Source organism: Melanotaenia boesemani, chromosome 14 (genome assembly GCF_017639745.1).
Source record: "Melanotaenia boesemani isolate fMelBoe1 chromosome 14, fMelBoe1.pri, whole genome shotgun sequence".
Classification (NCBI taxonomy): domain Eukaryota; kingdom Metazoa; phylum Chordata; class Actinopteri; order Atheriniformes; family Melanotaeniidae; genus Melanotaenia; species Melanotaenia boesemani.
In genome coordinates this window covers 21,597,068-21,741,246 of record NC_055695.1, presented here as the reverse complement: position 1 = coordinate 21,741,246, position 144,179 = coordinate 21,597,068, and the positions used below count along the sequence as shown (strand labels likewise).

At 38.6% G+C, this 144,179-nt stretch overlaps 4 protein-coding genes across 5 annotated transcripts; 3 read left to right on the top strand and 1 right to left on the bottom strand.

Moving 5' to 3' along the window:
- The first annotated feature begins 127 nt into the window (after positions 1-127).
- On the top strand, positions 128-18,054 carry c14h1orf112 (chromosome 14 C1orf112 homolog). Of its 2 annotated transcripts, none has more exons than XM_042006312.1 (25): positions 128-275; positions 484-628; positions 995-1,034; positions 1,125-1,213; positions 1,944-2,048; positions 2,167-2,307; positions 4,291-4,453; positions 4,652-4,736; positions 4,871-5,009; positions 5,205-5,294; positions 5,392-5,456; positions 5,549-5,697; positions 6,454-6,583; positions 8,119-8,305; positions 11,176-11,258; positions 14,414-14,465; positions 14,790-14,879; positions 15,048-15,233; positions 15,677-15,796; positions 15,875-15,970; positions 16,048-16,161; positions 16,432-16,536; positions 16,633-16,713; positions 16,786-16,932; positions 17,445-18,054. In XM_042006312.1, the coding sequence occupies exons 2-25, from the start codon at positions 533-535 to the stop codon at positions 17,649-17,651; spliced, it is 2,760 nt and encodes a 919-aa protein (XP_041862246.1). In that variant the 5' UTR covers positions 128-275; positions 484-532; the 3' UTR covers positions 17,652-18,054. The 2 variants fall into 2 exon arrangements, with proteins under 2 accessions (XP_041862246.1, XP_041862245.1); XM_042006311.1 differs by having other exon boundaries at positions 380-628.
- A 101-nt stretch (positions 18,055-18,155) lies between these two features.
- Positions 18,156-26,338, bottom strand: scyl3 (SCY1-like, kinase-like 3). Its single transcript, XM_042006313.1, has 14 exons — positions 25,975-26,338; positions 25,696-25,876; positions 22,212-22,397; positions 21,896-22,009; positions 21,726-21,782; positions 21,545-21,647; positions 21,350-21,461; positions 21,193-21,270; positions 20,893-21,032; positions 20,604-20,794; positions 20,341-20,512; positions 20,053-20,223; positions 19,172-19,971; positions 18,156-18,460 (listed from the first exon to the last, which is right to left on the bottom strand). Exons 2-14 carry the CDS (start codon positions 25,861-25,863, stop codon positions 18,398-18,400), a joined length of 2,355 nt encoding a protein of 784 aa, XP_041862247.1. The 5' UTR covers positions 25,864-25,876; positions 25,975-26,338; the 3' UTR covers positions 18,156-18,397.
- A 7,937-nt stretch (positions 26,339-34,275) lies between these two features.
- On the top strand, positions 34,276-40,394 carry lpxn (leupaxin). Its single transcript, XM_042006933.1, has 9 exons — positions 34,276-34,366; positions 35,087-35,172; positions 35,295-35,347; positions 36,165-36,261; positions 36,577-36,834; positions 36,934-37,107; positions 37,481-37,562; positions 37,636-37,784; positions 39,229-40,394. The coding sequence occupies exons 1-9, from the start codon at positions 34,354-34,356 to the stop codon at positions 39,493-39,495; spliced, it is 1,179 nt and encodes a 392-aa protein (XP_041862867.1). The 5' UTR covers positions 34,276-34,353; the 3' UTR covers positions 39,496-40,394.
- A 17,777-nt stretch (positions 40,395-58,171) lies between these two features.
- trabd2b (TraB domain containing 2B) lies at positions 58,172-132,704 on the top strand. The gene is made up of 7 exons (XM_042006932.1): positions 58,172-58,581; positions 60,864-61,433; positions 101,078-101,224; positions 109,305-109,479; positions 128,988-129,084; positions 131,128-131,418; positions 131,833-132,704. The coding sequence occupies exons 1-7, from the start codon at positions 58,468-58,470 to the stop codon at positions 132,059-132,061; spliced, it is 1,623 nt and encodes a 540-aa protein (XP_041862866.1). The 5' UTR covers positions 58,172-58,467; the 3' UTR covers positions 132,062-132,704.
- Positions 132,705-144,179: the final 11,475 nt, after the last annotated feature.

The window sequence follows — 144,179 nt, the reverse complement described above, 5'->3', positions numbered from 1 at the left end:
TGCAGCGTCACAGTTTTAGTTGCTTATTTCAGCGCTGTGAGCCATTTAACGTTCTTATTGGTTTAATGTATTATTATTTAATATTTCAACCAATCAGCACGAAGGCAAACGAGTCGCGTTTATCAAACGTCACATCCGACTCAAACAGCGGCGCGCGGTCTATTTGTCCAAAGTTAGTTGTCTGTTTTTACATTTCAGTGGAAAAGAAAGCTAAATGGTAACTTTAGAAGACGCTGACTTATAGGAACGTGAACGGTATTTTATGTTCATTAAAGGTATGAGTTTACACTTTACGCTCATTTACTGTGCTAACGTAAAGTTTTACTAATAGCATAACAAACCTTAAAATCACATCAACGGTTGTCTGGGTTCCTTCCAGTCAGTCGAAAAAGTAAAGGTGGTTTTGATTGCACCAGCTTGTTAGACATATACTAACAAAAATCTAAACGGAATCCTTTTTTCGTCACTCACTCTAAAAACAAGGTGAGTGTGTTGAGATTCATGTCTTCTGGGAAGCGTGACTGCGTTCGTGATGTCCCAGACCAACAAATCTCTCCTGGACGAGGTGATGCAGTGGAGTCAGGAAACCTGTCGCCAGGAGCTCAAATCTGTCCTGCCAAAACTCACCATATCCTCTTAAACATAACTTGACAGTTTCACTTATGTAACCTCACAGCTCACTTCTTCATACGAATGACCTGTAATAGGAGAGTGCAGTAATAGTCACATCATTTAAACCTCATGAATGGCTAATAATCACAGACACTTTTGCAGTGTAGTTGGCCCATATTTAAGATAACTGGAAACAGTTTATACATGATTAGTAATCATACAGAACATAAAAATGTTTAAGTATTTACTTAAGCGAAATGTGTAACAGTTTGTGTTTTGCACAAACCTTTTTCACCACTGTTGCCCTCTTGAGGTGATTGGCATGCATGTACAGTTTAAATAACTTTATATGAATTCTTTGCTTTTCCTTGACTGTTTGCACTCTTTGCATCATGAGTCAGAAAGCTGGGATGATCACATACGTAAGTTTTTTTTTTTTTTTTAATTAACCTTTTATGTTGTACCTTGAGGTAATCTTAGTAAAATGTGTCTATATTGTAACCGTCCCACAGGCATACTGAAGATAATTACAGACATGTTCCTCCCGCATATTGGTTTGTCAGAGCTGGAAGATGAGTGCTTTTCGAAAATTTTACCAAAGGTAAACTTGATAAATATGTATTGTTTTGAGGATTCATTTTGAGAATACCATGAACATGCTCTAAATAAAACAGAGTGGCTACTGATTTAACACTATATTACATCAGATCAAAGATATAGATGTAGGGTTCATGTGTGTATGTATGCATATATATATATATATATGCACCTGGATTATAAAAGACCCAGATCTCAGTTGATTGCGCTCAGTTGATCTCTTCCCACATGTAGTTCCCCCCTGGTGTGCTGTTTGGCTTGGTTGCACTTCATTTCACTGCACTGACATTCATCCACATCTACACCATTAATACTGCCAACTCTACATAGTGTGTGTCTGTTTGGCCAGTGTGTGTTCTTAGATAGTTATTTGCACATGGTGGTTGATGTTTGTTTGTTAGTGCACAACTGTGTTTGGAGAGTGTTGTGTGTTGGTTTGTGGTAGTGTGTACAATGTGCTTTTGTTTTATTTTATTTTATTATGTTTTATTTTACTTCTTTTGGAGTGCTTTTCTATGGGGTTTTGCTATGTTGCATGTAGGATGAGAAAGAGAGTGAGCACACAGACCTCTGATTCTTTTATAACCCAGGTGCACAAAGCCTAGGTCCACAGATGGCAGTGCACCACCCACTCAGGATCCAGCAACCTATACACTGAAAACAGATCAGTACTCAAATACAGGCAAAGCTAGGGCCATCACACTAACCTCTTCATCTAACCTGAATGTCTGCAGGCAGTAACGGTGTTTAACAGCATGGTGAAAGAAATTATGGATCAAGTTGGTGGGCTTTCAAGTCAAAATACTGAACTCCGTGCCTTTCTGAGGAACATTTTACAGGTACTTCGACACAGTTTGATTCAAAAGAGTACAGTAAACCATTTTTTTTAAATATGTAAAGTACATTTTACCTTTGTTCTACTGTACTCTTATCCAATACCTTGATATTTTGTTTCAGGCAATGATACAGATAATTGATGCATTTTCCACTTGTGTTCGTCATGTTGGCTCATTGGAAGAAGCCCCTGACCTGGATGTTATCCGTTCGCTACCGATTTGTATCCTGAATGTCCTGAGGGTGACATTTCAGCACTGTAAGGTTAGTTTGGAAATTTGTTTAAAAACAAACATTAAAAATAGGAAAAAAGTGCATGAAATAATTGAAAGAGTAAGTATTTAAAAAATGCATAATTAAGTGTCATAAGAAAAATATTCTTTATTGTCATCAGTGTTCTTGGATAAAATGAGATAGCCTTACATTCTCTTCAAGCACTTTTGGAGAATTCATAGTGCAATCAGTGCTGCTCATTTCTCGAAACCACAACATATCCACCACCATTCTTCACTGCTATGAGGCTCTGAAAAGCTGCATGTGGTCTACATCAAACATGGCTGACCAAACCTTAACTGCCTGACTTTTTAAAAAAAAGTTTTTTATACTTCTTTTCTTTCTTTTTTTTCAGGATCTGAAAATGTTAAGAAACATCAGTTTAGTTTGCCTTATCGTTTGAGAATATCATATTTATCTCCAGGTTTTATGAACATTTGCATGTTCATAATGTTTCATAAAAACCAACAAATTGAATGGGGTGCTCATACGTTACTGGTAGGGTGTGATTTTATGCAGAATTTATTCCCATCCGTGACCTTGATTTGATAACCGAATATCTTGATTTAGTTAATTAAACCATTGTTAGAATAGCTAATTGATTGTTTAAGATAAACTGATTTAATGTCTCATTTGTAATTATTTCTCAAGTATTTTAATTTTGCCGACTGAAAGAAAACTAAACGTTTGGTAAGTAATAAATGTTTATTTATATAGCACCTTTGATGTTACAAATCACAAAGTGCTTAACAATGAAACAGAGCACAAAATAACACAATAACACAGAACATAAAAAAAAAAAAAAAAAAAACAAAGTAAAGGAAGTTTAAAAAGATGTGCTTTTTAAAAGAGATCTCTGAATCTGCAGATCTCAGGTTGAGAGGAAGGGAGTTCCAGAGGGAAGGAGCCACTGCTGCGAAGACTCTGTCACCTTTTGTTTTCTACCATGTTTGCTTAATAACCAGCAGACCTTGATCACTTGATCTCAGGGGCCTGCTGGGAGCGTAGGGCTGTAGAAGGTCTCTGATATATTCAGGTGCTTGGTAATGTAGGGCTCGATAAGTTAAAAATAGTATTTTAACATGTACTCTGTGATGAATGGGAAGCCAGTGCAGCTGGATTAGTAATGGAGTGACATGAGTGAATTTGGTGGATTTTGTTATCAGCCTTGCAGCAGCGTTCTGAACAACTTGGAGACGATCAAGAGATTTTTTTGCTTAAGCATGTGAAGATGTTATTACAGTAATCAAGTCTAGATGAGATGATGGCATGAACGATCATCTCCATCACAGATGGTGAAACAATTAGACAATGTTTTTGAGATGATAAAAACAAGAGCAAACAAGCGATTTTATATGAACATCTAAAGACAGTGCAGGGTCAAGAGGTCCTAACCGAGGGCTTAATAAATTAGGCAAGTGGGCCAAGACTCTCAGCTATCTTAGGGGAAAATCTATCAGGGGTACAAACAAGGACCTCAGCTTTTGCATCGTTTAGTTGAAGAAAGTTATCATTCATCCAACTCCTGATAGCATCCAAACATCCTTAAGTGTTGTGCTACTAATACAAATTATTATATCTAACACAATTATTTCTAGTACGTATAAAAAACTACAAATGTTCAATGTTTTATAATGGAGTTTTGGGTTTAAAAATAAATTTTTTATTACTGAGATCTGAACTTTGGTTCTATGTATTTGGTTCTTATGGAAATTTATTATTTTAAACCAAAAATTTGAAGGGTGTCTATTATTACAACTACTGCAAATACAAAGTATAGCCCTGTTTTGTTTTCATTCCCCCCATTTCTCTTAAAGTGATAAGAATCTTAATTCAACAGAAATTCAACAGTGATTTCAAGGAACATAAAATGAACAGCCACTTATTTTAATCTGATCCACTTTATTCAAAGACAACAGGAAGCACATGAAAATATTAAAATGAACTCAGATGTTTTCTCCATGTTATCCACAGGATAGTGAGGTAGTATACTGTGGCCGTCTGTCCCTAGTGGCAGACCTACTGCAGGGGCTCTTCAAGGAGGCCTACTCCCTGCAGAAGAGTCTGTTGGAGGTCTTGGAAAGGATTTCTCTGGACAGCAATGCCTCAGAGGAGGAGGTTTCTGACATTGTTACAGGTACGTTTGTTTATGTTTGCATGCAGGAATAATTTAGTCTTTTATTGCCCCATTCTTTATCATCTAAGTTTTCCTTAGCTTTCCTTTACTTGCACACTTTACATAAAAACTTTAACTTATCCTGCATGTTCTATCTTATCATTTCTTTCTTTCTTTTATTTTATTATTATTGTTATTATTTATTTATTATTTTTGCAGTGATTCATACTCTTCTGGATATCTGCTCTGTTATCTCCAACCTGGACATTGCACTACATGCAAACACATGGAAGTTCCTCATCAAGTAATCTCCATTTATTGTTCTCTGATTCTTTATACTGGGTAAATTATTTGAGAACTGGGTTAGGTGACTTAAGGCAAAATTGTTTGATTATCCTTTCTGCTGTAGTTATTATGATTATATTGTAATTTTATTAGGCAGAGCCTTAAATACCAGTCATTGGTGGAGGAGCATCTAAATCACAGTAACATCAGCAACAGCCTGTCTGACAACCTCTCGGTGTCCTTCTACAACTGTGTAGAGTTGGCTGAACAGATAAAGCAGGCTGGTTTACAGGTAGGAAATCTCTAATTAGTTGATTTTAATGGGGGGAAAATGACAAACTATAAATTACTATACTCTAACCCCCCATTCTCACAAAAATGGGCATATTGTTTAGTAGTGTAGGTTAAAAAGTGAACTTGAGCTCATGTGATTTGTTTAGTTTTTGTTTGTGTTTTTAAAAATAAAAATAATTTCACGTTTTTACAGGAGTCTAAACAAAGTCCAGAATACAAGTTGTTCCAGAAAACTGCCAAGATGTGCAGATTCTTTGCCAACACTTTGGTTCATTACATAAAGGTATAAAATTTGTCTTTTTGCAACCTCTCATATGTTAACCTTTTACTTTAGAATATAAATAAATCTAAATATACTTTATTCTTTATCCATCTAACAGGAATTTAAATTTTTTCTGACAAAGTATTGTAGAAACTTTCATCAACTCTACCTCAAGATTGCCAGGTAAGCGTGGTTTGCTTGTGGGCTTTAGAGCTACAGTTTATCTGTTGATTCTGAGTGTGTTTGATTATGATGATGAATCTGATGTGTTTCAGTAAGCTCCCTCCAAGCTTGGGTGCCCCAGCACTGCCCACAGATCTCTCGGGGGAGCTGAATGCAGCAGCACGGGTTCCCATGGATGCTTTCCTGCTCCAGTTGTTGCCTCTAAGGCCCTTTGCTGAAGCTGTCCTCCAGCACGACCTCAGTGAGTTTCAATGCTTTTTTTATGGGAGGAGTAGTAGTCTAGTGGTTAGAGAGGTTGGCTTGGTTCTGGAGAACCTGGGTTCAAGACTCTAGCTACTATTGGTTGTTAACCACCAAAACATGGGAGACCACTGTGCTGTGGGCACGGTACATCTAGAGATGGGTCAAACCCAGACTGAAGTTTCCCAAGTTCCCAAAATTATTCTTTTAATCTCAGTTGATGAAAGTTTCTACAATACGTTTGACTTGACTTTTGTCATTTTAAAGCGTTCAACATTGTGCTGTCTAGAAACATAAAGTACTTGCTATAATGGCCAAGGAAACAAGCTGTGGAAAAACAAAACTTCACCTTCTCTTTAAATAAACTAAATCATAAAAAATGCCATACTCAAGTACTTGAGTTTTATTTTCTTTTCCAAATCCTGGTGTGCTGTTTGTTTTTGGGTTGCTCAGTTTTGGGTTGCGTACTAAAGTGTAAAATGATGGAAAACATGAGTAACACATTTCCTGTCCATTGCTGATCTATTTTAATAAGATTACTAAGAATTGGAACTGATGGCAGGCTCTGATATGATGTTTTGCATCTTGTATATTGTCATAATTAACTTAAGAACTTAAAGCTTGCCTACAAATCTTCAGTTGCCTGATCTCCAGGTAATATGAATATTTAGGAAATTGAGGTATTTTTCAAACAAATTCAGGGTTCTAACTGCTGATTTCTACTCGTTCAATAAAATATACAACACACTCCCTATAGGGTTGAGTCCTGAACATGAGCTGCCTCAGTGTCTCCTGCTGGTGAACATCATGGGACAGCTGGCCTGCCAACCAGAAGAAGTGCAAGGACTTTGGTATCCTGGCAGCCAGTTCTCAGAGGAGACACCCAGGTAATGAGGTTTTCATTATTATAATATCTGCAGTATTTTGCTAATTCAAGTGTTTGATTTTAGGGCTTAATCTTAGGATGATTGTTAGAATGTTGAGCGTTTTTATATTTTTTTTCTTTAAAGGTAAATTTCAGCTTGTTTTTTGCAAATAGACCATTCATCTTTAATATACCCTGACAGCCGTGATTTTCTATTTCAGTTCTTTAGTCTGCACGCTTTCAGGAAGCTTGATTTGTCTAATTGTTTTATTATTGCTAAATTACACAGCGATTAAAGGAGATGGTATGCCAGTAAATACAATCCTAAAATCTCAGTTAAATGTCTGTAGTGAAGATGCTACAGAAAGATACCCCGTAAACTCCTTTTCTTATCATGAATTTACACTTCAGTTATCATTGGCCTGTTTTAGGGCACTCATTGATCCATTTGATCCAATCCACCCTCTTCTGCAGGAACGGCATCTTTTGAGATACATAGTTCTTAATAAACCTTAAAGCACTTTATGACTGTATGAGAGAGCTGACAGAAAAATGCATGAGGGTAATATTTCTAGGTCAGTCACATACACTCACACACACACAGACCACCTCGGACTATCAAACGGTAAATTGATTCTTAAATACTAATTTCTCTCTTCTGCAGTTTGGCCACAGAACTGTTGATATTGATCACTCTTACACAATCTTGTTGCCAGTAGAATCTGGCCAAAGTGGTCTAAACAAAAAACAACCAGCTACTTGTTTATTATTCCAGGCAAAAAATGCTGAATAATTCTTCTGTAATGTGTGTGCTCCAAATCCCTGAGGTTCAAAGTCTCTTCTCCATTTTGCAGCTGCTAATGTTAAGAACTTTTACAAATAAGTTATTGCCAATGTCACAAGTTTATTTTTGGACTAGCCTGTATGAGTAAAGTGATTTCCATATTCCAATTGGAGAATGAAAGGAAAGAACACCAATAAGAGTTCCAACGTTTATTGTTGGGTAGAAAACATTAAATAAAGTACTGTTATCGCATTAATATCTCATGTCTTATTTAAGTTAGGTGAATTATAGATACTGTAACTACTGATGAGAATTTGCTGTTGGTAGCAAAACAAAAAAAAAACTAAAATGTGTCATGTTTCCACTTCTTAGTTTCAGCGAGTGTAGCATGATTTCAATTTGAAGGTAGGGAGAAATAAAGATTGGGTTTCTGGATCTTGCCTGGGTAAATGATATAGAAATCTTCTGCAAACCGCTCACTGTCTCACATCTTGTCCGACTAGGCAGCCTTAGATAAAGAACCAGGGTTGTTTTTGTGTTTTTATTTGTTTTTCTTCCCGTTTTGAGATTTTGAGTTAGTGAGGAACGAAATGCTCCCGAGTGCCCTTAGCATTGGTGCCCTTTTAAAACTGTACCATTGGCAGGCCTGGATAAGGAGAAAGAGATCAAAATTGCTGTGTGAAGTATGAAGCTTGATAATAGTTAATTATGAGTTACAGTCAAATTGGGTTAATGTCTCAATGTCCTAAATATGTTTTCTTTGCTCCCCCCAGGCTTCCTCTCTACCAGGCTCTCTTTATTAGTTTCAGACGATGCTATATTGAGCGTAAAGTACCAGTTCTGTTGCCAGGGGTGATGCTGAAGGGTCAGGCCCAAAGTGAGGTCTCTCTGCACCACCATGTCTGTGTGCAGCTCTGTGCCAGTGTGGCTGTGCTTCCTCCTACGTACTTTCCTGTGCTGGTGAGATCAACAACCAACCACATCCATTAGATTATGCAATATCAGTAGAAGGACACTGTTTCCCAATAAAGTTTAGATTATCTTTTATCTAACTATAAATCCACATTAACTTTTTGGACTTAAGTCGTGTATGCTGCTTCAAAAATTCCTTGTCTTGCTTCACACTTCAATTCTTTCTATTAGGGCTGTTCCAAACCTTTTTATTCTTTGAACTCCAGCAAATGGCTTGCTTGCTCCTTTCTGCAACTATCTAAACAGAGTAAGGAAAGACGATTCTCACCATTGTGTTGGTGATGCTAATTTTAAAACTTACTACTTATGTAGCTAAGCACATTTGAAGAAAAAAAAATCATATTTGTTTGCCATTATATATACATATAATGAAATTTGAAAACTCTGTCTAGTGCAGAAAAGATAATAGATTGAAACTAATCAACATTTAAGTTTAAAAAAAAAAAAAGAATTGACAAATTCTTGATTATCAGCAGTGAGGTAATTGACATTTCCACTGTGAGTGGCAGGGATGTCAGGTAGATGAGATGGTATATATGTTTACATTTGAAAGAAATTAAAATCTTAAGCCCAGAATTAAAAGCAAAATGCTTCTATCTATACATTTAATAGTTACAGATTTTTGGCGGTGGCCTCATCTGTAATCTTAAAACCGACCCAAACAAAGAGAAATTCTTGCTAATATCTACCATTTTGTTCTCTGAGGGACCCCTCCCACCAAATCACCAGCCCATTGGACTGATCCTCCCGTGGAGCCATCCCATGGAGCGAAATGTTTGTAGACTCTGTGGTTCACTACTAATATGTAGTCCTACAGTTCTGAAAATGTAACTATAGAAACTCAATAGAAGGGGAATATCTTGCATATCACCCTGCTATTGTAGCAAATCCTTCAAAACAGGAACCTAAAATAGTTTATTAACTAGCACAGGCTCAGATGCTGAAATCTAGTGAAACAGTTTTCCATAACTCTAAACGTTACAGATCCGCCCAATCCAATGACTATTGGATCACAATAATACAAAGTCTTTTGTTATATGCATGTAAATCATGAATTTATGGTCTATATAAAGTAGAACCGCAATGCTTTGGTCTGAATTCCTGGTTATTCTAGCTCCTCACACCCCTTGTTAACCCCTGTTCTGAGGCACATCTTTAGAGCGACTCGTTTTAATGTGGTCTCTTTAAATGTGAATGAGGCATTTCATGCCCCGCCTCCCTCCAGGTCACAGAGAGTTCCACTCCACCCCTTTCAGCCATATTTGTAGTTTGATAGCGATACCATTATCTACTGGCAGAGAAACTTTTTATTGACAAGTTTACTAGAGATGTTAACAAAGGAAAACGTGTCCGTCCAGCCTTACATATTCGAGTCCTCCTCTCTCTCTGTTTGTCCCTCACTGATAAGTTCCCCAAACACTTCCCTGTATTTTGCATCATCCCATGCCGTCTCTATCAGCTGTTGTCCCCCCACCCCCAACGCTACTTTTTCCACACTACCACAATATGAATGAGATAAACAAGGCCTCGACATTGTTAAGGAGTTAGCTAACGCAAGCGTCACGAAAGTCATTTGGATCATGTGTTCCCCTACACAAAACGGCAAAAAACAAAGCCAAATCATTTTATTCAAAGCACACAGTGCAGTTATATCCTCAGGTAGGAAGCTAAAAGTTATCACACAGCACTAACAGAAGCAGAACATACAATGCTATTACTATCAAAACAACGGCCGGTACATCATATCAACAGACAAAATGCATGTCTAAAACAAAGCTTGACATAATCTTAGCGTTATTGGGAGCTTACCGCTTAGCTGTGTCCGTAGTTTCCGTAGAGAGAAGGAATGAGGGGTCATCATTCAGAAGCAGTCTTTCTGCAAATCCATCTTTTTACTGACGGAGGTTGCTGAAGCACTCGTCCTTGAAGTGCTTTTTGCAAAAAAAAAAGGACTTTCCCCACTGATGTTGATACATTTCTGTGAAAAATTAAATCCAACCTGGCACTTCGAAAAAGGCTCTGATGCCAGGGGGCGATGTAAGGAATTGTGTTCGTTGATACACCCAACAACTGCACATTTTGACTTGACTACTGGTTTACTTCGGCATAACTAAACGTGGACTACAGAATCGCTTAGAGAAAAATAAATAAATAAAAAATAGCGGATTCACAAAATCGGATACCCGGAAGTTCATGACCTTATTTAGCAGACCCACAGCAAATGCTGTGACGTAATAGATAAGAAAATGTAATAGAAAACAGAGAAAACTAAACAGACTGAAAAATATGACCCAAAAATAATATAAAGATATCTACACAGCATCGGGAGAGAATGTATTTAAATTTTCTGCATTGATTAACACTAGTAGTGCACAAAAACATGTATTTAAAGGCTAAAAAGTGGATTTTTCATGATATAGCCCCTTTAATTTGACAAAGTTGTATAGAAAATAGATAGATGGGACTCTTTCATAACATGGTGATGAGTAGACTTTTCTAAACGTCTCTGTAACCTGACTTTAAACCCAACTAATATTACTAGGTTCTCCAGCTTTTTCTGAATTTTTTTGCATGTTAAAAACTAATATTGGCCACTGTAAACATGAGATCTGTTTCCTTTTAACATTGTAATAGACATTTATAGCTAAAATTAAATAGGAGGTGGGTGTCTAGTTTGAAATATTTGGAAAATCTGATAAGCTTGGGGTTGTTGGCAGAAGTTTGGTTCAGGATTTCCTTTGATTCAAAGTAAGTTACTCTTTCGTTTTTAGTTTTTCCCTGTTAAATATTTTTAAATCTTTTTTTTTTCTTCCTTTTTGTTCATCTGGCTTCCCCTCTCCCTTATCTCCTTTTTTCAGGAATGTTGTTTGGTTGATGTTGTGCTGCAGGCTGATACTCAAGCGGCTCTGTTGGCAACAGATGTGTGGTGTTTCGCAGCCCGGTAAGAAGGAAGAGTAATGTTTTAATGTGGAAAATATTACATCAAGAGGGGATTTTTCTTGTTTTAAAGCACCTATAAAAAAAAAACAGTTTGTGAATCATGTGGGCTTTCCATGACTTTTAAAATAATTACTCCCAAAAAGGAGTATAGTCATCATCAAGTTGCATAAAGAGCATGACCAAATTAACTGTTGTGAAAACAGTTGTACTTTTTAAAACTGTGAATAAAACACAAACAGTGCATCTGCAGTAATAAGCTGCTATAAAATAGGCAAAGGTTTCAATTAAGTAACACATCTTGGCAGAAACATTTTATGAGCCCTGTGCAAGCATGTGGAGAAAATTTGGCAATTCCTCTCCAAAGAATTCATAAAAAAATTGACATAGTTGCAGAAATTAAGTTTTTAATAGTTATTGTAGACCATAATCTAAACTGGAAATCACATATAAATTATGTCAAAACTAAGATGTCAAAATCTATTGCAATACTGCTTAAAGTAAAGGACTACGTGTGTCAGAAATCACTTTTTATTTTATATAACTCATTGATTGTTCCATATATGACCTATAGTGTAGGGATTTGGGGAAACACTTACCACACAAGCACAAATTCAGTTTACTTAGTACAAAAGAAGGCCGTGTAATTTGTAAGAAAGAAAATGTTTTGTTAACCAATAACTCCACTATTTATTAAATTACACATACTAAAATTTAGAGATATAGCATATTACAACACAATTTAAATTATGTATAAAGTTAATAATCAGTTGCCATTCTGCATCCAGAGGCTCTTTAAAAAGAGGAGAAATTTTGTGAACTTAGAGGAAATGTAATGTTGAGCAAACCCAGGTACAGACCAATATTAAGATTCACGGTATATCTGTCACTGGTATCAAACTATGGAACAGTTGTTCTGGTGACTTAAAAATTAGTTCTTCATTGAAATCATTTAAACCTTTTTTTCTCATCTTATCTTCTGTAATTTTTTAAAAAATATTTTATTTACTTTCACTATACCAAATAAATAAATAACAGGGGTGTCCAAAGTTGGTCCTTGAGGGCTGCTGTCTTGCAGGATTTGGATGTTTTCTGCTGCAGCACACCTGAATCGCTATTGAATACATCTTTGATGCTAAATACTTCAGTCATGCCTACATGACTGTTGCTATCAGCCAGGAGGAGATGTCTTCGGGTGGTGTCCAACTTTCACTGAGCGTTTGGACCCTAAACCACAACGCCCTCTAGTTGGTGGGTCCAGCAGTGATGGCCAGTCACTGCCCATCTTCTCATGGCCCCCAGCGCAACTCCTCCCTCCTATTTCAGAGCCAACAAGACGCTCTTCCTGCTGCCTCCCCCAACCTACGGACAGCTGTCTTTCTCTCCCTTCCTGCTATTCCCAGTGCTGTGAGTGTCTTCCACACAGACTGTGCCAGGTAACCCCTACACCCGACCTCAACTGGGAATAGCCAGGTCTGCCATCCCTTGTCCCTGCACTGGTTAACAAGGTCCTGGTACTTGGAAGCCTTCCTCTCATATGCCTCCTCACAACCATCTTCCCATGGGACTGTCAGTTGAATCAAAATGATCTTTTTTGCTTCCTGTGATCACAAGACAAAGTCAGGCCTCAGTGATGTTTGCACCACTAGGGGGAAGACTAGTCTCCTTCCCAGGTCAACCCTCATCTCTCACAATGATGTTTGGAGAAAGCCCTTCTTGATCTTCTTAGGGGCTGGTGGTTTCTGCCCTTCCCTAATGAACTGTATGGATGGTGTGGGTCTCGGTGATTCGCCACTTTTTCAGTCTTTTCAGCTCTAAGGTGTCGGCCAAGGCACAGAGAACTTTGTCGTTCCGCCATCTGTATCTTCCCTGGCTAAGAGCAATCCTACATCCCGCCAGTATGTGCGCCATGGTTCCTCTCCCTCCACACAGCCTGCACAGTGGATCCTCCTTCACTCCTCATCTGTGGAGGTTTGTTGGTGATAGAAGGGTGTCATACGCTGCACTGAGCAGGAACGGGATGCGAAAGGGCTTCATTCTCCAGAGTTCAGGCCAGGTGATCTTCCGCTTTGATTAATGGTTCAACATGCTTGGACAGAACTTGACAACGAGGTGTTGAGGAAAGCTGTTTCATTTAAAATTGATTGTGCTGGATCAGGAAGACATGTAAAATTCACAGGATTGCAGCCCTGGCGGACCAGTGCTGGACACCCTTGTCTTATAAATATCCACGTTTTTGTCTGTTGTTCATTTACTTTGGTTCATTGTCTTCTTTCCTTAACACGAAACCAGGATACAGTTTGAAATTCATTGTTACCTAGTGATTGCCAGGCACACTGGCCATGTGATAGCAAAACAACCCCAAGTTATGATGCTTCTCCCACTATGCTTCACAGCTGGGACAAAGTTTTGTTGTTGTTCTCCCTTTATTCCCATCTAAATGGTGTTGTGTATTTTTGCAAATAAAAATAATGAGCTTAGTGTCATCTTATGCAAACCAAAGATGTGCTGCAGTTTCATGAACAAAGATGCTGCGATTCTGCACATTGTACTGCGCTGAGTGTAGCACTTACCTGAATGTACTGCGTTTGAGGACTGATGAACAACCAGGCCTTTACAAAAGTGTTAGTTGACTTTTCATAGATTAATGCACCTTTATAATGTCTCAAGGAAAACAAGGCATTGTCCCCACTAATTAATATTTCCTAAGAGCAGACTATCCCTACCCAAACTTAGCAGTAGCTTTATTTATCAACAGGGGTGCCTCTTCAATCTGCACATTCCATCTCTTATCCTTAACTCTTAACACTTGAATAAGGTTTTGGAGCAGCGCAAAGAGTCACATCCAGCTTGACTGGGTTTACTTATGGTGCTCAATAAGAACATATCAGGTACAACTATTAGTGTGGTCAGATTGTGTCTTAAAAAAGGATCCCATCATCTCAGTGTGACACAGTTGAATTTTATTAGGCTCATATTTTTGTTGGCCTTCATATTGTTTTTATGAGCTTATGCTCTGTCATAACATTCATGTTGTTCTCAGTTCTATGTACTACAATGTAGTACTGCTGCTATTTTTACTAAAACTGGTTGTTAGCTCTTATTTTTCAGCATATTTATCTTCATACGCCATATTGCTGCTATTGTCTTTGCTTACAGATATGGGACAGCAGAACTTTGCCTACACCATGTCCTCCTCATTGCTCAGATGGTGAGTAGAGACTAGGGAGGAATATGATATAATACACTTAGTTTTTTTTTAGCTCTCATTTGAAACTTTACATCACATTTCCAATCCATTAAATAAAAAAAAGGTTAATTAATATACAAATTGCAGACTTCATATATTTTGCAGACGCGTATAAAATGTCAGAGTCCATGACCTTTAACTACAACTAGATCTGATAATTAAATCTGAATCCTACAAATTAACACACAAGCTACAGTTCCTAACCTTTCTGGACCCGTTTTCCCTCTAATTCTGGGCTTTACACTGACCATCACCACCTCTCTGCTTCCTGTGCTTCTGCTTCAGGTAAAAGCTTGCACCACCGAGTGTTACCAGTTGTTCCACCTTGGATTGCTGCTGAGACGCATGGTCTTCTTTATGACACCAAACCATCAGGTAAAAAAAAAAACAGAACTGAAATGAAAGTGTTTGTGTTCTGTCGTTTACCTGCACTTATGGTTCTTTAATTGTGAATGTAGAGAGGCCAAATGAGCACTGAAGATCAAGTGGAAAATCAGTCTTGATCCAAGCAATGTTTGCGTTAATCTAATTGTGTTCTTCCAGATGGAGCTAGTGACACAATTCCCACCATCTGAAGTGGAGAACCTTGCAGTGTGGCATCACGTCCTCCTCAGAGCTCTTTCACAGGAGGCTTGTCACCGTGTCGCGATGGAGATTATTGGCCTCTGTGAAAAGGTTATGACTGACTGGCAGAATGGAGGATTCAAACTGGGACAAGTTGGCAAAGTGGTGAGGACAACCTCAGATAATATGTCCACTAATCTCATGCTGCCATGTCCTTTTGCTAAAATCGCAGATGACATCTTTTATTGTTTGCTTTTTGATACTTTTGCTTAGCATGTGGTGCTGAATTAATGTTTACTTTGTGCTTCAGCATTGACCCCATAATTTGGCAATTTTGAAAGTACTGAAGAAAAAAACAGTAATGACATATTAACAATGTGGATATCAAGGCCAGGGCTATCACAGCTTTTGACCTTATGCGCTAATGAGAATTGGAAACAATAGCTGATGTCAAGAGTTTAGTGAGTTTGTTCCCATGGTTAAAAACAGATTATTTTGAAAGACTCAATGACCTCTCCTGTTTACCTGGAATTTCTCTTATCCCCCTGGAAAGTTTTGCAGCTTGAAGAGGTTCCTTGTATAAAACAAAAAGTCTCTTCTGTTATTAGAATGGAGTGCTGCTATCCCTCTTGTCGGTCATTCGAGGACAGTCATCTCCTGAAGAACAATACGTGTTGACTGCAGTCAGGATTGTTACGCAGCTCTGGTTACGAATGAGTCCCGATCAGGTGAGAATTAAGCATACACCCGTACATTGAGTAAAGTGATAAATGCAACACTATTATATCTGTCACCTCTTACCCCAGCTTCAGGCCCATCCTGTGCTGCAGCGTACCGTGCAGCTGCTTTTGTCTCTAACAGCCATTTTAGTTAAAAATCTTGAGACACAAGTCATACATCAGGTGAGCTTTAGTTTTCACAGTCCACATTTAACAGCTGAAGGATGGATATTTCTTTTGACTGTCGGGTGTCATTTCAGGCACTGCTGTGTCTGGATGCAGTGGTTTCTCTGAAGTGTGTGGATCAGCTGCTGCTGGCTGCTCTGGAGTTCCTTTCTTCCCTGGGGAAGATCTTTGTCTCTCCTGACAGTCAGGTAATAAAATCAAAGTATAATCATTACATTATTGATTACTATTATAAACTAATATTTATATTTTACTTCTCAGTCAGCCTAATGTATGGTTGCTCTGGGAGATTTAGTCTTTGATCCTGACAACAATTTCCATTGCAAAAAAGACTGAACACATTGATAAAAGGTTTAATCTTTGCTCTGATGTAAGTGTGCAGTTTAGAATAATTTCAGTTTTTAAAATGAATTTATTAATACAATATTTCCTTATTTCCTAATGTGTTTTCGTATCAGAGTCAGATTCTTCCCAGGCTGAGTAGCCTGTTTGGGGTTCTTTTGGCTGACAAATCCTGGCTGCTACATCAGCATGCCCTAGAGGCCTTTTCGTACTTTGCAGAGGTACGCCAAAAACTCAGCTCATGCAACTGTTTTAAGTGCACTGCTATGTTGTGTTGAAGCCTGAATATAACCTAATGTCTCCCTCTGGTGATAAAGAATACAAACCACGAAGAAGTAATTTCCCAAAGTCTGTGCAGGGAAGAAATAAAAACCAAGGTGGTCAATTATCTCAGCAAGGTAAGGCATGTCATCACAAAGTGATGATCTACTCACAACAGATGGTTGTTAAATGAGGATCTTCTGTTGCAGACTCTCAATGTGCAGGAAAATATGGAGTCACGGCTACAGAGGCTCAAACAGGAGACAACAGTGATTGAGCAGCACAATGAGAAGCTGGAGAATAAAGTTAAAGTTAACAAGCTGGCTGCTGAAGCTGAAACTGTCACAGTTTCTGAGGTTAGTAGCATAATGAAATTGATATAAAATTTTTTCCATCCTTCTCAATTACCATGCTCTTGCACAACCTTGTCTGACTGGCCAAGTACTTTCATTCAAACCAAATGCTGCAATGAACAAAAGCATGTATGGTCCTTATTTCAAGTGATGCTTCTCATAATTAAGAGTAACAGAAAACACTTGTTATTTACATGCTTGGCAAAAAAAAAAAGACCAAAACAAACATGAGCAAGATTCAGTTTTCAGTACAGGCTTCCAGATTAGTTACCCTTTGGTTTAGTGTTATTTTTCTTTGGTTGGTGCTTCTCAGATATTTTCATAAATATAATTTAACATTTAACTGTATTATTTTATTTGCCTTCATAAAAAAAACAAACATTTTGGATTAGAAGCTCAAAGAAAAAAGTTAACCTCAGAAAAGGTTCAATTCAATATTAAAATGAAAACAATTAAAAATTAAAACATGAATAACAAGATCTATATTTTCCCTGTAATCATTTCTTTCCTTGCAGCCGTGCCCAAAGAGAGCTCGGCAGGAGAGCAGTACAGAGGAGTACAGCTCCTACATCCAGACAGCTGAGAGTGCTTTGAAAGCCCTTCAGGCTTTAATCGAGGGTAAACCCAGCACTACCACACCACCTCCACAGTGGCTGGGACCCAGACTACTTGAGCTGCAGACCCTGATTACTCACATCAGTTCAGCCAGACACACAACGTAGCGCCTCTAGCGCCTTTTCAAGCCTTAGGTTTCTTCTTTCCTGTACAGAATAACTATTTGATCAGTCTGTTTAAGTCTACATGTTTTGCTCCTGAAATTTGTCTTGATACTGTTTATTAAATAAATTAAAAAAAAATGTTTTTATTTAAATGAAAACTGGAAAACATTGCAAACAGTGCAAAAGGTTTTTACCAGAAAGTGGGAGAGTGAAACATTTCATACACTAAAATGTTTATTTCACCAGCAACCAACAAGCTCAAATAAATTATCACCATTTCACATTCATTCAAAGTGCAAGCCTTCAGTACATCAAACCTGACTCATTCTGGAAACATGTCATGCCAAAAGTTCATCTTCAGTTTAAATGCCAACAGTTGACATGGCACATTTAAGAAAAAAAACTTTAAAAAGCAGAATGAAAACAGGATAGTTTTCAACTGTCAAGGATCTCAATCATCTTGCGGTGACGACTGTCAATTGGCAAACAATAATGAATGGCTTCTTTTGTCCATGTCTAGCAGCACCTGACAGGTGACCAATCATTCCTGTACGAAGCATGTTTCCATAATAAACATACTGATGATAAATATCAGAATGAAGAACAAGATTCATTCTCTACCTCTAATTATCCTAATTGTTGTTGTGTTTAATGAGAAGCTACTTCCAGTTTACTGCTCCAGATGTGGTGCATGGATTTAAGCTCTCCAGTGTTTAAATGTTTTGCTCCAGATGGAGTTTGTGTTTTTATCACCAGGCACTCTCGTCCTCCCAGTTCAGGTCATCTCCATCTCCCCAGCCATCTGTTTCAGTCTTTGAAGAGAGTGAGAGAGAAAGGTAACCAGTTAATCATTGTAAGAAGATCAAGTCAGAGATGGACTTAGAACAGGGGTGTCCAGCTCCGGTCCTCAAGGGCCACAATCCTGCAGGTTTTCGATATGTCCCTGCTCCAAAACCACCTAACTTAATGAGTCATTGTGCAAAACTTAACAGACTGTTGGATCCATTTCATTTGAGTCAGGTGTGTTGAAGCAGGAAACATTGAAAACCTGCAGGACAGCGGCCCTCGAGGACAGCGGCCCTCGAGGACAGACTTTGGACACCCCTGACTGGGAACTGTAGTCCATCATGGGTAGCAGGGTAGTTAAATAATAATCCTTTGAGTTGTAATGTTCTAAGGCTTGTCCATGGCAGTGATATTAGAAATGCTGGTTCCTGCACAATGAGAGACCAAGCTGCTTCTGCCAAGAGGAATGAATTTAAACTGGTGTGTTTTATAGCAGGTGTATTGTGCTGATGATTAAAACATCTCCATGTCGTGCTAATTTTGTTAAATGGTGGTGATATTTAGTTCTCTAAGGACAACAGATTTGGTAACAACTCTTGATAATGGCATCTCAGAACACTTTTGCAAAGACTGCTGCGAAAGTCTATCAAAGAAAGCCTGAGCCAATGAGGGGAGAAAAAAATCCCAAAAATAAAATCTGAAGACATCGATAAAAACAAGGCAAATCACTCACTCACCTCGGACAGGTTGGCTACTGCAAACTTGGCAGTGAGTGTCAAAGTGTCGATAGATGAGTCGACATGCAGAGATGGAGCATTTCCTAAAGAGGCAGTAGATGGTCTTGTGTCAAACACACTTTTTTCTTCAAGTGGCAGCAGAGCTGGAGAAGACAGCTTAATGTCCGGAACCATGTCTGCAAACAAATCCAACTCTGGGTCTTGCTCAGCCTTTTTCTTCACCCTGATGGTGAACTCCTCCCCCAGACCTCCTGTTGGATCAGTCTTTTGTGGCACTGTGGCTTTGGGTTCTCGGTTTGGTGGACTGTGTGATTTCTGAGAGTCCATCTGCTCTTGAACCCAGGAACTGTCCAATGAGGAAGTGCTCTTGCTCTGTGTGGATTGGCACCGTGTTGCAGTCAATTTAAGGGGTTTAGAGGAATTCAGTCCCAATGCTGCACGCTTTGCAGTTGTAGTAGTATTGCTCTTAATGGGTGGCATAAAAGCAACTGATTCTGAAAAGGGAGCTGTAGGGGACAGATCTGAGGTAGGTTCAGTGTCCTCAAAGTCATCCCACGGCTCATCTTCTGTGTTTTCCAGTTTGAGTGTGCTGCTAAGTGGACTGACTCTCTTTGTGGCCTGAATGTGAATCTGGACAGACTGCCCGTCTCGACTTCCACTCTCCTCTTGGTCACTCCAGTCAGGCCAGTCTTCCACAGCACCTTCGAGTCTGTCAGACTGTTTGGAGCTGTATGATAGTTGCTCCATCTTACTGTTCTGATGAAACCCATTCAAGGGTAGAGACATCAGTCTACTGACACCTGGAAGACAAAACATAGATTTAGTTTTACCTGCAATAGAATCATCAAGCTAATGGGGTTAATTGATATAAATGGTTGTACCTGATATTGGTGTAACAACTTTTAGTGTCTCCTGAGTACCTGCCAAGTTACCCATGTGACTGAGAACCAAGCCTTCGGTTTCTGATGATCTGGGAAACAAATTCAATGGCTCAGCTTTGGAAGGCTGCGCTATCTGGGGGTGGGAGCCTCCAATCACATGAACAGGTGAAGCTAAGGAATATAAGTAGAGATTACACACCTAGAATTTACTCACGTCTCAAACCAACAATTCCAGGATCATTTCTAATATTATGTGAAGTTGGACCACATTTGCTCAACCTTGCTTACTTTCAGGGGTGACCTCTGTAGACTTGGTAAAGCTGGGTGTGGTGCATTTAAAGACCTTGGTTCTCTCTCCACCAACAACTACTTGAGCCCCCAGCAAAGGCACCAACACTGCCAGACTCTGCAGTGTCATGACAACTAAAGAATCACTGGTGTCTCGCATCCCTAACAAAAGCTGCAGCCGGCAAGAAACAAAATATGGGTTATATAGCTGAAACACAACATGTACAACAAAGTTGAACTGGGTTTTGATGGTGACACTCCACCTGAGGTAGGATCTGGTTTTTAAGTTCATCATGGGAGAAGAATTCAGCATAGATGTGGATGTGAGCCAGCAGCACAATACGGACATGCTCCTCGTTGACTTTGTAGAGTTCAAGCAGCTGAGGAATCACATGTTTACGGTAAAGGGACACAGACAGAAGGCAATCTTCACTGCTACCATCACTCCTGGGATCTATCCGGACAAGTTAAATAAAGAGCCTGAGCAACAACAAACTCCAATTTTTCTATTTAGTTATAAGTTACAATAGGTTTTATAAAATGCCACATCACCCTTCTTTGGTCTTAGAAGATGAGGCAGGAAGCTCTTAACAGCCATGGGTTCTGCAAAAACAAGAGAGTTGAGGAGTTTGGGGACAAGTCGTGCCGCTACCAGCTCTTCAGGAAGGCTCTGGACCCGGTCTAAAAGGAACCTAAAGAGACAACCAGCACATTATGGGATCCTTTCAAAAGGTAAGGAGTAGTTATATTTTAAAATGGTGTCATTGATAGAATGTGCAAGATATTTTAAACTCATAAAAAAATTAAAAAATAAATAAATTAGAAACATCCTTTTGTACCATAAAGTCTTACTTAAAGAATTCATTTTTTTCCTCCTCTGTCTTCAGCGTGAGGGTCTTCAGAAAATTCATCACCTCCAGAAAGTCATTCCTATTCACAGAAAGGTCGTGTTTAGCAGAAAAATATTCAGTCTAAAATGATAACCACACCCAAAAATAAATACACAAACCTGAAAAAGTCATTAGTCAGCAAGGAGCTAAGAGGAGGCCGAGCCAAGGGATCCGAATTTAGCAGGTCTGTCTGCAAGGTTTTCGTCAAGCTGTCAAACAAGTCCTGCGACACTAGAAACAGCAGTGAAAAGAGCAAGATAAGTAAGAATGTGGGTTAAATCAAATAAAAAAAGAGTGATTGTAGCTTTACTCACCATAACCATTCAGGAAAGGAATAAGGGCCTTCACCATCAATCCAAAAGAGTAACAGTCCCGAGCATGAGCATTTTTGTCCGGAAGGATTTTAAAGCCTTCAACCTGCCAACAAAATGGTTCTTAAATACTTAGGAGTGGGAAGCTGTAAATCCTGTTTGTCATGATCTTTTACACACTCACCTCCTCTTCTGGAGGAATACAGCTGGCCTCTTGAGCATTGTGGATGCTTTTGAGAAACTGAAGAGTTGAAGGATATGAACAGTTAATTTAACTTTTTTTTTTTATATATATAAAATAAGAAAATACACAGAAATTGTCAGTAACAAATTAGCTTTTTTTTAACATCTTGCCTCAGGAGTTGCTTCAGAGAACTTGCAGACAGTCTCCATGCCTCCCAGTTTCCAATGGCCATCTTCACTGACAAACACAGACGAAATACACACGTTGTTATGGCTCGATTTGCCCTGGAAGAAGAAAAAGATGCATATTTAATAGACAAAACGAATGTAGGATGGCCAGTAACTGTTAATAAACATTAAATTACAGCATGTCAGGTGTGTGTTCTTTTCTTTTAAATACCATCTTTAGGACCAGTTTTATATATTACATGGAAATGACCACGCAAGAGATTTGTGTACATCAGGAGCACACTGTCTTCCTGCTCACCCTATCATGCAGAAAGACAAGTGCTTGCAGGAGGTCATAGATGCCAGCACAGATTTCTTGTGGGGAGAGACTGTTTAGCAACAGCTCCAAAGGTTGCACATGTTCTGTCACCAGATGAATACCTCCATCTTGCACTGAGCAGGACAGGAAGCGCAGTAGACACGGGTGCCTTAGTGTCTTTAGATGCTGGAGGGAAAGAAAGGTGAAATTAGGATTTGTACATGAAACTATCCTGTATTTTTGTTTCTGTAAAATGTAAATGTTATGAATTTAAAATAAAATAAAATAAAAAAAAAAACATAAAAACACATAACTAGCTTTGGAAATGAAAAGTAAAAGGGTCAATTATTTTGGTATATTTGACTGACAGTGAAGTATACTTAATCTGTTCTGCATAACTTTGTAAAAACCTTCTGAAATGATCTATATTGGGCTTTAAAATGGCCTGAAATATATTCGACACTAATATGAGTCCCAGAAGTTGTTAGAGCAAACCTAATTTGACAAATGAGACCAAAATCTGAAAAACTCCTTTTGTTTGTAAGTAAGTGAATCTATAGGATTGGCTGTCAGTTTGATGAGGAACTGGATTCAGGTGTTTGCAATTAATTAAAAGAAAATCCAATGAGCTTTGTTAATTCAAAGAAAAGGGAGTCTACTTTTCACAAGTTTATGTAAGTTTATCAATTCACAAATACTTTTTTGGAGGACGTCAGGAAAGAGTAAATGACATTCACGCAAAAAAAAAAAAAAAGGTAACTCATGAAACGCTGTGATAGGCTGTTAGATTCATTTAATTTGATTCAGTTGTGATTAAATCAGGAATACATTGAAAATCTGCTGGATTGAGGCTCTTGTAGGACCTAATTGAGTAGCTCTGATATAAATTAATATTAAGATAAAATTAATTTGACTTTATAATAAAAATTTGTAATTAGTGAAGAAAAAGGCACATAAGTTAAGCACTGTCCCATCTGGAGCAGCAGGGAAGCTATGTGTGGCTGCTTTTTGTGGACTACAGCTCTGCATTTAATCCTTCCCCACAGACTGGTGGACAAACTGGTTGATTTGGGTTCCCCACATGCTACCTGCATGGGGGTTTTTCGACCGAGCTGGTTCCAGTCCTGATTCAGAGCCACAGCCTGCCTAAGAACTGGTTCTTTGAGCACCGGCTCCGGGTTCTCAAAACTGGTTCTAAGCTGGCACCAGCTCTTTGCTGGGTCAAATCTAAGAACCACTTCATGTTGCTCACATCGGTGGTTGGGCCAGGGCTACCTCGATGACATACATGACAAACCAGCGAAGTGATGGATTACAAACAAAACTGGTCCGAGGAGGAGACTGAGTTTTTCCTGGGATTATGGTCGTCTGCAGAAATCCAAAATAAATTGGACGGGCCAATCGATCAAAGCCTGTGGATAGTATGATTCACGGTAACACGCTAATGTTGCAAACAAGCATGTCACGTGACTTATGTTTTCTGGTAACTAATGAAATTTGCCCTGCCTTTTGGCAATGTAACTGTATCTTTTATGTTATATACTCTTGGGTGAGACCATAAACTAATGAGGCTTTTTTGTTTGTTTTCAACAGAGTTGATGCCCCTTGATACAGAGGAAAGAGAGGAAACACTAAAGCCTCTGGTGTGGAGCTCACCTTCCCCAGGAATCCAGTCCTCATCCTCAGCTTCGTATAGCAAACCAGGCAATAAATGTTAAGAATATGACCAGTCCACTAAAAAAGTGCATTAAAGCCACTATGTACTCTAGTTAAGTGTTCTGGTGACCAACAGTAATCAAAATTTGTATAAACACCATCAGTTTTCCTGTATATGGGCTGATGTCATTGGACATTAAAAATGCATCTGCCTTAAAACAGATCCATACTTCACACCATCATAAATCTGGGGGGGTGAGGCCGCCTACAGGGAGCGACTAACTGTGTGGCGTGGGAACAACAATCTGCTGCTCAACACCTCTAAACCAAGGAGGTCATTATTGACTTCTGGAGGATAAGAGATGACATAATGCCACTAAACATTGGTGGGGACTGTGTGGACAGGGTAGTGGACTTCCACTTCCTAGGGGTCCACATTGACGACTACTTGACCTGGAGTGTGAACACCTCTGAGCAACTGAAAAAGGTACAGCAGAGACTGCACTTCCTGAGGGTATTAAGGAAGAACTGTTGGTATCCTTCTATCAGTGCGCCATTAAGACCATCTTAATGTACTGTATTTACGTGTGGTACAGCATATCCACAGTAGCTTAGAGGAAAGCGCTCCAGAGGGTCATCAAAACGGCTAACAAGAACTACACAGTTCCCATAGCCTTAAAACAGCACAAACTATCATTAAGGACAATTCATAGACTTGCTGTTTGAACTGTTGCCGTCAGGAAGACGTTACAGAACAACAGAAATCAGGACAAACCGATTCAAGAATTGTTTTTATCCAACTGCAATGTACGCCTGTGTGTGAGTGATGAGACTCTGCTTGTGCTGCTTTTGTTTTTACTTGTATATTTTATACTAATTTTATGTATGAGGTATCTAATTGGATGGCACTTTTAAATATTGTTGTACTTGTTACGATGACAATATTGGTATTCTATTCTGTTCTATTCAGGTGTGTAAAGGTTATTTCTAAAACATAGAGAGGATCCATTCTTCTTCCCTTAGAGCAGGGACTCTCAATCTTAGTCCTTGAGGACCAGTGTCTTGCAGGTTTTAAGGTTCCCTGCTGCAACACACCTGACTTAAGTCAGTAGGTAATTAGTAGACTTGTGCAGCACTTGATGTCTGGGACAGGTGTGTTGTAGCAGGGAAACTTCTAAAACCTGCAGGATACTGGCCCTCGAGGACCAGGATTTAGGATCCCTCCCTCTTGACAGTTCTTATGATGGCTGCTCAGATACTTCAAGGTCATTTTCCCCATTTAGGAACAAACAAAACAGACTGCCCATTCAAGCTGAGTCCACCATTAAAACAAGAACTGCAAAAATAAAACCAAATCTCTCTACAATGAATTGTCGCTTTTCTGTAGTTTGCTAAAGTTCAGACAAATCTGAAGGATGTTAGATTAACAGATTAAACCTAAACACAACTTACTTTTTACCTTCTTTTTAAATGGCATTGATGATTTGGGTTATACTATATTATCGTCTAACTGAAACGTGGAGAGGGTTTAAAATGAAGCAAAAGTTCTGCCCAGTCTAACTATTCATCCACTAGCTACCTGAATTTTAATCACTGGAAAACCAAGTCTTGTATACATTTTTTTAAAAATCAAATCGCGTACGATTACTTGAAATGTGTTTGATATGGAAATCTTTTTAATGCAGACTTTATTGTTCAATGAGAAAGGAGAGAGTGAAACAGTGCCTGAGCACTGTTGTACTTAAGCTGTGTCCTGATTAACATTTTTAAAGGTTTTAATCTATTAATGTATGTTTTACACACCCGGACAGGGCCTGATCACACACACCTTAGCCGCTTTGTTGACTTTGTCTTCATTGTCCCGCTTGTGAACAAACACAGAGGCAGGTTTCCCATCTTGGAGAACCGCAGAGTACATGGTGAGTCCGGAGGGCAGGGTCAGGAGCGGCTCCTTCAACACATAACAGCCACGCATCGCGCTGCTCTCCGCACCCATGACCGCGCTTCTCCTAAAACCAGGGGATCAAAGTGGGAACATAAAATACTGCTTGTGCCTGTCGTTAAATGTGATTATATAAACACCTGTTAGAAAGTGATGCGGACATACCCAGGTCACTGCACTGTAACAACCGCTATATGTGGTTAGCTGGTATGAGTTGAGTTGCCTTGCTGGCTATCCGCGTAGCTACATTAGCCAGCTTGTCGATAGCTCTTTCGCCTCCAAATTGTCATGTTAACTGCACTGTACCACCAATCTAACAAAACTATTTAACAAAATATCAAGCTGTTACAAAATCACAAGTAAATTCAAGCTAGCTGTTTGTAAACCTACAATGCTAAATCTCTACGTAAGCGAAGCTGCTGTAAACAGTCAGATACTGACTCTTCCGGTAAAGGACTAAACCAAAGAGCAAAGACATCGTCACTCCTAAAACATGTTTGAAACTAGTTACCGACGCCAATTTCTATTGGAATCTTGTTAGTTCATTTTTAGCTAATAGTAAAATAACACTTCTTAAGCATAAAATAACCCACTTCCTCCCTTAGATGTATATTAAATGCACATAGAGACACCCACACCCCTACTAAGCGAGCGAATGGTTGTAACTAAAGTGGTGCGAGAAAACGCAGGTGCTACCATATGGTACTGAGAATAGAAACAGAAACTGCTAAAATACACAGAAACTGGAATTCTGAAAAGCTTTAGCTGTTGATTTGGTCTCAGGAAAGCAGAGTCCCAGAGTTTTTGTATAAGATCCTGAATTAAGAAATTATTTAGAGACCAACGGTGGGTTGTAAAGTGATGGGTCAAAAGCAGAAGACTAACTTGGGTATGATTCCATGTGATGTGTACTGACAAAGATTTCTTCCTCTTATAAAGGTGGCCCTGTTTTGACCCAATATAAACCAAGCAGAGCTTAAACAAATGTGACAAAACTTTGTTTAATTGACCAAATCTGATCCGATATTATAATAAAAGTTTGAATGTTTTGAAAAAACTGAATCTAAAATTTTATAGTTTTGGTTTTACACGTTTAAAATTGTGGGCAAGTTTAATTATTTTAATTATTTAGAAAACTAGGAATATTGCTTAGACTAAGCAAGCATTGCGATGCATGTTATCGCTTTGAGATTTGAATTTCTGGTGTTTTATGAACAGTTAATTGAAACAGTTATCAAACTGATCAGACCTCATCAATGTATGCTGGTGAAGCGCCAGCCCTTGTTAACTATTATGCACATTATCAATACAATGCAATGGGTAAAGCAATTACTCACAAAATTATTGTACACAATATCAAAGTAATGCTATTTTTTTCATCTAGCCTGATGTGTTAAAAGCTGCTCTTGACTTAACAACTATCTTTGAAATTTTCTTTACTGTCAGAAGGAAAATATTTCGCCCAGATCTCATCAAAGAGCAGATCAATAGATGAAGCATGCATCCAAGTTGAAGCATTACCACTTCTCATGTACAGTAGCTCCATGAGTGCAAATATATTTCTTTTTCTGTCAATAAATTCAGTATCTCAGAAGTTTGCTTTGTTGGCTGGACAAAACAAGTAAGTCATTTAGTCATTTTTATCTTTGAGACAATTTTCTATTTCTTAAAACTGATCATGAATAAAATTTATTTATTCAATCACTCGTTACCAACTGAAGCAATCACCAGCATGAGGAAGCTGTGGGTGTGTATGTTTCTTCAGCATGCTCCTGAGGTGCCTGTTTATGGCAAGCCAAAGGGGCCATAATTCGCCACTATACTGGCGCGTTTGTAATAAAATGGCGTAAAATACGCTGTTTTATGTGGCAAAACGGCGTAAAATACACCGTTTCTTAAAGCTTTAGTAAACGCCGAAAAATACGACATTTTTGGTGGTCATTAAACGCCGCTTTATGCACAGTTTTGTCACACTTTAACACGAGTTAAAAATGGCGTTTTGTGCAACTAAAACACGCGTAAAAAGCGCCGTTTTGTTGTATTATAATTATCCCAGCCCCTTTTTTGTACAGCCAATAAAATTGAAAGCTGACCATCCAATCAGTAAAGAATAAGAGCAGACCCTCCAGTTCATCACTGATCTTTGCTGAAGAATTGTCTGCATTGTTCCAGTAACCCTGTGGTCTGCTTGTGTGCTTACATTTCCAACCATATTTAAATGCACTGCCAGGATATAGATTCAGATATAGATCAAATTTGTTATATCTTTTCTAAAGAAAAAAAGAAAGAAAGAATTCTTTTTTCACAGATGTTGACATAGGCATACATTATTGTCTGAAACTACACACTGAGCGCCAACCTATTGATTGCAATGAGACAGACTAAATTAATAGCGTCTATATTTAATAATATCTATAATAAAGCGTATATACTACTATATTTACTATAGTATATTGTACTTAAAGACAAACAGCATAATAAAAGATAAGATAAACCTTTATTAATCCCACAACAGGTAAATTTGTGTGTTGCTAACTGAACTACAGTAAAATAGAGGGAGAAAAGCAGATAAAAAAAAACAAATACTAAATACAAATGCAATTTGGCATTTAATGACCACCAAAAACGTATTTTTCGGCGTTTACTGAAGCTTTAAGAAACTACGTATTTTACGCCGTTTTTGCCACATAAAACGGCGCTTTTAACATCGTTTAATTTTTTTAACCACAATACGGCGTATTTTCTGCTGTTTTAGTCAAAGTGAATAGTAGAATAACCTGTTTAGCATTGGCAAGTTTTTCATGGACGCAACCCACATCCTCAACTCTGCTGCTCATCCTACAAACGCATTTTCCTAACAAATGTGGCATGATTTAAAAGGGAAATAGTGTTTACTAAAAAACTGACTTAATTTCTGTTTGTACACACCAGACAGGAACCCCGATGCAGGCTGTGCAAAGAGGCCTCTGAGACATTCCAACACATAGCAACAGAGAGTAAGATGCTGGCAGGTATGACATAACCAGATGGGTGGAATAGTGTACAAGGATGTTCCTTTTGTCCAGACAACTGTTACTCATTGGATATTTTTTCTTTTTCAGACCATTCTCTGTAAACCCTAGAGATGGTTGTGTGTGAAAACCCAGTAGATTAGCAGTTTCTGAAATACTTAGATCAACAACCATGTTCAAAGTTACTTACATTCTTTTTCTTCCTCATTCTGATGCTCAGTAAAAACTTTAGTAAGTTGTCTTGACCATGTCTACATGACTAAATGTTTTGAGTTGCAACCATGTGATTGGCTGATTAGATATGTGTCAAGCAGTTGAACAAATGTACCTAATAAAATGGTCCATTGTTCTGTGTATTGTTCTGTATTGGTATATTTTTGAAACTGGTTTAAAAATGTTTGTGGTGCACTTAAAACAAAGGCTTTTAGCTTAACAGTATGTAATTTTGTATGTACAGACCAACAGACTGTTGCGACTGACAGTGTTTAGTATTAGCACCATAACACAATTACAGGAATACTTGCTGAAAAGAAGGGGAACATAGTTAAAGGTTTTGTGTCATCTCTGTTTCACGTGAGCCAAAGTGGCTTTGAGGATTCAGAGTGGGATATTTTGTGGGATCTTTTTTTTTCCTCAATGAAATCCTAGTTAGTGTTTCAGTGGTTTAACAGAAAGCAAAGTGCAATGAATGTGTGCTGACAAATGTGTGTTGGGGGTTTCTTACTTTCAGAAGCATTTTTCTGATCCTTATTTTTTTTTCAGGTGAAGCTGGTTGATATGAAGTCTTTGTTGTGCAGGTTTTGTACAAGACTGCAGAACTCAAGAGCATCTAGGCTCGCAAGATTTTATTAACACCGTTTTCTCATGATAACAGATTATTCGAATGCAGAGTTGCGAAGGGGATGGAGCTACAATACCAACACAGAGAGAAAAACATTCAGACTCACACTCCTAGCAAGAATTAAAGAGCCATTTCCACCAATGGGTGCAAGTCAGGGCGGTCGGGACACATTTTTTTGGTTACCACATGCGAGAACGATAAAAAGAGCGATGGGGGATGAGAGCTTAGCCATTATCTTCTTCTCTCCCAACACCCAACTGGTGGGTTCCAAGCTGTTCTGTACTGGGATGCCTCAATACAGGCAACTGACCCAATGTTGCTGACTAAGATCCATCACTGATCGTGTCCTGATTTGACTTCTATCAAGTCTAAAAATGGCTAAAGTTGCGATGTGTCTGACAACAACTACTTCACCGTCAGTCATTTACAGAATTACCATATACCATGACTGCAGCCCCTCCCAGCAGCTGTAATGGGGTTTGTTTTGATCAATAAAATTAGCTGTCACACACTTAAGCTTGTTACATACTTGGTGAGAAGCAAAAAGTGTTCTTGGTATAGAGGCTACAAAAATAAAAAGGTTTCTATTGGTCAGTCAGTTTATACCCCATGAGAAGCTTCGTTTGCGATCAGCTGTTCAATAAAAACTAATGACTAAAACTAATGCCACAACTTTCTGCTTTATTCGCTTCCATCGCCCACTTCAAATGTCCGACCAATCACACAATATTTCTGAGCCCCACCAGAAGAAAGTTCTGCCCGGCCAAAGTTTGGAGATGTAACGCTGGATCGGCTGAAAGCCGCACACATGCGCAGGCTGAATGTAAAAAAAGGGTTTTAATGCAGCTCTCACAGACTGAAGTAGCTACAAGACAATACAAAGATCCGCAGTGTGCTGAAGGCTTAAGTAGACCGGAGGACAGGTGTGTCTTGTCAGGTTGATGAGGAGAGGCTGCAGGTGAAGTCCGATGAGATGGATGAGAGGAATCCTGGGAGATGAAGTCCTAGGACCGGTGATCAGTAGGCTGGTGAACTGAAGCGTACTGGTGCAGGTGGCGCGGACATGACAGGAGAACTGTCCCCATTCACGTCCCCGAGAGCACAATGTCGTCAGTTTGGTCTCGTGGCCTCAAGAACAAAAAACAAAAAAAAAAAAAGTTCTTGCTTCTCACAGAGTATGTAACAGCCTTTACTTTTGAGCCCACCTTAATCATCTTATCTCAAAAACAAACTTTTGAAAACAAGAAATTATCCCGTTATCACAAGAAAACGGTACTCATCTCTAGATAATGAGAAAATTAGCCCGTTTTCTCGAGATGACTATTTAAAAAAAAAAAAAAGCCAATAACGGCCGCTCTTGGCTTCCATACGACAAAACCCCCCATCTGCCACACTGTTCTCGGTCCAAGGATATGCGCCTCAGTGCCACAAAATTCAAACTGTTTTCTTTGTAGAAGCAACTCACACCAAAAATCAATGAGACGAACTCATGGGATTTCTGAACCAGTCTCAATGAGGACGTTTTCCAATTTGATGTCTCTATGGAAAAAGCAGTTCTTCAGGAAATGTATTGCTGCATCAACCAGCGGTTTTAGCATAACCTAAAAGAGAAAAAAATAAAGGTTAGAAAGTTTAAAGTAGACAGTGGTGTGATGCGTTTCATGGCTCTCCATCACTTTGATATTAAACAATGCAAATAAAAGAATAACTTAAAAAGTGTCTAAAAATACAAAAATTGATAATGATCCTAGAAATCCATCCATCTACTTTTGCCTTCTCTTGTAGTGCAGCTCCATGTCTTAAAACATGAGATTGACTCAATGCATCGAAACTTCGATACATTCACAAAGATCTCCATCTGCTGGCTGTCCATATGTGATGCATCTGTCACGGTCAGAGAACGTAGCTATGGACCCAAATGCAGAAGACAGAGGAAAAAGGTGAGAATGAACAAACTTTATTTTATGTTTGGGATCATCTGTGGGAGAGTTGGTCCAGGTGTCGATAACTTCTCCTGAGAGAGGACAGAGGATTAAAGGAGGCCAGATGGGAATTCTTGATATTGCAGACAGAATCAAAAGCTTACTTGTATCCCGAGGTGACTGACGGTGGAGGGATACATCTGAAAATGATCTCTGTCTGTGTGGGTTGAGTTAGGCGGCAGGCAGGGCAAGCAGGCAGGTGGGCAAAGCTAGGTCGAAGCTGGAAGTCCTGATTTGGCGTTCTCTTCTGCGGATCTCCAACTGCTTCTTGAAGCAACATGGAAAACTGAGGGAAACACAAAAGCGGAGTGAAGCTGCTTGGAAAACACAAGACACTCCACTCTGAATTTCCCTGGAAACCTGCTCAGTCCAACCTGGAACACACAGACCACACAGTCAAACCCCAATCATGACAGCGTCAAGTCATTACCTCATTTCTTTCTGTGGCTCCCTGTCTCAAATGCTGATGCAACTTTGCAGTTTTATAGACTTTTATTTGATAAACTTTTTAGTAGTGATTATTATTTCATGTTTTCTATAAAAAAGTGTCTTATTACTAAACCAAAGTAGTTGCTTCTAATATCTTTCAGCATTGTGCAGTGTGGTAATAATGATAACTGATAATAACTGAACACGTTCTTTTCTTTCATAGGGTGGGCTCTTTTCAAAACTCCACATATATGGAGTCAGGTGTTCTGGAGTTTGTCATCTAATATCAATTTTCTACTCTCAACGATCAGCAATTTCAGTTTAACATCCCCTTAGTATCCTAATGACATATACACTGCCTGGCCAAAAAAAGAAAAGAAAAGGTCACACATTAATATTTTACTGGACCTCCTTTAGCTTTAATTACAGCAGCATTTGCTGTGGCATTGTTTCAATAAGCTTCCGCAATGTCACAAGATTTATTTCCACCCAGTGTTGCATTAATATTTCACCAAGATCTTTTATTGATTATGGGAGAGTCCAGCCACTGTGCAAAGCCTTCTCCAGCACATCCCAAAGATTCTCTATGGGGTTCAGGTCTGGACTCTTTGGTGGCCAGTCCATGTGTGAAAATGATGCTCATGCTCCGTGAACCACTCTTTCATATTTTGAGCCCAATGAATCCTGCCATCGCCATCTTGGGGATAAAAAAGTCAGGGAATAAAAAAATCCAGTGATGGAATAACCTGGTCACTGACCCCCTTCTTTGGACACATAATGTTGCTCAACATGACCAACAGCAGCAACCCCAGATCATACACTGCCCCCACAGGCTTGTACAGTAAGCACTAGGCATGATGGCCGCATAACGTCATCTGCCTCTCATTTTACCCCGATGCTCCCTTCACTCTGGAACAGGGTAAATCTGGACTCATCAGACCACATACCTTCTTTCATTGCTCCAGAGTCCAATCTTTATGTTCCATAACAAACTTTTTCTCCAGTTTACCTCACTGATTAGTGTTTTTTTTATGGCTAAACAGCTGTTCAGTTCCAATCCCTTGGTTTCCCTTCACTTTGTTTGTGTGGAAATGCTCTTATTTCCTCTATGAAACACAGCCCTGAGCTCTTCTCGTGTTTTTCTTCAATTTAATTTCACCAAACATTTGAAGTGATCACCGATCATTATCATTCAGGATTTTTTTTCCCAACATTTCTTCCTAGAAGATGATAGTTCTCCACTATCCTGTCAGTTTTTAAAAAGGTGTTGGACAGTTCTTAACTTTAGCAGTTTCTCCAGTCTTGTCAGATGTTTTCTCTGCTTGATGCATGATTTGATAAACTAATAAATAAACTAATATATTTCCACGACCACGGGATGTGTCTTTCGACATTGTTGTTTAAAAAATGAAAAGCTACCTATTGCATCAGTTGGGATTAAATAAGTTATCGCCAGCTGAAAGATAATTGCTCATGCAGTAAATATCCAATAAGAAGCTTGTACCTATTTGCTTGGTGGCAACTTTTTTTTTTATTTTTTATTTTTTTGCCAGGCAGTGTACTTTTTCTTTTTTCTGAGATTCACAAATCAGCAGTGCCAGTTGTGCAAATACCACAATTGTATTTGTAATATAATTTTATATATTTCTACTTTAACACTACCTACATGTTAGGTCAGTTGATAATGTTGAATATTTTTAAAGTATTGTCCACAATAATACAGAATTTATTGACATACATACAATGGACTTTGTTGCTTCTGTGTGATTTGTGTGTGTTTGTGATGTGCAGTACACACTGATATGAATTATCTTTATGTTTTTGTATTTTGGTAAGTTGATTGGAATCATATGATCAATCTATTAATGAAAAAAATCTATATGTGCTATATTTTCAATCTTTTATTAAACAAATTGTGGTCACTGTACTGTGTCACTATTAACCTTTTGTCATATATATATGTTTTTTTTTCTACTATTTAATATAATATATAATATCTAATTAATACAATGTGGTGTACATTACATAAAAGGTTAGTCAACAGACAGTCTGACTTGTTATCTATGTGAGAATCTCCCTTGCACACATGATTCACAAAAAGGTTGCAGGTTTCCTCGTTAGCAGGAAATGACAAACTCTTACACTAACCACTGATGGATCTTCATACGGAAACAAGCAGAAAATGAACCTTCCCCTGAGGAAGTGACGTTTCGGCTGGTTACCCCAGTGATTAACCAGCACAGCACATACACACTCTGTGGTGAGATCAAGAGCTGTCATCATGGATGAGCTCGGTAAGGCGTCTTTCATGGTTTTTGTTGCTTATCAAACTCAAACTGATTGAAGGCGATTATTGAATAAGATGTTATAAATGTACTAAGTGATGCAGTTCATCTTAAGTAATCTGTGATTAATTGATTTAACAGCTTTTACACTTGTTTTTAATTGTGCTTTTTGTGTTTGTAGTCTACACTGACTTCACAGACTAAAAATTCCTTATTGATTACATATACATAATTCTTTTGTCTCACAAGAGACTTTCAGACTAAATAGTTACTCTTGTCGTTTTACTGTCCTCTTTTTCATACTTATTCCAGTGCAAGTATTTCATAAGTTGGTAATGAATTGCCTATTCATGTCTTTTCTTACCCCAAGAAATGTGGTTTTTAGCTGCGTGTAGGAGAGAGTTGAACTGGCTGCAATATAAGTCACCAGATTCTTGCAACATTTTAACAAGTTTCACTTCTGCAACATCTCATGTCATCACTTCCTGATTCAGCTGCCTTACATGAAGCAAGCTCAGTCCAAAAGCACCTTGATCTGAACATCAAGGCGCTTCCTGCCTCACCTCACAGGAAATATTTCATTCTGCAAAAATTATGCATGTACTGATTAAGATCAAACACAAAGGAACAACAATCAGCATGACAAACAATGTGATTAGATGTTTGGTTGGTTGGTATGCATGTTAGCTCAAGTGTAGTTTAAGATTAACGTTGTGCATCCTGCCACAGATTTGCTGTTGGAGGAACTGGCCCTGAATTCAAAAGGTTCAGAAATTCTCCAAGAAAACAAAAATGATGATGCAGCTGATCTAGAGGTAAAGACAAAATCACACAAATTAGTTTTGGAACTTAATGAGAGTTATGTTTTTCAACAAAATGGATGGTCACATGGGCTAGTTCAAGTTATTCCTTGTATAACCTGTGGGTCTCTCCATAGGTTCCCAGAGCTGGCAAAAAAGAAAACAGCTCAGTCAGCACAAATGCTTACAGGTGAGGTCCAGGTTTGAGTCTCCTGTTGGCCCTGACTCACATTATCATAGTCTTAATTGTGCTGAAGAAACATAAAAATACTTTAAAAATGTTACTCATGATATCAGCTTTGGCCAACTTTGATTCTATTGAGGAGGACTGCAGATAATGCCAGAGTTAAAGCACGATGCATTTCCAAATTCTCAAAGAATTCTATGTAGACTTGTACAATGCTATTCTGGAAAATTTTGAAACGCTGTGTAAAATTTTTTGGACTTTCAGGAAGTGTATTACAACAGACATGATTCTGTAGATGCAATGACTGCACAAGCTCACAAATACAGCAGAAACTATACAAACTAACAAACTATACAGAACATCTGTGACTGCACCATTAATATACACAAATTTTATAACAACAAATGGAAGGGAGGGCTACATGTAGTTAATTTAATCTTTGTGCAAGTTTTAATTAGATATATTAAATGATTTGTGAATCATTAAATTCCTTTATGGTCATTTTACGCATCTTCCCATCCTTTCTTGGAAACAGGGTGGCATTATTAGTAGAGCTTTGTGGGTTGTAGTATATTTGATAATTATTTAGCATAAAATATATACTCAAAGATCCTGGATTATTTTCAGAAACATGATTTAACTGGGTAAAAAGTAAGGTCAAAAACTGAAAGTCATCCCATGAAGACCCAAAGCTCTCTCTAAACTTGGACACTAATTTGCATAAGTTCTCTATTGTAAGATGATTATACAGTAGTAATCTTGATGTTTGTGTTACATCTTCAAATTATTGTGCTTTAATTTGTTTCTGTCTTGAATGCAGTGATCTGCCAGCTCCCGTTGCAGCTTCCCCGACTCTTGACTCACCCACTCAAGAGTTGGACTCTATCCTGCAAGACCTGCTGGGTCTGGCACAGGGGGTCAGTAAAGCGTCTGCAGTCTGAAAAGACTGAAAATCATAATAATGTTCTCTGTGTGCTTACTGAGAATTGATTTTCTCGTGGAGCGTGGTCAGTAAGAGCAGCGAAGGTGAAGTAGAAATGTCAAATTAAAGATATTAACTTGGTTGAACAACAGAGGGCAGCATTGTATTAATGTCATTACTGCAGAGCATCAAGTAGCAGAATTTTAGAATTGGGACATTTTTTATCATTAGTATTTAAAAACATGCTCTTAGAAAATGTAGCACTATACATAATTTTAAAACATTTGTTTACATTTGTATCTTTATCCAGGATTCAGTACCTTCAGAAACCCCACCACCACTTGTACAAAAGAAGTCTGTGAAGAAAAAAACAGAAGATAGACAACAGGAGAGAAAGGAGGACAACAGCGGTCCAGCAGATTCAGATACAACAGCCACAACCCCAAAACAGAAAACAGACGCTATAGATGACCTGCTAGGGGGGCTGAGCTCTGATTTGGAGAAAATTGGTGTGCGCACCACCACCAAGGGCCACTGTGCTGCCTGCAACAAATGCATTGTGGGAAAGGTAATGTGGAGCCTTTGCGACTCAAAGAAAATAATTTTGCACCCTTGAGCCTAAATGTGAAAATATAAACAAGGATGTTCCCTCATTCACATCCACTAGATGATCACAGCACTGGGAGAAGTATGGCATCCTGAACACTTTGTGTGTGTGGTGTGTAAGATGGAGCTGAGCACAAGAGGCTTCTTTGAGAGAGACGGACGACCATACTGTGACAAAGACTACCATGACCTTTTTTCTCCACGTTGTGCCTATTGCAAGGGGGCCATTATACAGGTGAGGAGTCACCATAAAATCAAAAGAAAGATTAAAACCCGGGTAAAATACTGCACCCACATAAAGAAGAAATTGGATGATGACATATAGGAATAAATAGTTATTTTTTTCTTGCTGTAACGCTGCATGCCATCTCAACTGATAAAAACAAATCGCTCTGCAGCCTTAAAGGACATCCTGCCTAGGCTGCAGACTTATCAGAAACAAAGATGTTAATCATAAACTAATGCAACATTTTTCTGTAATGCCTTTTTATGATTTACAAGCCACAGATTTTGCCTTTCATGACACTTGAACGTGAGCAATAAGAGGAATCTTACTAATGTGTAAAGAAATAAATAAATAGATATAATATTTGTGGCTGGTATTTCAGAACGTCCTCACAGCTCTGGACCAGACCTGGCACCCAGAGCATTTCTTCTGCACATACTGTGGAAACCTGTTTGGACCAGAAGGTGAGAGCTTAGAGAAATAATTTCTGAGGGAAGTGTTTAGCACAGAACTAAGTCCATCTTTTACCTTTCCCAGGTTTCTTGGAGAAAGATGGGAAACCATACTGTTCTAAGGACTTCTACCATCTCTTTGCTCCCAAGTGCTCCGGCTGTGGAGACTCAGTGAGGGAAAACTACCTGACTGCAGCCAATGGCACCTGGCATTCAGAGTGCTTCGTCTGTGCAGTGAGCCTCTTGCCACACTCACACACTCTCACACACACAGCTCTGAATGACCTACATGCCTGGCTGTACATGTATGGCTGATGAATATATTATGGTTATGGTTAAAGTGACTGAGATAAATCAAGCAAACCACATTCCTCTGTGTGGGTATCTTTTACGTTCTCTTCAAAGTTATTTCTGTGTACTGAAACTGGTCAAAAATGCTTCAATGTGAAGAGATATTTCTGCTTAAATCGGAAACATGCAGTTGTGAAATATAAACAACTCTGAGAGATCTTTTAACCTTGTCTAGAAACTGCAACTTAAGAATATTACTTACTAAAGTCCACAGACCAGAACACAAAACACATAAAATCTATTACTTTTAACAGCATCACACATAATGTGACACAAATCCAACTATCCAACTATCAAAACTAATCATTATCCACAGCTGGCAATTTATAATTTATGCAGAATCTCAACATTGTTTTATATAAAGCAGTTACTATCAGCGTGGTCATTTTTAACCTGGCCTGAATTTAAGACAGTCCAGTGCACGCTCACTGAGCACACATTCAACTTACTGCTAAACATAGTTACAACTTTCTTCTGTCTAACCATTATGCTGCAGCTTGTTCCTCTTAACTGTAAGAGATGTGTTTTGCACGAGTCATTGGCCTTCAAAAAAACACCGAAATGTTGATATTCTCATTCCAAAATGGTTGATAACGATCTATAGACACAAATGACATTTTTTAATTGCAATCATATGACAAATTTCTAAATGAGCAGAGATATCTGTTACTACATCACAGCATCACAGTCAGTGAACAACACAGATCTTTCTCAAGTGGACATTTTGTGCTCACTATCTCGCTGTCATGGCCTACTGGTACGTAATAAATGAAACATGGCCACTGGCAATGCTTAGAGTTACACCTGCGCTTTTACTGCTAAAGCGTGACAAGTCAAAGTGTCTGCCAAGAGAAACGTCTGTAATTGCATTCAGGTCCATATGCAGTGTCTTAACTGTACATTTATTTTCCATTTTCTGTTCTAGCACTTATTAATGGATCTGTAAAAGACACAGCTGCAACACTTTCATACTAAATTTTCATGCTATGAAATTTTGAAGCACTGTAACCTCATTATGCTGGGGCTACATTTAAATCAGAGTTTTGTACGCTTACTGATACAACGTAAGTTAACATTTTGAGACAGATTACAAACATATTTTAGATATATTGTTGTGAGCATGTACTATTTTATATGTATCTACATACATGTTTTCCTAATTAACCAGCATTAATACTTAGACAATTATGAAAAGTACATTTATGAATGCAACATGATTTTTTATAGTCTACATTTTGTGATTCAGATAAAAATGGTTCTCTCACACCATATCTAACCCCCCTTATTTTCCCTCTCTCTGTCTCCCGATGTCTTATCTCATACCCAGGACTGCCTGAAGCCCTTCACTGATGGCTGTTTCATGGAGCTAGATGGGCGGCCCCTCTGTGCTCTGCATTTTCACTCCAGGCAGGGAACTCTGTGTGGTGGCTGTTGTGAGCCCATCACCGGCCGTTGCATCTCTGCTCTTGATCGCAAGTTTCATCCCGAGCACTTTGTGTGTGCTTTCTGTATGCGGCAGCTCAGCCAGGGCATCTTCAAGGAGCAGAAAGGGAAGCCGTACTGCGCAGGCTGCTTTAACAAACTTTTTCTGTGAAATATATACAGCATGTAACATATGTGTAATGCTTGGACAGACTGTTTTCATTTAACGTATTATTTTTCATACGAGTATCAATGATGAAATAAGGCATTTGCACTGTAATAAGACATCCAATACAATTAAGAACATGTATGAAACACTGGTCTAAATAATTAAGAGGTCATGTAGAAATCTCAGAAGGAAAAGCTAACACTGTAAAATAATTACTTACATGGTTGTAGAACACAAGGAAAATATTTCCCTTGCAGAAAACACAAGAGAAACCTCTGCATATGTGAACTTTGGATGTTTTCAAAAGGCATGTCCCTGACACTTGGTCTACATTTTATGGGATTTCATAAATCATGATAACATAAAATTTAAAAATGAAGAAATAAAAATAAAGAAGTGCTGGTTTAATCAATGGTTTCCATAAAGCTATCCTCAGTTTGGCAGTCTGAAGATACTTTAGTTCAGTCTGTCAAGGGGTTTGTCTATGTGGCCTGATAGTTTGTATTGGCAGTGACTGGCAGTGACTCGGCATGCCAACTTGAGTTTCCTCTTTCTCTGACTGACCACTTGGCCCCTGGCAGGCACTGCATTCCTCTTCATTCTCCACACAGGCTCCTTTATGGCTGCTTATGGAAGATTAATGAATGTGGTGAGATTAACAAAGGTGGTTTAAGAAGGAGATCCTTCGCATCCTTGGATCTCTTTAGAAACTCCCTTTTACTGTTGAGGGATGAATGAACCACAAAGCATTTTAATGCTTTGGTTGTTGGCAGATTTAGACTCATTTTGTTACAGGCTGACATTTTTAGCTCACCAATAACTAATAGTCTGGATGATATGTGAAGATGAGACATTTGCAGCTGGATGTGCTGGTCTTTTAAAAAGGTTATATTAATGTAATTGTAGGATTTTGATCTCAGTACTGAAGAATCAAATCATTAAAAAATCTCTAATTTGCTAATACTGTAATGAGTTTCCATTTCCAACTTACATTGAATGCAATGTAAGGTCAGTAGCTAAGTTAAGTAATTTTAAGAACCTGCAGCACATTAAAAAAAAACAAATTGCAAACCGGCTCCATCTTAAAAAGATGACTTGTTCCTTCAAATTCCTTTTTGCAAAATTTACTACCCCAAAAGCTTTGGACTCATAAACTTTAATTAAAAAATAAAGAAAAGAGAAAAAGTAAAGGCTACAGTTAATACATTGTCAGAAGTTAAATCAATAGCAGAAAGCAACAGCAGTTAAGAAAGCAACGGGTGACTGCTTGCTCTTTTTAAAACGACTCAACTGTTGTTTAACAGCACAAGATAGATTTAAAAACTCTTTATAGCAGCGGATTATCTGATTGTACTACTGCAGATTTACAGAGTTATCAAGGCTTTCAAACACCCCTACCAGCATGGTTGTTATCTGTGTGTGAAAACAATAGAAATCATAATAATTTGTTTCATAGGTTTTATCACCACATTGAAAGAGAAGCTACAAATGCCTGCTCAGGATTTTAAATTAATTCAGTTATTTATCATATTTAATGTAATGCAATTTTGAATTACATATTATAATACATATAACTGAAAAAAATATGATAAATTTTCCCTTTGGAAACAAAAGAAAAAGTAAAAGAAAAGAAAAGAAAAAAGAAAAAAGGAACATGAAAAAAGGAAAATGAAAAAAGAAATTTAATTTAATTTAATTTAATTTAATTTAATTTAATTTAATTTAATTTAATTTAATTTAATTTAATTTAATTTAATTTAATTTAATTTAAACAGGTTTAAATTTTTTCAGGATGTTTTAGGCTGACTGTCCTCATTGGCAGCCAGCTAGTGTTTTGTAGTTCAACAGTGTGTGAGAGTGCTTTAAATCATATTCCAAATTTTCTTTCAAATATACTGTAGGTAGCTGACTATCAAACATAACAAGAATGACAGCTTAGAAAATTTGTTAAATATATTTGATTTATAAAGCCTGATTAATGAAGACAAAAAGAATGAAATGTCAGTGTAAACCATTTGAATTTAATATTGAGGTCAGTAAAGCAGTAAGTAAAATAAGTAAAGCAGACTGTTGTTATGTACATTATATAACTTGTGTAAATCATTGAACCTTTTTGACTGAAACCTTTAAATTAAGTTAAGCAAACCATGGCAAAATTAAATCTTAGTGCATCTGTACAATACTAAGTTCATTTGCTTGCTGCTCCCAGAATGAGTCTTATCTTATCTGCAGATAAAAACCAACTACTTTTGTTGGCCCTGTGGGCAGCTTAACTTAGTTTTCCTAAGCACGCCATGTGGGCTCACTGTGTAAAGTCAGTGTGTGAGTGGGAGCGGTGGTGGGCATTAATCATGCTGTCATCACTGTCAGAGCAGGTCTCATAAGGCTGCAGCAGAATGTGGACCTTGCATCATGGAAGGAGTCTGGGTGTATCCTGTTTGGGCTGGATGCAAAATCCAAGATTGTAAGTGTTCTTACAGAGTTGTGCCCAGAGCTCTACTGAACTCTCAGACTTACTATAATGTTCATTTATTTGCATGGTGTATAAGATGGAAGAGGAAGCACACTCCTCTACACAAGTCATGCATGGAACAATATCATCTTGGATCTGATCTCAGCATGTAACACAACTACAAAATTTCATTGCAATGATTTCATTACATGATATGTTCATTCTAGTATTACACTTCTTTCTTTCTTTCTTTCTATCTGGATGAGAAGAGATGGCTAATCATTATTTTGAGCGACACTGCATTAACCAAAACTGTCTCTTCTGTGACAAGTCTTGGTCAATGGTCTTGCCACTGAAGAAGTACAAATACAGACAAGAAAAAAAAAACATGTCAAGCATATTTATTAAAACACACTGAGTATAAAAGCGCAATAAAAAAGTATGATGTAGTTAAAAGAATTTCTTGCACTAACAGAGGAAAAATATAAGTTATTGTATGAGTGACTGATTTGAGAGGAAAGGGCACTCTGGCAAGCAGTAAAAATGAGAAAACATGAAATGCGAGCATGGGGTCTTTTTAAAAGGATGGTGAATAAAGGGCAGTCTGTGGAAAGCAGGGAGAGAGTAACTCAGGTGACATTTACTGCACTGAAACAAAGTACGAACAGCCTGGGAGAGCACTGGGCCATGAGATGAAGACTAGAGCTCAGATTGCGGAATATACTGGAACATAATGCATGCTGGTGCTAAGGGAGGCGGGGAGTGGGAGGTAGGGGATGAGGAGTATAGTTGCACGAGTTTTTCTTATGTGACACTGAAACCAAACACTTAACCTCCTCTCCTGTAAAATAACTGTGTCCTCTTGGCCACCCCTGATGGGGGCAGTGGGGCGGCCTATCTGGACTATTACAGGCCTACTGTGGGTCACACTCGGCCACACCCTGCACCATGAGTTCACATTAGCTCTGAATCTAAAACTGTCAAATATGTCTTTGGTATATTAATCACTGCATTTGCTTGTAGGGACTTAAATACCCACCCATGGAAATATCAACTTGCAACAAGTCGGTGAAGTCAGCTCCACTGTGCTGTAAAACATACATGGATCAAATTACTGTAACGTTGTTACTGGACCTGTCAGTATGCTATATGTACTAATGAACAGAACAGGTCCCTACTTCTACAATAGCAGCTATACTGTACTTGAATGTGGATAGATGCGAAAGAAATATCACTTTAAAGAGAAACAAATTGTGTTTCTCTAACTTGGAACTACAATGGTGAGTAGGCCTATATGTAAATTATTATTTGTTTTGAAAATGGATGAATAAAACATGCAAAATGAAACATTTCAGATTACAACAAAGGTGAAAATGTAGTTGAACTGTTATGTCCTCCAGCTGGCTTCTTCAAATAGGGCATACGGTGGACATGAATTGTGGAGGACTTTTATCTTTGTGTTGAAGTTTACAATTTGGTTGGTATCATAAATTTAAATAGACTTGAGGTTGTGAATATACTGTATTTCAAAGATGAATGCAGCAATTCTATTTGACAAGCAAAGCTAATGTGAAAGTCCCTCACAACTTAATACCACTGAGAGCTGTTAGATCCTGGCTCCAAAATGTCTCTGGCTCCTGCCGACTCAAAATGCATGGACTTCTCCAATAAAATATTAAGTCAATGAATGTTTTCCACAGTTTTTGCTTTTATGATGTTGTGCTGCAGTCAGTTAAATTCACTCCATGTGATCAGTGTCCTGGTGGTCCTTTAGTAAATAAATCCATAATTCTATAGATGGTAAGAGTCAGAGAGGTCTTTATGGGGGCAATGGGGGCCTGTTCATTTGCTTGTCTTAAGAAGTTTTTGGGTTCACTAGTTCATGTTTCTTTAGTTAATTTTACAAGAAAACCTTCCAGATTCTGATATCTTCCCTCATCATCCAACAGTCTGAGTGTAAACGTTATTCTGAAGTCAGAATTTAGGGTCTGAGGACACAAGTCACAATTCATAGCAAGCAAAAATACAATATAGCATCAACACAATGTGTAGAATTGTTTACACATTCTGTAGAAATGCATTTTAAGTGATCACGTGTAGGTTAATCACACAATGATGTTGAACCACCATGTGTTACTGCATAATGACCCGCCTATATCTTTCTATGACAACATGCGTGACTAGCAGACACAACTTCCTAATCGAGCTAGCATTGGTGTTAGCTTTATAAATTGTAGCACATCTTCCATTTGGACCTTATGAACTTATGGGATTGCAGTATTTATTGAACTCTCTCACTATCTAGACACATTTAAAACACATGGAAGTAGCGGAAGGAGAAATATTAACATTGTGCACAACTATCGTTGCTAAATGCTGTTGGTACTTTGTTACATAAAAAAAGGAATTAAGCAGAGACCTGGAATCTTCTGGACTTTTATTTCAGTCATCACAAAGAACTGCTAAGCCTTCATGAAACAGAACCGTCTTTCTGCTAGATTTGAAATAAATTTACTTTTTTTTTACCAGTGAAGGTAAAGGGACAACTTCAACACCTCAGTAATTACTTCCACACAGAGAAAGGCTGAGTCGGAGTACGACTCTGTTTTGGGTGTGTTTGTTTTGGCGTTGGGCTGATTCTGGGTGCAGGTATCACACCTGATTCATGACTGGCTCCTCTGTCCAAAGGGAACTTTCTGTTGTTTTTGGCTGAACACTGAGTTTCTCTTTGCTATCTCACACTCTCTCACATACCGGCAGGCCTACACACACACAAACACACATACACACACACAAACCAAACAAACTTATAAATACTATTTGGGGATATTCTCTTCATACTATTTTGGATTTGGTCTACATAATCATGTAAACAGACATGCACAAACAAAACAACACTTGAATGCAAACAGCTTCAGCTTCGCCACACATAGAGAATAATAAAACCAGTTACACATGCACATAAATCAGTTCAAACATGTGTAAGCTATCTTTGGATTTGGTCAACAAAATGAGCCACACAGACAGATGCAAAACACACATATAAACATGTAAATGCCTTTTATGAGTTTGGTCTCTGTCTCTGCCTCAGGAAACTATGCTCCTCTTGGTTTTATTTGGCACAAAATACATCTGTGTGAGCATCACTGCCGTTTCTGTGTGCTCACTGATCCTTAACCAAGTGAGCTTGAGCGCTCCAGTTTTATGGATTAAATGGAGTCAGTTCCCTTGAGGGTGGTGGTGTCGCTGTATGTGTGCTAGCGTGTTTAAAAAATGTGACATATCTATGTTTCTTTTCTCTTATTTCTTCTGCCAGGTCTATCAGTCGCTAAACATGGGAAAACCTGTGAAAAAGAGAGGGAGAAACACAGCATGGTGCATTTTATCTGGATCCTAACGACAGCACAGACCAAACAGGCCGGTGTTATGAGAAAGATTTATTATACAGGGAGCGCCTTCTGTATGCTAGCCCTTAGTGTCAAGAAGATAGATGGTTTCATTATGCTTCTTCATTGTGTCCATGTGTGGGTTTTTAGTACAATGTGGCAGAGCGAATGTTAAAGAATTATTCTTGCAGTCAATGGAGACTATTGAAAAAAGTTAATGGTTTTAAATGCTGTCTTTCAGACCCTGTTTTGTGAGGGTTAACATATTTTTATTTTATTTTATTTTGACTCTTGATCTAATGTTGACCATTTGGGTAACCCTAACCCACAACACAGCAGATCTGGAACAATTAAGGTGACAACAAAGAAGCTTAGACCTGAGGTCAGACATTGAGCACAACATCTGTAGTACTGACACAAAGCTATCTGGAGCTGCAGCTCTGATCCAAATCTGCCGCCTTTGTGGCAGCCAGCGTGAATCTCTGCTAGATTTTTTTGTGTGCTTTTAACTGCAAAATGGCCCTGTTGCCTGAGCACTGAGGGATGTCCTAAGTTTGGACAAACTAAAGAAGGTTTTACTGAGAATAAACCCCACAAGCAGTAGATCAAGGCTGTCTTGCTGATAAATCAACTGTTGCAGTAGGAGCCCACAACCCCAGCCTGTAGTTAAACCTCCAACTGTGCTGCTGCAAAAACATAGAAAAAGTTTGCCGAGGTACAAGCAGTAACTCACCTGTATGTCAGCCTGTAATTGCACAGCAATAGATTTAATAACAAAACACACACACACACATCTAAACGGAAATTGGATTGTACAGTAACTTCATTAGCTCATGTCCATTTTCTAGAACCTCAGCTTTGGAGTATTTGCCTGAATATCCATCTAATTCTAACTGTGAGGATTCAGGTTTAGAAGAATACATTAGCAGCACACGCCAACCCTTTGAGTTGGAGGAGACATTTTTCTAATCACTAATCCTGCACTACTTATGGTGACATCTCGTTCCCACTAAAGCCATTAAGATGCAATCATAAACGTCTGAGCACAGGCCTGACTCTCAGCTATGTGATGATGGAGCTGGAATTACTTCTTTGAATGAAAATGATTTAGTGTGCAGTAATTCAACACCAACACGTTACTTTCATCATAAAAATGACCCATAAATTCTTACAAACCTCTAACTCCAGTCATTTCAGTTTATTTAAGCAGCAAGGCCTTCCAGAGGTTCCCCCCTGAGGACACACCACCCAAAAACAAAATACTGTCAAGATTTAATATTAGATTTTAGTAGAAAATGTTCAGTTCAGGTGAATTAAATTTAACCTGACTTGATTTCAATTTGATGGTGACCACTGTAGTAAACAGCCTGTTGCATTTTGCAAAATGTCATTTTCTATTTCATCATCATGTTTTTATATAATGTCAGATTTGCATATGTGGATTTATTAAGTTTTGCGAATATTTCTTGTAATATTGATATGTTTTTAATTTAGTTTTTTTTTTTGTGAAATCTTTCTGCCATAAAGTGCCAAATATGCTGAATAAATGTGTTTAAAAATGTGGACTAAAGATAAAAATAAAGAGATACATCTAAATTATGTTTACCCACTGTTACCCACTTGTTTTATTTTCTTTTACTTAAATATATTGTTGTATTTTATCATTTCACACTAATGCAGCTTCATGATGGGGCTCTTTTATATCAGTTTCTTCTTTCCTGAAACATAAAGAAAAACCCACAATCCTTCTTCTATAAGTAATTTACTTTCTTCATTTATCAATCACACACTCCAAAGTCACATAGCAACCAACAAAGCCAAGACAAACAGGAACTCTGGGATTATTCAGTAATTTTTTATCAACATCTTTTGCATTTCCCTTCCCCGTATGATGTCTAGCTTCGGAAATGTTTCCACTCCACAGCTGAGTCTCCGTTGAGGCTTAAGATGGGATTAGAGCTCAAATTACCGACTCTGTGGCTCATTTACTCTCCGAGTCCATGGTCTTCAAAACAAAAGTTGCATGTGGACATGTCCAGTGATATGATAATAGCATGAAATGAGAAACACATTTCAAGACAGAACTCTTCCCGGCGCCACAGAGAGGCTTTTATGTGTAACGTTTGATGTAACAACACACAGAAGATGTAAAAGGCAAGAGCGGAGACTAAAGTAAAGATGTTTTGTACATATCACAAAATCATCTGTAAGAGCAAGAGAAGCAGCAGAAGGAAATTAATGATCTCAGGGAGAAAAGTAGGAAATTGCATCCATCACACTGAGCTATTAACATTTCATGGAGCTGGACTAAGGACAGAATAATACAACAAATGTCAAATAAAAAAACATTGATTGTAGTATTGTTAATGATGATCATGTGGGTTTTTTTTTCACTTTAGTGACCTAGTTTTATTGATTCATTTCCTTTGTGTAAACAGTCATTCACAGTATTATTTACTCCAAAAAGAACCGCCTTTGATCAGGTACTTTGTAAGGTAATTGTTTAATATTTATTTCTTAAATATGTTGAAACATTGTTTAATCAAGATCTAAGGCTCTGGAGCTTGATTAAACAAGGTTGTCACAAAATGGTCAAAGGAATTTCACCGTGGTTACAATTTCTGCTAAACACACTCAAGTTAGGAATATGGAAAAAACAACACACAGCTCATTTTGCTGTTCCAAAATATTTTGCTATGAACCGGCTTGTTGGCAGCGTCTATGGTGAGCTAAAGCCGGCATCAGTCTGCTTTTGTTATCTTCCTCCTCTGTCTGCAACTGGCCATGTCTCATTTACCATCTGAGACGTTATCAGCAAACGCTACTGAGAGTGACATCCTGCTGGCGGACTGGTTATGACCTGCCCACAACATCCAAACATAATGTTCCACAATATTAATTTGAGAATGAGGTTGATAAGCAAGACATACTTTGTGATCATGTGCTTGATATTTGATATCCATAACTTTGCACAATGAAATCAAGTCAGACAACCTAAACTATACAAACATGACCTCAATACACATTTTTTCTTCTGTTTGCACATTGCCACAGATTCTGCAATAACCGTGGTTTAGATGTTTACTGTCAAGAGTACTTTCTTTAGAAGGTCAAGCAAAAAGTATTCAAGACAAACATGGGTGGTCAGAATATCTCTATCTGTCCACATCATTTGATTTAAAATGGCTGGAAATATTCCAAATCAGTAACTAGCTGCACACAATAGATGCACAAGGTTGGATTGGAGTGGGAAAAAAACAAAACAAAAATGGTAGTGAGTTAAAGAAAGAGGAGAAAAATAGACTTAGGAGCGACAAAATCCAAAAGCCACTTCACAAAAACAATAGACGCCTGCATACTGTGTGCTCAAATTACTTTGCAAATGTTAACCTGTCAACTTCATTTGTGTGCTTCTGATATCAAAACAGAATGCAGTCATCTCTGGGCGTGGTGAGTGAGAGGCCAGCACATTGGCTTTGATGTAACTTTCAATCATGGTGGCATGTCTCAGCCCAGCAGACTGCGCAGGGCTCAGCTTCGGCTCATAAATCAACCGACTGTCTCCCTTTGGCTGCAGTGTTCTGAACTCCCCACAGAGAAATGCACCGTACTCTGTTTTAACCCTCTGCAGTCAGATCTGGTTGCTCTCATCAGCAGAGTCATCACTGTTGTTTGTGTCCTGCAATCGCTCCTGAATGAAGCATTAAGCTTAAAACAGTACCATGATACTGACTCCACCACCTTTATAATTTCTTTTCTAAATTCCAAATTTTCCAGATTTTCTGGACTGAATTATGTCAACACCTTTACAAACTACCAGAACATTTTATACAAGGTTTTTCTCTACCCTTGAATGTCTTGGTTCTATGACCACAGTCATATTGATAGTTGTTAGTGAATAATTTTGGGGTGGACTGGCAGAACATTTGTTAAGCTATAGATCAGGGGTGTCCAAAGTCAGTCCTCGAAGGCCTCTGTCCTGCAGAATGTTTCCTGCTTCAACACACCTGACTCAAGTGAAGTAGATCCAACAGCCTATTAAGTTTTGCACAATGACTCATCAATTTGAGTCAGGTGGTTTTGGAGCAGGGACACATCAAAAACATGCAGGATTGTGGCCCTCGAGGACCGGAGCTGGACACCCCTGCTATAGATCATTGACACACACTTTCACACAGACAATATTTTGTGATACTTAAAGCCCCAGTGTGTAACTTATTTGGCTTTTTATTAGCAAAAATCAAGTATTGCTTTCACAAATACGTATTTTACCAAAGTCTAATCACAATTGCATCCAAATGAAAGCATTCTCTTAGCTTAGAATGAGTTGTTTAGCTGAAAGGCGACAAACTTATTGGCCTTAAGCGTTTTTAAGTGTTTTTCCGGGGGGACAAGCAAAGACGACCGTGGAGAAAGCAAGACAGAGGAAAACATAGCCAAGAAAAGAAAAAGAAATAATAACCGAGAGAAAACAAGAGTGTACACTGGTGGAGCATTTACCAGATGGAGGCAATTGATGAAGGAGAGGGACTTCAAAACTGACGCGGAGGTTGCAGGTTTTCTACTGGATGGGTGAGTTAATTCAATCTAACAGTGAAGTTTGTTTTGGTGTTATGTTAGAAACAGGGCAGGGTAATCCAGCAACTACTTTATCCTCCCGTTTAAGTCGGATCATTTACTGTTACTTGCTAAATAACACGGCAGAAACGGCTAATTTGTTAGTTAGCCTACAGAAAAAAGAAAAGCTCCGTTGCAACAGTTTTCAGTTGTTACTCTTCACAGAAGTCTTACCGCTTTCCTCTTTCTCTTCCTCTCCCTTCATCAGCCTTCATCAGATGATTTCTGAGTCTGCAAGTCACGAAAAATGATTTCACATGATAACATTAGCTATTAGCAGTCTCATGGTACCAAATACATGGAGGGCATGCTTGTAACTTATCTGTATAAAAAAACAAAACAAAACAAAAAAAAAAAACCTCATCACCTGACGGGACACTCGAACTTGAGCTAGATGTTGACATTTTCACATTTATGACTCTCCGTGACTTCAGTAGTTGTAATAACGTGCTTAAACGGTGAGTTTCCAGAGAGCAACTACTAGGTTGCTGGTATTACATTAGCGCACCACTAGATGGGAGTAATTCTTACACACTGGGATTTTAACAAATGTATGCATATAACTATGAAAAAATCTAATCTTTAATCTTTATTTGTATATCACTTATAAAAAAAAAAGGTTTACAAAGTGCTGAACAGCACACAGCAAAGTGAGGTAATAAAATAAACAATGAAAAGATACATGCACGAGTACATTTTGAAAATAAAAAGCCAGTCGATAAAAGTGTGTTTTCAGAAATTACTTAAAAGATGATACTGATGGTCCCAGCCTTATCTCCTCAGGCAGGTCGTTCCAGAGTCGAGACTGGTATCGATATGATTCCATCATATCGATACCAGTGGATACCAGTGGACTTTGATGTTCACTTGAAAAGCAGTGCTGGGCTCAACGACATCCTATAGCAGTGCACAAAAAAGTCACAAAATCTAACTTAGTTCATCTTCTGAGACATTAAAACCCTTTTTAGAAGCAAGATATGTAATATTAACGGCTTTGTCAGTCTGTTGAACAACATTTAAACTGATCACATGTGTTTTAGTGTTCCTCACAATTATCATTCATATGCCTGAAAAAATGTATGCTTGATAGCTGCATATTCATAGTGGATATAAGCAGCTGAAATGATCACTTTTCTATGTTATGCTTACTTATAGTGATTTGTATACTACTTGTAAGAGTTTAACTGCAAAACAGTAATAAATATATATGTTATCAACAAGAAAAAGACTAACTTTTAATTCACCAGTGGACACCATCTTGACCATCACTGCTGTTTGAGATTCAAAGCAGCAGAACCACACAGCACTAAGTTTTTCTAGAAATCAGACAGTAAGCTGAAGCTTCAGTTACAGAACAAAACAGCAAACATGTGGCCTCTTGATATTGTCAAAAAAATACAGTAAAATCTTACTAGCTGACGTTTTGATTATAAAGTTCTCAAAACATATATGGAAAGGGCTTCTTGGTGAAGTGACACACTTTTATTGCAAGCTGCTTTTAACTAAATATTGTCCCAACAGCGCAGATTTTTGTATTATGTTCACATTTTCACATAAAGAAGCAGTATTTGATCACAAATGTTAAGGTACTGCGTCCATGTGCAAAAGCTGGCAGGTTAAATAATATATTTTATGTGCTTTCCCTGAAAAAGAATGTAATGCTGCTCCTGTAATTCACTTCCCTGTTGGGGTATGAGCATCAGAACAGGGTCAGGCTGTAATTCATATTCCATGAGGCCAGGTGGAGACTGGAGGCTGTCATCACAATGTTATTGATGGGCAGCACTCATACTCCCGGGTTGGTTTGCTAAAAGACCCGCACTTATCTTTACTCAACACAATAATAATGCAATAAATAAAAGGGTTATTCTGAGTGCAAATTGTGGATGGTATTTATTCATTATTTGTGGTTAGTGCTCTGCAAACGCAACTGAGGAAGCCCAAACAGAGCTCCAGGTAAGTCCATAAACAAACCTAGAAATGTAAGCTGGTGTATTTTCTTTGTTCAGACTCTTACACGAGATTACAGTGTAAATCGTGACACATGTTCAGGATCAGCTGAAGAAGCAGAAAACTACTTCTGTGAACCTTCTCTTGGAGGACTGTGTGTATTTGCCTGTGCATGTGTATGTGTTTGTGTATTTAGTCATAAGAGTCATGCTGTTTAATGTGTCTGTTCATTGTGCGTATGTGTGGAGTTACAGTTTAGTCTTACGAGCAGTGCTGCTTAATGTGTTCCTCCTGACCTACTATGCGTGTGTTTGTGTGTATTTTGTCAAAGGAACCTTGCTGCTTGACATGTTTCAACTGTGCGTGCCTGTATGGATCTGTGTTTATATCAGTGCTTTTGTGTGTAAGTCTGTGTAGCGTGGTAGCGCAGCCTGCTTCTCTGCAGGCTCTGGGCCTGTTGACAGCTCCGCTGCTCCCTGTCAACCAGAAGAACAGCTCTATGTGTGAGTGAGGAGTAGCTGAAGGAACGATGCCCAGTGAGCAGAAAAAAGTCTGGGGAGTGTGTATGTTTATGTGTGTGGACCTGTATCAGTGTCTATGCATGTCTGTGTCTGTGTGTTTACGTGACTTGTCAGCCAGGTTGTCGTTATGGAGACAGATGGTGTAAAAGCCCTTGTGCTCTGCTGCTGTCTATCCACAAACTATTAATTGCAGACACTTGAAATATGCCTTTAAAAGCAATAAATGATGTCTGTGTTGTATCAATACAAAGTCATCAATCACACCTAATCATCTTGCACTGGGGCATTCCTGTGTCTTTTTACGTCAATTGCTTTCCATCAACGCCTTTCCTTTTTCTTGCTTTTCTTCCCAGTTCACTCTTCCTCCTCCCCATCATATCCCATATCTAGATTAATGCCCTGAACTTACCACTTGAGGTCTGCAGGAGCAAACCAGCCAAGTTATAGAACCACACCTTAATACTGAAAATAAACAGAACTGGAATCCAAACATGTGGGGAGAGACTGAGAATTAGAGAAAAACAGATGATGGAGAAGAAGCATGATATGTCATATGTTTTTTTCTCTCTCACAACCTGATCCCGGTTCTGATGTTACCAAAGTTGAATTTTCTTTACCAAACTGATCAAAACATTCACTCTCAGGGTGGCTGAGTTGAAATATTTGCCCTCCTGGGCCTATTTCATGCTTTGCCAGGCCACCTTGGCTCAAAGAAGTTGTTCTGTTGCACAAGCCTGGCTATTAAATTGTTGTTATATTTTTAAAGATGTGATCAAGAAGCACATCTTCAAGAAGCCAAGAACATGCTGTGTGTTGAACACCTGGCTCAAGACTGCCTAAGACAGTTAAATCCAGTGATGGCTACACCATTATGAATATAAAATGACTAGAGACAGAGAGGATACCAAATAAACCAAAGTCAGAGGCTGAACTGTACTGAACTCTGCTGTAGTCGGGCTTAACTTCCTCTAGTCGGAGTGAAGCCACAGAAGCCAGGAAGTGCAGACATGGAGAAACAACAAGAACTACCATTTTCAATTTACTGCTATATTTCAATCTATATCTTTTAACAGAGCCAAACTTTGATGCCATCAATTTACCATACTTGTGTTATTAATGCACCTTTGGACAATAATCTAATCTTCAAAGGACCAGATTAGAGCAGATGACCATCTTCAAAAGGTCCAAATCCTGATTTCTGTCGGCTTACAGATGGGCTCATCTGATCTTTGAGGTTGGAATTCATGCATGGTTCCTGCACACTACTGCAGACCTGTGGCTTTGATTTCATGTATCAAAACACTGTTTATGCTGTGTTCCCCAGAAACTTCAGAAGGCATTATCTGGCAGTGGCAGCCTCTTTTGTGCTTTGCTTGAATAAGCCACAAACAAGACACTGAAAATGGCTTATAAACAATATCAGAAAGACTTAGATTAGCCAAATTGTATTTCAATAAGATTTTGATATCAATGGAAACTATTGTCCAGTGCTGAGATTTGTAAAGAGCACCACTATGGTTTCTGAAATGACAAGAGAGAAAACATAATTATTCCTTCATGTCATACCATTCAAATAGCTAAAAGGTAGATCTGCTTAACAGCAGGAGGAGCCTTTTCACTCCTCCATGTCTTCTGTTCCAGCTTTTAGGGGTAAATGGGGTAGAGAGAGAAAGAAGATAGCAGGGGAGGTTGCAGATATGGATAATGCAATTATTCACAGTGCCAATGATCAGTGGGGGAGAGCATAATGCATTACAGGATGACTTTGCTAGCAAAGCCTTTGATGTAAGAGCATTATAGGCTCTAGAAAACAAACACGGGATTCGGCTCTCGCTGAAGGGAGTCAGTGTGTTTATACAAAAAGGGCTAAAATAAATAAATAGATATAAAATGAATAAATAGCATGATCAAAAGTCTTGCTTTAGGAAAATTTTAGGACAGGAGCCATTTCCACAATGACAGCTGCAGTAATACCAGTATTACTACCTGCAATGCTTACCTTTACCCTTACATAGAAAGTCATGTACAGACAGCTGTCATGAAAGTAGTAGAAAGTGTGCAAGTTTGGTTACAAACAACCGCAGTTTTTATGAAAATGATTCTGTGGAGCTCATCGACTTTTTCCTTCCTTCCTTTTGGAAAGATATCTGATTTCCAAATGGCATCGCTTTCCATTTTTCTGTCCAAGATATTTGATATTTAATCCTGAAACTGTAATAGCTTGCAGTACTTTGTGAATTTTGTAGTGTGTTTCTGGATTTTTTTTAACCAATTGTACCTCTTTAGTGTTTGCTTCCTACAGATAGTACAGTGAAAACTTTGTCTCCATCATTGCACAGAACCAATTTCCAAAAACTGGATCTTTTTGGTAATAATGTGTCAGACACAGTTTCTAGTCTGATGACTCCCTCATCAAGGTAACTTTTGTACAGGTGTGCTTGCACAGTATAGCACCAAGACTCCAAAATCTGTTAAATCTTCCCAAAGTTCTTCTGCTGCCAAGCTGGTATTTTGATTTGCTCTAACAGTCCTTTAAGCAGTTCTCTCACACAGCTTTTATTTCTCATCTTAATCTCCACAATTCCTGTTAAGTGCTTGCTAAATTAAAACAAGGACACATCTATCTGAAAATGCTTTATACTCTTCTGCTTTGAGAATGTATTGATTGTTCATTGTTGAAAAAAGGTTGTAAAAATGAAGATCTTCTTGCACCTATACTGGTTAAAAAAACTGTCTCTCGTCTGAATAACTGAAATACTTCAATCAGTAACTGTAAATGTTCATTTATTTAACTCAGAACTATATCCCCCTTTTTTTTTTACCTTACCCCAAAACCATGACAGATGTTTTAAAAGAAATCTGGATAAGAGACTGCTTCTAGAAAAACAAACCTGACTGTGACCCCTGTCATTTTATCTCTTCCTCTAATCTCCCCCTCCTGCTTTCGCTCATTGTGGAAGATGAAGATGGACAGATAGCCATCCACTGCATGTGTTGACGTGCCATAGGAGATATCAGTGCACTGACTGAAGGAAAACAATTCATCAAAGTCTTTAGTCTCTGCAACAATTCTGACAGACCACCAAACTCAAAGATGGCAGACTTTGTTTAACTTCTCTCACTTCCTACCTGTCCTGGCTGGATAAAAACACATAAATTATGAACTCACCACTTCACAACCCCTTTGACATTCTATGATATGTTTAACCAAATATAACTGTCCTCGTTCTTCTCCACCGCTAACTACCCTTTCCTATTACCCCCTTCTTTTCCCAGGACATCCGGAAAGAGAAACCACAATAACATTTCACCAGAGACTCAGTCAATATTATTCCTTGACATCTTCAAAGCAGGACAGAGGATATTGGAGCCCGAGTAAGAGACGGGTGGAGGTAGCAGAGGGAGTTTTTGTGTGCATGTGTGTGTGTTAGTGTGTAGCCCAGCTGAGCACAGAGACAGAAAAAGATAGTGTGACCTTTACTACCAGTCTGACAACCAGTTTCTGAAATATGTCTGCCTCAAGCAAGAAGTCACTTCTTCATATTCATCAAAGTCACAATTCCTTTGAAGTATTAACATTTCTTCCCTCAAGCCACATCTTTTGCCTTCACCCACAATGTAGTCATTTTTTCTAACACCACTAGGGGTCCCTGTGCACATAATAAACAAACAGTTTGTACACATTTTCAGTGAAAGTCAGCATTACTGTCTCCTTTTCAAGTATAGCACTGGTAGAGTTGGTAAAGAAGTAATACCACTTGTGTTTCATACTAAAAGACAAGTAATGATGCTGATGCAGTGAGTTGACACTAGATTTTATTAGGGGTGAGAGTGTCCACACAACATCAGGCAGACCATCATGAGGAAGAACAAGCAGGCAAGATCCTTACAGCTGCAGGTTCACAGATATTAACCAAATCCCATTCTCCTTCCTCACTGTGTTCTTTCCTCTTTATCTGTTCATAGAAAAGTGTAACAGTCAGAGAAAGTGCTGGGAAGCATGTTATACGAGCTTCAACAGCAGACACACTTTGTTTAACATTTAAAAAATACCCTTCTAGTGTAGAGGGCTTTCTTTTTTTTCCAACGCCTCCCCAGATGTGCGCTCTGTAAGTGAGCGTTTTTGCAATCTGCTAACAGAACATTAACTTTAAAGTCTTCTTTCGTCCCCAGCTATATGTGCACCATGCTGTAAGCGCTGGCCCCAGTCCAGGAATCTCCTGCAGCCAGCCACTCATAGCCTCTTCTAACCGGCCAAGAATGCGAAAGGCTCCTTCAAAGAGAAGCCTTTTCGCAAGGTGTGGTTAAAGGCAAGGACTTGACTCCACAGGTGGCCATATTAGAGCAGATGAAGCAGTTGACCGAAATCCCACCGGTGAAATCCCACCTGTCTCAAAGCAAGGGGTGGAAAAAAGGGAGAAACAGAGAAGACAGGCAATGATTGAATAAGATCAGCAGCAGGTTTCTGATGTTATTCTTATATATGTTGTTGCCTGAATTCAAAACAAAGAAATACTGACTTTTTTGGCTTTGAAATCTCACATTCTGATAAACGACAGTAAGTAAAAGTTGTCTATGAGTCAAATGTCCCAGTTTTACAGCTTGAAGCTTGGTTAAAAAGACAAGCTGATCAAAGACGCTCAGGACAGACGGACATTAATCTGGATGGAAAACACAATGAGGGCGCAGAGGGACAGTCGGCTGCTAACAGAGCTGCCCGGCAACACAAGTGAACAGAGAGTGGTGAGAAGAGGAGTGGAGAGGAGGGGAGAACACGGCCGAGGACAAAGGGTTGCTTGTCTGAGGTCTGTCTGCCACCGGCCTGCAGGGAGGGGCCAGGTGCCACTTGTTTGAGGGGTCCCCATGATAAATTTCCACTACTTGACTCTGTCACACTGTCTGCCACATGGACAATAACTGCGGTCACAGCTGAGTAGTGGAGCGTTGACATAGCGGCCTGTGCAGAGAGGGGGTCACTTTCTCTCAACACTGGTGTTTATTTCAGATCTGTCTGCTCCGCATCATGACTAATACCTCTTAGAGCACTGCGCCTAACAAATAAAATACTTCTCACGGTTTATGTGTATTTATTACCATTAAACAACCGCATAGGGTTCAAGTCTACCTGCTTCATCAAGACCTCCAATACAAATGTTTGCCAAACAGAGAGGGACAAAGATAAATGTAGTCCCTTCAAAGAGGAAGCAAATGACAACATTTGAAATATTGTTAATTTACATATTTTAAATGACTTTGATGAAAATGAGGCCCAAACAAACCTTTGGGTTGTTGACAGTGTGATTACCATCTGCCCTCCAGGCTCTGCCTTCTCTATTTCCTTATGATAAAAAGTGCATGATGTAGGTTAGGTTTTCCAGAGGGTCTGGATTCCTGGAAATATGCTCAATTCAACATAAGTTACAAGAGTTAAACTAATAATTCCACTGGAACCCCTGCAGCAATACAATATAAATACTATCAGGTTTTGAGCCAATTTCTTCAACGCTAATTAAGACATCATGATCTTACTGTTTTGGATTAAGGGAAGTTCAACTTTGGGATGTTAAGAACATCAATTTCCCTCAGCTTCCCTTCTTCCTCTGTTTTAAGGATTCTGCTCGGAAACCTGTCATCCCTGGTCTGAACCTGCGCTCGCTGCAGTTTAAAGAAGCTGGAAAGTGTGTGCATACGTTGTGTGTAACGGGGTGGGGGTGCTCACATCGTCCCACCTCTCTCTCGCCCAGTCAAGACGCTCCAAACTCACGGAGCGCAAACTTTCCAGACTTTTAAGCTCCTGCTTGAGGAACAGCACTGGGCTTGAGGGACACGGGAAAAGCTGCGAACGTAAACATAAACTTGAGAGGCGGAACGCGTTAAGGACTGACGAAGAGGCGGAATGGTCCTCCAGCCGAGTTACACATGTGAGCCCAGAGGCCACCGGTAGCGTTTTTTTCTGACTTCTAGGGCCAGTGAGAGGAGGAGAAGACAGAGCAAGACATAGAGCAAAATTACCTGAAAGCTGTCACAAGTGTCTTGTCGCCTCCACGCGATGGTCTTTCTGCCGGGTTTCAGTTGGGTCCTCCTGAGCACGCTTTTGCAAAATGTGGCACCCTGGGGCGCGCACCGACCGGCCAGACCGAGGCAGTGCGAAACACCAAAGTCGGTGAGTCTGATTGGGTATTTTCTTTTAAGTCAATGACACTTGTTCACTCTCGAGATGAACGCGGGTTCACATCTGCACATTATAGCAAAAATACTGAAGTCCGACAAGTTTGCAATTAAAAAAAAAACTAAGCTGCTTCGGTACAGATCTGTGACACTTGTTGCCTGAATAAACCTGTACTGGACTCTTATTTTGAGAACTTATGGTTGGAGAAACTAAACTTAGGCATGCGTTAATTTAGGAAGTAGACGACGGGAGGTGTAAATATAGTAAATCGTGTAGCTGTTACATTTGTGACTTACAGGCTACATTTGTCTCTGCATGTGATTCTTGTCATTTGTTATAAAGTCTGCAAACTTTATAATCTTAGAAGAAGATGCAGTTTGTCATTATATATTATTATAGGCCAAAATAATAACACATTAATAGCCTATAATTAGGAATGAGCTAATCTGTATTTATTGTTATTATAATAATAATAATAATAATAATAATAATAGGTTAAATTATTAAAGCCAGTGTCTCAGGCCTACAGACACTGCTCAGCAGAGTTCGTGGTCTTATGAATGAGGTTGCCAAAAGAAATTGAAAGTGCTCGCCAACTTTATGGCTGTTTATGTGACAAAGTGGGGAACACCCACGGTTGACTTGACTCCATTTGGAAAAGTTTCATTGACCTCTCAGAAGTGGTCGTGTTTTCGCCCAGCATGTGGCTTATTATTAAAACACATATATCTGGCATGCTGGAAAAGTCAGTGCATTCTGACCTCAGTGAATGAATTGCAACAGCGCAGACAATAATGACAAATCAAATCCATCCGTTTTCTGGCTGAAAAATCATTTCACAGGAAAAATAAAGAAAAAATACACCACCTTATAAAAAACAGACAAAGCTGCGCTCCAGCTTGAAGATGTCATTATGAAATCGTTCAGAGCGATCACAGGCGTTTGTGCATTTGCGCACAATGTCCCCTAATGGATCTGATGTCAGAGATCAGTGAAGACTTCGTACTCTTATACTTCACGTGATTTGTATGCGTCAGTACAGTGGTCTCTGTTTTTGATTAAGAGTAATTACCCTCATAAAAAAGGAGCCCTGCGCATCAAGGCTCTCCAGAAAAGTCACCGCTTCCTCAGCAAAGGGGATCTCGCTTCTCCTCATGACTTACAATAAGTCAAGCACGACCGCACTTTCCATGTCGAAAAGACCTAATTCATAAGCGCATATTTCGACACGGGACTTAAATCCTGCACGTGCAAAAATCCTTACTCCCCGTTTCCCGGAAATTTGACTGAGAATGCGCCATGCCCAAAAGGAGAGGGCTCTGTTAATATTGAAATGGACCCTTTGAAAACCTACAAATCCTACAATAAGGCTTAACTCGCCTTGGCTGATATATTTGAATTTTTTAAAAGCAACATTGGCAGTGTGCAATATGACTGGAGCGTGTGCAGCTGAAAGAAATCTTGATTAAATTTCAGAAGTAAACATTTTCTAAGAATAACTTTATTTTACAGTAATAGGTTTCATCCCTCAAATGCCTGATTACACTGTGTGTCAGTGGCCAGCAGTTTGATATTGTTTAGAGAAGTTTCTTTTTTTATATTTGAAAAATGGCAACATCAAAGTCACAGCACATGCGCAGCACATTGGCTAAGAACTTAACAAGAAACATATTTCATTTACAACGACTGTGAATATTTAATTTCCAGAATGGCACTGTTTTCGACGAAGATGACCATACCAGACAAATGCTTCTCATTGTATAAACCACAGATAAAAACAGTGCTTCATTTAAAGCATCACATCTCCAAACCTGCTGTGTGTATATATATATATATATATATATAAAAAAAAAAAAAAAAAAAAAAAAAATCAAATCGAGGCCAGAATTGAGAGCAGGTTTTTTTCAGGTTTAGATTTTTATGAGCTCCAGTGCAGTATATTTGCACTGCTGCCTTGGAAATGCTTCCCAGGCCGAAAAAGCCTTTGGCAGCGGCGGTATGCACCTCAACAATACACGGGGGTCTGTTTACAGCCCAGAAGACCCCCTCTATAAACTGCCTGCAGCACAGCTCTGGGCTAACTAGACTTTATACTTCCCCTGCTGTCATTTAAAAAAAAAAAAAATCTTATTTCAATCTTCAACTTTTTGACCTGAGCCTGTGGGCCTGTAAACCACAACAGAGGAAAAAAAAGTCTCAACTTTACCTTGAACAACAGAATAAACTGCCTCTCACTGATAATTTTGGTATTCTTGTTTCCTTTTCCTCCTCTACAGCAAAGTGAGCTGAACTCTTTCCTGTGGAGAGTAAAGCGTTTTCCTCCTCACCCACCATCTTACTTATTTGGTACCATCCATGTGCCCTATACCCGAGTCTGGGACTTTATCCCCAACAGTTCCAAGCAGGCCTTCCATAACAGCAATAATGTTTTCTTTGAGCTAGACCTGACAGACCCACTGACTATCTCCAAACTGACCAGTTGCCAGCTGCTTCCCCATGGAGAAAACCTGCAGACCCTGCTACCTCGAGACTTGTACCGGCGTCTCAAACGGCACCTGGACTATGTCAAACATATGATGCCTTATTGGATGACTGCTGATCAGCGAGGGCGTGGCCTGTATGCTGACTACCTGTTTAACGCAATCGCAGGAAACTGGGAAAGAAAGAGGCCTGTGTGGGTGATGCTGATGGTCAACTCACTGACAGAGTGGGACGTCCGATCCAGAGGGACACCAGTGCTGGACCTGTTCCTAGCTCAAGAGGCGGAACAAATGGGAAAGACAACAGGGGCAGTGGAGCAGGTGGAGGAGCAATGTCACCCTTTAAATGGACTTAACTTCTCTCAGGTAAGATGATGGAATGAGGATATTTATTTTTGCTCTTTTTTGCCACTGGTTCCTTGTGTGTACACAGCTGGAGCAGCTGGAGAATTGGCAAAAACAAGTCAGGCCTAGAGGGGTTGTGATAAGATCCTGAGTTTGTGTATCCTTTATCCTTCTGCCTGAAGCTCTGAACACAAACATGTTAGGCTTATGGTCTACAATAAAGGTTGAGCGTGTGCACAAATTCTGAGTGTTGTGCTTTCTCTGAAAGAAGCAGAGAACGTGAGAAGAAACAATGTGAGGAGAAAGAGGCAATTTAAATTTGTCTGTTTTGGAGACAGCTTTATGGTTATGGATGTTCCTCCACCTCACTAAATAAACATACTCAACAGCTGAATCTCCACAAAGGGTGTCAGGCAGAGCAATGTACACGAAAAACAGATTAACGAAGGTGAGAAGAGCAGAAAGCTCTCGCTTTCATTAATGCAGACTGTCTGGCTCTCTGGGGAATTGCTGGGCTTGAACTGTAATTGGAGACTGAAAGATGAGTGAAACAACCTAATTACTTGATGAGCAAAACATGGGGAGTATAATCATATTTAATTTCATGCATGATGATTAAAAAGATAGGAATGAGTCTATTTAAAGAAATAGTGTGAAGTCACTGAAAATGGCAAGACTGGAGAAAAATTCATGACAGCAGAGGAAGATGCTCAGTTTTCTTCCAGCCTTTGATATAGACTGCAAAAAAAAAACAAAAAAAAAAAAACCAGAAGACACCTCAATATTTGCATTCATGACGTGTTGCAACCAAACACATGTGTCTTACATGCACAGCTCCACTCATGCACTAAAGTCATGCAAAGTTCCACACAGCACATTCATGATGCAACAGAATCTTCTAGGGCCTATAAGTCTATGTGACAGCATGGAGGGTTGCACAGCTAATTTGAGAAGTATCAGGCTTTGAGTGGGCTCTCGTCTTTCATCAACACCTCCTAACTATGCTGTCAAAACGGTACTGCATGCACTGCACATGCCTGAGAGCTTTACTGCCCCTGAAAATAAGCTCTGCAAAGGACACTGTTTCTCAGTAATGACCAGGATCTTTGTTAATAACTTTGGGTGGGTGTTGTATTGCCTTTTTATTTCTCAGGAATTATGGAAAGGTAGTATGCAGAAAGTTTCAATCAGCAGTAAGTTTTTACTAGGTAAGTATTCAAAATTCAGATAAAAGTACTGCCTTTAAAGATCAGTAAAAACGTGATCATGAGTAACTTGAAAATCACCCAAAGCATGCACAAGCAATACTGGACTTCCAGGCCTCCAGCCCTCTTTTGTCCAGAAAAGAGGGCTGAATGAAAACAATTCAGAGCTGCACTGATACTGACATGGAAGCCATTATTCTCAATTATAATAATGCACGGTCTAATCTGAACACTGCGGTTGATTGGATCCCTCAACGCTTGCCTGTAACAATGGTGAGGTCAGGAAGATGGATAGACCCAGAGTCAGAGGAAAGAAAAGTGAAACAACAGAGAGAAAAAGTCAGAGACAGACACTGACTGAGGCACAGAAAGAGTGTAAAAAGTGCGTTCAGATTGAAAAGTGCAGGGAAATTCATACACAATGTCTCACTGCTAATGCTAATCTAAAACATGCATGAATGAATATTTATCTAAATTTGGAAATATTCTTCCCTGTGTATTATTTATCTGATATAAAAAAAAGCTGCTTACAATCACACATATGCTACAGAAAAGCTCTCAGATAGTGGTATGCTATCACCAGTCACACTTCAGATTCCTCACAAGCACTTGATCCAGGTCACTTCAAGAGGTGGAATTGGTTCTGGTGGTACCTCTGCAACATAGCTAAGACCACAGGGTGATGGGTGTTATTGCTTGAGTACCTACAACTTTAGAGAAAGTTGGCTGTATACACAATGATACTGAGCAAAAATCTCATTCTGTTTGGAATGTTAGAGGCAAAAGGAGAACATTTGTTTTAAAGTTGTAGTTTTCTGTATTGTGGGAGCGGCAGAGAGACAGTAAGGGTTCCTCCTGAGCCCTCTTCACACAATTGTGGTTGAATAAGAGCACAGCCAGTGGGAGACAGAAGTGTGGATGTCTCTGTGAGAGGTTGTTTAGAGGCTGTGGAAACAAAGGCAGGTCATAGCGCATGGTTCTTCTCCAGGTCTTTGAAAGCTGATGTAGCTTGACAGCCGGGCAGGCCAGCTAGTACCAAATGCTTTGAGTACAGATTGGAAAAAGCTGGAGAAAGTTTAGTCTGTTCAAGGAGTGCAAGCTGCATAACTACCGCAGCTTGCCTCAAAAGATGCAAAGTCCTTTTTGATCTTTGATCTCCCTTAAGTGGAAAAACACTTCTGTATAACAATCTCAACAGTGTCAGCTGTGTCACATTGCTGTTGTGTATTGGTAATGCACATTACAAAATTTGTAAAAGTGTAATCCTAGAATGAGTTTAGTTTTGGAGCGAGACAGAGTTGACTCTTATGCGAAGCTGCTTTTTGGAATCCTGCATCTGGCTCTTTACTGTGAGTCTCTCTCTTTCCCAACAAATAAACACTCATATTTATTTTCCCTGAGGTCACGTTGCAGCCGAGACCAGTGGCTCATGTCAAGGAGAAATAACAAAATATTGGTGGCGCCTTTCTCCTGGGCAGGGGTCATAGGTCACTGCAGGAGGTGGTAGCGAGACCATGAGCAGCAGAGCGATAAGGAGACAGTCTGCTGTGGTCAAATGTGGGCACCGTTGAGCATGCAGGCCGAACCCGCTTGCTCAACCTCTGACAGTTAGAGTTTCCACCAGCTAGATCTACATTGTGCTGTGACTTGTCCAAACATGAAGGTGAGAGCTGGCTAAAAGTCACTAGGAGTGTGCCCCATTTACAACTTCAGTGACAGCATGACATGTCTATTTCCATCAGTGCAGCCCCTTTACAATTTATGCTTGAGAGAAACTCTCCTATTTCCAAAAAACATAAGAATTGTATTAGAAAAGAATTAGAACTAAAAATAAAATTCCAAGAACAGCTGCATTAAAAGCATCAAAATAGCATCAGTTAATGTAATGGTGGCAAAGTCTATAGAATGTATTTCTGCCCTGATTATAGTTATCTGCTAACACCATGTCATTGCCTAAACAACCTTGGTTGAAAGTGCTAAACACTTGAAAACGATGTTAAACGATGCTCTGATGTGGAAAAAGTACTCTTAAAATTTATATTTATTGAGTACACATGTTTAGTTACAAAATATGCAGCATTTCCCTTTATTTGATGGTTTAGTAGTTCAAAAACACATTTATGTGTTGTATTTAAAAGAGTATGAATAAACTACCTATATGGTGGAGGACTTGTTGGCTTGAGCAGATATCCGCCTGAGGCTCTCTGTAGTGCTGAGGCTGCAGACTCTGACAAGCCATGGTCACACTGGGGCTCTTTCAGACCTGCAGATGTGGCCAAAATATGACAACAATGCATGTATTCATGGTAAAATAATGAGCAATGTGATAACATTCAGTTTCTCTAATATATGCATGATAACATGTCATATCAAATACATGGTGCTAAGACAGCAAGCACTGAGTTTATACACAGAGGTCTTACAGTGAGATTTTGGTCTGTCTGGAACAAAGACATTCACTTTATTTCTGTTTATACCCACACAGTCTGCTTTAAAAAAAACTATTACTTTACATGACATTCAATTCATTTAGTGTTTGGTTTTCCAATTCAGAAGGAACTTACTGAAATGTATGTTGCTAAAATACACGTCATTGATTAGAAATGATTTAAAAACAGTGAAAGATGAACAGTAAATCAATAGGGAATTTCTTCCAGTGTGAAGGTCCAAAGGTTTTTGGCTGTCATGGAAGTTACTTGACAAGCATTTATGGTAAGCAGTTAATATAATATTGAGAGCCTAGAGCAGCGACTGTCTAGGTTCTCAAAAACTGGGCAAGGGTTGCTTCAAGTAACAGCAGAAATGAAGTCAAAATAAGATTCTCATGTGTCATATCAAATCATGGTGAATATTTTGCTTTGTGTTTGTTGGCTTGTGCTCAAGACATCGTTAAGGGAGGAATTAAGGAACATTCAACCATGTCCACGTCCAAATATTTACATTCAGTGATGGGTGTGTTTGAACGGATGTGCTGGCCTTAGTCTGACTGATGGGAAAAGTAATTCTGTCACTGCACACTACTCTTCTTTTTCCCTGACCTCCTTATATCTTTTGGATTTCTTCTCTTTGCTCATTATCCTTCTAGTTGTTGGTCTCATTGTCAACCCACTGCTTATCCACACACATAAGCAATATCAACATATCCACAGCAAATGGAAAAAAGGCAGTGAGAAGAGGAGAAGGGGAGGCGGAGGTTACCTTTAAAGTCTGCTGCTGACTTATACTCCCTCTTTAAGCATGACATCTAAGGGCGTTTCACATCTAAGCTATAATTACCTGCACAAATATGTGGAAAACTGCAAGGCAACATGTATCAGGTTGATCATCTGGGCCTGTCGACTGGCAGACAGCAGTTGTTGCACTAATGACTTAATAGTCCCCTTAATGACCAAATAGCCCACTGCCATCCAGAAGCACTTAGACCATTATGCTCTGGCCTGAGCTTTGCAGGCTCACAGTGAGATGGAATGAAGTACTGTGCACTTGTCGAGTAAATAAATTAAAATAAATCTTTGTTTCAATGGAGTTTAACTGCAGGAAGCAAACAAAAGTAAGTAGCAAGATACTGTGCAGCTTCAAGAAATGTTTAGGTGAAAGTAAGTAGGCTCATTTTAGAATTTTCCTTAATGGAAAAAATTCACCTCATCTAATTTAACTAAGATAGAACTAATGTATGGAAAGCGGGAACACCCAAAAAGTAATAGCATTTCCAGGCAAACTTTTTTTTTTTTTTTTTTTTTTTTTTTTTATGTAAAACTTGCACCTTAACAATCTTGCATAAATCAATTTCAGTCAAACAAAGAAACCTGTAAACCCTGTGCACTTCTATAAACGCACAGCGGTGTCTCCATTCATGGAATCCAACCAAGTTCACATCCCCTCTCACTCAAAGTACCTGAGAGACCTGAGGTAATGAGTCCACCACATTGTCACTAAGCTGAGTGCTGCTAAGGCTGTGCTTTCATGGTATAAGTTGATTGTGCCAAATTCTTCCCTCCTTCCTTCGCCCACAGAGAAAATGAGCATTTCTTTCTGCTTAAATTGTAACAGCCTTAATTCACTTTTACTCCACACTCCTCTTTTTGGAGAAAACTGCTGAGAACAATCATAGTAGTCAGTTTTATATATAATTATTTTGTCAATTTAACTGTGGAAACTGCACTAAAATGAAAGACTGTTGAGCTTCTACTCCTGCAGGCAGGTTGTCTTTATGATGTTTTGTTTTATGACACAGTATTTGCTCATCACAACAGGGGAGACTGCGTAAAATTATACATGGCTGTAGGATGCTTTCATTGGGGAGGACAGGTAGTTTCCAGGATGGTTGAGGTTAACTTCAGGTTGTTTGGGCCAGAGGCTGATTGATCACAGACAAGAATGTGACTGACTGATTTCCTCAGAGACCCACTTGGCCCCTCTGGAATGCCGTTTTTCATTTGGGACATTGTTGTGTTATAACCTTTGTTTAACCAGTTGTTTAACCAACCTTTCAGATGTGGTTTATATGTAACACAACAACCAGTGAGTAGATTGTAAACACCCAGACAGTATTTTGCTAAGCCTTATAAAGGGCCATGCTAGTTGTCTTCAAGTACCGACAGAAATCTATTTGATGTCTTGAGATATTGCATTAAGGTTTTATTCACACAATTTTTCCATATATTCACGGAACAAAATGCTAATTTAACAGCTTAATATAAATCTAACTAATAAAACATTAATCCCTAGGTTACCATTACCATATAGCTAATGCTGCATGGTAATGTTATGTAATGAATTATCGGTTAGTGATCCTCTTTTATTTATGGCCTAAACAAAAACACAAAAATAACTTTATGGGTATGATGAATGTTGATATAGTGCTAATGTGCACATTAACTTGTGGTTGGCCTGCACAACATGCACACTATAAACTAATGCCAGTTATGTGTACTGTAGCATGAGCTAGGGCTGCTCGATTATGGGAAAAATGATAATCACGATTATTTTGATTGAAATTGAGATCGCGATTATTTAACACAATAAGAGAAAGAGAGAGGGCGCGTGGGGTGTGACATTTGAAGTTTGTCTGTGGTAATACAGACTAGTTTCTTTCCACCAGGTCCCCGTAGCTATAGTTTGTCTCAGACCAGCAGCTATGTTCTGCCCGGTGTGATCTGGAAAAACATTAGTCTGGACACATTTCATTTTCACATCAAAATCCGCGTCAATAAAATGTAGTGCAACATTAATATACGGCTCTATGGTGCGGCTTGACCACAGGTCTGCAGTGGTGGCGAAACATTGGACTGTAGCGACGTTCGTCACAACACCCTCACCATCCAGGGCGGGAGAGATACTCCATTAACATGGAGACAAGATGGCAGTGATGCCGTTTGTCCAACGTGTTGATGAGTTTCTTAAATCCCGAGTTGTTCACTGTGTTAACTGAGAAAAAGTTCTGTTTGTTTATAACGTTTATCTCTCTGTGTCTCTGGATTATTTAGTCGCGACTCACAAAAATTGAACATTTTTCTATTTTCTTGTGTCGGGTCGCAAGCCCCCGTGAACGAGCGCAACATTTCACTTGTGGGAATGTCACCTGTCACTTGGCTGGAGGAGGGGAGCGATTTCCGCCTCATCACGCAAGTTCGATAGAAAATAAATGGAGAAGGAGCGACTTTGCCCACCATGTGTCCAGCCCATAACTGGTGAGGTGTCTGCAACTGGCACTGAATAAAACTAAAGCAGACGGGGCTGTGGGAGGAGGCTGCAGCAGAGCGCTGCAATGTCTGAAAACAGCACAAGAGGAAACTGCGAAGGACAAAAATAATCGGATCCTTTCATTTTCATGATTGTTGAAAACCCAGATCGTAATCGCGATTAAAATTCAATTAATTGCCCAGCCCTAGCATGAGCTAGAATTATTATTATTTTTATTAGAACAGAAAACAGGAATACTGTATCAAAGACCAAGTTGCTTGGTTGCTTTGACTAAAATTCAGGGTTTGAACAATGTTACACACATTTCAGATAACAAAACTACACAAGTTAACAAAATGAATGAGATCTAGTCATTTCTGATCAGTAATTTGGAAAATTGAACATATAAGACGTGCTTGTCTGTTTCAGTTATAAGCTATATATGATCCCTAGAATATTCCTATTTCATTTCCTTGCTAATGGTACAACCTAATTTGGCACTGCACTTTTAAATCACTTAAACAAATCATCATTGCAAAATAGAAAAAAAATAAAAAAATAATTATTTGTTAGATTGTGCAGGTTTTTTTTCACAGTGCAAAACATTGCAGTTTTTTTTTATATAAGCAGAAAAACTGAACAGCTTTTCCTTCTTTCAGTTCCCTACAGAGTTTGCAGTATATAACTTGTTTGAAGGACGTAATCTGGGATGTGTGGTGTCAGAGAGGCAATATGGTTGCCTCTCTGACAATAAGGCTGGCAATATATATTGCATAAGCCTTTCCTGCCACTGCCACAGTGGAAGAAGTAATGCAACAAACACTGCAATGGGCATCCACAAAATTGGAGGAATCACTTTAAACTCTGAGAAGTCGTGAAAGTTTGTTTGCTGGCTCATCTCAAAAATAGTTTGAGCGTTACTTTAATGTTTGACAGCTAGGACACCATTTTAAAAGATGTTTTCATGTTTACCATGTCTTCTTCAAAACAGATGAAAAACCACCCAAAGTGAGCATATTAGTGGATGTTATAATGCATATTATTGAAAGTTCAGTGGATGTTCAGTTTGAACTTTTTGTTTTACATTTTCTTATTTTGTCTTCTTCAAAATAGAAACACAGTTCCTCTCTTCTTGGCCTTAAAAGGAATTAAAAGGAGGGAGGAGGAGGTGGTGGGAGTCTGCAGACTTCTTTGAAAGAAACCACAACTTTGACACTCATCCACAGATCATTTACTTTTCTACTTGGTCTAACTGAAGAAATGTAAATATTATGTCTGGGTGTTAAGCATATTTAGCTTTGGTGGCATTTAATTAATGTCACGTTAAATAAAAACCACAACTGGTATAGAGTATTTTACAATCTAATTACCTGTGGCCATGGATTTTGACATTACTGTGTTTTCAAGATGTTGGCCAATGCCTGCCTATAAGATGTCTGGATGGCTGTGATGCCACCCCAGCCTCAGCCATTTCTACCTTTGTTACTCCATACAGTTGCACATTATTACTTTTTTTCTTTGTTTTTGCTCTTACTAGAAAATAGTTCTGATGATATTTAACAGACATGGCGATTTGGATTAAATCCTAAGGTTAGTCTGCCTTAAAAGATTTAATGCCTTTGAGTTTGAGGAGTGGATTTGATCCCTGAATTGTTGACCTCTTACAAAAAAATTTGTATTAGTGTTTGTGCTGCATGAAACAGTAACACCTGACAGCAAACTACCAGAATGTGCTGTATCTTTATCAGCCAGGGTAGGTGAACATGTAAAAAGATTTCCAGTTTGCCAAGGCAAGCAACTTTCCATGTTGGGTGCGTGGTGGTCTGTAATGAACTTAGTTTCCCAGTCTGCCTGTGACATCAGATGCACATACCACTCACACCTCTCACACGACTGGCCAACAACCACAAATATAGAGAACAACCACATGCATGTCTGTGTGTTGTGTGTTCCAAACTTTGTGAGGATTAGGTAGGTTTAGCAGAGCCCTCTCGATGAACCCAATTTTAATGTGACCTATGTTTCTCTTTTGCCCCCCCTCTGCTGCGTTCCCATTGTACACAAACCAGTGAAGCACTTTATCTTCTCTCACGCCCTGCCCCTGTACCCCTCACCTCTCTACCCCCCTTTTCCCCAAACAGTATAAGGTCAAACTAATTTCTACCCTCACACCATTTCACTCAGGGTATCCTGCAAGTCAAATAATCATGTTTTAGTTAAAAATGTTGTGTTTATTTTGTCAGAATTGTGAGGAAGCCTGTATTTAATTTGGAAATACATTATCACAAATGATGTATTCTAATACTTGGATTTGCAGGGAACAAATGGAACAATTATATGTATAGAGTAAAGCTAACATTTTCACGATCAGACAATCACCCTCAAAGGAAATAATTTATGTTAGAGCCTTAATGATCTCAATAGGAACTATTAAAACAAGGCTGGACTCATAAACTTTATTAGGGAGCACATAAATCCTCTTGTGTTATCTCCCCCAAAACAAGTGGGCAAAGTTATTCCATCTGCACACCTCTTCTTAAAGAAAACTTTTTAAGCTGGAGCTGGAGTGCTAAGGATCAGTGGGTGAAAAGACAAGCAACAAGGACACCAGTGATTGGATAGAACGGCAGGCAGCCAGTAAGGCAAGGCAAGGCATCAGGTAGGGGAGGCAAGGAAGCAGGGAAGCATGGGGAAAGCTCCAGCACTCTTAACAAGACATTAAATGTTCTGGTGAAAGTACAAACAAAACTTTGCTGGGATATACTGTCTATGAGATAAGAGTAAGCACAAACACAAAACTTTGCAGGTCAAACTGAGCTGAACTTGAAAAATGTTATTCCCATCCAAACATTCATCCTCCCATTACAGAACTCTTCTTAGTCACCCACCACTAAACTGCAGCCAAGCCCCGTCCTGTAAAATTTACAGTAACAGACGGTTCAAGACTGTGATGATTCTCCCCTCATTCCAGACATTTAGAAATCTAGTTTTGAAAGCATTGTGAAGCATTTATTAGGCTATTTTGCAAATACTTTATTAGGTAGACCAGCAGTTGATCACATGTGTTTGAAACAAGCATCATGTTACTGACGTCATAAACAAAAATCTTCCAGCCTGATCAATATATTTGTTTTACAGCTGTATGACTGGAGTAGCTCTTAAGATCATAGGCATTTCTGCCCGTGTTTCACCTTAATATTTATAGTTCACAGAGATTTGTCTAACTTTAGAGGGAGTTGGTTAGCCTTGCACTTGCCCTCTGGATGACCCTGTTTCTTTGGCTGAGGCCCAGTAGCACCCCCCTTCACACTGGAGTTAAACATGACATGTTCAGCTCCTTGCAATGACATAGGGCTAAGTCAATTAGTCTTTGTATATTTGGTTTTATCAAGATAAGAGGTCTAATAAACACGTGGATTAAGGAAGGTTATTTCTAGTGTTTTTGCGTGTGAAAGTTTAAAGTTTCAATCCCAAACTGCTTGTTTGCACTTATGTAAAATCCCTGTCCATTCCCCCTATATGGGGGAAAAGGCACTAATACAAAAAATATTGAATGGAATAATAATGAATGGGTGGAAAAAATAAAGGAACACAATTAGGGAGGAAAGAGAAGAAACCGTTTCTGTGGCATTTGGGGAAAAAGTGGAAACAGAGAAAATTGTTTGATTTGATGGGAATGCACCAAAAAGCAACAATAACACAGGAAGACTTTCACTTTCTCCACTCAACACTTTGCTCTGTGCCAAAATAGAAGATGACAGCAAATAACAGGATTCTGCTGCATGGTTTTCTCCCTTCTACAGGTTTTAAGTTTTTTTTTTATTTCCTCTCACATCATGGTCAATTTCACCTGTCATTCACAAATGCAATTTTTTCCAGAACAGTTCCTCTACCTTTCCCAAGGCATGCACTCTTTTGGCATGCACTGGAACTGTTTAAGTATAATATTAAACATATGGCAAAGTTTATGTAACGTAAATGAGATGAAAATCAAATTTACGTAGAGAACCATAGCAGATCTGCGGTCTCTGAGGGGTGTCATTGTTTGGGGACATCCTAAATGATTGGAAGCTGTAATTGCAGCCGCAAACTGAGTTGGATAAGTGGAAGAAGCCGGGGGAGAGGGCGCATGGAGGGAAAGGTCCGGGGGCGAGGAAAACTAGTATGACAAGGGTAAAAAGGTTTGAGAGAGGGGCTCTCAGTGGGTGGTTCTTTTTCATTTTTCTTCCTCATGCTGTCTTGTGGGTGTGCTTCATGTGACCATGTGTAATTGGCCTGTGGTCACACCAGAGTTGTGCAAACAGATTAGCAGGGAAACATGTCAGCCCGAGGGACTGCAGAGGTGAATGTGTGTGTTGTGTGATTCACAGATGTGGGATTGTGTGGAAAATGGTTTGATGGAGTAAGGCCTAAATTAATGGTGAACAGGTGGGGCAGTTGACTATGTCAATGACAAATTTGTTGTTGTGGGCAGTGGGGCTTCATAGACACGATTTTGTATTTATATTTTATATCTAGAGGTTCAGTTTAAGGTTGATTTAAGGGACAGTTGTTAAATCTTGTTTCATTATACATCTTTACTGCACACAAACAGCAGAACAAGTTCTAAAACTTCCCACAGCACCTTAAAAGACATCAGCTTTAGCAGTGTTTCTCTCTTTTTCATAAGGTAATACAGTTTGCAAAATTTTTTTACGTAGTGGAAATGTCTGACTTTCAACAGGAGACTGCACAGGATCTTTGACATGTTGCTCTTTTAGCTGAATTCACACATTCACTGATGATTGTTTCCTCTTCTGTGAGGAGGCAGTTACTGAGACGATGTTCCAGCTGCCCATGTACAACGAACAGGCTTAAGGTTCTGGTAAAGTTGGGTGTGATCAGAGAACGTTGCCTGGATCACTGAGATGAAAACATATCTAAATGTTCTGTGAACATCTGCTAAAGGTCAAAACTAAAATTTGAAGAGCCTTCCGTGAACGATTGTTTCCCATCATCCTGTCTCTGTCCATCGCAGCTGCTGCTCCCGAAGAAAAACATGCTTCTTTCGGATTGTAGAGCATATCCGAGCCTTCCTTTAACTCTGTCATCATACAATTTCCACTCAATTGTAAGGAAATATACATAACATATATAAATGAATTAAACTACTTGGTGGTTATTTTATTTGATTAATCAATGCAGCTCTCATTGTCAGAACCAGCAGTCAGAACAGGGCCCACTGACCCGATGCAGTGATGCATCTCTCAGCTCTTCCCCAGTCAGTCTGGAGCATCATCTTCACAATTTCGTCCCATCTACTTCAGCTGTGCATCACTCCGCAGCAGCGTTATCCATCCATCAGCTGTACTTAAAAATTAATTGATGAATTTTGATGGAATTTTCAGGAAATCTCCAAAATGAAATGAGGAAGAAGTGATTAAATTTTGGGGGTAATCCCAATCACCACCTGGATCCAGGATTTTTTTTTTAAATACAAGAACCGCCAACATTCCAACACCCCCTAGAACTGCCAAGGGGGGCCATTTTCATTTAGAGGACTGATGCACCAAAATGTTATAAAACACCACAACATGCCAACTTCTAGTAGCAGCTTGAGATGAATACTGCCTTGGCTTCTTGTCAAGGATGTATTCTCCTAACTTGGTCCTATTGTAATTAGAGGAGCTGATCATTTCACCCCCATCAGAGTCTTCTGTGGTTTTTCTCAGGTGAGTGACCCAGTGGCTTGGCGGAGGTCTGCGTTCTCCGAGTGTTTATAGTTCTTCATATTTTACAGACTTAAAATTTGATGATGCATATACACTCTGTCGGTATTGGTGGAGAAGTATGCTTGGGCTGTTATCTTACTAGCAACTCTCACCAGCAGCTGAAAACCTACAAGTGATCTGCTTCAGAAATAAGTTCTAAGGTTTTTGGTGAGGTAGTTTCCATCTGAAATATTATATAACTTCAACTCTGACTAGACAAACACTCCCAAAACTGCTTGTCCTCCATTTTTCAGTTAAGATGAAAATGTCTAATTATATGATTGGTTGCCTCTAAAGTAGTGTGGTAGAGATACTGGGATCTTTCTGAATGGTTCCAAGGTTGTTTTTTTTTTTCTTTTTAACTCCAAGCGTATTTTCAACACAGAAACTGCAGAGCTATATTTGACCATCTGCAATTTTGTAAACAGCAGCATGCTGTTAGTTAGATTGGATTGCTAAGACTGTAAACAGAGAAATTAAAGCATGGTTCTCTCTAGATTAACTATACACTAACCAGTGAGTAAAAGATAAACTGACATCCTGGAGGCATAAAGTCAAGAAACAAAGAATTAATTTAAATTTTAAACTAAAGGCTCATAGACAATAGACTATTTAACAGGTGCAGTAGATATATGTTATCTGACACGGTCAGATCTACATTTTTATTTGAAGCATATATATTTACTTTCAAAATGTCACTTATTCTTTTTCTGCATCTCCATCGTCTCTTTTTTGTAATTATTTGAAACACAAACTTTATTTTGAATACTGGCAAGGGAACGTCAAAGTCAGCAGCTTCATAGTAAAAATGTTGGTAACAGAAAGAAGTAACTACCCTGGTAGAATCAAATCCAGCAAGGTTCTCAGCCAAAGTCAATTCTTGGAAAAGAGAGATGCTGCAGAAAGTGAGCATTCCTGGAACTGAGCTGTGGCGACAGACAATCAAGAACTGTTGGCGAGAAGAAGCGCTACCGAGAAATCTCATGGACATACTGTGCGAGTCCTTTCACATATGTAGGTTTATCTTGGCTGAGGAAAGTCGATGTGTAAGCACATACAGTTATTGGTTTCTGATGCCCCTGTCAACCCTGTGCCAAACCACCTGCCTTCCAGTAGTAACAGCATCCCATAATATACCACCCAATGCGGGTGGCAATGGTATTTGGCCTTGAAGAGCTCCAAGCCATCTTACATCTTTATTACATATCATGGCTAAAGAGAACATTTCATTTCCATGTGTCTAATTTTGGGCAAACATATAGAAAAGATAAATATCTAAGTCAGATTTAAAAAAAGAAGAGTTTTTTTTTTTTTTTTTTTTTTTTTTAATAAGAAAACTCTTTATCAGTCTTTCTCATCTATAAGCATGTCTTAATTACTTATTAGTAATTTATTTATAAATGCTTTATTTGTATTATAAATCAACGATTTTGGACAGAATTTTTGTGCAGATCTGGATAATTTTCTTCTCAACAGAAGTCCTTGACCTACAGCATCTATGTTACAAAGATATTGAATTATGAACTGGGGAAAATATGTATTTAATTTGTGGCCCCTAATGAAATAATTGACTAATAAACATTTCAAAGAGCATGAACCCTTTTGTTGTATCCTAGCTGTATCCTTTGTGGCATTTGTTTGACATTTGCTGCTCATGTTCCAAGTTTTTATTGGGATGGTGCATTTCTGCCACCCCTTTCTAATGGATGAGTTCCACAGCATCATGTAGCATTATCTGCAACATCACTAAAGAATCTGATAATGTGGAAAATATGAGCAGGTCTAAGTGTGAGCCAAGCCACGTTTCATATCGGCATGAATGATGAAACATGTTTTTGATAGATTTTTCTGCTGCTGATTCTCTCAGGTAATAGTGTCAGTGTCCACAACAGCTGATACAACCCTGACAGCTCTTCTGTGCTCCTATGTATGCCATTTCTGCCAGCCAAAAGCTAGATTTTTGTGAATCACTCACAAAAGCAAGTGAGTATTGGAATGGAAACAAAAGTCTATTTTATCAGCTTGCCAAAATGCTGAGGGGAGAGTGCACAAGAGACTCAGAGAAAGAAAGTCAGAAACAGAGGGAGGGAGAGGCCAAAGCCCCACAAAGCCTCTGTAGTCAGCTGTGGTGATGGCCAATCCAAGCACTTGAGCACAGTGTGAATGGCTTTTTAATGCCTGCTAACAGCCGGGGTATTTAGTGGGATGGCGGGATGGATAAAGGGATATGGTGAAGGATGGGAAGAATGAGAAAAAGACGAGAGTGACGACAATGTTTGGACAAGAGGTCCCAACTAACCACTCCTGCTTCACTGCTGCCCCCTTTATAGGCTCTATGTGGCTGCAAGACTCATGTGCAATCTGTGTTTCATCCTATTAGTGATGGAATATATAACATTGTGGTCTTTTTTCTGACTCCAGCCTCATTTATCTTGGTCGCGTCTCAGTGTTTTTCTTGAGGTCTTGTTATTTTACTTGAGACTGACATGAATGAAGTCTCAATTGTATAGAAATCACGGGTAATTGCCTTTATTACTCTATTATCTGAAGTTGACTGTCCAGCTGACTATCGATTAATACACTTATTAAAAATGGAGTTATTTGCTGTTGAGAAATGCTGTCCAATACAAGTACAACACAAAATAAATAAGAACCTAGACAAATTTGTACCATATTGTGACTGTGGTAAGCAGGAAGACACTGGCTTGTCTTTGTCTTGACTTGATTTTGCCTCTTGGCCATGAATTACATATTTTCCAAACAAAGCAAAGTACCAAATACCAAATATAAAGTTGAGATTGTATTTTTGAGAAAGTCAGAATTGTTTAATAAATCACATCCCGAGCTGCACCAAAAATCAAACTGCTAAAAACACATCAGCTATAGGACGTATGTTAGTCAAGTGGTCATCTGATGTGAAAAGTGAAGCAAAATTTGTTCAAGCAAAGAGTCAGTTATAAATTTTTTTAATCAACGATTGTTTACGTAGGATGATCCTGCATTGTATGCCTTTAATCACTCTTGCACAGACTATACTTTATTGAAAAAGCTGCTTTGAACCATATCACAAGTTTTACCACAGTTTCTTCAGCATTATTGACTGTTTAACTTTGCACAGTTGTCACATTTGGTGGTTTTATGACTTTTACATCCTCCTCATAAAATGTAAACAATTTTGACATACAAATACGATCACCCATATAAGGCATTTGGCAAGATGATAGTATAATGCTGTACGGATACTGCATTATGATCAAGAACATGGTAGTGTTGATGTAGAACAAGCAGTCAGACTTTAGGGATGGCCTTCCCTCCCCTAAACCACCACTCTGGCTCTGCTCTTGTTTACGTTAGCTTTCATTGTTGGACTTGGTTCTGTTTATTTTGAACTGAGATTCTGATACTTTACTCTGACATCTATGGTCCACACACAAATTTTGCAGTCAAAGCGTGTGCACTGTTTGCCTTCAAATATCATACATGCACAAGTGAACTGACTTATTGTAAGAGCTCAATCTGGCCTTTTTATTAGACCACCATCCTTGTGCCTGCATATGTGCACAGCAGAGTATTAAAGTTATTAGTAAATTAGTAAAAAAAGACATTCTGCCACTCTTAGCTTTTTCTGTGGGGGTTTTTGCACTTGTATGTAGAGTTCACTGAATAGACATTTAGGTTACTTGGCTGGGGATTTTTGTCAGATAAAGCTTTAAAATCAGCTTTAATTTGACTGAGAGTTGATGAAGAGTCCTAACAGAGTCACTAATTCTGATGTGTTTTTGCCATTTGTCAAAAAACAAACAAACAAATTAATAATGTTTGTTGTGAAATGTGTTGTATTATTATGTTCTACTGATACAAAAAGATTACAAAAGAAAATTAAATTTGGAATTTTGGAGCAGGCGCATTGAGACCCATTTGAGTGTAGTGAAGGGCAAACACAGGTTTTATTTGCACTATCTAGGTGAGTTAGTTTGACTTTGAGAGCTTAGGATTCTGGTCAGAACAGACTTAAAGTAATATTTGTAGCATCCACCCTATTCTGATTGGGTAAAATAAGGAGATTGAAGCAACTTGCTTTTGAGTCTGTTTCTGTTTTAAAAGAAAAGTCTGCAAGGTTTCAATAAATAAGCTTTGTAGAAAATCTCATTGGTGTAAAAAAAATCCAGAGAATCAGAATCTATTCATAGTTTGTTTATGAGAAACATAATATTCCTTTAACAAACTAGTTGAATACAATAAACCACATAAACTATCTTATTTCATGGCAGTATTTTGCACAAACTGGCCCTTGACTTAACCAGTGGCTGGAGGGCTGCTTGGAAACCAGGGAGACAGAAAATGAGAGTAGTGAGGAGGGAAAAGAGGACAAGAGTTGTTCAAAGAAGAGAAAGAAAGCAAACGATTGAATTAAAAAGTCTGAATTAAAAAGCAAAGGTCTCATGTAGCTTCCCTGGATGAGATTTCTATGTGATTACTAAAAGTTTTCTTCTTGATTATTTTATTTAATGTGTTACTACTTTTGTATTTATATTTCTAAGACTTTTATACAAACATGTTAGAAATATTTATTTTCTCTTTGACTCGTGTATTTTAGGGAGTGCTATCTGCACTGTTACTCTGGATGTTGATACAAACAATTTCCAAGGTTTGGCAAGAAAATGATCACTATTTTATCTTGAAACTTCTATTTAAGTGAAGACGTTTTTCTAGAACGTTGTTTTGCCAACCAGCCTATGACTAACTAAATATGACAGATTTGATTCTCCTTTCCACAGCTCACCTACACTTATAAAAGATCAATGAATAAAATCAAGTCTGATTTACATCTGCAAGATGTTTCAGCAGTTCCATCCATCCTCACTTCGAAAAAAAAACTTTTGAGGGTGTTTGTGGGATGGTAGATGTTCCCCTCCACTGAAGCGATTTTCCCACAAATCAAATGCTTATCTTGGATGTGTTGCAGTCATCAGTGCACTGGGGATTGTGGATGAAATCATTTTGAAGGATGTCTGGCTTGGGTTTGGTACCACTGCCCACCCAGGTGGACCTGCTGATCTGGCTCTTGTAAAAAGATCAACTCCCCTTCATTTTGTGTCTTAGAGAAACATAAATAAATTCCTTTTAATCAGCAGTGGGTTCTTCAGGGGCTCATTTGGAAAGAATGCAATCAAATCTTAAGGTAACATTATTCATAAGGTAAATGTGCTTTGTTGAGCTAGCCTTTGATACACACAAGAGCACACTCGCAGCGGTTTAGATGAAGACAATTATTTGAGGTGAAAACTGAAACTATTTAGGAACACGTTCTGTGAATTGCAGAGCTCACGCAGCATGGAAGCTATTTCAACAAATGATTAAATACAAACCCACTGATATCATGAAAGCTCCTTGGCTCTCACTTTCTGTCTGCCCTATTTCCTTCATGTTTGCCGTTATCTTGCCGGCACTGGCTTCTGACACTCTCTGGAAGTGCTGAGGGGAAAAGGTCCCAAGTTCAGCTCCTCTGAAAGGGGATCTAAACCGCCTGCTAACAAGAATGCCAAACCTAACAGGGACTGATAGCTCATCACACTGAGAACTGCTGTACACAAATGTGTGTGAGCGGCTTGGGGGCGGGACTGGCGTCAGAGTATGCCAAATATCTGTGTGCATTTATTATGAGAAGCAAATATCCCTGGTGAATCTTAATAACACTTACTTTTTCTCACGCATGCATGCAGGAATGTGCCCGCATAAACACACATGGAGATTTGAATAGCATGCACACACAATCATACGGGCTCCACATACATCAATCAGTCAGCAATAATAATATTTAGGAATTTGATTGGAAATGTAAGGTATAAATGTTACTCTCTGCTCCTTCCCTCTTAATTGCATCACGGCCCTAACCACCAACTTTCTCCACTCGTCAATCTGGGTTCAGATGGGAAGCAGATGGGTGGTGAAGGTCGTCAAAGAGACACAGACTGAAAGAAATGAGGAGGAATAAAACAGGAGCAGAGTCAGATGAAAGCCAAAGGGGTTAGAGTTAAACACAGAAGAGTAAAAAAAGTCCACAAGAGACACAAGACACAGAGGGAGAGCTCAGGAGAAAGTGAAAGAGCCAACAGGCAGCAAGAGGGAGATAAAGGCAGCTGAGGGGTCAGACTGGGAGCGAGGGAACAGTCAGCCATTTTCAGATGAAAGGAATCCAGCCAATCCCCTCAATGATAAACATGTGTCTGTGTCACCCATCCTGCAGGACTCTGATCTATTTATGCATGTGTGTGTTGGTGTGAGACTGCGTGCGACTGTGTTGTTGCAGACACCAACTCCTGACACAGACAGCACAGATGAAGATAAACACTTAGACACACAACACCTCGTCCACCATTTTGGCAACAGCCAGAGAAAAGTCCAGCAGGGGTGTCAACTGACAAAAGCCATCACACTAACACCACAGCACCGGGGCCAGTGAGCAAAAGTTTTCATCTCATATGCTTATTAGTCCTCTTTTCTTTTTTAGTGCCTTTTTTTTCCCGATTTTTTTAATTCCTACAAAAAGAATGGGGATTTTTTTTCCTCTCTTGAACTCCCACAAAAAGCACTGCAACAACTTTGCATTCTGACCCTTGTAGGAGTCTTACATTTAGATTTTAAACTGTAGCCAGTCTAACTTTTAGTATAAATGCATTAGTAGTGCTCGTTCAGGAAGATTCATTTACTTAATCTAATTAACTCACAATGTCTTAATAAGCAACTTTGATTTCCTTTGGTGTATTTTTAGCTAACTCTGTGCAAAAGCCAATCTATCTGAAGGAAATATTAGTATTATCTAAACTCAATTTGCTTGCAATCCATCCTTTTTTGACATTTTGAGACATCTGAAATTCACTTACAGCCAAACTTACTTACATTAAACAAAAACGTGCTTACATCTTCAAAATATGGCCTCAGATTTAACAGTGTATTGACAAACAGGATACTTAAACACTCAGTTCTGTTGAGTGAAGATTTTACAATAACTCCTTCGATTTAAGGATGACAGAGAGAATGGGGAGATGGAGGAGGCCATGAGATCGAGAGCAAGTGCTGGTGATTGGAGGAAGAGTGAGAAGAAAAGGAGCAGGGAGTGGGAGAGTTTTGTTTTGGAGGAGGGCCCTTTCTTGAGCTTGTCTTGGTGGTTCTGAAAGGTAAACTTTAGTGTGTCCATGGGTTTTATGAAAATCTGTGCAATGTATTTGTGTGGCCATGTTTGTTTACCTGTGTATGTTTCCTAAATGGCATCTTCACAACTATGGCTGTGGTTGGCAGGGTATTTATTTGTGGTTATTGCAGAGAACAATCATTCCTTTCCATTCTTCTGTTGTAACCCTGAACTATTTTAAGCATCAGCAGGCCCCTGTGTTTGTGATTATATAGAGCCACTGAAACCACAACTACTCACCCATAACCACAGTGACGATTGGGTCACTTGCACACACTAATGCGTGCTAGAGAACACATAAACATTTGCAGACACACACTTGCCCACAGAGTGTGGCACTGCTGGATGTGGCCCAGTTCCACTCGCAGACTTTGACAGATATTGTTTTCAGTAAGCTTGATAAGATTGTATTTGTGCAACACTTTCTTCTTTCAGTTAACACACTGAAGCCTTCAGCCTCAACTTCAGCACTTCATTAATGTCAGAACTGTGTAACCCGAACCAAAGCAACAGTCATCTAGTAAAATCCCAGTGTTAATTAAGATAGGCTTTAGCCCAGCAGGGAGTGTGGTGAGATGGAAACTGAGGGTTTAGAGTATTAAAAAAAAAAAAAAAAAAAAAAAATATATATATATATATATATATATATATATGTATATACATATATATATGTGTGTGTGTGTGTGTGTATATATATATATTTCTGACAAAGTATGAGGAAAATACAGCATTTTATTTCATGGGTCATTTCATTTCTTACTATAAAAGCTAAACATTGGAAACTACCATCAGCATGGATGGAAAAGCATTTCCTCCATGGTAAGACTGGGCTCATTAAATTGAAGTGTGTGTGAAAATATCAGAACGTTTGTTAGTGTGTCTCTGGCTCGAGTTCAGGCAGACAGTTAACTTGCAGTCATGGACTTTGATCAGGAGAAAGATAATACAAAGGTTAGACCAGGGTCACAAACCAGTGTATGCGTGTGAAATGTGAACAACTACCCATGTTCCATTTAGTATTTATAGTTTTGTTTTTGTTTTTTTTGACAGAAACACATTTCTCTGTTTTCCTGCATCAGACAAACATCATCTGCTCTCATAAAGACAAACACAGTGGACACCGCACCATTTAAAGTTTGAATCAGTGCCATTTAAAATTTCAACAGTTGATACTGATTTAAAAATGATGAATTTTGTTTTTGTTTTCTCTAATCTTGATCAAGGGAGGTCAAGTGACACATACCATGACTTTTGGAAGGATGTATTTTAACCCAGCCTATAAAATTTTCCCAAACCTAACCAAGTGCTTTTGGTGCTCTTGGTCCTTATACCTAAAAACTGTCCTAACAGTATCTATACAACATATATATGTATATACATAAAAAAAAACAATGCTCTTGGTTTCTGATGTATCTTGATCAGGAGATGTGGAAAAATTGTCTTTCAGGCAAAAACGTCTCTGGACGCTGACTTGAATAATAAAAAGAAGTTTATTACAAAAGTTCAGACATCAAAACAGATTTCTGCAGCAAAATCTGGAGGTCCCAAAGCCAGAACGAAGACCTAAAGACTTGATGTGTCCTTCTGTCTTATATAGGGTTTAAACAAAGAAAATTCCTCAGTTCTGTGTCCTCCAAACATATAGTTTGCCTATAGGATGCTCATTTGCATGGAATGCATGTTCTTGTGCCAAACCAGTCTGTGGGACAGAGAACCTTATATGGTAAAAACTTGAATGTGTACCATACAAATGCTATGCTTAGATACCTCATAATTCCCCCCTTCGGGACTGGAATTAACAGTCCCGAAAAAAACGAACTATATAAGACTCAAATTAAATAAACACATATGAGAGCCCCAAAAGAAATCATAAAAAGCCCAAAAGAGGCTAGTCGACCCATCGGACCCCTCCGGGCCTAAATCCTGCCTAGCAATCCTCACCTCCCGAAACAAACAGATAAGCACTCGAGGTCACCCATATGTATCCACATAATAAGAGTCACAGAATATTATCTATTCGCCTAATGGTAAACCCCGTCTATGTCTACCTAAAAAGTAAATACATAGCAATAGCACGCATAACATCACAACAACTTCAGATTAACACTCAGATTAATACAGTATGTGAGTAAACATTGAAACAAAATAAGGCAAACAAAAATATATGGCTCCGAAACCTCCAGATGGGTAAATCGATATGGTGATGATGTTTCAGTCCGCAGATGTCATCGCGTTGACATTCAGGGTTCACTGTCCATGTTTAGTGTCCTTATATGTACTTCTGAGTCCATTCAGAATGTTGGGGCCTCTGAATAACTAACCACAGTAACCCAAATATGTACTTGGTTAGGTTTAATTATCATAACTACTTGGTTATCTTTATGCAACATAATTTTCTGGTTATGATGAGACATTACCATAAATTTGTTTTTTGCTTGGAAAAAGATTGAGGATAGCTTTAAAATTAAGCTCTTCATCACAAAAATCTGACACAGATTACATGATGAATTGTTTACCTGTGTTAACTCACCAAATGATAAAATAGGTACCCCTTACTTTACATTGGTAGTTTTTACAAAGGCATCCTCACAAAAGGCCAATGCAACAAACTAATCTCAGGTTTTAAAATGTACCAAAAATTGGTTAAATTTAAGACCTGTGAGTTATCACACAGGATTCCATGTGTAAGAACTTTCTTTTTATTATATTAGTTAAGTTCCAGTGAAGTGTAATCAGTAATCAGTTGTTATTTAGGGAGTTTACTAATTTCTCATTCCATTTTCATTTTTTAGGAGGCCTTAAGATTGAAGCAAAAATAATTAAACAAACAATGCCCTTCTTCAAATTAGTTTATGGTACAACAAATAAGCCTTGTTAAAGTTGCAAAACTGGCAAAATATAGGGAACTTTTTTAATGGGCACATATGATACAACAATTAATGATCCACACAATGCAATGATCTGTTCTACTTCTGCTATGAAAGGTTTCTTCCAAGGGATTTTATTCTTGGTTTTCCTGTGAAGACAAGCAGCAGAAGATGTAATGTTGTTTATGTAGTACTCCTCCTGTCTGGTTCAACATTCCTTTGCATCGGTGTGGCCTCTTTGATGATCTGTGGCCTATTTAAGGCCACAATCCTGTGATCCACTGGTCAGGGTGACCACAAGCTCTCAGCATGGCTGACCAAGTCTGATTTTGAGCCACTATGTGCACACACACACACACACACACACACACACACACACACACACACACACACACACACACACACACACACACACACACACACATGAAAATATTGGGGGAAAATAGCTGTGGCACTCATACTCAGATGTATGCATACACAACCTGAACGCTGAATTATGGGTCTTGTACACAGGCGGATCCTCCCTGTCAGAAGGCTGTGGTGAGCTGTGGTCCAAACCCAATATTTTCCCCAATAGACGGTATGAGTGCTAAAACTATTAGAAGCAGCAATCATGGTCTTAATCATATTGGATTTCTTCATACCAAGCACTTTTCTTGGAGGCCATTAGACTAAGAGCTCGGGGTTGCTGGAAGTTAGATGAAAATGAAGTTTATTGGAAAGCTGAAAAAAATGTGTTGGGCAAAGTAGGAATCAAGTTTTTGCATGTAGGGATGCCTAGAAAAGCAAATAAATATATTTTTAGTTGTACATTTCTTTCTATAGGCAACCTTATGTGCTTTAGAGAAAAACAGTGACAAATATATGCATTTGTGTCTGACATACTTTAGTTTACATTTACATTTGCTTTGTGTGTGTAAAAACGTGTGTGTGCGACTGTGTGAGTGTTTTTTATTAATTTCTATGCAATCTATTTTGATGTGTGTAAAGGCTTCTTTCATTTTTAATATGCATGAATTGCTGTTTTTTTTTTATCATGTAAAGCACTTTGTGCTGCCTTCAGCATGAAAAGCGCTTTATAAATAAAGTTTGATTTGATTTGATTTGATAGGTTAATTTCATATGTGCGCCAGATGTGGTCAAATTTAATTCCATGCTGGCAGAGTTAAAGAATTATAGCATTACAGCTCCTGTTGGGTTTTGCATACAAACACACACACACACACACACACACACACACACACACACACACACACACACACACACACACACACACACACACACACAAAAGATGAAGTGAGTGCCATAATTTTCACAGGCAAATCTCTCTGTTGTTCTTGGTTTCCCTTGTCTCCTCACACACATGCATATTCACATAAGAATGAATATAGGTTGTAAATAAATTAAAGGTAAAAAAAAAAACAAAACAAAACAAAACAAACAAACAAAAAAAAAAACTACAACCCTTGGTGAAGAATCAAATCAACATAGTTAACTGCCCAAACTGCAGATTTATTAAATAATGAGACTCTTATGAGGGTAATTAAATGCAGGTCTCTGATGTTACGGCCAGCACAGCTATTTGCGAAGGCCAACTAGAGCCTACTAATCTACGGCAAACGACACTGTATCCACTCCACTGTTCGCCGTCCAGATTCTTCCTTCCACCCTTAAAAACCACTAGAAACATACCTTTAATTACCTTTAATTATTAGTTATTAGTTACCTTTAATATCACTGGTTTAATTCCCCCTTTGCTGTCTTCCACTTGTTGCTGTGAGTTACTCCTGTCTGTTTTCTTCTGTCACTATGTCGACAAATATGTATTTTCTCTCACTGTTTCCCAGTCTGTCATGTACAAGTACACTTAAACACTTACGTACAGCCATGTTTTCTCCAACTCTCCTCCTTCCAGCATCTGATGATGTAGACAGACTCATCCATGAGTCGCTCATAAACATGAATAATTGTTCCCATGTTCAGTTTCAGTTTGGGCTTCATGTCTGATTCAACTGTCAATGTAGATAGATCGTGTTAATTAAATGTAGTATGAAATAGCAAAAAATCTAAAGCATCCAGAATTTAGAGTACATTCCTGGCTGATGCCTTAAGATCATAAAGTAGGAGTTTTACTGAAGGGAGGTAAAGTTAAGTTAGAAGTGTTGCATCTAAGGGTGATAATTCTTCCAACTTGTCCCTTAGTCTCGGGTTTTTGTTCTGCATTAAATCAGGATTTGTTGAATTGAATGAGTTCTTTTATTGTTTGTTTCAGCATTTACACAACTATTTGATTACATATTTGGCTACATTAAACTTTATGTATCATCTTCAAAGTTATATATGGTTTGGTACAAAACTACTGCACTTGATTGGATTAAAGATAATAACTTAAATTGAAAGTGGACCCTCTTATAATGTTATTCCCAATAAATAAAGTGAAAATTTTCAGTATCGTCTTGCAGATCAGTCCTCTCTGATACAATTTTGTCATCTGCACCAGTCTGCAACGGTCCATCAGGTCCATCTGCAGTCCTCCGTGTGCAACCCAAATATTTGGACGTGCATGGATTGAGTTTGAATATTATACATGCTCCTAGAGCAGTTTCCAATCAGGAAAAATATTTTAAAAAAGTAAAAAAAAAAAACATACTAGACAAAGACAAAAATCCAACACAAAAAGGATGCTTCTTCTGAGGAAAGACTTTGTAAAAGAACTGGGGGTAACAAATCTACAATGTATTGTGGACAGATGACATGCCGATGCATGGGGAAACTACATGCATTTATTTAAAGGACCTTGTCAGGTTGTCTCCATAAACTTTGTCTATATGGGTGTTACCTTTTTGTTGATATAGCTGTTGCTGTTGTTGTGTCCCACGTCTCCAAGACAACAATGGCCACAATAACGATTAAAGTGTGACCATCGATAGATTATAAAACTCTTATTAAATTATTTATTGTTCTAAGTGTTTCTTTCAAATATATATTGACTCTAAGGTCATGCCTTTTTTGTTCTATTGAGAAAGGTGCAACCTCTCTGCAAACCTTGCTGGACTTTTGGAGGTGGAAGTGTTAATGCAGTTATGTTGGAAACTCTGTGAGAAACAAATCACGAATCATGAACTTCCCTCTCAATGTGATTGATTCTGTTTCCAATCAAGTTTCCAGCCTATTTGAACTTGGTTTAAATGAGTGTTCTTTGCTCGCTCATGTGGAACAGATGAAGATTGACATTATGGCAATAAAATCACAATGTTTAGTGACACATTTTCTAAAAAAAAAAAAAAAAAAATTATATATATATATATATTTATATATATATTTAAGCACTGTGCCACACACACAAAAACACACACACACAGTCAGTCTTTCATTAATGAGCCATTTTGAATTGAGCATCTTTCCTAAGGAAACTTTGACTTGTAGTCCAAAAGACCAGGGCATCGAACACCTACCTGACAGTTTTCAGAAAGCCCACTTTCTTTCCAGAGCCCAGATGTGCTACAACTTTTGTTTTAAAGCCACAAGGCTCCAGTTTTACAGACCTACTTTTCTTTTTCAAATACTGTGCCTCTTCTTAATTTTTTCTCTTCAGCCTAATCTCCATAGTCAGCAGAGTTTTTCCTCATCTGTAAAAGTTGTTGGTTCAGTGAAGTTTATTGAATTTAGTAATTGTGTGTGTATATTTGTGTAAGTGTGCAATAGTTCCGATGATCAGACCATCTACTGTGGATGTAGATTATGAAGTGCTCAGCTGTTTTTCCAATCAATCTGGCACATGAAAACTTACTGTTATGCAGTTCTTTGTCTGCTTTCCATTTCAAAAACTGAAGCAGAGGAGGACTTCCAGTAGCTTATTTCTGTATCCAAACCAGGGCAGCACCAGCCCATCTCACATCAATATTTGAATCCACAATGCAAAATGTAGTTGCAGCCAGTTTCTAATCAGGAGCTTCAGTATTTACTGACTACCACCAGCAGCTAACTAAGCCTCAGTGAGTGCATAAGGAAGTCTGTGGAATACACACTTGCTCTGCCTTTGAACAAAACCCAGCTGATTCCTGAATGCAGCATTACCACTGGTGATGCTGCATTCCAGATGACAGAATATAAAAGACAGCTCCGGAGTTTATGGAGGGCACATTCCTTTTGTTTTGGCAGAGACTAATATGCTAGCCACACTACATTTAAAGAGAGAAAATAAAATACAAAAGAAATCAAATTACAATGGACAGATGATGCATGAAAGGACTTAAGAAAAGATGCAGCCAATCTGTTTTCCAACACTTTGTCTGCTAAACACATCAGATCTCTCTCTATTGGTCCAACAACTTTTAGGTGGCGACAGACCTTAACTAAAATAGTTGTATACAATTGTATTTGCGTGTCTCTGTCCACCTTTAATGTTTCTTTATTTATATACCTGGATGCATCAACATTCAGTTTTGAAATGACTGAGCAGGATAAACTTTACTCAGAATGGTATTTTAACACCTTAAAAACACGATTTGAGCACTCACTCATACATGTGCTCCTCATTCAGATTCAGTATCTTTAGTGCCTGAATGGTCTGCATTGCGTCTCTCTGTTTTTCTGCAGGCTGAAACTTGCGTGAAATCGAACATTTCTTTTGCTGATTTGCCGTGAAATGGTGCGCTTGTGTGGGATTACTCTGTTAGCTTCAGAATTGCTCCTAACAGAGGCGTGACTGACAGAGAGGAAGCTTGGACCACTTACTGCAACTTAATGCTTGTCCAGTCTATTAGACAGTGAGAGCACTGTGCAATTTAGACAAACTCTAGGAAGGCACACATGGAAACACAAGCAAAGTATGCTCATTCATGCACGTACACAGGCATTGAGTTACAAATGCGTGCACCTTCAGAGTGTGCAAGTGTTTAAGATGTGGAGAACAGGAAAGAGGAAGGACATGAAAGCTAAATAAACAAAGATCAGTGATGGTGGAAGGAGAGCCGGCATCAAATGAAAGAAAAGACAGAAAGAGTTTGGAGGGATAGGGTGGGCGGGATGGAGATGAAGGGCTGAACTGTATAATCTAGAGATTTGTCATTGTGAGCACATAACCTGGGAGCGGAAAGGGAGGAAGGCTGATGATTGAGTGTTTTAGAATCGATGAAGCAACATGAGTTGATGTGGGAGGGATGCAGACAGGTCTGAGGATGGAGAGGCTTTGCAGGGATGAGGAAGGGTGATGGTGTGGAGGAAAAGACTGTACAGCTGTGTTGCAGATCTGCAGGACCAGGAGTAGGAGGAGGTGAAGGGAAATCTTGTTCCCTCCTCTCCTCTCTACTGGTTAATTGTAAGCACATGTCCTTTTGTCTACTTTTGTTTACAACTACTTTTGGGATTTTTTTTTTATAGATTATGCCTTCCTACATGCCTTGCATTCTTTTCTTTATGTATCTTTTTATCTCAGTATTTCATTCCTCTTTCTTACTTTTCTTTTCCCTCTGATTATATAACTACAAAAGCAAATACATGAAGGATGTGCAGACTCATATACAGTGTTGGGGGTAACGCGTTACAAAGGTAACTCGTTACTCTAATATACTACGTTTGGCAGTAACGAAGTAATACAACGCGTTACTAACTATATTTTGGTAATATTATTACAGTAAATGAGTCCGGTAATGCGTTACAATCCCAACTGTCAGTATAAACATCAGACAAATAAATAATAAAACAACCATCGCGCAACAGCCAAAAATAAATATGAAGTAGAAGAAGAAGAAGAAGAGGAAGAAGAAGAAGACGAGGGCGGCGGCTTTAAATTAACAGAAGAAGAAGAAGAAAAGGACGAGGAATGATGGCAACCGACTCGACATTTTCTAAGTGGGTTTACTCTCACTATTTTGAATACATCAGAGAAATCGAAAAGAACATTACAGTAAGATGCACTTTATGTGCTGGTGGAAGGCCAAGAGAACTGTCAACGGCTAAAAATAGCACAAGTAACCTCAAGAAACACTTGGAGCGAGTACACAGCAACCATAAGCTAGAGGCTAAACGGCCTCTTGCTAGCGAAGAGACAGAAGATGACGGCGCTAGAAAATCTAAACAGCTCAAGTTGGATTTCTCCAGACTAGCAGTGAAGATTTTGAACCCAGGAGATGTGAGAAGGCTAGTAGCTGAGCATGTCGTGGAGGATGCGCTGCCGCTTTCCACAATTGAGTCATCGGCGTTTCAGAAGCTTATCAGCAAAATCCCTGTTGGATCAAGTGACAAGGTAAAAAACTAATTTCTAAAAAATTCCTATTAGTAATGTATAATCATATTTCCGCAGATGGTTAATTTAAAATGAGACATTACAGGTGGTGTAGGTGATTCAATGATTAAAAAGCAATTTTGTTTGTTAAGTCAGTTGTGTTTGATGATTTTCTTGTTTGTTATTGTCACATTATCTCAGAATACACATTGTTTATTGTACTAATATATCTCCATGTTTTGGAGAACATTTTGGAACTATTTTGAAAACTATTTTGTTTGTGTAGTCACCTGAGTTTTGTGTCCTCACCTGAGTTTTGTGTCCTATTGTCTCAGGAAAACTTGTTAATAATAGAAGAGAAGAGAACCCTCAGAATTATACAATGTAAATTGCAATTCATATGCTTGTAGTAGATTACAAAAATACAAGTGAAAATATTTTTAAAAATCTATATAATCTATAAAAGATTATTAACTATTAAGATATTTCATTTCATGGAAATGTAATTTTTTTGTTAAATCTTTGTTGGCCGCACTTCATAATGCCAAGCAAATAAATGAGGTGTAGAACAAGAGTTTGTATCACATCATGTCGTTTAATTCTTCCATATCATTACATTATTGTAATTCAGCAGTTCATATTAACAACTACTTTCTGATGCAACCTCATTAGACTTTGTTGCCACACACATACTATAATAATGAGGAACTACATTTAAATGAGAACTATTCACCATGACAAAATATTGCGCACCTTCATTGCGTAATGCCTTGTCCTAAATGCTTATTTTGGTGAAAAGTAACTGAAAAGTAATATGTTACTTATTACTTTATACAGAGAGTAATATTGTAAAGAAATGTATTACTTAAAATTGAAAGTAACTGGTAATGTGAAATATATTACACTTGGGAAGTAACTTTCCCAACACTGCTCATATATATAAAAGTTTATATATACCCCTTCAATGTGGAAATAAGCTCTTCTTTAATGCAATGTTTCCAAGGTGTGGAAAATATAAGTCTTTTCAAAAGACCATTACATTTTACATTTTGCTGTACAAAATGAAAATAAAAAAACAGAAAATTAAAAAAAATAGTTTAAACCTTATATCTTATTGAATGTAGTGGACATATCAAACCAACATAAATGTTTAAATGTACGCTTATCTTGAATCTGATTAATTTGAATTTGATACTACAAGTAGCCTATTATAGAGACAAAACCAACAAACGATGTGTTCTTAACAACTGCATGTCTGTTCTTACGCTTAAACTGTCTTTTATAAAGGAAAAAGAGTGTGGTCTAAATGGGTGTACTTCATGCATTCTTCAGTATAACAGAATTTAACTAGAATACATAACTGGCGCCCAAGGCCGGACTGGGACAAAACGTCAGGCTGGGAGTCATACACTTGCAGGCTGCCCTAATTAATTTACTGCACACATATGCTCACATGCAAGGGCACACATACATGCATGTACACACAAACACACAGGCTAATTTATCACCAAAGCTCAATATTGTACATAGACCTACACTGGAGACAGACTACAGTAGTGAGGGGAACCGCCTGACCTTGTGGTGTGAACACAACCATCTCTCTCTAAACATGGAGAAGACGAAGGATATTGGTGTGGACTTCAGGAAAATGCGACATGCACCTCTGACCATCAATGGTGCTACAGTGGAGAGAGTGAGCAGCAACAAATTGCTGAGTGTGCACGTCACAGAGGACCTCTCCTGGACCATCAACACCACATCGCTGGTCAAGAAAGTCAACCAGCACCTCTACTTCTTTTTCAAACTGAGAAAAGCTAGAGCCACGCCCCCATCATGTGCACTTTCTACAGAGGCACCATCGAAAGTGTCCTTACCAGCGGCATCACCCTGTGGCACGGCGCCCTCTACACGTCCTGCAGGAAGACCCTCCAATGCATCATGAGAGCAGCTGAGAAGATTGCCGGTGCCTCTCTCTCCTCCCTGCAAAGCATCTACACCTCTTGCCTCACAGGTAAAGCCCTCTGCATGGCAAGAGACCCCACCCTCCCGTCACACAGCCTATTCTGCCATCAGGAAGGAGACTGTGAAGCCTGCAGGCCAGGACCAGTAGACTGAGGGACAGCTTCGTCCACCAGGCTGTCAGGATGCTGAGCTCTCACTCTGCTCACACACACACACACACACACACCCTGGACTCTGACACCTCCCATCAACACTTGAACTTTTTACACCCTCAGGTTGACACCCTCAGGAACAAGCACACAGCCACTTTAATCACTTTAACCCACAGATAAGCTAACTCAGTCTTCTTTTTTTGCACAATAACTGTAAACATTACAATGGCTGTAATTTGCCTTAGCCTTTACTTAGTGATAGTACTTGCTTTGTTTATTTTGTTTATTTGCTTGTATTTCATCACACCAAGGTTTGAGAGATCCGTAATTTCAATTCTCTGTTTGATTCACACACAACTATAAGCCACTAGTCCAGAGCTTTTCTCTGTACTACTCTCATCAAAGACTCAATACAACAGTCACAGCAGGACTCCATTATTTATATCATGGTATTATGTTAATCTCAAACGTGATTGTATCATTTTGTCAGCAAATAATTGAGATATCAGTTCACTATAAATATATGTTAACATCAATATTTGCTGCAATAGTAAAAAAACAAGAAGTGGTCAACAGCAGCTTCACCTGATGTGATTCAACTAACATTAAAAAAGAAAAAAAGTAAACTCAATTTAAACAGATAAGAGACTGTCCAACTTTAAGAGGGGTTCCCAAACTTTTACATGCAGCAGCCCACCCATGGAGGTATGTACAGCAAAAAGAAAAAAAAAACAAAAAAAAAAAAACATGAAAACATTAACAATACAATGAAGATTTGACAAGTAGTACCAGAGTCATTACTACAGCTACATGAAAAGGTCATGGAGAATCTCAACTAGTGCTCATCATGTTATGTTCAAATAAAAGTTTGCAGCTTGGAACACCCCAGCTGTCTCTCCTTGATCACTCATTTAATAATGATGATGAACTCACGTGATATCATTGGTGCTGATGATTTGAAAATATCTCAAATTTTCCAACACTTGCCTATCTCCTCCTCTACTATCTTCCCTCTTTCATCTTTTTGTTCAGAGTCCATTTTGCCACCACGTTTCTCTGCATATCAACTGTTCTGCCTTTGCGTGGATTGCTTGTGTTAATCATTTAAAAAAATATTACCATCATTTGGGCCAACTGGTGCCACGAAAACCAGTTGAGATCATTCTGATTCTCTGGCACAAAGTTGGCTCATGTGTTACTTTAATCTTCCAAAGGCAAAGAAAACAGCCAACATGGACCCATTTGTGCATTGTGCCTCCCCTCCTGAGTCTTGACCATCTCTATGTGCACTGTACAAGCAATGACTTAATCCATCCCATTATTTTTATAATTTTTATAATTTAATTTGTCAGCTGTTGTTCAGTTTCCAGAACCAAGACTAAATGAATGAGCACATTTCTGCTTTCATGGAAATGTAGTTTTAGTCATGAAATTAAAAAAGTGATTTCTGCATCTTGACCCTCTTCTTCTCATTTTTGTGCAATTTTACACTCAGCAGTTCAAGGCCTCTTTTTGAAATGAATGAAATTAAAAAATGCTTTGTCTCAAGGGAAAATTAGAGCAATTTAGTCAAAAATGTTATTTCAAAATGCTCCAAGGGTTTTTAATTGGTTTATAGGTCTCTTACTGTGGAGACTACTGTGGAGTCTGATTTTAATGCAGTCTGCCTGAGAACCCAAGAAATATGGCCATTCAGTAATGATACCAATCATACAGAGATTTCTTCAGACATTATTCAACTTTTAGTGGTGCTCTTTATGACAAAATCCTGCAATTGAATAGATTAAAAAAAGTCTTAAATGGTTTACAGATCTTTAAATTGTATTTTTACATTTTAAACAGCATAAGGGTTTTGAAAGAGAGTTACAAAACTACAATCCTATCATAGCTGTTTGCTGAAGTGGATACACTTTTTATGTACTCAAAAAAAAAATGTGTGTCTCAAGCCACTAAAGCCATTAGTCCAACCCCACCAGATTCAAGGAGATAACAGTCGCTGGGCTCCTTTTTAGATTGGAGAGGCATGTTTTAAACATACACGACTGCTCCTTTTTCAAACAGTGGAGAAGTCCCAACTCATCTGGTTTGCATAGCATCACACATCATAATAGGATGCCAGATAAATCTGATGGAATTTTCCTTGGAAAAAAATGTGAATATGAAATGTGTTGGGATTAGTGAGGGCTGTGATGCTAAGAGGGCTCTGAGTTTTGAGGGAGATAAAGTTTGTGTTGTCTGATCTAACGTACGTCTATGTAAGGCCATTAATCTTATTTTTCTTTGGAATGACAGAAGGAATCCAGTGGATTAGATGGATATTCAGTATGCTGTGTTTCTGCCCTACTATTAAAAGATGTTACAGCTTGAAACAATATAAATGTGATCATAAGATGTAAAACCCATTAGTTTAAAAAAAAAAAAAAATAAGGAAAAAAAAAACAGTCTCTCAAATTATGGAATGCAAATTTTTTTCTAATTGAATTTTTGTCATTGGGATGTTAGAGTCAAAAAACTCAGCTGGAGGAGAAATCAGATAATATTATAATTACAATGTACAAGGTTCCCATCCAGGAGTTTGGGGTTATTTTCACACCTTATCTCAATAGTTTTAGATTTACAGTAATTTTTTTTTTTTCCCGCTGTTTGACAAAGATTTAGAGAGAGAGAGCGAAAGTGTGTGTGTGTGTGAGAGAGAGAGAGAGAGAGAGAGAGATAGAGATAGAGAGATAGAGAGAGAAACAAGTTTTCTGATAACATGATTTGTTTTGTAATGTCATACGTGTTAGAAGGTTCCATCGTTTATTTCGGTTGGATGCTACAGTGATCTGCTTTGCACGAAGACTTTGCAAAAAATGTGAATAAATAAAAGAAGCAGAAAGATGGACATATGTGCTTTCACCAGCAGTACACCATTAACACTGTTGTGGATTGTTCACATATACTTGCACCCAAACTTGTTACGATTTAGCAGCTTGTGGCAACTGATGCTTTAAAAAAAGGATAAAAAAAGGTACAATTTCCATCTTTAGTTTTCCACCACACTTTCACACCCTGCATAACTAACTGGTGGGCATTCACTGTGAGGAATCAGGTGATTGCTTTGTCACTTCCGTTCAAGTGAGACTTTATTATTTTTTCTTTTTTTCTGCTGAAGATGGGATGAGTGATGCAGCGGTTGTGCTGCCAAATTAAACAGCAGGGTTTATTTGTGGACAAGTGTAGGGGAGACCCCCACCTCCTACTCACTAGAGCCTCTTATTAAGTGGTGAGATAGAGACTGTGAAGACTGAAGGGGTGTATATAGGAGTGGGTGCCTATAGACAAAGTTAAACACAAGGAGAGCAAGCAGGAACGTAGGAGCAGCTTAGATAGAGAACTTTAGACAGAGGGCAGAAGGATATGATTTTCTTTTTCTTTGTTTACCATACTAAGCTAAGAGAGGAATAGCTCCTATCATTACATCCCCACCCCCTGCCTCACAGAGGAAATAAGATAGGTGGAAAGGAAGAAGGAGGAAAAGCAGGGAAGGCTTTCTTGAGAAGCAGCAGGCCTCTGCCACTTGGATTGTCCCCTGGTAATCCCAGGATTTCCTGGGCTGAGACAGGAGGTAGACCAAGCACAGTGAGGGGCTTAGTAAAACAGAAAGAGAGAAAAGAAACAGGAAGTGAGAAGAGAAAGAGGGGCAGGGATAAAAGAGAAATAGTGCTCAAAACAGTGCTGTTGTGATTTCTGCATTATGCGGTTCATATGCATGTATCACTCTGAGAGAGTTGTGGTGTGCAATTGTTAACATGTGTGCTTATGGGTGGTTGTGTATTTGCTTTGTGTGTTCATGCATGTGGATTTTAACTAGGATAAAGGTTTGGAAGAAACTGATGCTCTGGCTTGCTACAGCTCATGCCAGATGGGGTGAGTTCAAAGTGCTGCTTACCTTCACATAAGCAAATTCAGAACGGTGCTGAAGGGCTGTAAAACTGTTTTGGCAATACGCCGGCATTTGATTTTGCATCTGAGATGTTTTATGCTCAAATGTTGCCTTTAAAGTCCTTGACAGGTTACACGTTTCCCACAGAATAGAAAAAAAATATGGCATCAGGTCGTCAGGGCCAACACAACAGTGAAGATATCACATGAGACTATCCAGGCCACTTTGAAGTGGTCTTGTGTGACACCATCTTACCACTTTAATGTATTCAATATGCATTTTAGAGCTTGTGAAGTATAATAGATCAGACAACAGCAGACATTTAAGAATAGCCTTGCCACTGAAGCACACACATTCAAGCATGAAGTCATAACATGACAGTGTATGCTATAAAGAAAATGGAAGTTTTGTTTTTTTAACTGAATTATTTTATGATCACTTCTGTAGTCATGAAGGGAAAAGCACAATCACACAGTGATATCCAAACCTTTTGAGGCTGCTCTGTGGTGGAACTGGGATGAGATATCGCAGTTCTCCTTTTCTTGGGTTGCCCAGGATGTTATTTCAACTTATTACCTCCTTTCCTTTAGACACCCTGGGGTGCTGTGACCCAGTCCTCTTTCATAGTCTGTAGAGCTAAAGCACATAGGGATACTGACTCGACACAGAGGAGCCCAGGAGTTTGTGTCCTGGGTCAGGGGTCTAACTCTTCTCTTTCTCAGGCTATGAAACACAAGTGGCTCTCAGGGATACAGGAGTAGTTGAGGGGACAGCACTACTCTAACACTGTTTGGACTGTTTTCTTTATAAGGAGCTGGTTAAATGACCAGGGATAAACATGAAGCACCAGTTAGAATTTAAAGGTACTATAAATGTGTTTTTTTTACTTTTAAATATGGGTAATAGTGTAGTGCTGCAGTTAATAACAAATCAGAAATTGGAATTACAATGGAGGTGGGGAAAAAGAAGAAACAAATAGCAACAAGAAGTCTATTTGCCAGGTACGGATATATAACCCATTACACAGTATTATTACTGCATTTGCAAACCTCTTTTCAAATTAATTGAACTTCAAAACTGCTGATGAGAATTTGTTGTCAATACCAAGACAAAAAAAAAAACAAAAAACAAAAAAAAACTTCTAAAATAGACTGAATATTGCACAATTTGAGGCTTTGGGTGGCGATCATAGGTGTATACAAAGATGGGCAGGTTGGATTATTCTATTCTATGAGCTTAGTCATGTAATGTAACACTACCCTTCAGATTTAGAACTGAACTTTACCAATAGACAAAGGTCAGTGATCACCAAGGCCCCCAATAAAATGTCCAATTAATTTACTGCACGAATTGTTTATGTTTCACAAAACAATATAAATAAAAGAAAATTAAAATGTGTATTTTTACAAATGTTTATTGAAGCTGCCTTACTCACACCCCATGACAACTCAAAAAGCACTCATTAATACTGCAAATACCACCTGTAAATGACAATGACAGAGAAAAAAATAAAAAAGGGGTAAAAGTAAAGAAATAAGCTACAAATGATAAATATGACTGAAAACTGGTGAAAAATAAAGGATATGGAGGGCTCATGTTAGGGTTTGCCTTGGGCCAGAGATGCCAACAGCTCATTGGAGGTGACATTTTCAAACCTAGGTGGCCTCAAACAAAATTAAAGTGTGGTGTCATAATTTGAATTTTTAAGTTGGAAGTTACCTCAGACACTAATATAGAACAGAAACATTTTTTTCCTTTTATGTCCCTTTAAAAGGTGCCTCAGGTAAAATGGATTAAATAGATGTTGAAATTATTAAAACAAGCAGGATATAATTTTTTGTACCTGCTGTTGTTGCTTGTGGTGTCTTATACAGCTCTCAAATAAATTCCTGGTGTTCAGTATTTGGCCTCCACAATCTGACACTTCTTTTTGTTGTATTGCAGCCACAGCCCTTCAGCACTAACCATCATTCACATTCTCCTATTTGTATTTCGGATAAATAATAGAGGACTGCTGCTGTTGACAAGTGTGAGCTCACTCGATTCCAGCCCCTTGTCATCGGCACCTACTCATTACATGCTTCAAACCTGTAAAAACTTCAAACAAACTAACACTTTTGGAGCTAGCAGCCAGGGTTTAATGCACTTTGAGGTCAATTGCTGCAGTGTACACACATTGTGAATACATGACTTCTCTGAAACTTTAAAGATCTCTCTGATTTCTTTATTTTACGTTTTTTGCACCCATGCCCAATCCCCTTCTTTCTGTTTTCTTTCCAACATTCACTAATGAATTTTTGGAGTGCTGCATTCAGATTGCAGGTTCCAAGACCATCCAGGCACTGTTCTCCTTCCAGCTTAGTTGTAATAAAGATTTTATTAAATTACAATTGGAGTTTCTCACGTAGCTATCAGACAAAAAGTGGAAATAAGAGAGAAGCAAGACCTGCAGTGGTGAAACATGCAGTGAAAATAGACAATGTGTTTGTTACACTGTAGAAGCCTGGCAACAAAAGAATTGGTCTGTGAGAGTGAGTAGATCATTTCAGCATGAGAACACCCACTCTGTCAGTCAACACATGTTCACGCACACAGACATTCACATGTATGCATAAAGTTGCATGCGAGTACAAACACCCTCATAGGGTATGTTTGCACTTTTCCTCTCATCCTCCTTTTTCTCCCTCTTTGCATCCCCTGCAGTGACTGACGTGCTCTCTCATTCAGGCCAGCACAAACTCAGGCGCCATGGTTACGGCTGAAGAGATGTTCTTTACCCAGGAGACGGACAATATTGAAATAACAACTCCTTAACAACACAACCGAGCATGTACTCGCTCTCATGTCTGCTGTGTCTGGGGCACTTTGCCATTTTAAGGGAAACTACTGAAACTGGCTGGGTGACAAAAATGTTGGCAGGTGTGTGTACCCTGGCAGCTCTTGTCCAAGGCTTGCTTCAGTGTTTCTCTTGGAAAAACCTTGAGACATGGCCGAGTGCCTGGTGGGTCAGGGACCTGGGGCAGGAGAAACTCCTTATAATAAATTCAGTTTATATTACAGCAAAATTCACAACATTTGTTGTAATCTCTTTGGGCCTGGCAGCACAACTCAGTATTACCAGAAAGTTAGAATGATCATGAATCCCACCTCAGATAGAAATGAACATCAGAATGATGTATGGTGCCTTTATTGGTCCAAATCCTGGATCTAGGAAGTATGGGGTGGTGATATTAGCTGAGTTAAGCAGAGTGAGACTCAATCGGTCACAGGTTGGATTGAGATCCGTTCTTGGGCTATTTGCCTCTGGCAGGGTGACAGCAGGGCGTTTAGCTTGGCTGGAAAAAAAACGTTGGATGAAATATGTCAAAAAAAAAAAAAAAAGCAAAAAAGATCAGACTCAGCTCTCTTGTGTGCAGAAAGAGGAAGGGATAGAGGTCTGGCCCTGACAGAGAGATGAGAAGATGGAGTCTCTTCTGAGGTTAAAGAGGAGAGAGAGCAGAGGAAGAGAAGTATGGAAAAGGAAAGGGTATAATGAAAGAGTTATATATGCTGCTGGTTCATTGGTTGTCTCTTTGGATTATGACAAAGGGAAACTAAATCAAAACGAAGCCCACAAGACTGGTTAGCAAACATTGTGAGCTCAGATGGAGGGAGAGTCACAAGGTTGAGCTTAGAGCTTGGATGTGATTATCCTAGCATAAAGGTTACCTGGAGTTTAAACATTCAATATGCACAATATGGGCATTATGATTGCGAAAACATGATTGCGTGAATTACGACCCAGACTTTTGACATCGTCCTCAGTCAGTTGTGCAGCTGTATCGGCCTTAAGCTGCTCAACAAATCACTAAAGTCTGAATGCTGACGTTCTCCAGGCAGTATTTCCCAAAGCTGGATTTCTTGGTAATTAGGATCATAGACACAGATCAGTCTGGTGTAGGTTGAAGATATGATGAGCTTAGTCCTATCTTCTAATCAAGTCAGATGAAACTGTCTTATAGGGTGGAATGTAAAGTTGTATGAATCTGCCCCAGCACATTACAGTAAAGAAAGAGAGAAAGAAAGAAAAAAAAACTACCTAACACACCTCTGGTTCATGTAAAAAAACTTAACAGTGACTGACAACTTGGTCTCCATTGCCAGGCCTGTCAGAGGTGGCGTGGGACTGTAGAGGGTGTAAGCGAGGAGGTTAACCCCTGGTGTCTTAGACAGCTGTGGAGTTTTTTGGCTGTCTGGCGGCTGCATGCTATAAATTCTCTCTAAAGAGGGTTTACTTTTGATTTTAATGGGTGCTGTAAATTTACGGCACCCTGGTCCTGGTGAAAGAGAAAGAAGGATTATTTTTAAAAGGTTTCCCTTTTTCCTCCCCTTTTTATTCCTGAGTTCTCTCCTTCCTTTAGGAGAATGCCTTTTGTGGTCTGCTTTACTTTGCTTTACTCTCTGCATGGAAAGTGCATAAAAATATCCAGAAAAAAAAGAAAAAAAATTCTGCAAAAGAATTTGTATTTGTCTGAGACAGAGCATAATGGCTTTATTGTATATTAAGGCTACATTATATTTTTAAAGAGAAACCCTGCCTGTACCTGCACAGCTTTCTCTTTTTTTGTGCTGTTTTTCTGTTAATGCTGTTTGTGAGTTTTGCGCTAAGATTTGTGAATGCAAAAACTAAAAGCACCCTTCCGAACTTTGTCTCCTTTTTTGCAGGTGCTGTTTGCTTTGAATCAGACGCTGTTGCAGCATGAGGGTGTTCGAGCTGGCAGCCTGCAAGGCTCTTACACCACAGAAGATCTAATTACTCACTACAACTGTGGGGATCTCAGCTCCATCATCTTCAACCATGACACCTCACAGGTTAGTTGCCTTTGTCTCTGGCTAGTAAGATAAAGAATGGTTCATCCAAAAATATAAACATAATAACTCCCTTGTCACTTTTCTTTGAACCAGAACTGAGTTAACGTCATCATTCTCATGTCATCTTTCTGTACAACAACTGAAGCCAATTAAAACTGCTGGCTTATTAGAGATTCATTGAGAAAAACATACAAAACATAAAATGAACCACCTGCCCAGCCGAGTACAAATGGTCTGATGCCATTATTTTACTTTGCCAAAACACACAGCATTAGATGTTATCTCCCATATTTTCCCACTTACAAAGCTGTACGCGGTCCAACAACGATGTGCTTCATTTATGCTCCCATCAAAATATTTCTCCAAAGTTTTGAATTTGCAGCCAAAAGATGTCGAATACAAAATTACTTTCATGCTATGATCACACTACAGGGTATCATCCCATTAATGGCTCACCCGAACACACATGGGGTGTCATTAGCAAAGAGTTATCATCACACACCATCTGTCACTTGTTGATTTTTTGCAGATGGTTGGTAACAAAAATTTCAAAACAATACACACAGAATTATTTTATTTCTCATCTACTGGCAACGTTTCAACCAAATTTGACAACAAGTACCAATACCAACTTCTTTTTCCCCCCAGTTCTGCATTTTGAACTTGATTGCTGGCAAAAGCCTTCAATTTCCCTTTATCTTTGCTGCATCCTCCTCTGTTTTCATTGTTTAAATGTCAACGTTTTCAAACCCACTTTTCTGCAGGAAAAAAAACTTAATCTGAGATAATATTTAAAAAAAAAAAAAAGAAACACTGAAATGTCTTGGATTTATATGGCAAACAAACAGGTACAGAAGGTGGAAAAATAAAATATTTTTCATATTGTGCAAGAAAAGCTTTAGTTCCTCAAAGGAAGAAAATGGTATATTCACAAAAGCTGAGAGGAAAAAGCTGCAGGTTGAATGAAGAAATGCTGAATCACAGAAAGATGATTTATCAGTGCATATGTGGCTGTTACCAAATAAACATTTGTGCAGTATTATTTAAAATTCCAGCCTGTTTCCATTTTCACTTTCAGACATACAGTAAAACATCCTTACCCACATCAGCTTTTTTCTGCGATTAAGTGGACCATAAAAATGTTCCCTGGCAACCTCTTCCCAATGACATAATGTATCACACAAGTCGGAAGCTAAAATGAGTTGCATTCAAATTGTAGTCTGCAATGTCTCTGTGCCATGTTCCAGCAGGAATTCATGACTGAAGCTGGCTTAGTGATGATTGTGACCACACAATGATCATTTTACAGTGCTGCTTCACTGGCTTTTTTCACTTTGACAGTATTGTATATGTGAATATTTGTAATTCTATATAAAACATGATTTCACAGACAAATAAACTGTCTAGCGTAGTTGTAGGTTCCAATACAGTAACATATTTGGACAAAATGCCAGATACTTACAGCTTACGCACAGAAACATCTGTACCAGTGACCAAAACCCAAATCTGTCAAGGCCCAGGATTTAAGTTGGCATAGCTCTCTCACCCACCTCCCTGCCATTACATAATCATCACTTCAGAAATTTAGGCTTGCACATCAATTTCACAAATCTGCACATTGCCATATTAATCCTTCTCAACTCCAAGTCACTCGATATTATTACATTTTAATAGCTCTGGATACAACTGATATAACTTAAAACACCATCTCACAGGCTCCTGATGTTAGGTCTTCTCCTTTATAATGGCTTCTTCATCAGTTTTCTGCTCCAGCTGTCAAAAGGCTATTCAGCATGCATATATAGTAAATACCACATGCAGTAGTGAATTCTATCTTTTGATTGCAGGTTTACCTAGAAGCCTTCCTCATAAGTCAATCATGGTACAGTGAAACCCTCGCTTGCTGGTCCTTAAGTCACATTAAACCCAACACACCATGTAACCTCCACTCAGTGCTTGACTGCAGATTCCACACCGTTTGCTCTGGAGACACACAAAGTATTTGAAAGTATGCACACCATGCCTCTGTCCATATGCCAAAATGAAAGACATGTTTTTTTTTCTCCTTGTTTTTACATCTTTCCTGCTCATTGTATGGGTTTGTGCACGTTTTGCTTCCTGGGGACCATTAGGAGTTTATAAGCCATTTCATCCCCCCTCAAAGACAAGAAGAGGGTTTTCAGGGCTAACGACAGAGATGAGGTGTGAACGATCCAAGGCTTACTGAGAGTCAAGATCAAGGAGGCTAAGGACAATTACAGGAGAAAACAGTGGAAACTCCAACAAAACAACATGAGAAAAGTTTGGAGTGGTGTGAAGACCAGCACTGGTTTCAGGCCAGATGGATGGCCTCAGGAGCTGAGGGGGATGAGGACAGGGCCAACAAGTTGAATATGTTTTTAATAAATTCGACTCTGCAGCGACTGCTCAGCCCCCTTCTAACTCATCAGGAGCAAGCCTGAAACCCCCTGCCACACCGCCGTGTCTCCCTCCCTCTCCTTACTACACTTCTGCCTCCAGTGATAGACCTGACAATCCTCCTTCGCCTGTCAACTTCACATGTAATCAGGTTGAGAAACAACTGAAAAGATTACACTCAGGCAAGGCAGCAGTACCGGATGGGGTGAGTCCCTGTGTCCTTAAAGCCTGTGCCTCCCAGCTCTGTGGAATCTTTCACTACATCTTCATGATCAGTCTGAGTCTACAGAGGATCCTAGTGCGGGTGGAAGACATCATGCCTCGTTCCTGTATCAAAGACTCCATGTCCCAGTGGCCCCCAGGATTACAGACCTGTGGCACTGACTTTGCATGTCATGAAGACCCTTGAGAGACTCTTACTGGATCAGTTCCAACCCATGGTTAGATCACATATGGACCCCCTTCAGTTCACATACTAGTGGAGTTGAAGACGCCATCATCTACCTGCTCAATCATGTCTACACCCACCTGGACCAGCCGGCGAACAATGTGAGGGTTATGTTTTTTACTTTTCCAGTGCATTCAATACCATCAGACTGACCCTCCTGGGTGAGAAGCTGACAGCGATGCAGGTGGATGATTCTCTCGTGTCCTGGATTGTGAACTACCTGACTGGAAGAACACAGTATGTGTGACTGCAGCACTGTGTGTTGGACATGGTGGTTAGCAACACTGGAGCACCACAAGGGACAGTCCTCTCCCCCTTTCTTTTCACCCTCTACACATCTGACTTCAGCTACTGCACAGAAACCTGCCACCTTTAGAAGTTTTCTGATGACTCTGCTGTAGTTGGATGTATCAGCGGAGGAGATGAGGTAGAATATCCAGCTGCTGTGGACTCCTTTGTCACATGGTGTGAGCAGAATTATCTGCAGCTTAATGTGACAAAGACTAAGTGGTGAAGGATTATAAATAGCTTGAAGTGCATATTGACAATAAACTGGACTGGGTTAAGAACACTACTGCTCTTTAATGAGAAGGGCCAGAGCCATCCCTATGTTTTGAGGCGGCTAAGGTCGTTTAACATCTGCCAAACACTTGGGATGTTTTATGAGTCTGTGGTGGCCAGTGCTATCCCCTATGCTGTTGCATGCTGGAGCAGCAGGCTGAGGGTTGCAGACACAAACAAACTGAACAAACTGATCCGCCAAGGTGGAGATGGAGCTGGACTCGCTGACAGTGGTGTTGGAGAAGAGAATGTTGTTCATAATAAACACAATACTGAACAAACCTATCACCCGCTTCACAACCTACTGATCAGTCACAGGAGTACGTTTAGTGAGAGACTGATATCACCTAAATACTCTACTGAACGACACAGGAAATCATTCTCACCTATGGCCATCAAACTGTAAAACTGCTCCATATAGCAACAACATCCACTGTTATACATTTGCACTTTGCACTATCAACATTTTATTGTCTATCATGTTGATAATACTGCATACATTACTCACTGCCAGGATTTATCCTGTATCTGTTTATATAGATATTGTAACAAATTTGTAATTTTTCTTATTGTGATTGTTATCTTTATCTGATTCTGATCTACAACAGGAATTTGTGTCTTCAGGGGCCATCGTTCTGCAGGTTTTAGATGCCGTCTCTGTTCAACATGCCTGATGCAAATGAGCTAGGAGTCTCCAACAGCTTGTTAATGATCCATTGATATGAATCAGGTGTGTTGAAGCAGGGAACCATCTAAACTCTGCACGACAGTCGACCTCAAAAGCTGGAATTAGCCTTTGAGGTAAAATACATGCTAATTCATGCTACAGCTGTTCTCCTGGAGCAAAGGACTTGTTTGCTCCAGTTCTTGTCATAGCAACTTGTATTACAATTCCCCGGCACTTGTGGCAGGTTTGTGTGTATTTATGTGTGTGTGTAGGTGTGTGTGCATGTGTGTGTGTATGTGAGTATGTGAGAGAGAGAGAGAGAAAGAGAGAGAATAAACCTATAGAGCTGTAAAAGAGTAGGTGGGACTTAAATGGGCCTCTAACACTCTTGATGCTCTCAGTCATCATCATAATAGAAAGAAGCTGATGATAGACTAACTGTATTCCATGCAAGCAGTCTCCAAACTGTCAAGAAAAACAAAGTGAGGAAAACAAAACACAGAAGGAAGTCATGACATAAAGAAACAAATCTTTTCAATCTGAATTTAAGTTGCCTGAATAAATGTTGCCATTTAATGAGAATAATAATTTGCATTTTACTGATGGGGAGGGCAGCACCGCTAGTACTTGCAAACTTCTTATGAAAGCCCCAGTGTTAAATTTCCGACCCATGGTAGAACAAAACATAAGCATAATTCACCCAAATTTTACAGTATCTCAGAGTGACTATACTTACTCTAGAAATAAAAATAGATAGTGGGATGCAGTGCTTTAATACTACCCTGATCTCTGTATTTGAAATAAAAACAGTATGAACTTCTTATCACTTTCTCCTTCTTTTATTTAAGCATAAAGCCAATTTTAATGATGTAAAAAGTTTATTTTAATACTGAGTTATAGTTGAAGTTGTCCACAAATGCCGTCTGTACAGTTTTGTCAAGTTCAAAGTTTGACATTGTCGTTATTTTTACTACTAGATTTATCAGAGTTTCTGCATTACCACAAGTTTTTATTTAAAAAAAGAAAGAAAAAGAAAAAGCAAATATCCTAGACAGGAAACAAAAAAGAAAGGACTTCAAAGAGTAAAATCAGAGAGAAACAAATGAACAAAAGTAAAATGAGCTCTGAGCAGTACCAGCAGCGGGGAGAGGAGGAATATTTCACCATCACTTAATGTTTCCTGTACAGGTCGGGATAGAGAGCAGCTAATGCTCTTTCCCATGATAACTTATCTACACTTACCATTGCACTCCTACCTTGACTTTGCAATGACCGAAAGTTTTCTTTTTTCTTGTCATAACATACTTATTCCATCATCATTCATCAAAACAATCATAACGTCATTCTCTGCCTCTCTGTGTTTCTTCTCAGCTTATTCCATTCAGTAAGTCTGCTCCATTTTATCCATGAATCATTGGGTTTTGTCAAGTCAGAATAAACCTTTGTTACTCAGCCTGAAACAACACAGTCATTAATTCACATAAATTTATTTTATTTTATTTTATTTTATTTTATTTTATTTTATTTGAATATCCTATTACTACATGTTTTAAAGGCCCATTTTCTTTGAATAATATAGTGCAGCAGAAACTGTTTGCATCCTGCATTTTTTTTTTTGTGTGTGTGTGTGTGTAGAAAGAGCATGACAAAAGGAAAATATATATATGCCCAGTACTGTTAACTGTTAATTCAAACCATTCTACCTTGATGTGAAACAGACTGGGGAGGAGCAGTCACAGAAGAGGGAGGAAATGTGTCAGATACAGATTTTGGGTGGATGCTGAATAGCACCTTGTTCACATGTGGTAGAATAAATTCTCCCATGAATTCTAACACCAAACAGACACACACACACACATACATTTAAACACCCTTTGCAGATGTTCAGTTGCTGCATCAACTTGTAACTCACTTGTAGACAGCAGATCATGATACAAGTCATGATAAACTCATCTGCGAATGTTAAACACCAGCACCTAGATATGTTTGTATCCATCTCGTCATCATTTTCAGCTTGGGGAGGAAGACTGACGGTAGGGTGGCCTCAGGTGAGGTCTTGGCCCTCTTCACACTTTGCATTAACGCACTTCTTTAAAAAATAAATTTGGTGTGTGAATTTATACCCTGATACATACATACTCACACCCAAGTGCGAGGCAACAATTCACAACAAAGTCATCTCAGGGCACTTTGCAAACAAAATCAATTCAAACCAATTTATTGTTATCCAATCACTATTCATACAGGCCAATACATACATTTATATATATATATATATATATATATATATATATATATATATATGTATGTATGTATGTATGTATGTATGTATGTATGTATAGCAGGGTGAGTACCTGCAGTGGATACTAGCTTCTTGTCTTGCATTGATCATGAGCTGGGAGTAAAAATAATGCACCGATTGAATGCTCATTTGAGACGCTTTCAGAGCCGCATTCCTTGAGGTATGAACTGACATACTTTGAGATGTCTACAATGATTAGAAATTACTCAGAAATAAATCAGGAGCATTCTGCTGATCATACAATGTCTGGTCTGATATGTTGTGTAGTAGTATTCGGTTATGGGATTAGTTTTCCAAGCAAAAGGCACAATCTTTCACCAGAGACCATTAATGATACATGTGAATAATGTTGTCAAATACTTTTTTTTTTTTGCATATTGTATACGCTAAACTATTTTCACAAAGTCAACACAATATTTGAATAATTCATTTATCAATTTAATTTAATTTAATTTAATTTAATTTAATTTAATTTAATTTAATTTAATTTAATTTAATTTAATTTAATTTTATTGGGAAATATTCTAGACCAGTGGTTCTCAAACTGGGGGTTGGGATCCCCATGGGGTTGCCTGATAATTTTGAAAAATATATGACCTAAATTTATATATATATATTAAAAAAAAGAAAAAAAAAAAGGATTTTTTTCTAGCTGTCTAAATTAAACCATTAATGAAGAGATAAATCTTTAAAAATTGGCACCTTCACTTTCTTTTTACCACATTAACACTTAAACAACGAAGTTAGTACAAATGCTGTATTAAATCTGAATTTGATATTCTCTCTGTGTGAGAAGCTGATTTTTGTGTAGGTGCCTTGTCACAGCGGTGAAACACTACAAACCAATTTATCCACCTTATTTATGAAGATTCTGAAAAATTCCTAGCTTTCCAGCTTTAAGGACACTGCAGGATGATTCATTTGATACTTCACACAATTAATCACTAAGTCCTCGCGGGGGGGGGGGGGGGGGGGGTGTCTTAAATTATTATCATGGGGGTTGTGGTTCAAAAATGTTTTATAACCACTGCTCTAGTCCACTCTTAAAACATTGTGCCTGATGAAATAGAATAAAAAAGAACTGAGAACAAGTGTGTGCTGGCCAGTTGAATGTCTCAAACCCTCATGCCGAGCCCCACCACTCCTCGGATGACTCTCACTCATCTTTGCAGATTAACAACCTGTTGAATATTTTGATGGAGGTAAAAGAGGACCTGCCTGGCTAAAAAAAGAGACAGTAATTATGCACACTCTCATTCATGAAAACACTGTGCAGATCCACACCCAAGTAAACAAATGTTCAAGCAATGCAATAAATGATAAAGATAAATGATAATAAAGATATACTAGTCTTACTAAATATATATTATTTATTATATAATGTGTATGTGTAAGACAGATTAAAAAATCCGTCTTACACACATATGGCTACATGGACTTGCTTTATTGTTGCTTTCCCATTTAAAAGCCAGCCTCTGACTACCAAAAGTCACTCTCACACATTTGGGCACCAACACCCCTATTTAACCCTTTACTTTTATTTAATTTCAGTTTCATTTTATGCCCTCTATTCTTTTTATGTTTGATGCCTAATTTGAATGAATCATCAGTGTTTATATCTGCCATGGATATTAAACATGAATGCTTTTACATTCTCAATATTTACTGTCTCTCTTTCTTTCAGCTGCCTCACTTCATCAACAGCTCTCTGCCAGCACATGACCGGTTGACGGCCCAGCAGATCGACAGCTACTTCCGCCAGGAGCTCATATACAAACGCAATGAGAGAATGGCACGGCGTGTGTCTGCACTGCTACAAAGAAATCCCAACCAGACCTACTTTTTTGCTTTCGGTGCAGGTAAGGCAGTCCCTGATATTAAATCTGGAATCTGTATGATGAGGTAAGGTTTATTGCTATGGAACATTAAGACAGGCCATGTTAACACAACTCACCTTTGACCAGCTGGTTTGAGAAGCCTTTATACCCCGCAAATCCATCATGGCAGCAACTCCAATCTGATTTTCTCACATTCAATGAAGCCTTTCCAACTATACAATTATTTGAGCCGAGAGTGTGTGTTTGCATGTAAATGTGAAGGGGAAAAGAGATCAGGTTTACTTTGGTCTGGAACAGTGATTCTGTCAGCGTTAATGCATGTTTATGGTGAGCAAGTCTGCTCTTATTTGTGTTTGAAAGTAAAACTGGAGAAAAAGCAGGGCTATATACTATGCGAACGTTCCCAGATCTTTGGTATGCAAAACATCTGTGTGTATCTGTGTGTACAGTCAAAAATACACAAAAACATACATGCACAGAAGTCTCAATTACAGCCAGCTCCAACATCAGAAATGAAGAAACCATGATCTTGTTTTTTTCAATTAGTATTCCTGACTAATGCTGCTTGTGTTTCCTGAATGGTGTAGTGCGTCCGGAGGGAAGTATGTGTCTGCACATGTGTGTATCAATATACATAGGCACATATATGAGTGTTTGCTCTGAGCAGGTGGTGGGTGGGTGTCTGTGTGTCTGTTTATTGTACAAATGTGCATCTGTGTTGGTGCATGTGAAAAGGGGTGGTGCTACATCTGGGTTGTATGTATGTGGATGCAACTGTGTGTATGCAAATGCATGTTAATCAGAGTGTATGATTGATGTTGATTGTTGCCTGATTCCTTCCTTTGGGCATTGTTGTTCCCTGTACTAATTGTACTGATTAGACAGGACCTCTGGTGCAATATTCAGCTGCTACATAATGTCTGTGTGTGTGTCTGTACCCTCTGAAGTGAAGATTGTGATGGTTTAATCTCTAAAAGTATGTGTGGAGGTTAAAACAAATCTAAAAATAGTCACAATACATATTATATGCCATTAGGTAATTCAGCAAACATGGAGAAATTTCTGTTTGTATGGGTGCAGACAAAAACAAAACAATATTAAAAGATCTTTGGATCTTTTAACTTTTTCTGGGCACAGACTTTGTGACATCAGTAAGACAATGCTAACCAGTACTTTAACAGCAGGATTCTGTACTAAAAGAATATGGGTGCTAAACTGGCCATGCATTATAAGTACTTTACAAAATATGAGCGTACCACTACAAAAAAAAAAAAAAGCAGCAGAAATCGTATATCAAGGAAGATTTGGGTGAAAAAAAATCCTGTTGAAGTAGTCAAAAGTGTTAAGATTAAAGCTTTTGTAGCACATGCTCATATTCAAACTTTTGTAAATGTGTTACCAGGTGTAAATTTGACATGAATGTATGATTAAAAAAATAAAATGGAAATAAAAATGTAATGTACAATACTATTTTAAAGTGACTGATGGAATACCAAGCTCAAATAATTAGCTAAATATTTTATTCTGTCTGTGTTCAATTTTCACACCAACATTTTATACCAAGAAATGTAGCAGTCCAAACATGTCTGGGGCCTTTGAGCCTTCTTTTGGGTTGGTAGTTAAAATGAGCAATTACAGATCTGCACATTTGGCAAGATGATTAAAACTTATTCTGATGCAGCTTCATGTTTTCCAGGCTGGTTTCTGTTAAACATTTTGTCCTTCAGCAAAGCAGCTTTGTATTACTGTAGTTTTCCAGTTTGTCCTACATAGCTTGAACAGATGAGAGTCGAACATGTGTGTCAGGTCACCTACAGGCTGCAGCCTTGTGTGTGACAAGACTGACAGCTAGTGTGAAGTGACAGGAACCATTACAGTTTGCCTGCTGGGTGACCCCTCCCGACACACACACACACACACACACACACACACACACACACACACACACATACAGAAAGAATTGCACTTAAATATATATACAGTACCAGAAAATATAGAAGTCCATACTTTAGAACATGAATCGACACATTCACTCACAAACATTCAATAAACACAGAAATCCTAGTAAAATGCTTTGGGATGGAAAACCAGAGATCAGTCACAATCTGCATGTAATTAGTGTTTGTTTTTACTACAGCAGCAGCTAATTATGAGCTGGGTACTGTGGCTGCTTTCTTCAAATACTAAAATAGAAATACTGATTAATTACAGTATGCTTATGAAAATCTAAAACTATCACTGTGGCTGGAGTTAATTTAAGAATATTACAAATACAATTAAAGGAAAAAAAGAACAAAAGAACAAAGATATTTTGAAGAGGTCAACAAAGCAAAGTGGAAGTTCAGTAGTCACATATTTATAGTTGTAACTAATTGCAGACTTTAATGTCATACAGGTTACTTATTTTTCACTTAACCCATTAAACCAAACATCAGCTATTTGTGCACTTGGGTCTATCCATACAGACTGACTGAGATAAAAGGCTTAATAAACAGATCACTTCCTTTTTCTCATGTCTAACTTCTCTGTTCATGATGCTGACGCATGGCTTTATAGTCTTGTAACTGTCCCTGCTGGTCCCAGCTTCCCACTGGCCGTAACCAGCCATTAAATTTTATCATCCAATGATGCCAGGGTGCATTATGTGATGACTTGGAATTCCAGAAATCTGTCTATGTTCACATTTCTCTTTGAGATGGAACTTTTTTTTCTGGTAGTGGACATGCTTGCTTTTTGAGAGCTCCGTTTCTGATCTCGTAAGGCTGAGCATGAAGGGAAATAAAGAAGAGAGGAGGTGTGAGGGTTAAAATTATCCAGACATATATTAAAAAAAACAGCCCAGGGAGATGAATTACTGCCATTTTCAAGCCAAATGTGGGCGTATAATAATGTGATCACGTAAAATCCAATCTTTATGGTCAGATCTCAAATCACATTAACGTGACGTGTGTAACTGCAGCAGTGAACTACTGACCTTAGGCTTATGGATTATAAAATGGAATCATAATATGGGAATTTTGCATCTGTGTCTGACAATAATCATGGAGGTTTATTACTGAACACCTTTATTGCTCTCTACTATTGGCTTTTTTGTGTTTACTATTGAATTCCTGCTATGCAACAGTATTAATTGCCCCTCTAACAGCATTTGCTTTGGACAAAGTACAGAAGGAAAGAGCCAAGGCAGCATTCAGGTCAAGGCCCTCTAGAGTTACCAATGCCGTAGTCCAACGAAGGAGTTTTCTTTTTTTTCAAGGGGTAATTAAAGTATATGACATGTGTATAAAGTGGTTTAGGCAGGAAATCCATCTCTGCTCCGCTCGGCACCTTACTTGCACATCTCCCCCTTTACAGAGGTAAAGGGACCCACACAAGCATTATTGGTTATTCCCAGGTGGTAAAAAACTCACTCTTGGCCAATCATTTTATGATACTGAGATTTTAGGGATAATAAGGATATAGGGACCCAACAAGGCATCAAGGAAATTATTTTCATTTAGAGCCTGAAAATATTATACATACTGTAACTCAGATTCTTTTTTTCTAAAAAGTCTTTATGCATATTTTATATTTGGGTATAAAAAAAAAGAAATGTTCAGAAATTACTTATGACTGCATACAGACCTGGAACCAGAAGACTTCTAAGGGCACATAATTTTAGTATTAGTTGAAAAAAAACCTCAATTTCTGCCGTCCACCATAGATTCAATTGCCAGGTTTTCCATCAAGGTTTTCCAGGAAAAGTTTCTATTGTTCTAGCATCTTATCTGGAAAATTATGCTTTTCACATTGATGAACCAACTGTACTATTTGTCACAGTAGTGACAGTAATAGATGGGAAGACACACAAATTTTGGTACCTTAGTGATAATTTAAGAATCTGGTTTGAATGAGAGGTTATTTTTAACTGCTGACATAACCACAAGCTAACAGAATGATTAACTGTTTATGAAAGTTAGCATTTAAGATTTCAAGTTTGGGGAAAAATAAAAATTACTGGGCATTTTGCCATCAAACATGATTAATCACTATTAGCTAAAACTAAGAAAAAAAGAGTCCCTTTGTTTCTAAATATGTTGAAAAATTGTGGATGTGCTAAATTATTAGCAACAACAGCTCTAGCATACTTCCGTTTGAAAATATACATCCCATCCAGATCCACAGAATGATACAGTATAAAGTTAACTTAGAAACTCCCTAGAAACATATAAACTTTAGGATTAAACTTTAGGATAATTTAGGTGGAAATCAGTTGTGCTGCCTTCAGTGAACCAGAAAACAAAAGATCTTAAAGAAAATGCAAAACCTTAGTTTGATGTTTTGTTACATCAAAGATAATTAAAGAAAAACCTTTTGTGATGACTTGAAAACAGTTCATGTCTTGGTGTAGAAGCTCTTTTTTTTTTCTAATAAAAAGGCCATCCATAAGTGTTTGGCATGCTATTTAAACAATGTAAAATGACACATCAAAAGCTTAAAATGTCTATAAATTATGCAAGAAAAATGGTGTGCTATTTGTAGATTATAGCATTTTTTTCCTAGTCAGCTCTGACAGGCATTGTACTGAGTGCAAAACACAACTATTAACAAAACATAAAACAGCAAAACCAAAGACAATAAAAACAAAACAACAACAACAAAAAAAGAATGCATTTTAGACAGCCCAAAAGGACTAAGCCAAACCTCAAAACAGTTTTATTATTATTATTTTGTTTTCTGTGGTATTTTATTTTTTTTGTAATTATATTCACTTTTAAATCCAACGTAACACTTTTAACGAGCCGATCTTAATCAAACTTTTCATATCAGCTTTTCCCTCCCTGTCCTCCTTTTGTTTTCCTCTTCTGCCTAAAAGTCTCTCATCCTGTTCTTATACACAACTGTGGTCACTGTTGTTCACAATACTATCAGTATGTTAAAGGTGGCAGTCATAGAAACCCACACTATGATGTAGCTATTTTCATATGGGCAAATGAATGTGTCACAGTTTCCTCTTGGACCAAACGACTCAGCCAAGCCAGATGACAGGAGCACAGGAAAATACAGCGATTTGCACACCAGACACCTAATGCTGTTGTTATTGTGAATACATACAAAGCTTAAATAGCATTTTCTCATCCCACAAGAAAATGTGTTCTCTGTAACTCCTTCATTTAGCCAGTCACAAACAAAAACAAAAAAAAAAACACTCACACAAGCACATGTGAGTTTCTGTGCTGAGGAGTGGAGGAGCTCTGTGAGGAGACTCTGTTGTTGGAGCTCTGTGGTGTACTTCAGCAGGTTTTCATTTGCCAGTTCCCTGGCTGCTGCTGCCCATTCTTATTGAAAACATCCCATGGAATTTCCTGACGCTGCTATGGCCTAGACACCACTTCACACACATTTACAAGATTGTCTGTGTGTGTTTGCAACAAAAAGTCATCTGATCCCCAGATATTTATCACCAAAAGAGTAGTCACTGTCAGAAGTACATGTGTAGTTTTGTTTGTATTGACGTCTGAGCCACTTTGAGTCTGTTTGAAAGTTCATTTTTCTGCTTATGTTGTGATGTACAAGCCTATAATAGCTCATTGTGCAGAAAAAGTGGACCCATGTGTTTTGCAGTCACTTGTGGTGTTATGGCGTTAAAGTGATGACTGAGGGAAAGAGCTTGCCTGGAGTGTATGTCACTTTGTCTTTGATACTCTTCTCCTCTTTGTTCATATTTGCTTTTCTCAGCCATTTTCTTCATCTATCTGTCTGTAGCATAACTCTGTTCTTGTCTGTTTGTCTTGCTCATTAGTCTGTCATTAGCCTGAAGTTGTTGCTTAAGTCTGCTCTCTTGTCCTTTTCATCTCTTGCCCTTTTCCCTTTATTAAACTGTCACCATCCCTTGTTCCATCCATCTCTGTCTCTGTTCATACTGTATTCCTCTCCTAATAGTTTGGGAACATTTTATGAGGTGACAGAGATATCATGAATGCATGTTATATGAGTCTTCTGCTCTGTCTAGAAAAGACAAATATGGACAAGAGGGTATGATGGAGAGATATTATTAGTGCTTTTCCGCTGACAGCTTGGGCTTAGTGCACATTTAGATTTATTTTTAACATGAGTGTGGTTTGACCCAGAGGCCAGAGTTGTTTTCTGAAGGGTAATCTGGTGGATCAGTATAAGGATACTTCTGCACTACCTCATTGTCCAGGTTAAAATGTTCTTCAAATCTTTATATCCTTGTTTCATATGATTTTTTTTCTTTATTTAAGGTGAAAATGCATATTTCCCATTATTATTTTATGTTCATTTTCAAGCATTGCATTCCAAAATACTAATGAAAATGGCTAAATTATTGCTGCACATGAGAGATGGAAACAGCTTTCAGACAAATAAAATGATGCAGTGACACGAATACTCATTCAGTTAAAGCAACACCACTGTGCTTTGGCAGATTTTACTCTTTGTTACCCCATAACAAAGTCTAACTTGGCATCTGTCTTACACCCTGTTCCTTCTATGAACTCTCTCCAGCCAGTCCAGTAATGACTCTTGTCTCATTTCCTCTGATGTCTTCTTGCAGTTATTTGCTGAGTCAGCCATGGTGGCCGTTCAAAATGGCCAATGTGTACGTCGTACCGGCGTGTGACGTGGTGCTTCAAAGCAAAATGCAGCTGTCACGTGATGCTCCGGGCTGGAAAAAAGTTGTGAATTGCAGTTTCTCAGCCTTGGCATGCTGCAGGGCAACAAGGAAATAACACAATGAATATAAGTGTACCATCAAAATGAGTCAGAAGCACAGGGTTTTAAGGTTGGAAAGTTATGCATTATTAATTTAACAGGCCATGATAACCATGACCAAAACTGCTTGAACATAAATTAATCTTTTATAACAACATGACAAGAGTGGGAATTAGCTTTGTTATGGCTCTGTTATCTTGTAAATGTTGAGGAATGTATGGCTATGTGTTTACATCTTATGGTAACTCTTAGCTACATTGGTTGGATTCCTGTCACCAATTAAATCAGTACAGTTAGTTTAAAGATTACACAGTTCATTAGCAACTGAAAAAACATCTTAGTGCATGTTGAGGGCCAGTGGGTTTAATGCATTAACACATAGGTGCTTGAGTATGCATTACTTTGATCTTTGAACATTTAAACTGGTCTATTCTCACAGCAGAACCTCCACACATCCGAGTCAGCAGTAAAACAAAGCTTGTAGCTAAGACCAGTGATACCCCTGGTATTCCTTAACTGCATTCACCTGTTGTCCCAGGTGTAAATTAGATCCTGATTAAATGGAAAGAATGAAAACCAGCCGGTCTCTGGGCTCTGAGTAACAGCTGATGTGAGACATTAGTTTCAGCTGGCGCAGACACAGATGCAACTCAAACACACTCACATTTACTTGCCTGCTGATGGCTACATACAGTCATACCTGCATGTTTTCTATATTTTGTAAGCTAACGCTCACTAGAAAAACATATTTGTGTAATTTTATGCTAGCGCCACACATATCCAGGCATTTAGGATCCAGAAACAAAAGAACATGCACATCAGCATTTTACAGTGGAAACAAATCTGTGATTACTTGCTGACATGAAAACCAAATTCCTTAAACTTCTTTCTCACTGAAGTTCTAACTTTTAACTGATGAGTGGATGAAAGGAAATGAGGTAGTGGTGAGAGGGAAGAGGTAAAGACCTCCATAAGGGCCTGGAGGATGCCAAAGCTTCTTCAATTACATGTGTGTATAGCCACATATTGAAGGCTAAGCAGAACCAAAACAAACAACAGTGGCAATATTAAATTAGCATGCCTTCAACTTCTGCCTTCTTTAGTTCCCCCTTCTTTGTGCTTGTCTACTTCTCCCTTTCCCCCTTCTCACTTCCAGCTCAACAGGAGAGCTTTAAAAACTGCAGCACCAGCTCACACAGTCTAAATATTTAAACATGGGGAATCACTTTAAAGCTTCCAACAATGAGCCACTGAGCCCTCCCTCCAGCATATCTAACATGGCCCGGCATCAGGCCCACTGCATGCTGCGGTCAGCCTCTGGATTCAATCCCCACAGCTCTAGTGATCACTGTATTTGACCAGAACGTCAACCAGAACTTGGACATGAAGAGACCCGTCAACAGTTGTCACTCATAACACCTCAGTGTGGTGCAGAGAGACAGACTGACATCTTGCTGCATGCAAGGGAAATGAAATCATTATGGAGATGAGGAATGGATGATGGTGTGATGGGTTGATAGGAGCTGCGGGAGGCTTCACACTGCTGTTATTTTTACTTCTAGAAACATGGAGCAAGACTGAGGAAAAGTTAAATTTACCATTTTAGATTTAGTGAAAGCGGATCTCTGTTTTCAAGGCAGTGGTTCAACTATTCCTTAAGCACCGCGGGTAGTTGTTTCTCCAGCTCTGCTTTGTTAATCCAAAGGCTGCTGTGTGATTTATAGAGGGATCCCAACGTTGTTAAATTGTAAATGGAAGTGCACAGCAAGGCGCAGGGATGTTGGGCTTATTAAAATCTTTGTCGCATTACTCATATGTTGTTCAAGGAAAATGTGGTAGTATTACTAAGGGTAAGTCAGAGTATTTTCTTCAAAAACATAAGCAGGTGCACACACACATGCAAACACACACTATCAAAGTAAAGATTAGTGAATATTTAAGTCAGGAATGAAACTTCTGAAATGTTATAGGATGAGTGCCTTGTAAGAACCACCAAGAATCAAATTTTAGGTAATTTAAGATTTCTGTATGTTCTCCAGATCAGTTTTGCTGGGCAGCACTTTGTCCAGAAAGTCTCTACGGCTATGTTTACAGAAAAGGCAAAAGTGGACCAAATCTGACTCTTTTTTCCCCCATATCTGATTGTTTAATGACTAAACAGTACAAATCTGATTTTTTTCAAATCCAACCCTGGCCACTTTTATATGTGGCAGTAAATTGGATACATATTCAATGTTCTTCAAAGCGACCTCAGTCTGAACGGTCATGTCACGTTTCATCTGACTTACATCACTGAAATGAGACAGGCTGCAGGAGCAGGACGTAGCTACCATTAAGGACACCTTGGTATGTGCAGAAATGTGTGGATTGATACTGAAATATTGATTCCTTACATACCAACTTATTCTTAAACTAAATCTCATTCTCATATTAATATTTATCATTAACATGAACACAGTGGAAAGTAAACTATCAAGACAGATAGGAACTATTTCTTCCTCGACCTGCTGTTGTCGTATGTGAAATCAGGTGCAGTGTAGCGTTGCAGCAGCATGCTGTGTACTCACTGATCAGTGATCAGTCAGAGCTCTGGAGATGTTTCAGCTCCACAGACAGCGACAACATTCAGTTTGATGTGTGGGAAGACCACAAACCCCCTTAAATTACCCAAATTTCCCTGAGGGCTCTCCGAAGGGATTAATAAAGTATTTCTATTCTAAACATTGAGAATTTGGTGCCACAGGCAGATATTATCAGGTATTACCCTGGTAAAGAGGGAGAAAATGTGTAGCTGCTGGAGAGCAACACTTAAGCAAAATTTTAGGAAAATAATTTCCATCTGCTGGATCTGCTAGGTTTTTGTGCTGATAATCAAACAGGAGTTACCTGCATTCTTAAAACTAAGGCTTCCCATTTTGTTCCAGTATGTAGTAATAAGATATAAGTAATGAAATAAGTAAATGCTACAATAAATAGCTGCATGAGTTTAGCTGGGAATGATAAGTTTTGATTGATTGGTTGAAATGTTTATTTGAACATAATGACAAAATATAAAATAAAATTAGAAATAAAAAGAAAACCAAAAAAAGCAAATACAAATAATTAAAAGGAGTGGGTGGAAGCATAAGCTTATCTAACCCCACCCCAGTAAATTAGTGTGAACATAGTAATATGTCCCTGAGATCAGCTCCTATCATTTAAACATTTTAGCATTAGAGATGCTGGAGGAAAGAGGATGTTCAGAGGGAAGAAGAGAGGAAAAAGAAGAGGACATAATAGATGGAGAAAATAGAAAGGACATGACAAAGAACACAAGTTTCTTCCAATTTAAATAGATTTTGTGCTTCATTTTGGGCTCTTGAGATGTGTGGGCCATAATGGATGGTGGACCTTAGTATTTCTAAAACCCTGGCTACGGCCCTGCGCAGGATGCCGAAAGATCGAATGTAAACAATAGACTATCATACTTATGTAAATATGCTGACAGCTCCAATTGCACCATAACTTCAAACGGATACAAACATGTTAACACGTGTGGCATCCACTGCTGCATGTGATGTCCTGCCTTCTGTTACCCATGTGGGTCCCTTCAGGGCTTCAGTCTGATGGTGGTCGTGTTAAATTATAAAGTGAAAAACATGAAAAAAAAAAAAAAAAAACTGATCTTAAAAAAATTTGGATTTGATCAACCTTTACCTTTTTAGTACAGCTTGTAACAGAATATATTTTTAATATTCATAACTGATGTTTTATTACATTTATTTCTCTCCAAGTCTCTCATGTTTTCATTAATATCATTATTTTGTGATTGTGCTTTACCAAGTTATTTAGTAATTAATTTTTAACATATTTAGAATTTTTTTCACCTTATTAATAAACTTGTTTTAAGATTTAACCCATGTGGTTTTATACCATTTTTTATTCCATTTATTTAGTATCCTATTTTATCTTTTTGTTTTACTTATTTTATAATATTTTAGTCTTATATTATTTATTTATCTATTTTACTTTGTGTTTATTCTTTTGTCAGCTTAACATTTGATATTTAAATTCCCAGTGTTTTAATTTCCCCACCATTTAGCATTGTATACTAGGAAATATCAGCAAATACACTATTTATTCCATTACTAACCGGTTTTACTTGCACTTCTACTTTAGGAAAAGCTTAAAAATATTTAAATCAATCACAAGCCTGCTTCTCTGCATTATTGAAAATCTGATTTCAGAGCTATAACATTGTCTGACACATATCAAACACATAGGTTACCCAAGATTGCTGTTTCAATTTTGTTCAAACACACATGTAAAACAACACTGCACAGAAAGCTCATCCTATCCCAGGGCCAATGCTTTATCAAATTTAATGGGTTCTTGGATGCACGTAGCCTTTTTGGAGGGAGTAATAATCGTTCAGAAAGAAATTTAGATATGACAGAATTTTTTTTCTTATCTTTTCTTCTTGAGCAGCTCACATCCTCCATCTGCATAACACAAGAAAACCTCTGTTTTCAGGGCAGGTCAGTTGTAGGGACTTTCCTCATTAGGACAGCAGCTGAAGTTGTACAAAAATGATTAGATTTGTTGCTAGGTGATTGAAAAAAACAAAACACTAAAAAGCCTGGAAATTTAAAAAGTTTCGTGAAAAAGTTAAGGTAAGGAAGCAAGACTTTGGAGAATTGTAGACTAGAAACATTAAAAGTCTTCTGGTTATCCATGGTGGTCCAGCAGTTTATTTTCTTTAGTTAGTCACCAATCTATCTCCTACACACACAATAAACACATGAAACGAACAATCACTCCACCCATCCTCCTCTATCATTTTTGTCTAAGAGCTTACAGTGGGATGCATTTCCAACCAAATCTAAAGAGGCACACACCCAAGTCAACTTTGAAGTATCTCCCTTCCTTTCTATTTATTATATGTTTTCTTTATCAAATCAAATCAATTTTATTTATAAAGCACTTTTTCTGCCAAAGACAATTTATGCATATTAATGTAAAATAAGCTTTCACACACCAAAGTAAGCAAAATAGCAATTTAAAAAACAAAACAAAAAAAAAAAATATATATAAAAAAAACATTCAGTTAAAAGCTAAGATAAAAAGGTGGGTCTTTAGCCTCGTTTTAAAAACATCAGCAGTCTCTATGTTCTTCCTTTTACCATTTCATCTCTCTTATCTGTTGTTTAAATAGCTCAGAGGCAACAACGTGTGTTTGTTTTGATGAGAATGTAGTAATGATACCCAGCATGCATTCAGTTTGGGTGGAGGGTGTACGTCACTGCAGTACCTCTTACCCTCTGTTCGTGCTCTCCAAAAATACACCACATTTTCTTCTTTTTTCTTTTCTCTCCAGTAAAATTTCTGCTGCTCTGTCTTTTGTTTTTTCCCTTCCATTACGATTTGTTTATGCAGTTTTCATATGAGGCGGTCTGCTTGAAAGCTCTGTGGATTTTCTTTTTTCAAACCACCAGTGCATATCAGTTGATGTAATGTTTATATGGTGTAATTGCAAACACATTTGTTTGTGGACAAAAACTGAAAAATAACATAATTCTCATCCTGTTTTCTCAGTTCTTGGATGAACCACATATGCCTCACTCCTCACAGTGTTTCCATTCTGCCATGTCCTCTGCTGTACTTTAAATTTCCCAATGCACTTTGATAGATCTGTTTAGAAAGGAGAGGATGGTGAAGTGAATAGACTAAGCTGTCAAACACAATAGGAGGTTGAGTATGGCTGGCCTAGAGAAATAGAGCATCAGAGTGTAGACCATATTTTATATTAAGCACAAAAGTAGGAAAAATTTTAAGGGGCAAACATATGCCACCTTTGTAAAGTACATTCTCAATTTACAGACATACAATTTTTCATGAAGAGGCGAACAGAGAGATGAAAGAAAAAATTTAAAAAGAAAGAGATGCTCTAAAAATGCTCAAAGTCAGACTGATAAAGAGCTCCACCTAAGAAGTGGTTGTAGTAAGCACATTCAGAAGTAATGGGGTGAATCAGGCTGCTATAGTGAGTGGAAATCAGAATGAAAGGGTTTTTAAATGGAGGTCGAATTGGATCATTAACTCTGCTCTTAAGAGCTACAGGAAGGGAAACACCTTGTATGAAGACATACACACTGCAAAAAGGCACCGTAGCTCTTTAAACTGATTTTCTGTTTTTAAGCATTTGAAGCATACCAGTTGTCTTAGTGATGACAACAGATTGACCAGAAAAAACAAAGAGGTTATGTGATGTATGAGAGTGGTTTGAAGCCACATTACCACGTTGTTTGTTCCTCAGTGTTCGCCAGAGCCCTGATCACTTGGCACATTGACCACTGTAATGAAAATGGTGAGTTTCAGTTTCAAAATAATATTAAAAACACTACTGTAGTGAACACTAATGTTCCATCATCATAGTTTTCTAGAAATGTTTTGACATTGAATATGTTAAAATTATGAGCAGCTTGTGGCAGTGCATATGGGTAATGATGAAAACATAACTATCTTGTTGGTAAAACAGCTCCAAGAAAAAACTGAAAATTCTTAGTGTAGAAAATGGAAAACTAAGTAACTATGCATTAGTAATTGTGGGAACCGTGTGGTATGAGTGAAATTTACACGCATGTTTTTCAGTGTACGATCTTTGCAGTCAGCCTACAAGCGCTGCATGAAGCAAGGGAGCGATTAGACATCAGCTCACTTCTCATTACACCTTGACTAATGGAGCTGTTTGTTGGGTCTGCTCTCTGCTTCAGAAGCACCACTGTTTACTGTCTGGATACTCCACAAACAAACAAGTGAGCTCAGCCTCCCACACAAAAGAACTATTATCGCTCACTCACCCACACATGAAACAAACACTGCACATGCCACTGTTGTCAGATGAAAAGCTTGTATAAAAGCTTTTTCCAAAATACCAATTTTTGAGGAAATGGAAAAAACTGTTTTGTTTGTTTGACAAATTGTGTCAACTCACAGAGAGAACTGTGCAATCACTCAGTTTAATTTTAAGCAATTCAATTTAAGAAGTGGGGTTTTTCACCATGAGAATGAGCTTGTGCCTGCATGTGTGTGTGTGTTTTTTTTGTTTTTAGGTTTTGAGCCCCAGACTATTTGGCCTGTGTGCACAATACGTTGTTTATGAAGTGAGTCTGCATTTATGATATATATATATATATATATATATATATATATATATATATATATATATATATATTTTTTTTTTTTTTTTTTTTTTTTTTCATTTGCAACAAAAGTCTGACAAATGAAACCACAAGCTTATTTGATCACTTGGAATGGCAATTTTTCATACAAACAAAAATTTGCTCTGTGTGTTAGGAATGAAAACAGAGCAGATAAAATCACATGGGAAAAAAATAAGCTTGACCTCAACACTTCAAACACAACATGCTTTCCTCTGCCCTGCAGAAATTAATGAAATAGCTGCTTGACACAGATATGAGGGAGGTTGAATTTGTCAGCAAGCAGTCACTGAATGAGCTGCATTTGGCCCCAACATCTTGTTAGGAGAAGGGGATGAAAGAAAGAGAAGAATGTTGGTGAAAGGAGAGGCGAGAAGAACTATTCTGGGTAGTGATTAAACAGATATTTGTGAACTATTTGAGTGTTGAAACAGGAATAAATTTCTAATATGAATTCATGGACTGCTTACCATAAAAAAAGAAAAGGAAAATAAATGCTGGCTCTATGAAGAAATCAGTGGCACAGTACAGATCCATTACAGATCCTGATGTGAGAGATGTATGCCAAAAATTACTGTAGTGGTTGGACCACTACAATATAGACTTGAGATCCAGAAACAAGTCTTCTTGTCAAAAACAGCTTGTCAAACGTCAAGAAAACCACTGAAAGCGATCATGAGAAAGCTAGGTGGCAAAGGCTCAGGAAGACATGAGCAGCGGAGATCCACACATTCTCCTCCAGGAGATAAAAAGTCACAATGAAGCTCTCTCTAAAAAGACTAATTCTAAAACAGCAGAACTGAGTCATTACATCTCTGGACTTGGACTCATTGGATAAGTTGAACTCCTGTGCTACCTAGACCGAGGTATGCACTCACATTATGGAGGATCAGTTGGTGGAGCTCCAGCCTCCAGCGTTACCAGATGAGAAAGGAGAATGACTACTGAAGGCAGTGATTGCCAACCCTTTGATCGCAATCAACTGCTTGATCTTCGAGACTTTCCCTAACTCTAAAAAAATAAAAGAAATTTTCATTCAAAATCAAATTACATCTCTCCCTGATTATTGCTTAGTTTCACAAGCTCCTATCTTTTAATCCAGTTTGCATTTTTTCAGTGTAGCGCTGCACTGAAGTGAGATAAGAGTGCCGTAATGTTTACTGTTGCAAATATCAATATAAGGCACCCCAGTGAGGGCGTGCTGACACATAGCTGGCATGATGGAGGCCCCACGAAAAAAAAGTGAAAACACACAATTTCCATCCAGAACAGGTGGAGGAATTTCTCTTCACCCTTCACTGTAAAAGACCAGCGTGTGTGTATGTTGTGCCACCAAAAACAGGCACTGTCTCAACGAGGGAATCTGGAGCACCACCACAACACCAACCACCTGAAATTCAAAGACTATTTTCCACTAAAGAGCTCAATCTGCACCAAGAAAGTTTAAGAGCTGAAACCGAAGCTAAAGATTCAGCAGTCACTTTTCTCAAAACCCGGTTCTCTAAATAAGGCTGCGACAGCAGCATCATTTCATGTTAGCCACAGTTTGGCTAAACACAAAAAGCCTTTTACAGATGGGGAATTGTTAAAGGAAGCAATGACCATCACTGCAGAAACTGTTTGCAGCAACTTCAAAAATCGAGAAGACATAAAAGCCAGACTCCTTGTTATACAGCTGGGCCTCGCAACAGTGACAAGGAAGGATGAGTTACCATCAGAGTATGTGGATCAACAGGTTTTGAAGGACTTGTCGCCCTGCAAATATTTTTCGCTGCAGTTCAATGAATCGCTGGATGCAATGAACACAGCTCATCTTGTTGTGTTTGTCAGAATGGCTTTCCAAGGATTACACAACCAAGGATGACTTCCTCACTCTTCTATATTTAAAGCAGAGAACAAGAGGTGAGGATATTACAATGTCTTTAAAAACTATATCTGTGAAAATAACATTTCCATTCATGAATTGGTGGCAATTGCTACAGATGGGGCACCTGCAATGAGTAGTGTTCAAACTGGTTTAAAGCACTGTGTCGTAATGATCCTGATTTTCCTGACTTCATTAATTATCATTGTGTGATTCACCAACAAACCTTGGCAAACAAAATTATGCTTTTCTCATGTAATAAAACTGGTGGTCAAAGTGGTAAACTTGATTTGAGCAAAAGCACTTCAGTGTTGCTTATTTAAGATGTTGTTGGATGAGCTCTATCAGCATGGAGAGCTACTTCTCCATGGTGATGTTCGGTGGTTGAGTCGTAACAAAGTTCTGCAGCATTTTGTTGACCTGCTGCCTGAAATAAAGATGTTTCTGTCGACAAGGAACAAGGATCACAAGGAACTATCAGATGATGATGAGCGGCTACAGGACCTGGCGTTTCTGACAGACTTAACGACAAAATTGAACTCACTCAGCAGTGAGATCCAGGGAAAAGACAAGTGCCGTGAATGCATTCAAGGCCAAGCTGTGTCTGGACCACACATCTCAAGACTGGGAAACTGACACACATTCTCAACTTGGAGAAAATGTCACAGTCCATCAAAGACAACCACGATTTTTGCCCTGAGCTTTACTGTGTGTGCCTGGATAAACTGGCAGCAGAGTTTAGTGGACATTTTGGTGAGTTAGACAGCAGGGAAGATATTGCTGCATTTGTCTCAAACCCATTCCTGCCTGTTAATATAGAGGAGGTAGCAGCCAAATTCCAGCTGGTATTTGCGTTTGCCAAAGTTTATAGTTGCTGTTCTTGACCTCAACCAACATTCGACCTCAAGTTGTTCTGGCATTGTTTCGGCCAGGCCGCAGCTCCTAATTATTTGGAACCTCCCATTTGTTGTTTGGATGATGTGTTTGAAAACAGGAAGAGTTCAATGCATGCATAGGCATTTGTAAGACTCATCAAAACCGCAGATGGTACAGTCTTGCATTTGTTACAGAATTATTAAAGAAAGTTGAAAGTTAAAGTTGAAACAGAAATTATTTTTATGAATGATGGACTTAATGCATGACTTCTTCAATTGCTATATCAGTATAGTGGGGTCATTTTTATAGTTAAGTCTATTTAGGGTGAAGACTGCCTCCAGTGCTGTCCACAAGATCTATCCCATGACACATCTGACTTGTTCTCACTTCCACACAATATCTTCCATCTTATCTTAGTCTATGGTGGTACTGTCAGAAAACAGGCTATCACATCTGGATGTGTATATCATGCTGAACTTCAGGCATCAAAATAGTCTGCGAACCAATGAGTAGAGTCAAAGTAAATTTGTCTATCTTTTTTATACAGTCCACGGAATCCAGCCAACAAATGATTCTACAGACCTCAAATGTCAACCTTAGTCATGCTCGAGGGGATCACCGCTGGCATAAGAATACATCATCTGGAAACCATAAATATCTTTATAAAAGTTTATGGCAATCCATCCAACAGTTGTTGAAACATTTCACTTAAAGCAAACATTTCCACTAGCTCTAGGGAGTTAGGTAAGAGATGTAGTTTCAGTAAAATCAGTAGCCTTAATCCTCTGGAAACCATGTTGGTCTTGTCTTATTTCACTCTCAGCCAAAGTGGTGGACTAAACAACAGGTCAGTGCAATCCTTAAAAACAGTACTAGTTTTAGTATTTTCAGAAAAAGACTGCATGAACTAAAGCTAATGGGCATTTTGTTAACAGTAGTTGTAACTAAAAAAATTACCTAATTTATCCCTTTGTGAGGGCATTTACTCTACATAAGAAGAAGTGAAGAATGCATACACTCACACACACAGATATAACTACCATAACCCCCCAAAGAACTCACGCTCAGTCCTCTATGTAATCCCATCTGATCTTGCCGACACTGTTGTTAGAAGCCTCCTCTCATTCCGCAGCCTATCACAGCGCTGCCTTTGAACTCGGCTGCCAAGAAAGTGTAACACCGCGTGCCTCCTTCTTTGACTTTCAGGAATGATCAGGAACATTGTAATGATAAAATTGGCAGGAGGGTGAGGAGCTGAGTGGGTGCAGAGAACCCTGACAGAAAGCAAATAAGTAGCTTGAATATTGTCAGCATCTTGCTAATAAACTGCGACAGAAAGTTAAGGTGTGTGAGTCTGTGAATTCCTGTGTGTGCAGGTATGGGTATGTGTGTGTGAGAGAGCAAATATGAATTCCTCTGTTAGAGCATGTGTGTGTTAGTGAGGTGATGTCAGGCTACATTGCTGCTTATTGCTGGGTTGAGTGACACTCAGGATTTTCAACTGATGGGAGAAATAAAAAGAAAAAAAAAGCTTTAATCAGGGTGGGGCTGTGACCTGTATGTTTGATGTTTGACTGAAGGAGTCACATACAAGGTGATGGAAAATGAGCAGAATGCCGACAATAAGGAGTCATTAAAGAGCAACAAGGGAGCCCAGTTTGCTTCGAACACCTCCCATATCTCAAAGATCCTCCACTTCTATCCGTTGCTACTGTCTCAGCAAGAATCTATAATTATCTGTGTGTGGACTATAAACTGGAAATTAAGTGCCATGCAAATATTTAAAAAAAAAGTCCTGTAGACCAATGAAGTTAAAAGTAAGTCTTTTTGGTCATATTCAGCAAAGGTTATTGTGTTTGGAGGAAACAAGTGATGCAGAAATTTGTTAAACATTGAGGTGGATTAATCATGTTTTGGGCTTGCGAGCAGCGTGGAAGATTTATCTGATAAAGGGAAGCATGGATTATATTAAATACAATCAAATTCTGACTTAGACAGCTCAAAATGAAAAGACGATCACTTTAATAACATGAGAATGGCTGTCAACAAACAAACAAACAAACAAACACACACACACACACAAAATCCATGATTAACTATTTAAGACACCAAAGCTGAGGTCTTTGACCCAATGTTCAGTCTCTGACCAAGGCAAATGAAAATCTGTGGCTTGCTATGGTACAGTAGTGCATGGAAGGTGAGTGAGAAATGAAAAGGCCCTTTGTAAGATCTTACAACTAAAAGTGTTTAACAATGTGAGATTTGCCATAGCGAACCTTAAAGGCCTAGAACAAAAGAAAACTAGACTTTCTTAGTTTCAGGATTACAACCTTTTGTTTGGACATTGATCTTATCTTAAAGAAAAGAAACAGGCACTTAAGACCTCCCTGGCTGACATAGAATCTACACAGTCATACTGCCAAAGTGGGTGTTACTTAGTGTCAGCCATGATGTGTGTTCAGAAATGGTGGCCTGTGTGGTGCTGCACCCCAACATGATCAACAAGATGAAAAATTAAGCACATAAATTGCAAATGACACAACCATAAAGTTATACAATATTACTATTACACTGACAGGTATGAAGGATATCTGTACACAAGTATTATAACAACATTTTAAGACTATCTTCTTGCAGCTGCTTAATTATTCAAGGCAGGGTTAAAACTGACATCACCTTCTCTAGCAGAACACAAACACTATGTATTAATTTTTGTTTCATACTGGAAACATACTGGGGAATTTCTGTTAGGCATCAAGTTTAGGAAGCACAATCCAGGTTTATCACAACGACACAATCCACGTTCAACCACAAATTGTTTTTCACTTCTGTTTGGACCTAGTAGTCATGACCTTTGGCTCCTTGTCTGGTTTTAGGTCACTTCCTGGGGAACCACAGTGTGCTGGACATCCTCAGGCAGGAGGGCTATGAGATCATCCACATGCCATCTGCACACCAAGAGCCAGCCACAGAGTGAGTATGCAGACAAGGCTATCACAGAAGTACTGTAATGACGAGGCACAAAATTCTGTGCAGGTAGTCATTCGACATGAGAATAAATGGGGGGAAAAATGACAGTGTGATCATGTACCTCATTCATGCTGGTAGTTATGGAGATATGGATGGAGAAACAGAGAAGATGCATATCCACATATGTAGCCCCCATCTGGACCTCCTCACAGCAATGCCCACAGCCATCTAATTCTCTAGAATAGAGGTATTTAACCTCAGTGGAGTTATTGGAACATATTGCAGATACAATCCAAATTGGGCTCTGTAACAAATAAAGCTCAGCTATGTAGGCTCCCTTTGATACAGCATCAGCTCCCTCACCTTCTTCCCTCTCCCTAACTCCCTCTTTCCTGTGGGTGCCAAAGGAAGCTGCCAATAGTGGTTCTGCCTGCTCTCTCCACAACACACAGGCACATGCACACACATGTGCATGCAGGGTGAGTGGAATGATGCACAATGCCAAGAAGCAAGGGCAGCAGGATTGCACCCACTAAACCTCACACATGTACACTATATGCAAGGCTCATGCAGATTTGGAGTCAGTACTGCAGAGTTTCTTCACAAAACCTTCTACAAACCCTCTTAATAATTGTGCATATGTGCACCTAGACTATTTGGCACAGAGCAGCTCTCCTCTTACCTAGGGGCTTGATCCATGGGCCCATAAAATAATAACAGCCACTTGTATCAGAGTGAGAATGGAAAAAACAAGGTGCAACAAGAGAAATCCTTGTGTAACAATGAAAACATTCCCATCCACCCTATTTGGGCTTTTCCAAGATTTAGCTGTAAATGCAGCCGCCCTTTCTCCCTCCACCCTCCTTTTAGAGTTGTAGGCTTCAGCCAGCAGTCGTTCATGGTTTAAAAGCTGACAAGTGGACTGACTTACTGTGGTCACAAGGAACTACTGTGTTGCAAGCACACACCCACACATTTGCATGCAAGCACACACTTGTCACTCCATGATGCAAGGCGATTTGACAGGCGAGTTAAAACACCACAAGATGGCTGCATCAGAGGTGTTTATGAAAGCTCCTGAACTGGAGTGTTTCAATTTGACTGGTAAGATGCCATATAGAGCAATTATATGACTGACAGACAGCAGGCCAGAGCAGAGTTTGACTGCTCCGTAGCCTGACTACAGACCTTGAGCTATCATTGCACTGACCAAGACATCAGGACTTGCATGAGAGACATGAAGGGGGGGCTGAAGGTTGTAAAAGCAGAAGTGGAAACCTTCAAATTTATAATGACAGGAGAGACATAACTACTCATGAGTGAGCAGTTCTGGTGGAAATCATGACATAAAGATCCCTCCTGCAGTCACTCATATAATGTTTAATTTAGTAAGATCAAAGTTTGACATCAGCCTGGAAAATCTTGTTGCAGCATTTCTTGTCTTTTCTTTACTTTTTCTTGCACTTTATTTCAGTTTAACTCTCATATATTGTAGAACATTTTTTTCCTTTTTTTTTTTTTACCTCAAAACATAAGTCACATTTGAAGCATGTTTAAAGGAAAATAAGAAAAAAAAAAAGAGTAATGGGTGAGAGAAAAATGAGTATATAAGTGCTCAAAATGTACCAGAAGTGGTTGTGGATTCTGGGTGGTCTTCTTTGGTCAGTAGTTAATTATGAGAACATACAGCAGCCACAAGACTTATAACTTCCACTAATGATGCTTACTAGTTATTTCAGTCACTCAGGATCGTATTAAGAGAGAAAGACTTTCCTTGTGGTATTAATGTCCTTGATTTTAATTTAGGTGTTGGGAGTGGAAAGCAACTAAGTGGACAGAAACCACAAAAAATAAATTTTACTTTCAGCAGGTTAAAAATCTTAGGAAAGTATACAAAAACACACAAAAAGTCTTTTTATTTCTAAATCTGCTGTGTAAGAGAAATGTTTCAGGTTGACCTCTGATCATGCTAAGATTTATACAATTAAAAATGAGTATTCATTGACTCCATTTGTGCGTTGTTTTTCCTGTCTTCCTCTGTTCCAGGAGTAAACCAGTTCCAGAGCCGCCTGCAGCAGGGTCCAGCGAGGAGAGCTTTGACAGCAGCACGATGGCTCCCACCAGCTGGCCAACAAGTCCAGAAATGGAGCTAGAGCTGGAGCTGGGAGACTCAGAAGACGTGCCTGGCCTTGGAGAAGAGGAGCTTCCTCAAATGCTGCTTCCGGACAGCCTCAGCCAGCTAGAGGAGTTTGGAAGACACAAACGACTCCACAAAGCTCACCGTGGCCATGGCAGACCTCGTCTTTTTAGCGACCTGTGGGTTCGAATTGGGGATGGGTGAGAGATCTATTCTGATCAGTTTACTGTATTAAGTTTCCTGAAGCAACTCAATACAGAATAAAATATTTACAGCTCTGTAAATGAAAGACCAAGATGTGATTGGTTGCTGAAAATATGTAGGATATGTTATACATACATAGGAGAATATTGTAAAAAACAATGTACTGAAATCCCTAAAAATATCTCCCACACATGGATGAGGGGTGCATCAGGATACATGCTTGTTATCTTTACTTATATAAGACTAGCAAACTAGCTGCCAACTCACACTATATGTTTGCTGTGAAAACTTGTTTTGTTCCTTTTAAAACAAATGTGAAACTTCTCCTTTGCACAGATTTTAAACAAAAACTGTAGTCACAAACAAGTAGTCAGTATACACTCTTATTTGTTGTGTCCCTCTCCTTCCAGCACAACTCCACCACCTAATCTGAGAATAATCAATGGTTATGTGACAGTAGAGCCTCCACTGACCCATCAAGAGCAAGTCAGACGTTTGGAGGTCTATCCCACAGCACAACACCACGGTTCATCTTCCTTCTCTCCGTCCAGTACCAGCTCAGCCCAGCTGCTTCACAACTCACTCCCTCTGTGTTCTATGTTAGCCTGGATTTTATTACACATGCTGCTCACCTCCTGACCGCGAGACAGCGTTATCTTACAGACCAACACTTAAGACACTGCTGCATCCATACCATAGCAGTGGAATGTCCCTGATAAAGACAGACAAGGATGATTATCATCAGTGCATGCAGACAAGAGATGAAGAGACGTCAGTCTGGACAAGATGCCTTTAGTTGGGACAGTCCTGCTGTCTGCCCCCACCACAGGGGGAAATCAGCTCCAGCCTACCAGAATGCCAAGTCTTTAAAAACTCACCAGGTTTGAAATTGTGTTGAATAGGCTCTCAGCCATTAGATAAAAAATGAATGGACTTTACTGGACTGTAGTGGAAAGAGTCTCAACCTCACTAAAGTATTAGAATAAATAATTAGAATGAAGAATTGTAATTTTGAAGAAATGGCATCTTCTACCTAATGAAACTGTAATATTGTATAGAAAAATAAGATTTACCTTAATGAGATTAAAACATTCTAATAACACTTGTAACTCTGTGAAATATGAGTTTAATGCATACAGTACTGTGTATAAGGTGGAACACTTAGTTGCCACTTTGTAAATTGTGCATTTTGTTCATAAAGAATTATTGTGTATTTATTGTTTCTGTGGGAAAAAGAGTATATTTTCTTGCTATTCAAAGATAAATGGAAAAGTGACTGAAATCAAAATGATGTGCATTGTGGTTCCTTCCTTCCAGTGGACATATGAATAGTGGAAACTAAATTAAATAGAAAAGAATAAATAAATAACAGCTTCCCAAAAAGAGAAAGCAAGATGTTTATGTTCTGCTTATTTTTGTTTTACAGTCTTAAATAAATGGGGAATTATAGATGTTTTTGTTAAATTCAGTTAAAATTGTATCTCTTAAGTTATTAAAATGTGCAAATAATCTTGCTGATTTGACCAAAAAAAAAAAAAAAACAACTAACACATACTGTAGGTGGGATTAGCTTGATAGAATTTAAGAGTGAATGATGGAAACTTTTGCAACAAGTAATCTCAATCTGCCACCTGCTGGTTGAAGTCAATGAAACTTTTAGAAACACTCCAAGTCTGAGCTGTTCACTGTGAATAACTGTAAATCAGGTTAAAAAATTGCTAAAATCATTGCACAAAGACCCAAAGGAAAGAAAAAAACAAACTATTGATTTCTAATAAAAGGCCAGCTTGTCTTTGTAAGCTTGTGATTTGAGACCACACATTTACAAAAACACCCCATGTTTTTATTTGGATTGGCAGTTAATTGCATATCTCCCATTAAGCCATGGTTGATTAGTGGGATTTTATATGTTCTTTTTTAAATTGATTTAATGGTAAGAAGAACTAAAAGTTATTTTTAACTTACTGCTAGCTCTATTAAGCTGTAAGAGCTTTACAACACTTTTCAACTTTAGCTGAAAGGAAGGTCTTCATCACTTAATACCTGAATTGGTGCATTCAAGAGCCCTGAAAGAAGACAACCAACTTCTCAAAAAAACAATTGCTAATAATCTAATATCTAACTGTGTATTTAAATAAATGGACAGCACATGGCAGTGTGCTATGCTATCTGCATAGTCATGAATTTTCCTTGTGTGTTGTTTTGTTTCCTCCCACAGAAAAAAGACATGGATGTTAGATTAATTGATTATTTTAATCTGGTTGTCAGTATAAATATGAGCGTGCACGGCAGGCTGTGACAATCTGATGTACCTTGCTTTTCTGGGAAAGGCTCAAAAGTATCCAGGAAGTTTTTAAAGACTCCGCCTCCCCCCGCCTTCTGTCATTAATCCAGAAAACACAGATTTATATTTCATGATTATATTTACTCAACTTTATTTGTATAGTAATTTAAGTTCATAAGAGCAACCAAAGTGCTTTACAGAGCAAACAAGAGCAGTACTATGTGTAAATGGACATATAAATTAGGAGAACTGAAAAAAACAACAACAACCAAAAAAAAAAAAAACAGTAAAGATTAAAAATCCACAATAATAAAAGCAAACCTCAATTAAAAATAAATAACATTGTAATGGAAAAATCAAGTAGATAGGCAACTTTGCTTTCAATGTTGTTAAACTTGATGTGCTGCCAATCAGAATTGGGTATATACAGTAGCCTATTGTGTAAATACGATGGATGGATGGATGGATGGATGGATGGATGGATGGATGGATGGATGGATGGATGGATGGATGGGTGGATTATACTTGAATATTATGCTCACAGAACCAGTGATAAGTGGAGATTATTTTTTGACCGTGTGAAACCTTCATTCTTAAAAAATGAATTCCTTTGTAAATGTGTGATTTTACACCATCCATTAGTCATTAAAATATGATTGATAACATTAACAATCTTACCTTTTTTAAAAGTTTATTTTTAAATTCACTTTTAAACAAACCAGCCCTACTGAAAGAGTAATAAAATAATAAAAGAATTAAGTAACTGGCTTCTAAAATTTTGCAGATCCAGTAAACCTTAGGCAGCTTGGAGCTGGAGCAGCAGTCACAGTTAAAGTATCACTTAAAATACAACATTGTTTTTAAAATTTATTCATTTATTTTTAAGTAATAAATTAACCATCTCCACTGTTTAGGTATAATCTCACTGTCAATATGCAATCCATTCTTAGTCAGTGAAAAAAAAAATTATTGGTACTTGATCATTATCGGTTGTAATTTCAAAATATTATATAATAGAATTTTATACCTGTTTTATGTAAATTTAATTGTAAAAAAATACGAGGAAATATTGGTCTGTCTGCAGTTAAAATGCACTGAAAACGTCTTCATATCAATCTAATCTGCGGCGGCGTTGGATGTCTGACCTGTTGTAGTTACCTTGTTGGCCACCAGATGTCGCTAAAGTCACGTAATAACTTTTTCCATGAAACAAACTGCTAGGAACACTGCGGAGGAAACGTCATTTGAAGGCCTCGCACTAAGCCTGTGTGTAAAACAAGCACAAAGACAGGTATACACGGCTAATTTGGACACAGTACAAGTTTACAGTGTTCATGCAACAACACTTCAATTGATCTTCTAGAACTGATTGCCAAATTATTCATTTTATACAAATGAAAACTACATATAGAATTCTGACCTAAGTTTAGAGAGACACACAAGGAAAAAAAAAATGCATGAAAGCGATTTGAAATATAAACTGTTTTATTTTTTTATTTATTAATAAATATGACACACTAAAAATTACCAATATTTTTCCAATGTTTAATATTTTAAGTCTGTTTAAGTTACAATTTAAAATTAAATTCTGAAAAAAATAAAATTAGATTAAGTATAGCAATTAACCCAGCAATTAAATAAAAATCCTTCTTAGAAGTTTTTTAATACTGGTTTTAAATCTAAATGTAGGACTTTTGTTTATTGAAATCATTATCAATAATATAGCTATCAATATAGCTATCACTATATATATATATATATATATATATATATATATATATAAAATTTGTTTTAATACACACACACACACATATACATTTATATATATATATATATATATATATATATATATATATATATATATATATATATATATATATATATATTTATATATGTAAATGTATATATGTATGTATGTATGTATGTATCAAAACAAATAATTTTGAATTAAGTTATTCTTCTAATGAATATGGTTTAGAATGTTTAGATTTATACATGTGTTTTAATTTTAACTTCATGCTTCCAGAAAAGACATTAAATTAAACTGTTTTCTATTATACATTGAAAGAAGATGAGAAGAACAACTTTTTTTTCCAATTTTTTTCAATTTTTTTTTTTTTTTTAAGAACAAACAGCCCCATAAGCCAAGACAGGACAATATTTGCCTTAGCTGGAATACCATTTTCCCTGGGCTTTGGGGTGTTGTTTGAGGGAGTGGGGGCCTTGACAGGGTGCTCTGAGTGCTGACCCTCACTCCGCCGGGGCCAAGCTGCCAGCCGCATATAAATAAAAGATTACAGTGAAAAATCAATTTCTGTGTAAACTCATTAAAAATGCCCCTCACCTTAAATGATTCCCATTTCCTTCCATTCAACCTGTTAACGCCCAGTTGTCGCTGAAAACCAACCACCCTGCCCCCACATCCCCACCATCAGAGCCTCGTCCCACCCCTAACCTCCCCTCCCTCCCGACCCTCTTCCATCCTTCCTTCACCCTATTGCTCTCCCCCAGTGGTAATTACTTGCACAAGTCGTTTTTTGCCCTTTGATTTGCACCGTTTCACAAATGAAGGTTAAGTTTGTTTAACCGTGGTGGATTTGCCAGTCATGTTAGAGCATATATTGTGGCAGGTCCTTCGTTTCTCCACACACCTCAGACACCGCTCAGACTGCCCTCCTCCCCCCTATATCTCCTTCCCTGTTGGACTGGGCCTGGGGGTTAAGGTTAAGGCTTGATGGGCCTGAAGAAACCAACAGTGGATCAGGCTTCAGACCCACTCAAAGCAGTCCAGGAAGATGTTAAAAGTCACCACTGGTAAACTGATTAAGAATCAAACTGCCGTGTTTTCCCTGAGAGGACGTTAAGGTGATCACTGATAACCACAACTTGATGAAAGATGGAAGGAAAGACATAGGAGCAACAGGAGGATTCACTTATAAACTTCTGGCCAAGTTCTTGGCTGCAGGTGCTATAGCTGTTGTCACCTACATTTGTCTTTATAATATAACTGGCATAAATTAGCAGGTGAGCTTAATCTGTTATCAGTACCTTAAAGAGTCACTGGAACAAGAAGGACATTGGTCTCAGGTAGCTGGAACTTTTAAGAGCCTTTCAAAGGCGAATTGCTTTGACAGTTGAAGTGTGCACAATGACCACAGCAATGACATCTGAAGGAGTTACTTATAACACACTCCAGGCAACAGGTGACGGTCACATTCACATTTGTTGTCTCTGAGTTCATCAGATCTAATTTAGCAACACATCATGGTCCTGTAAGACGGTTTCTGATGGGTGTTTATATAATGTTGTTTAAAAAAAATAAAAGAGAAAAAAACACTGCGTCTGTAATTTTGTCTGTCCCTCAGTAGTATCCTGTATGGTGAGGAGAGCTTTGATTATCTGTCTAGTCGAGGGCAGCCATAAAGATTTGGGAAAACAAAAGTGTCTTAGCCCTCAGGGCAAATAGCTCATCTCCCTTTAGATTATCCCACTGATAGTGGCGGCTGTTTTGGAGGACCCTGCTCATCTGTGTTTGTGTTGGTTGAAACATTATTTTCTCCCATTGTCCAAATCCCCTTGAAGATGTGTGGCTTGGAGCAGTAGAATTGAGCCCTATGGCCTTGTAATGCCCTAACACAGGTCAGGTGCAAGCCTTAAAAGCTTGACATTATCTAGTGAAGATGTTGCTACACAGATTTATATTTTGTGAGGGTTTTTTAGCCTATTTAATATTTTAAAAAATTCTATCACGTATATATAAATTTTTATTGTTGCCAAATACTAAATAAACACTGAAAAGGCAACATGACATTAGTTTCATTATATATCACACTCAAAAAGCATGGCCTTATATCTATTATAAATACAGTGGTATTACAGGGGTTGCAAGGTAAAACAGCATTATCTATAGATTTCTTTGTAAATAAAAAAAATCTATTTAGTCCAAATTATTTTTAAAACTCTGTTGTTTTACATTTTCTGTATTTTGTATTAAAAAGAAAATCTGTGCTATAATATATATATTGCAATCTAGTGCAGATCTGTATTACAATACAAGATAAGACATCATGGCATATTTTTAAGTGCAGAGGTAGAAAGAGTGAATGTGTACCAAGGAGAGTAAAGCAGGTACAAAGGAGAGAGAAATACCGTGTGTGCTTACATGCCCATGTTTTTATGTGTGTGTGTGTACTTGTGTGTGTGGAAGGATGGTGGTGAGAGTGTTGTGTTTCACAGTTTTTTGCCATGATGCACTGCTTTATTATTCTGCACAAGGGGCACTTCACATGCGGAATGGGTTCTCTTTGATATCGACAGCAGCTTGAGAGAGAGAGTGCACTCAAAAACAGGCAAGGGCGAATTTATTCTGGGGGAAAAAACAGATAGTTGTGTACTTCCCTGGCAGCGGTTGCCGCACATATAGGAAGAGCCAACCGCTTTGATGCTCCAGCGGTGACACTCCACACACTAATGAAATATGGTAATTACAGCCACATAAAAGCCCTCCTGGATACTGTTGGAGAAAGGGTACAAAAAACAAATATGACTTTATCCAAAGATACCCACTGTGATTAATTCTCCTTTTCATAAGCATATATTTTTTGTTGTTCACTTGCTACAAAGCAGTATGGGCCATCAGTTGACCCAGGAATAGGAAAAGGGGGAAATGTCCTCTGATTAAGAACCTCTTTGCTCCCCTTTGACAGCAGAAAATACTGAAGAATGCAGGATGGAAAAGTGTTAAAAAAAAGTGAGTGTGTGCTTTCTGTGCTGCTTTAACTTAGTCCTTTTCCTTTGTGGGGGAAAAAAAGATATCTTTTACTGATTTGAAATTCTCCCAGTCTGGAACAGCAGAAAAACTTGGCTCCACTAAACACCTCAGATGTCTGTTCAGTGGAAAAAAAAATCTCATTGCGGGAAGGTAAGAGATTTAAATGAAAGCCTTGTGTTTGGCTATAAATTTAGCTGTGGGTGTTTGAGATTCATGAGAGGCTACTTGATTTTGGTCTGTCTGCAGATAACTGAGATATCACAAAGAATAACTTGGCTATATAAGTTGATGTAAAAGGATCTGGAAGCAGATCCTGTTAATAACATTTTAATGGTAATGGCAAATAAAACTTTTATTTGACAAAATTTTTACTGATGTCATCATTCAGTGATAGATGTTAGAAACTTAATGAACCGCTTTAAGCTGCCAGATTTGGTAAAACGCTGTGAAATCTGTTGACATATTTGTCCAGATTTAGTTGCTGACAAAGAACCAAATGTGGATTTTTTTCTACAGCTGATTATAGGTTTAGAAACAAGAAAGCAACATGTGTTGCTATGCAGTGACATGCTTTACATAACCCCAGAGGAAAAACTATTTTTTAACTTCATTATTCTGTATTTTTTTAGACTATACTAGATAAAAAGAGGTGACATGACCTGATGCAAAACATGTCGTTGAAAAGGGAAGCAGAGAGGCAGGAGTGGAAGTGAGAATACAAGGGGTGGAGGAAGCTGTGTGTGTGTTTGACCATCAGTGTTTGCTCACAGTCAGACGGTGGAGCAGCCCTCCTTTCCTTTCACACACACCCACACACTTTCGCCTTGCTGACTGGCTCTTCTGAGAGACGGTGCTGGAGGTCAGGGAGAAGGTGGAGGTCAAATGGGCTCTGATAAGTCTTGCTAATAAGATGCCGCATGTTTTTGTGTGAACATGGGTGTTTGAACAGAGCTGGGGGGGTCTGACGCGCTAACTGAGGCTAAAAGCTAAGTGAACACACACACATAAAGTCATGCACACTGTATGCATGCATGCGCTGTCTTTAAGGTCAGAGCATGGGGTGAGAATGTTAAATGGGGAGGTTGGGGACATCAAATATTTTCCTACCCATCACTATCAGCACACCACCTGCCTGAAATCTTGAACTGTGTGTGTGTGTGTGTGTGTGTGTGTGTGTGTGTGTGTGTGTGTGTGTGTGTGTGTGTGTGTGTGTGTGTGTGTGTGTGTGTGTATAGGGGGGGCACAGAAGCGGATTGGCCAAGCAACACGTACTCAGGTTTAGCTAATGAATCTGCGCACTCTAGTCAGACAGACATGCAGACATACAGCCAGACAGACAAATAGGGCGTGTGTATGGGCGCCAGTCGTCGTGGAGCTGCAAACACGCAGACAGATGAGAGTTTCAGGTGCAGACTGAGGCCGCTCAGATAGTAGCTCATCCCCACCCTGTGTCTCCAAGACCTGCTGCTTCTTTTATCAGTCTCCTCCAGGTGTATCCAGGTAACTCCAAGGCCAGTCTGCTCTTAAAACCATGACAGTCAAGGTAACAGGTAATTGCAGAAAGGGACTCGTAAAATGTGTTTGCCTTCAGCTGAGCTCCGCCTTGCTTGTTTGACACACCAAACTTGGAAAGACAGGAAGCAACAGTGCACAAAGGGATGGTATGAGATTACCCTATCTTTCCTCTTGCTCATGCCATACCAAATCTTGGTGCTCTTCTCTTTGTCTGCTTACCATTTTATTTTAACTCATCAGTCTTTGAATTACTCTAGTTTTATTTTTATTTCCTCTCTGCGCCTCTCTCTGTCTTTATCTGTCCCTCTTCCCCTTCTGTGTTCATATTTCTCTAACTTTATGAGTAACTCTGACTCCCTCCCTCTTTTAATGTTTGATTCCAAGTGATAAGAGAAGACTAAAAGATGAGTCTGCCTGCACCGGTTAATGTGGTCAAAGGTCAGAGGCTGCAGTGGGAGGGAAGCAGGGAGGAAGGGGCAAGCTGAAGCTGGACCGTGATCTCCATTTGGACCATGACTTGCAGCCAATCTGTCTGCACACAAGCCAGGAAAACATACATACTGAAGCAATTGTCCATATCTGCCTAAAGAGTTCTTATCAGACAATCTATCATGATTCTGATCAGGAGTTTGTATATATCTACTGTCACATGTACTTACCCTCTGAACAGAGATAAGATTACGGCTTTTCTTTGCACACAGGCCAATAAATACACTTAAGTGCACAAACCACAACATGCACATAAATGCATGTGAGTTGCTGCTTTAAATATAAGTGTAAAACATTCAAACAAAAACACTGCACACAAGCAAACATGCATGCATGTACTGTACCATATGAATGGCTGTAACCACACACACACATGCATACTATACAGTTTACTGTCAAACAAAGTTACAGTTCATCTACATGCTCCTCAACAATCTCTTGTTTGTTTCAGACCACAAGCAAACAACACACTCCCCTACATAGTGGTCATTGACACCGACTGAAACTCGACCCTCCTCTGGCTCTTTGCTTTACCCTCTTGTTCTCCATCTTTGGCTCTCTTGTCATCCCCAACCCTTCTCCCTCCCTCGGTTCTCATCTGATTTCATTCCTCACTCAGATCCGGCCATTATAAATTCATTGCATGCTGTCGTGGCTGATTGAAGTGATGGGCTGATTCCTCAGGGCTTCCTGCTTGATGGAGGGTGCTATAGCAAATAGCCCAATGGGTCTGTTTAGATAACACTGACCTCTCGCAAACCACTGCCACATCTGCTGTGAGTGAGCTTTGTGGGACTCGCTGTCACTGCAGAATGACAGGAATGGACAAAATAGTGAAATGGGAAAATAAAATTGACAAAAGGAATGAATTGGAAAAAAAAAGGTGAGCTGAAGAAAGAAAGATTTTAGAAGAAAAAAAGATAGGAAACAGAAGGTGGGGGAGGTTACAGAGGAAAGGAGAGATGTCGGGTGGACAATGATTTGGAGGGTATTGTAACTCCCACCTGCCCTCTCCATGAACAAAAGTGTTAGTCATCATCAGGACGAATTGTGAGGGGAGACAAGGGGCCGCTGCTTCGTTGGTCCCCCTGATCTGCATTCTGCCCATGGGGTTACCAGGGTAACGAGTACAGAAGACAGAGGGGCGAGGAGGGCGAGGGGGGGCATGGAGAGGGCACTCACTCTTTTCCTTGGAAATGGATATTCATGCCTTTGTTCTGCTGGGGTTATGATCGTGTTAATTAGGGAAAAAAAATTGTTTAAACAGCCTGCCCTCTCTGCTGGCCTCAGATATCATGTGCCGACCGGACTTCACCTGGCCAACACATCAGCATTCAAACACCAGTACTCAATAAAAACAGGTTAGATAAAGGAACACAGATTACTAAGTGGGAGCAAACTGTACATTTCTGTTGATGTGAAATACTTAGAAAGAGGAAGGGATAAAGAGTGACTCAGATTTTTTTACTCAAACAGACCTTTGACCACATTGTGTGTCTCTGTGTATTTATTTCTGCATATTTTGTCCGGAAGCCGAATCACTGCGGTCTCATCTGAGCGAAGATGATACAAACCACTTCATTAGCTCATGTACAAATGTGCCTACTGTCAACCTCTAAGTGTGCTCAATATGTGTGCAATCCAACCATGTCTGAGTACCCACTTTATGATCCACATCAGAACTTGCATACTCTGTCTTTAAGTGAGCATTTGAAAACAATGGTCCATGATGTTATGCAAGTCTTTGTACACATTAAGCCTGTCAAAAATATTGCAGTAGGCAATATTATGGCACAGCTTTAAAATCTGGGGGCTATAAAACATCTCTCCTGTGACAAAATGTTTTATAGTCACACCATTTAAAGCTATTGGAAGAGATTGGACCACAAAGGTTACAGAAGTGTAAGCAGACGTTTGCTCTCTTTCTTGCCTGACGCAGCACTGACAACAGGGTGCTCCTCACTGCAAGGAGTGCAGCTGCCCTAAAATAATGTTGTTCTTTAATTAGACTATATCTGCCATGCAGTTAAAGAAGCGGGGGAGAAAAGAAGCATTAAAGATTCATCAATTTTAGCACATGGATGGATGGGCATGTAAATACATGAGAACAATGCATTGAGAATGAAGTGTGAGTATGGCTGTTTCTTTATAGCTAGAGGGGTATACATTGTTGGACATTAATGTGTGGGTGTGCACTTTCTAGACTGATTGCCAATTAAAATAACCTTCCTTTCAGTCATAACGCGAAACTGACTCTAACAATCACAGATATGAACCAACTAGCAAGGCTTATTACAGGAAGCAGCAGATCAGACGTTGAAGCAGCTCAGTCCCAGCTGCGTTAAACCCATGTGTACAACCCAATCTCACCACACTGTGGAATTACATGAACTCTCTGTATATATTATATGATTAACCCAGTCTGTATGTCTGATATGGACACATAAGAATAACTGCATCACTTAAATATATAAATACATGTTCAAAATTTAAACATGTTTATTATTTCTCTTTTCAACAGTATAGTTTCCACTGATTATTTAAACATGCTAATGTATGCAAATGTGAATATCTGAGCACTGAACATGGTCATTTTACTGAGTATAATTTGTCTGCAATGGAATCAAACACTTATTTTTTTATATGCTTATGAGGTTTCATTTATTCACTGCCTATTTTGTCAAAATATTATTAGAAGAGATTACATCTGAACATCTAAGATGTATTCTACCACTCTTGCAGAAATTATTAACCAATGTAATTCCAGCACTTTAGCCTCTTGCAGCAAATTTATCTTTACCTTGCAACACATTAAAATGAATGGATAAGAAATGAATGCATTATAAAACAAAATATGTAGTAGTTTATGTATATTCACGTAAAAACTTTTCGATTATTCTGTCTGTGTTGATTTAATGTGGTCCAATAACCTGTGCCAGCAGCATTTATTCAGATTAGACCGAAAACAGTTGAGATTTAAGAGCTTCAGTCCTGCGATTTCTAAGCTGATCCGTGTGGATCCTGTGATTCTTGTCCACCCATGCTCAGACATTTACTGCCTGACAGAAAGTCGCTGCACAGACTATGATTCAAGTTGTCAACTCAACAAACAAAGTGCAGGGAAGCTTTCAGTAATACTCAAGAAACTTCTTATCAATAATTCTCCGTGTTTTCATTGTACATCACAGTTTATTTGTTTGACCTGAAGTTTTCTTGGCCAATGCACAGCCCAGAAACATTATCTTAATTTAGGAAGCAGTTGCTGCTGTACTTCATCCTGCAGGCGCTAGGAGGAGGTGTGAATGAGGACACAGTACTACAATTCCTTTGCAATGGACCCTGATCCACCTGTGCCTGCCTGCAGTGCCAATGAAAAAGTTTCCAGCAACGCAAACTTAAAATTGTGAAGAGATACAATGCATAACCTACAAATGCACTACCTATACAAGAAGAATAGCACACACACACACACACACACAGACACACACACACACACACACACACATGTAATCTGTTCTAATAATATTTTTGACAAACTAGGCAATGAATAAATGAAACCTCATAAGCATATAAAAAAATTAAGTGTTTGACATTTATATATGTGTGTGTGTGTGTGTGTGCGTGTGCTATTCTGTGTGCATGGCCAATGAATATGTGTACATATATATATATATATATAGAGAGAGAGAGAGAGAGAG

What these genes read in the sequence shown, in the direction of transcription:
- lpxn (XM_042006933.1), top strand. An exon ending in TGCTGGGTCTGGCACAGGGG is followed by an intron (nt 36,262 to 36,576) that starts GTCAGTAAAGCG and finishes ATCTTTATCCAG; the next exon opens with GATTCAGTACCTTCAGAAAC. An exon ending in ACAAATGCATTGTGGGAAAG is followed by an intron (nt 36,835 to 36,933) that starts GTAATGTGGAGC and finishes CACATCCACTAG; the next exon opens with ATGATCACAGCACTGGGAGA.
- trabd2b (XM_042006932.1), top strand. Translation starts at nt 58,468, where the DNA reads ATGGTCTTTCTGCCGGGTTTCAGTTGGGTCCTCCTGAGCACGCTTTTG. An exon ending in TCAACCATGACACCTCACAG is followed by an intron (nt 101,225 to 109,304) that starts GTTAGTTGCCTT and finishes TCTTTCTTTCAG; the next exon opens with CTGCCTCACTTCATCAACAG. An exon ending in CTTTTTTGCTTTCGGTGCAG is followed by an intron (nt 109,480 to 128,987) that starts GTAAGGCAGTCC and finishes GTCTGGTTTTAG; the next exon opens with GTCACTTCCTGGGGAACCAC.
- scyl3 (XM_042006313.1), bottom strand. Translation starts at nt 25,863, where the DNA reads ATGGGTGCGGAGAGCAGCGCGATGCGTGGCTGTTATGTGTTGAAGGAG. An exon ending in TCCTTTCCTGAATGGTTATG is followed by an intron (nt 21,462 to 21,544) that starts GTGAGTAAAGCT and finishes TGCTGTTTCTAG; the next exon opens with TGTCGCAGGACTTGTTTGAC. An exon ending in AAAACCAGATCCTACCTCAG is followed by an intron (nt 20,513 to 20,603) that starts GTGGAGTGTCAC and finishes TGCCGGCTGCAG; the next exon opens with CTTTTGTTAGGGATGCGAGA.
- c14h1orf112 (XM_042006312.1), top strand. Translation starts at nt 533, where the DNA reads ATGTCCCAGACCAACAAATCTCTCCTGGACGAGGTGATGCAGTGGAGT. An exon ending in GTGTGGTGTTTCGCAGCCCG is followed by an intron (nt 11,259 to 14,413) that starts GTAAGAAGGAAG and finishes CTTTGCTTACAG; the next exon opens with ATATGGGACAGCAGAACTTT. An exon ending in AGACACAAGTCATACATCAG is followed by an intron (nt 15,971 to 16,047) that starts GTGAGCTTTAGT and finishes GTGTCATTTCAG; the next exon opens with GCACTGCTGTGTCTGGATGC.